The 132,530-nt window shown below is 35.8% G+C and overlaps 2 protein-coding genes and 5 long non-coding RNA genes across 7 annotated transcripts; 3 read left to right on the top strand and 4 right to left on the bottom strand.

Moving 5' to 3' along the window:
• The first annotated feature begins 28,649 nt into the window (after positions 1-28,649).
• LOC124956179 lies at positions 28,650-29,584 on the top strand. Its single transcript, XM_047511652.1, has 3 exons — positions 28,650-28,737; positions 29,100-29,460; positions 29,557-29,584. The coding sequence occupies exons 1-3, from the start codon at positions 28,650-28,652 to the stop codon at positions 29,582-29,584; spliced, it is 477 nt and encodes a 158-aa protein (XP_047367608.1).
• Positions 29,585-30,940: 1,356 nt separating this feature from the next.
• On the bottom strand, positions 30,941-35,131 carry LOC124956147. Its single transcript, XR_007103123.1, has 6 exons — positions 34,996-35,131; positions 34,076-34,164; positions 32,864-33,291; positions 32,624-32,771; positions 31,905-32,293; positions 30,941-31,818 (listed from the first exon to the last, which is right to left on the bottom strand). It is a non-coding gene; the product is annotated as an uncharacterized LOC124956147 (long non-coding RNA).
• A 743-nt stretch (positions 35,132-35,874) lies between these two features.
• Positions 35,875-71,385, bottom strand: LOC124956149. Its single transcript, XR_007103125.1, has 4 exons — positions 71,249-71,385; positions 71,000-71,155; positions 40,263-41,168; positions 35,875-40,190 (listed from the first exon to the last, which is right to left on the bottom strand). It is a non-coding gene; the product is annotated as an uncharacterized LOC124956149 (long non-coding RNA).
• A 48-nt stretch (positions 71,386-71,433) lies between these two features.
• Positions 71,434-72,390, bottom strand: LOC124956151. Its single transcript, XR_007103127.1, has 3 exons — positions 72,033-72,390; positions 71,722-71,901; positions 71,434-71,632 (listed from the first exon to the last, which is right to left on the bottom strand). It is a non-coding gene; the product is annotated as an uncharacterized LOC124956151 (long non-coding RNA).
• A 14,209-nt stretch (positions 72,391-86,599) lies between these two features.
• On the top strand, positions 86,600-87,322 carry LOC124956178. Its single transcript, XM_047511651.1, has one exon. The coding sequence runs from the start codon at positions 86,600-86,602 to the stop codon at positions 87,320-87,322; it is 723 nt and encodes a 240-aa protein (XP_047367607.1).
• A 37,367-nt stretch (positions 87,323-124,689) lies between these two features.
• Positions 124,690-126,909, bottom strand: LOC124956150. Its single transcript, XR_007103126.1, has 3 exons — positions 126,405-126,909; positions 125,619-126,004; positions 124,690-125,525 (listed from the first exon to the last, which is right to left on the bottom strand). It is a non-coding gene; the product is annotated as an uncharacterized LOC124956150 (long non-coding RNA).
• On the top strand, positions 126,399-128,256 carry LOC124956143. Its single transcript, XR_007103118.1, has 3 exons — positions 126,399-126,800; positions 126,884-127,143; positions 127,248-128,256. It is a non-coding gene; the product is annotated as an uncharacterized LOC124956143 (long non-coding RNA).
• Positions 128,257-132,530: the final 4,274 nt, after the last annotated feature.

Raw genomic sequence — 132,530 nt, 5'->3', positions numbered from 1 at the left:
TATAACCTACGTTAGTTTGATTATATACAATAAATACAAAAATATTTACAGTATTATTACAAGATATATAAACAGATGTTTGAAAATTTACTTATAAAAAGATATTTACAAATATTCATATGTTATGTGTTAATATATGCTCAGATTTTTATTTGATAATTTATGTACTCCATTCGAATTTATACTACTAATGAGTCATGTAATGTAAATTAATTTCCGTTGCAAAAATATTCTCTAATCACGCACGTGGCATGATGGCCAAAAACATGATACGGTACATTAACAATATTTTTTCACAATCTTTCCATGATATAGGGCCACATCTTCTTAGCCCTATATGTCATTGTGATCTATTTGGTACAAGCAATTCTTCTTACTCCTCAGAAGCATTTGCAAACAGTTCACATACTGTATAAAGAAAACGGGCTTTCATGTATTGGTATGAAATTTATTCTTGATAATTACCAGATAATGGCAAGAAACGATTGAACACAAAGTTGTTCGTCCAATATCGTTCAAGATGTATGACTTCAGTGATAATGCGAAAAAAAGAACAAAATGCGCATTAAGAAAACTGACATTTGTCCTTAATCATCGAATCGGTATATACGTTTGTGTGATAAGTACGGCGTGCAAAACTGATAATGAAACATCAATGTATGTTTCCTAATTTTTACAGAACAACTAGTATAAAGGATTACGGAATACGTATTTCGTAAAAGAAACGAAACGTGCGATTTGTAGATAGTCGTTGGGACTCTTTTCATCCTTGATAAAGGTTACGTGCATCATTTTTTGCATCTGCCTGAAACAATTCATTATAATAATAAACTGGTGATAATATTATTTAGAAGAAATTACTAGATATATTTACATTATATTCCAAAATGTATTGTAAATCTTCCCCCTTCGTTGATTTTTTCCATATTGTTCTTGCTGCCTAAAACAATGCGTTATAATAATAAACTGGTAATAACATTACTTAGAAGATAATATATATTTACATCATGTTGTAAAAAGTATTGCAGTTCTTCGTCCTTCTTTCATTTATCTGATCATATTGCTCTTGCTGTTTAAAACAATGCGTTATAATAATAAATTGGTGATAATATTATTTATTGTAAATATCATTATGCGGATTCGATAGAAATAATAATGAATTTCTAAATATATATTATAATTAAATAGTTATTGTGTATATATATATAATCAAATAAAATATTTTGGAATAACAACAGAATATATATGGTCAAATCAAAAATAGCAGACTGTACCCAAAATGGTCTAAAAGAAGCAACACGCGAGAGGACTACAGAAACGTATTCGTTTTATAAACATTTCATTATATAAAATAATAATTTTCATTGATTATAATTAATTAATGATATTATATATTTGTTTAAAAGAATAATTTTTTAAAACCCTATTGCTTGATTTTTCGAAGTAACGTGATGAATTAAAATTAGATGTGATTCATATACGTTCTCGATTTCTCGATACAGAATGGTGAAACAAGCATATCAGCATGAAATCTATGCCCCATGATGCAATGGTTTACACCATAAATTCTGATTGCAATTTATGTTTGATTGTAATGATTAATAACTCATTCGAAAGATGAAGATTTTTTACACGATATTCTCGTTTCCGATTTTTAAAACAAGTTTCTATATGCGTGAACATTACTTTTGCAAATTATTTTTTTCTAGATGATTTTTGCATAGAAGATGACACTTTTCCAAAATCCTTTTTTTATCCTTTTTTTTTCCTTTATTTTGATAAAAGAAATTCAGAAAAAATAAAACACAAATGATAACATTTTTCCATATAGATATCTATAGTGCTATAGTCTCTAGAAGTAGTAGGTAATTTTACCGAATAATTCAATAAACGCACTGCGTAAACAAATATTGGAAGAATGTATTTAGGATTAAAATTTTTGTATTACTGGTCGTATGCTCTTAGGGATCGAAAGTCCTAAAGTATAAAAAAATGTATTTATCTATCTATCTCTCTTTCCTCCTGCGACTCATCCACCCTTTCCACCTTTATCCACTGTACTGGCTCACGGTGCATGTAATGGAACGAGAAACAACAGTTTGCCGGTACAATGGACCGCAATGTGATTAATGCGAAAGATGCCGTTGTAGCTACGGTTACAAAACGTGGCATTGTTAATCTTCAATAGCATAACTTCTTTTTCTAACTGAATTGTTCTATTTTTTCGAGCAAAGCCATCACCACTGCTACCGCCATCATCATTGTCACTGTCAATTACTCTGGCTCTCTTTTTTTGTCTCTGTCGTTGTGCACCAGCCAAAAGAATCTTTAACTCCATCCTCATTCTCCCTCTCTCTCTCTCATTCTTTCTTTCTTTCTTTTTCTTTAGATTCATGTACACTTTGTGTTTCCTCGTTCATTTTAGCTTGGTTACTCGTAATTTGGGTTTATTAACACTACCGCTACTACGTTGGAACAATGGAAAAATATTAACGGTTGGATCTCGCGACTGCTTTCTGCTGTTTGCTTATTCGCTCACTTGTTTGCTTGCTTGCTTGTATATTCTTTTGGTTGTTTGTTTACTTAGTTGTATGAGAGAAAGAGAGAGAGAGAGAGAGAGAGAGAGATAGATTAGTAGGGCTAAAGTCAGTTAAAGATCTAACTTTTCGACTAATTAAATGAGCTCTTAATTTCGCCGGTTACGATATCAATATCATCTGTTGATCGGGAACTGCTAATGCAGACGCGGACGCTCTATCTCGGAATCCTTCCGAAACTATGCAGATCTTAACTATTCGTCCATCAAATGAAACATTATCTGACGAATCGTTGTATTTAATCAGATCAAAGATAAATGAACAAACATTAGACTTGAGAGAAGAACTACCAGTAGGAATTTCGACGCCATTAGACATCTGTATAAACCAGGTAAATGGTGATAATTCAGAAATAAGATAAGTGTTGCATGAGGCGTCAGGTAGTGGTTCCAATATTTCTCTCCGCCCCAATCAAAGAGACGACAATTCGTACACTAGCTCAGAACGTATGTTTGATTCTGCCTCGTACATTATATCGTTTCATTCGGAGGAAACATATAGGAATTCGTGGAATATTGTAGAATCACACGATCAAATTTCGATTAAAAAAAACACTTTAGCGATCTTCATTAACTATGCGCTGAATTCTTTAGGATAAAGGAGCTAAACAATTGGCCAAACTCGAAAAGCTTCTTCAATATAAAGATCTAATGCTGGGACCTGCAAGAGGAACAAATTTCTGAAAGAACAAATTAATATCTCTACTCATTAAGGAAACGAACAACATAATGTTAAGTGATGAAATACAAGACTCCGCACTCGTATCGTTATTATCGACAACACGAGAGCTGGATCTTTCTACGATGTCCATTTCAAAAACAATCAAAGTTAATAATGTACCATGGCAATAAATCGAAAAAGGACTGGGAGAGATATTTAATAGAGAATCTTGTACGATTTGCATTTGTAAAAATTTGACAAAAACACCTGAGAAACATTAGAAGGAGGTTCTAATACAAAAATATAACGCATCAGGAGAATACATAAAGGGGTAACAAAAACTTACAGCAGAATAAGACAACATTATTATTGACAGCGAAAACGTACAACAGAATAAGACAACATTATTATTGGAAAAACATGAAAGAACAAATACAACTTTTTATTCAAAATTGTTTAGAATACCAACTACCAAAATTGGTTAGAATAAATAACAAACATCCGATGATACTAACAGACACACCCGGTGCTGCATTCGATATAATAGCAATGAATATTGTCGGTCCTCTCCTTCAAACTCCAAAGGGAAATAAATTTATACTGATCATCCAAGATCAGCTTACAAAGTTATCCATCACAATACCACTCTGTAACATCACGTCCATTGACATAGCGAATATAATGGTCAATGATTTAATTTGTAAATTCGGAGCACCGCGCGCTATTTTTACAGATAAAGGTACGAATTTTCTAAGTTTTTTTATAAAGGCAATAGTGCGAAAGGTCTCACCATGTATTGATGGAATATTTAAAAACGTTCGTCAAGAAGGAAAAGGATTGGAACAAATAGTTAGGTTCTCGTATGACATCAGTACTCATGAGGGAACTCGCTTCTCACCTAATGAACTAGTTTTCGGAAAAATAGCCAAAATACCAGCACCAGACCCGCCATTATATGAGAATTTGGAATAGACGTGTTTTCAATACTACACTAAATTAATAAATAAAATTAATCATACACAATGGGTAGCACGACATAATCTTGTAAAGGCCAAGGAACGATCAAAAAGGTATTACGATCAAAAAATAAATCCTCAAGTATTAAAGGTGGAAGACGAAGTATTTCTTTTAAAGGAATCCACCTTAAAATTTGGAAATCAGAACATTGACCCTCACAAAATTCTAGAAATGCTACCCCACAACAATATTAAATTACAAGTTAATGGAAAAACAAAGATATTTAATTGTAACAAATTAAGGAAATCGAAACTAAGTTAAACAAATATTAGAATTTAAACTGTTTTAGAGACGTGAGAAAAATATTAGCAGTAGCGGTAACGATGCTACTTATGGTTAAAATCTGTGCCGCCTTCCTGGGGTGAGACTGCGGAGGAGCGATCGCCAATATTACAACATTATCATTGTTGGACACTAAGGATTGTGACGCCCCTACCGAAATACCGAATTCTATGTAGGTTTATATACAACTACTCCGGCTAACGAACGCACGCATGTGCATCAATTTCATGTGGAACTGGATCGCAGGATATAACGTTTCAGAATGGCATCACACATGTCCGTCGTCCACATTGGGAAAAGAGTATATATGTTGGACACATCCTCGGTATCGTGTAAAGCTGCGTTCAACACAGCAATCTTAGGCATAACTCCCACATTTCAAATATCGAGGTTAAAAGTCAACACTACAGAACATCGAAGTGTTACGTTGACCGGATCTATATTCACGGTTGGTCGGATTTATTTTCACTGGAACGCAATACTTGGGACGACATAGTAGTGCAAGAATCGATGAAGATCAACCTAGAAGAATACTTTGCACGGTAAAAATCAAGGATAATGACGTAATTTTCAGACAGAGAACTAAATGCGCTTTCACGGAAGGCACTTGTATCACAGACGAGGAGGGTAATGTATTCTGGACAACTGATTCAGCCTGCAACTTCGAGCATTACAATGTGCTATATGAGGGTTTAGCTACAAAATTGATAGTTTTAAGAAAGACAGAAGCATTCTATATGTTGGCTATGCATGACGTCACGAAATGTATCTGGACGACACACAATAGCATTCAACAGTCACAAGACAGTATTCTCGAAGTTGCATGGCCACTTCGAATTTGCGCGAATGCCACTCGGCTTCAAGAATGTTCCGGACACATTTTAGCGCCTTATAGAACTCGTTTTAGGGTTCGTATATCAATAACATTGTTTGCATTTTAATCTTCAATTTGTTATTGTGTTTTTATGATACACTTTCGTAATTTTTCACAGTGGGCTATTATGGCAGATTTCGGTACATTTAGAATAAAGCTTGTGCTTTCTCCTGTTTTCAGATTTATACATTATATACCCAAAATATGAATACAAAATCACATAGAAATAATAGAGGAATTACAATTAGATGCATTAGCGATAATAGGTCCGATGATTCCTTATTAGATTCCAAGTTCAATGAGGACGTAATAATATTTCCTCGACGACGAATAAATGTTATTAATAGTGATGAAGAATTTAGTACTCAATCCTCGTCAGATGAGGAAGATGCAGTACCACTAAAAATTGTATGGCAATCATTATCCCAGACGAAAATAATAATTGTTATCGCCCTTGGAAAGGAGATTGCCCTAACATCCCTGAAGCAACCCATTCTCCTATGACCTATTTTCGACAACTATTTGACAAGGAAATTATAAGCAATATAGTTGACTATACCAAAATGTATGCACTGCAATGTGATCCAGCAAAACTCATTGCTATTTCAGTGAATGAAATCGAACAATTCTTTGGCTGCTGCTTTTTATGTCCATTTACGGATTACCGAGAACTGAAATGTATTGGAATTCAAAGACAAAAATGTCTGCTGTTGCCGATACTATGAGTCGTACGCGATGGAGAGAAATAAAATCAAAAATACATTTTAGTAGAAATTTACAGGCCAATGCAACAAACAATGCAGAAGTGACCGATAGTTTACAAAAAATAATACCCACTTTGGATAAATTGGTGAAAAATTTTAATCGCATTCCGAAGTCTGAACATGTATGTATTGACGAGTAGATTATACCGTTCAAAGGAAGACATAGATTAAAAAACTATATGCCCAAAAAACCTAAAAAATGGGGCTACAAAGCGTTTTTACTGTGCGACTCATCAGGACTCATTTATAATTTTGAAATTTACATCGGAAAAGTGATACATGATCCCGAATTACCTAATATCGGAAGTAGTGGTAATGAGGTATTACGTTTAGCAAAAATTATACCCAAACAATTGTTTTACAAAATTTGTTTCGACAATTGGTTTTCAACGTTGCCTTTAGTAACTGAATTAGAAAAATTAGGAATTCAGAGTGTTTCAACTGTGCGGTCAAACCTGTGAGTTTTTTAAAACTAAAAAACTGTGAGTTTTCGTCCGATAAAGTCATGAAAACTAAGGGCCGAGGAAGTTATAAGATACTTTCTACGTCTATTGACAGGGTCACCATAAATGCGGTAAAGTGATACGACAATAAGGCCGTTCATTTGATGAGCACGTTTAATATAACATAAAAATAAACAATGATCGATGTACAACGACCAAATATAGTGAAAACATACAACCAACACATGGATGGAGTAGATTTGGTTGATTCGTTGATAGCGTTGTATCGAATAAAAATTTGATCAAAGAAGTGGTACCACCGCATTATGTTTCACCTCTTAGATTTGACGGTGGTCAATGCTTGGTTCTTATATAAGCGAGATTGCTCATCGCATTCTGTAAGCTCCTTCTGTAAGCCGTTAGTATAGTTTATTGAAATTTAAAACTGATATTGCATCTTGGTTATGTCAGGAACACAAAGGAATCCAGAAGAAAAGGGGGCGTCCTACTTCAAATGAGGTATATAAACAATTGCAAAATAAAAGAAAAAAGAGACCAAATACAACGCTACCTGTAGAAGACGTGCGAAAAGATGAAGTGGCATATTGGCCAATTTTTTCGGATAACAGAGGACGTTGCAAAAACCCGGATGTAAAGGAGTTCCGAAAATTAAATATCTCAAATGTAATGTTCATTTACACATACATAATGTTTAACGTCAAGTGTAAACTGTTTTGTGGAATTCCACGCTTAAACGGAAATTTTTTTTCTTCATTTGCATATATAGGTTTATAATTGCTGATTTTTCATTCCCCTAATTTTTTTTGGATTTAAAACAAAAATTCGGCCCATAGAGGGTTAATAAAAGGGTTAATGGCGACTAACTTCAAGCTGCAGCTGGACAAGTGTGAGCTTTTGAAGAAGAAAGTAGCATATTTAGAACACATTATTGGAGAAAGCATGGTAAAATCGGATTCAAAGAAATTAGACGCGGTTAAGAAATTTCCGCTTCCGTAGAAGGTTAAGAATATTTATAGGCCTCACCGGATATTAGCGTAGGTTTATACCGGAATTTTAAAAAATGGCTAAACCATTAACCGACCTATTAACCCTTCTGCGCCAAGTGCCGCATATATGCGGCATCCACTCGATGACCTATGGGTACGGGCGCCACATATACGCGGCATCCAGGCCACGATTTTTGGGTACGAGCGCCGAATATATGTGGCATCGAAATGATCTGTACAAGTGCCATATATAGTCGATGGCAACATTTTTCGTTATCGGCAGAGCATTTTCCGTTGATTTTATTGACATATTGGATTAATAATTTCTTAAAACTTTTTAAAACTGTTCTTTGTTGAAACCACACCCAAACGTATTACGCAATAAACTACAAACATCAAGGCGATCGTTTACTGTTTCATACCAAATAATCTATCGAATCCATTCGGCAGTAAACGATTTTACATATTTGGTTTTTACAGGAATTAGGAATAGATCGACTTAAGGTATAATTCTTAATTTTTAAAAATTAGAATTTTCAGGTTAGGGTTTTGTTTGAAAATATATTTACAAAAATAGTTTAAGCCCTTTCAGCATGAGTACAAAGCATAAAAATAATATTATGTTTGACACTGAAGTAAACAATTCTGAAAATGAAAATAATGTCCATCGGTGTAAAAGACGACGGAGAAATAATATAATATGCAGCGCTTCGGAATCAGAAGCAGAGTTAATTGACGATAATACAAAGGACACCCAGTGTAACACAACATGGACATCGAAAAATTTCGCATCAAGTATTCATAAATTTTCCCCAGAAAATTCAGGACTGAAGAAGAAAATAGGAAGATCGTCAAAAATTATCGATTACTTCGACTGTTTTTTTATCAAGAGCTCGTAGAATATATTGTAGATGAGACCAATTATTACTCGGCTCAAAAGAGCAATAACAACACAGATATTCAAAAAACACGATACTAGAGGAAATGTATTGTTTCTTTGCGTTGTCAGTACTTATGACACGTAATAAAAAACTAGCGTTACACGAGTATTGGAATATTGATAAATATTTACGCAGTAGTATTTTTAGTGAAGTAATGACCAAAGATCGGTATCTTTGGATATTACAGATGATACATTTTAGCCGTCAACAAGGGCCCGCTGATAATCGTCTATATAAAATAAGTGACATAATAAATATGCTACGAAAATCGTTCTGCGACACATTTTATCCGTATAAAAAAATTTGCATTGATGAAAGCTTGATGTTATACAAAGGTCGCCTGTCCTTCAAGCAGTACATTCCCTCGGAAAGGAATCGATTTGGAATAAAACCATACATACTCTGTGATTGCAAAACAGGCTATGTCCAAGACCTTATAGTTTACGAAGGAAAGTCAACTGTTACAGAAAGTGACATCAGCGGAATTGGAAAATCAGATGCAATTGTTTTATCACTCTTGCAACCATACTTAGGCTAAGGTCATACACTATATACTGACAATTTTTATTCATGTCCAGCATTATTTAACTTTTTTCACGATAACTGTACGAATGCATGCGGCACTGTAAAAAAAAGACGTCAAGGAAGGCCGAAGATGGAAGAGCGACTGAAAAAAGGAGAGGCATGTTTTCGTGCAGCAAAAAACTTGCTAGCGATGAAGTGGATGGATAAAAAAGAAATCCATATGATTTCCACTATACATACTGTAAATTTTTAAGCAGTATGGAGAGATATGGAGGAGAACAGAGTGTCCAGAAGCCTCTTTGCATGATTGTTTATAATAAGTCAATGGGAATTGTAGACAAGGTACACATGGTACTGAGTACCGTAAATTCAACGCGGAAATCGCTAAAGTGGTATTGGAAATTTTTCTTCCACCACATAGACATCTGTGTGTGGAATGCATATTGTATATACAAGCACAATTGGAGAGAAACAATATCGATGGCAAAATTTCATTTGACGCTGATAAAACAGATAATCAAAAAGTATCGTTACAATGCAACGGGACGTCAAGGCAGACCTGTTGATAATCAGATGAGTTTAACCGATAGGCATTTTCCCACATTTTGTAAGTTGAAAAACAGAAGACGGAGGTGAGTAATTTATAGTAAAAATGATAAAAGAACGAATTCGCGGTATGAGTGCAAAGATTGCGATGTTGGCCTTTGTATAGATCCTTGCTTCCAAATAAATCGTACAGAATTACATTATTAGTTTTTACATATTTTTTACATATTGTACATATTTTATTACATATTTTGTACATATTCTTTATGTATTATATTTACACATTATATTTTAATAATTTTCGTGTCGCTATTAATTATATTAAACATTTAATAGTTAAGCCTTGTAATTATATAAATACCTATGTTACCTATAATTTTGTATTTTGTATTTTAATAATTTTGTTAGTCCTTTCATATTAAAAATGTAAATATACTTATTACATTAGAGCAATGATTGTTTTATTCAGCACAGTTCTTATTTAAGACTTAGAACAAGATATATACAAAAACCACGCGCACTGTGCATATTTCTGGCGCGAGTTTCCGTTCAGTGACTGTACTTCGGCGGACGGGGCTACCGTGGCGAAAGGGTTAATGTATCCTCTCATTAACACGTTCCGTGGCAAGCCGTTTTTGCCCGACTTGTCGTTCGGGTCATTTAATGTTTTGACTATAGATTGGTATATTATCACACAATATTTCATTGCATCATCAATCCATAAGCTTGTTTAGAATAATTATCATAACCTGATGGTTCTGCAATCAGTTCGATTGTAAAAGTCAGTCAGTTCGAAACTTATCGATTAGTAAAAAGAACCTGCTATATCCGAATTTGTTAAAAAAAAAATGAAGGAAATAAAATATTTAGTAAAAAAGAGAGTAAGTAGGTAAACATATGGAGATAATATTTTTGGTTTTTCATTTGTTTCTGTTGGAAAACAAGTATCTATTGTTAACTTTCATTAATTTATTCTTTCATCTTTTAATTTTTTATTTGATCAAATGATTCAACTATCAATTTTTATCCCTAATGATTTGCAATATGAAAGTATAAGACGCAGATAGTTCGAATTTTATTTCCAATGAAATAGAACTCCCATTTAGTATAAAACGCTCGCGTAGATTTATCATTGTATTATCATCCGATGACACAAGCAATGTTACCGCGCGCCATAAATCGAAATACCACCGAATTGTATATAGTTGCGAAAGTGAAGATGAAGCACAAAATATTGCTGATAATTTAACAAATCAATGAATAAATCCAAGTGGAAATTAATCTTCACTTATATCATTCATGGGTACATCTGGAATAACATTATCGGATTATTTGTGGAAAGAAAATTTTTACTTACTACTTGTTACCGAAGAAATATTCCAAGACAGAATAGAACAGACTAACATTTACGCGATGCAAACATTGGCTCAGAAACAGTTCTATCTTTGAACGACATGATCATCTTAAAAATCAAATCATGTCAAGACAAAAACTAGAACAATAGTGAAGTTCTGTAATTGTCCAAACAAGAAGTTTTTATACATTTCTTGCATTAAAAAGTCAATCATTACATGTAATTATTAATTATTAAATATATAACAATTAAACAAATTTACGTACTTTTTTCTATACTAGATTATTTATAATGTTTTATTCTTTTAGTGGAAATATATTTTACAGAATTAAATTTGTCATAAAATATATTTTCACCATATTAAATAAACATGACTTAGTATACCATTTATGGTACACTTGGCTTGAAGATCAAGTTTAATGTATTCTATAAATGGTATACATGGCACAGAACATGTTAATGTTACGCAATAGATTCGTGCAAGAAAGGTGATTCTTTTAGAATGACTTTACTCGTCATTTTGTCTGAACAATGGTATCATTTAGTTTAATCATTGTTTATAATTTGAAGATTAGTTTATACGTACTTTTTGTTCCCACATTGTCTACTGATATTGACCTTGTACTTTTTTCATTGTCCTTTACATGTCATTGCAATACGAAATTTGCAACAAGAAACTTGGCCTGTTAAGTCAATTCCAAAGTATTTATTTTCAAGCTTTCTATTCGTGGATTAAGAAATTCAAACGAAACCATCGAATAAGCCAACGGAAAGTAAGAAAATATGTGATAAAAATTTACACGTGTATCACCAGATAGTCTACAGCTACTGACGGTATTCCCAAAATACCTGTTACCTTGGCTTATACGAGTACACTGAAATGCTCCAAAACTTCGCTACATGAACTTTTCAGCATCACATGAATAATTTTCTATATGGTCTAGATTGTACTTTGTGCTATATCGACGATTTAATAACTTCAGACACTCGAGAAAAACACTTACAATACATTAGGACAATTTTCAATATCCTAAGAGAAAATTGACGCAACCTTGTATTAATATAGACAAGTGACAGTTTTGTAAAGGAAAGGTCATCTATCAATACTGCTCCATTCATCAGTAAGGCTATTAAGTATCTCAGAGCACAACCATGATAATTCTCAACCATTCCAAACCTAAGATTACCGTTGATCTTATGCATTTTCTTGGAATGCTATACTAATACAGGCATTGCCTCTCTCATATTGCTCGTCATCGAGCAGCAAACAAATTTTGAACATGCTGGAAAGCTAGAAATTGATCAATAAAGTTGACCATCGTCCTTTTATCTATGGCTTGTTACAACAAGTTAAAGTATCTCCAAGGAAACTTCTTTGTCAACAGGATTTCATTAATTTATTCTCAACTGATTCATCTCTCTTTCACATTAATACCATTACTATGTCATTAACCTTCAATATTACACACTTCAATGTAATCACAATATCAGAATAAAATTGTCTTTTACATCGCTACTAATAGCCATTTCAACATTCACCTGGATGTCATTACGTTATTTCTAGTAGATTAATCTCCAATTTTCGATCTATTTATCAAGTGTCCCTTTGTTGTTTCTGTAAGGGATATTGAAGTGGAAATAATTATAGAAGCTTTTTATCATCAGTAGATCTGTCACTTTAGCACCACTTTCGCAATCACCACCGACAGAGGTATACAGTTCAAATTATCACTTTTCTTGAAACTTGCGAACATTATAGGAGCACGAAAAATCAGGATTACGTTGTATCACTTCCAGTAAAGTGGAAAGTAGTTGTAAATTTAAGGTAGTCCTAATGTGCAAGCCAAGTATTCTCTGGATACAACTTTTGTGACTATGCTCCTAAATTTCCACAGTCTTTAAAGAGAACCTTGGCGCTTCATCAGAAATGCTCTTTGAGAAGTCATTACGGCAGATTTTCTTACAGCCAAAGATGAATCATCGTATCACAACTCCTTTTTGTCTAAGCTTAATGAACATTTCCATACCATTAAACTTGTCCCGGTTTCCAATTAATCCAAAATCAAACATTTTATTCATAGTAGGTTGAAAGCGTTCTCATATGCTTACGCGAGTTGATCAGATTCCCTTGAAACTACTCTACTCTGGTCCTCACAGAGTGTCTATGTTATTCTATTCTTCGTATTATCATAATTATCAAACTCCTTATCATGTGACTGCATGCTTCGCATAAATTTCTTTATAAATATATGACAGACAGTGTGCTGCTCTCGCTCTCTAATTATTCCTTTTCTTTTCAGACTCGGTTTTTTAGAATATTTTCCCTTTATTAAAGAATTTGGATAAATAACTTAATCTTAAATGAATAATACCACATTAATTCGTCACTGTCAATAAATCGAAACGACTTATAGGAGGAAAAGAACTAGGCATGAGTATTCCACAACAGAGAAATTGCTATACAAAAATTTCACAGGAATCAATTCATTCTTACTGTTTCTTGATTCAACATTATTTATTCATCGCCGCTTATCTATTTGATAAACTCGGCTGTCATCTTCAGTAATAACGTCACCAACTTTCTTGGAGCGCATCACCAACTGCACGAGCTAGATCGGCTGCTCAGTACCACAGTCCATCAACAGCTTCTTAGCGACAGCGCATCCATCTTCAATACTGACTGGCAGTCCATCTTCAATACTCCACCAGTCAATCTGCCCTCAAATGAATTGCGGGAGGCAGCTATCAAATCAACTGAATATAATCTCAGGAAAACTATCGGCAAACAGAAGCTGACTACTCTTATATTCAATTCCACGCACTTTCATCTCGTTCTCATATCAAGAGTAGGGGCGTAATCCTTAATTTGAAGATCTAGTGACAAATTCTGACGAACAAACGCGGAAACGAGACTTATGGACTTATGGTCTTACAGGACTTTTGGAAAAACTGAAGCGGCAAGTATTAAATCCGCACACTATTACAACACAGCTCCTAGTTGCACTTATCTGCCATCATCTCTCCAGACACCATAACGTTGATAAAGGCGCATTCCCATGAATTAGGGCGTTGATCACACCACTCAATCTTCCTGGGACACAATAGAATAACCGCGTCGCCAGCGTTTGCACATCTGGTTTACACACCATTTGGATTCCGTTCTGCAAGCTACACCTGCTGCTGTCTTAATAACTATCATCTGTAATCATTTAGTTTTAATCATGGTAGATAACAACTCTACTTCATGATAGATGGTACCTTTGCTAGATGTTATTTCCCGATGAGCGTTGGTATCCTTTTAAGGCTATATAATCGTACGAAATCCTCAGTTTTATACGCCCTGTCAAGCTTCAACCGTCGATTTTTTCTCTGATTGCACTGTGATAAAGATCTATCATTATATATACTATAGCTCTTTATGCTTGGGATTTATCTATGCGTCATATAAAGTATTGTCAAAACTTTGTAGCAACGATCTTGTTGCGAATTCGTTTCGGAATTTTTGACAAGTCAGTTCGCCAACCATCTTGGTTCCGCATATCTCTTGGATCGTAGTTAAAAATACGGATAGTACTACGTTATTTGTTTATTATTGTAAAAAACAATATATTCTTCTTCTACTTTCTCCTACTACTTCGAATCTATCATCTAAATAAAACATTTTTTGCCTTTCCAAAATATAACTATTTGAAATCGTTTTATGCTAATAATTTTCACACAATTGAATATAGCTTTAGACATTTGACGCATCACCAATAAATATCATTTATTCGATGTAATATATTAAAAATTTAAGAATGATGATAAAGATTTTCAAAGTCTAAACTAGCTGTTGCAAATTACAAATTGCAAAAATATAATAATATAAAATATAAAATAAATGAATAACATTTTTCAAATTTCCTACTTGCATTTTCTGCTATAAAATTCGAACATAATTCATAAAATTATTGGAAAACTGCAAAAAAATAACAATAAAATGCTTTTTATTATATTTTAAATATGAAGTTTCAATTTTAAATATACAGTTTTATCAACGATTATTTAAAAATTGAGCAAATGTTTTAGTAAACTTCTTAAATATTTGATCAAGTAAATGCGCTCAAATCGATTAGTTTTTGTCCAAATAAGAACGTTATAGATGATTATAATCTTCACTTTTCTCAATTCTCGTGGATAAAATCATGTTGTTCCCGAAATCATTAACAAATTATATTATTGCAAAAACCAATCGACTTTTGTGTATCCCTATTTGTTTATACAGTCTCTCAATAATTGATAATACTAATTATATTTACTCATTGCCATTGCTAACATTAAATTAAAACATTCGCTGAACAATTTACAATAATGAAGTATCAACAAATCGATTACACATATATATATATATATAATATCATAGATATTTCACAGATTCGGTTTTTTACATTTTTATTATTTTTTCAGAATGCATATCATACTTTTTTCAGAATTATGGAAAATGTTTTAATATTCAAATTATGTAAGATTTCTTAGGATTTACTTATAAGAAATTAAAGAATCCTCCATCAAATATAATTGATTGCTTAGCTTGTAAAAATGCGAAAACCATTTCGTGTTGACATTTCTACGTATTCAATGACGAATATACAATTATTCATCATTCATTATTCCTTTGAATTGAACTTTTCTGTGGACATAAACATATATGGAAAAGCAAAATTCCGTTTCTTCGTAGATATTATAGAACTATCACTAGTGTCACTTTCATAATCAAGTATAGAATCATGTATACTTGAATTATTCATATTTTCATCATACATTTCAAATTCTAAGCAATCATTATTACTCTTATTATCTTGAAAATCAGCGTTAAATTCGTCTATTTTCGAGAATCAGAATGTGTGCTATTGAAGACTGTTGGTGAATGGTAATAGTTCCTCGATAAACCAAGACATAACAAATTTCTTTCGCAATATCCACATCTTAAAATAATAGACGTACACACAAAACAAAGATTATGCCATCATAGCAGATACATCGATTTCTAGAACAAAGCTGGTACGTCACTGATATGGTGGTACCGATCGAATAGGGTCAAAATCATTTAGGTTATCATACGAATTTTACACTTACTGTTTAATTGTTTCTGATTACAAACTACTAGTAATAAAGATTTTTTTGAAGATTGCGAGTGAAGCTGGCTATTTAAATAAGTCAAATGTTGTTGCAAATAGTAGTAGAAGCTTTCTGTTTTCAGGTAAATTCTTAGAAATAACATTTTACAGTAAACAATGACCAATTGATCGTCAAATTAGAGTTTCATTGTAACAGTTTATGCGTTTGTCAGATGTAAAATATTAATACTGAAAAGTAAATTCGGATAGAGAGCTAGTGCTAAATTCAATACTGTATATTGGAACATATCGAGCAAGTTGCATGATATACTGTATTTGTATTTTTCATAAGTGTTTATTCTGTTACAGTAGATCATCCTTTTGTACTAAATGAGACTATCACATTGAAAATAATTAATGTTATTGTTATAAAAAACCATCAGCAGATAAAATGTTTGTTAGTTACACAGAAGATAAATATCAAATTCTTTTGCTAATATATAATAAATTTTACGAATGAAAACAATTATCTATTAATAATAAGTTTTGAGTATTCTCTGAATGGGCAGTTAACTGTTTATGAGCATAGAAAACATTACAAAGCAAATAAGACATTAAAAAATAGAAACTATAGTTCTTTCTAGTACATAATTATTGAATAGCTTGCAATGCAGGCCATAAGAAAAAGAAATTAAAAATATTTGCCATAGTTAAAATATGCACTCGTAGAAATTATCAACAGAATTTTTTTTTTATATATTTATGTTAATGACGTTGCATTTGCAAGAACATATACCTATATTTTAATGACACCAACTGCGTAGTTATAACGAAATTGTTTTCATTATAAAATATAAGTAATCTTCGTATAAGGCGGTATTTAAACAATACGGCTTGGATATAACGCGGTCTTGGAATAAAAAAATTTTAACTTGTTACTTTATATATTTTTAAAAATACTCATATGCATTAGTTTTTAATCTTTCGTATGTTGCCATAAAAAAATCGATGAAATGTTTAAATATCGTGATCTGTTCGTAACTTTTACAATTTTATATATGTACTATCATTTACTTCATAGTTTGTATGTTATCTTAGATTTATGAATTACTTTAATTAAATAAAAATGTATTTTTCTTTGTCATGTGTTATAATTTAAAAAAATATATAAAGTATATAATTTGAAAAGAACTGTAAACAATTTGAAAAGGATTTACAACGATTTTTTTTATTGTATCCGAGTCTCCCTTAATATGATTTATATGACACGACATCTCTATGAAATAGAACATCAGCGTTATACGAGGATTACTTATAATCGAAAATAAAACTGATAGTATGCAAATTATAGTGAGAATAATGAAAGTGAAAATGAATTTGTAAGAAACGTAAAAAACCTAAAGAAACGTAATGCCATATCCCAACTATGCAGAACAAATAGAGAACTCAAAACTGACTGATGAGAGGATATAGCAGAAAAAGACGATTTACCATTTAGCTTTTTTTTTAAAACTTTTCCGTGAACCGCAGGACCACAAGTACTTCAGGGCATAAAAGAATCGTTGGATTTTATAAAATTATATTTCACGATATTGATGGATAAAACAATATCGTATATATTGATGGATAAAATAATAAAAGATTACAGAATATGCAAAAAAGAAGATAAGTGAAAAACAGTTATCTAAAAATCAATTAAGCATTCGTAGTAGATGTAACACATGAAAAATTTATGGCTTTTATATTGGAATAATGCTTACTTTAACTTTTATCGCTTCGTTGGCTTTACTACAGAGCTATCTTTCATTTGTTCCTTAACACTAAACCTACCACGTGCTGTGGTATGACCGTTTTTAAAATTTCGTCTAAGATTTCCTATATTACAATGTTATTGTATCGCCATTTAACTTTATGACATTTCCTATATTAATATATGTACAAACCATTTTTTAATATTTGCAACATTTTTTATTGTTCACTTTCTGAAAAAAATTCACAGCCTGACTGGCCTATCACGAGTGGTCATTTGATCACTTGCACAGTTCATGTTATTTTTAACGAAATTTTCTGGAAATGCATTTCTAGAATTATTTTAAAAGTCTATTGTCTTTGTCTTCTATATTATCTTATCCACTATGTAAAAAAATACGCAATTCGAAAAAGTACCTAGCCATCTTTGTGCGACAGTACCATCTTGTGATCCTATCATTAAAATTCCACAGAGTCTATTACGTCTACAGAGTGTATAACAGAGTGAATTACGTGTTATAAATGTTGGTTTCAAAATGAACAGAACCAACAATATTTTGTAATAGGATTAACATTTGAACTTTTTTCTGTTTATGTATCCATTTTTTGCCTTCCACCAATTCGGTTTATATTTTTATATTTTAGTTTTTACTTTATTATTTGTTCATGCATCCTAAAAATATCTAGACAATCGAGGAATATCAATTTATTCGACGAAATATATAATATCGACGAAGATTGTTCGGAAAATGACATAAAAATCTAATAGGGGATTTATAATATTTTCAGAGAAACATCAGGATCGACAGGCTACACTAAATGAAATATTAGAGAAAAGTGTCGGCATTTTCCTTGATTATTGATCATAACAATCAATCGAGTAACTTAATGTGCATAAGAAAATGCATGGAATTAGAAGCATTTCGAGTGTTGAAAGCAACATGGGATTTATCTATTGCAATATTATATGCATTTATTGGACTTCTGTATACACACGGCGCACATGAGGCTAAAGACATATCATATTTATAGAACAATAAATGGAATCCAAAATTTTTCTCGACAACTATGAATCGAAATAACTAGATAAATTATAAGGTTTATTCGTTTTAACAATAGAAATCAACGAAACCAACTCCTACAAACCGATAAATTCGCTTTGACATCTGGCACAAATATATCGAGAGCAGAAAAAACTGTAATAAACCAAGACAATATCTTTCTATAGATAAACAATTGTTTCCAATGAAAACACGGTGTAGATGTATTCAATACATGCCCAATAATGGTACCTTCCATGGTACCTTATTAAAGAGATATCACCTCTACTTTTAGCGTGGAAAGATAAAAGAACCGTTACCTGATCGACAACTAGGGATTGACAACTAGGAATGACTTCCGTAAAAAGGATTTAACGAAATGGTATAAAAGTTATTATCAAGAAACCTAATACTATAGTAAATTATATAAAATATATGAGTGGCGTTGATCGAGCAGATCAATAAGCTTCAACATATTGTTTTCTCTGAAAACCCGTGTTAAAAAAAAAATCGTAAACATTTTTTTGGGCTTGGAAGTTTGATTGATTAATTCGTTTACTATATAAACTTGAGAAAAAGAAAAGAAAGGAAAGACCACTTACTCATTAACGCAATCTAAGAACAGTTGTTCATCAATGAAGAGAAAATTATCACCAGCCTCGTGATCGAGCGTCGACGTCAAGCATTAATGAATCCTGATCAAATGGAAAGATCCACGTTGTTCTGAAAGGAGTGAAAAGGGACTGTAAGATCTGCTCTAACTGAATTAAGACTGGCTGTAGATCTGAAATCTCAAATTATTGTAATATGTGCCCTAACAAACCGAGGATACATCTCGGGGATTGTTTTAAAAACAAAAAGAATATAATATTTAAAGTTTTGTAAAGCGTATAAATAAAATTTTATTATTTGTATACGTTTGTTTGAGTATAAATCATTTGAAAGTACTTATAAAACATTTGCTTAATATAACCAAAATCTTCTCAAAGTGCTAGTTCGCCTAAGTGACAAAGTTCTCGAGCGCAACGGGTTAATGTGTGCAATAGTACAGTGCGTAATATTTTACGAGTTGCTTGATACCATGGGAGAGTAGCCCGTACAAAATATTTCATAAATGAAGTTAATAGAAAGAAATGATTAAAATTTGCGAAAGAATATGTCAATATTCCTATGAAGTAATGGAAACTTTTTATATTTAGTGTTGAAAGTAAATATAACATATTTGGTTCGAATGGAGTATGTACTATATACAGAAAAAAACACAGAATCGGAGACAAACAATTTGCAACGGGAAAAGGGTAGATTACAGTTTGGAGCTGCATAAATGAAAACGGAGTTCGATCATTCAAATTTATAGATGATATCATGGACGAAAAATTGTATATATAAATTTTAAAACATTTTCAAGCAATTGCAAATAAAAATGAATTACAAGGCAACTATATGTTATAGATTATGATTCAAATCACAATGCTTAAAATATTTCACGAAAACAAATTAATTAAAAATCCCATCGCAATGTGCAGACTTAAAAGTTATAGAACACTTATGGGATTATCTCGAAGAAACAATTCGTTATCATCACATTTCTTTAAAGAAATATTTAAAAAATGATTTCTTAGAAGAGTGAAATAAAATGTATAGTACTGAAACAAGAAATTTAGTACATTCGATGCCACAAAAACTTTGAGCGTGTATACAATCTAAAGGGAACATTACGGACGAGAAGTCGCATATATGGAAGCGAGTAAGCCTTATGACGACAGCAGATCTGTTGGGCGAATTTGATGGAAGTTGCAATAATTTTGATAAACAAATAAAGACAGTTAAAATTCCTGAAAGCAATGTTGGAGGACGATTGTGACAAAGTCCTAAACGGATTGAGGATGAAGAAGAGAGCATTCAAGTTATTTCATTCCAGAATAGAATATTTGAGAATGCCGCCCGAGGAATTCATCGGGAAATTGAAAGCAATGTTTTGACATCGCGAACAGACCTCTCTAGACAGACCAGACATCTCTAAAGTACTATATATATATATATATATATATATATATATATATATATATATATATATATATGTAAAGAAAGTATACTTTCTTCAGGTTGATTTGCCGCGTTTTTCACGTCCCGCCCTTCCATTGTCCTTTGTTATTTACAAATTCTTTTGTTACCTACAAACCGAGTCGTTAAGATTTGGAAGAGAAACGGGCAGTAGGAAATAGAACCTAGAAGAGAGAAGTAGCACGAGAGTTTATAAGGAAATTTATACTAGATAATATATATTAAATAAAATTTAAATAGTGTGAATAATAAACGTAAATTGTCGTTTCTTTGTTCACAGAGAAATATATTTTCGTTTATCACCTCACCCAATAGATCCGAGATATTATATATATATATATATATATATATATGTAAACAAATTATCGTTTCGATAAGGAGTCCCCGCACGAATGACGATTTATCCTCTTTCCTCCTTTTCTACTACCAATTAATCGCCCTTTCCGAGCGTCTTCCTATTTTTATGTCTAAAGTACATCGCGATGGCAGGAAATATCTTTTACGTCAGTTATTAAAGGAATTCTAACACGAAACGAAAAATTACAACGACGCAATGGGTGTTGAGCCCGTAAAAGAGGAGAAAGAGAACCTTCCACCGTACCGCCTGATGCTCTTGCAGCCATCCAGAATGTGGACTCCCCTCACTGGACCTTCCAATCTTGGATCTTAGGACTCCGAGGTATTTGGAAATAAGGCTTCAGCATCGTCTGGAATCACTCTCCCAAGAGGTAAGAGAGCGTTTGCAACGTCGCTTCGACATTCTGTTTGGTGCCGATCCCGAGCTAGAAGAACTGCCCAGGCAGGTAATGGCCGAAAAGGCACAAGATCTCGTGAAAGCCGGAGCTCCTTAGGAAATTAAATTTGTTAAGGACCGTGTTTAATAAGATGTAACATATTTATACCGGATTTCACCTCGTTCGAATCTTTATTGCGGGAAATAGTAACCGCACAGCGACAAGTAGACGATACGCGGAGCGGCTCACGAGAAGCACGTGATTCATTAATACGCGCAGACGTGGACGCTGTTCCGACCTACGATGGACGAAATATAACGATAAATAATTTTATTCGAGCATGCAAACGCGCTCGTGAAATAACACCGCCAAATAGCGAGGCAACGGTAACTTGCCTCATTATAAATAATATCAGGGGTTTAACTTACATCATCGTAGAAGATCTGGAAATTCTTACGCTAGACGATCCACGCAACGTGCTACGCAGAAGTTTCGGTCGAAATCGCACCTTACAACAGTATATGGTCGAATTAAATAACATCTGCATGGAACCCGTCGAGCACATCTTGCAATACATAAGTAAAGTTAAAGATATACAGCAAGCAATTTACGAAGAAGAGAGACTTAAAACTAACGAGTTATCGGAAGAGAAAATTAACAAGATAGAGGAATTTACATTGGTAAGTTTCTGGTCTTCCGCGAGATTACAGGATAGAGATCAAACCAACTACGTATAGGGACATATTCGACGCATACGAGAAGGCACAGGTACATTATCTGATGATTAAGCAGGACTGGCTACATCATCAAAGATATAGATAAACCAAATTCCTTAGGGATAGACCGTTAAACAGTAGTACAATGGAGATTAGGGGTAGGCAGTTGCGAGAGATAAATTTTATGCGCAATGCAACAAGATCGGTCACGTGAAAGAGGAGTGCTATAAAACAAAATGGGAAAGATAGAACGAACCGCACGAATACTCAAGTAGGGATCATCCTCCGCCTTCCCCGCAACCCGCCGAAAAACACCGCATGCCTAATTCCTATGCTCAGAGGAAGGAATGCAAATATTGCCGAAATCTGGGTCACACAATCGATGAATTCCTGAAAAAGATGTGGCACGAAAGGAATTCGGGAAACGCAATGTCCTTGCCGGGACTAGACATGACCCGAGGAAGCACTACACAAACGCGTCCAGTGAAAATCGTAACTACAGAAATCCTGTCCATATCTGCACAATTAAACTGGAGAATAACCCGGAAACACCATCGGTGAAAATAATCTCCAAAGATCTAAAAAAAGAAACAACATTTTTAATCGATACAGACTCAGAACCAAATGTATTAAAAATCGAGAAAGCCGACGATGAAATCCTCGTCGACGAATCAAGAAAAATAAAATTAAGTGGAATTACCGACGAGATTATTTTGACTTATAACTCTTGCACTATTGATCTGTTTGAATATTTGGTGGAATTTTATCTCGTACCTTTTCTTTTCGATTTCTCAGGGTGGCATTCTCGGGACCGATTTCATCAACGAATCTGTAGAAATTAACTTTTTAAATAAAAGCGTATCCTGGAAAAACATAAAGATTCCATTTATTGCGCCAGAAGAAAAAACAATCGCAGCTAGAACATGCGATCTATTGAAAATAAACGTTTCAAACACAAATATAAAAACGGGCTACGTTCCATTATTAAACTTGGGGGATGGCATTTACGCCTGCAAAGCAATTGTATCTAATATCGGTGGACACGCGAATATAAGTCTTTAATATACAGAAGTATGTGGAAGAAGTTTAAGTTCCTACAGTCAAGATAGAAGAATTCGAAATGGTCGACGAAGCGAATGACTCTGTCTTAGGGCGTGACTCACACGCTTCCGACAACATAGAGAGTAGTTATTACGAAGACTCATGCATGCATAACATAAAAAAACAAGCAGAAAAAATTTTTCTAAACCGAGAAATATCTTTCGATCCCTCTTTTCTACGTACAAAACTTTCTCACTTTGAACGACCTTGTAGAACGATCTCTAAAATAGATGAAAATTATTTCAGACAAATACTAGAGTACATAAATTTAGAAACGTTATAAAAAGAAGAAAAAGGAGTAGCTAAAGAAATGATTAAAAACGCTTTAGACCTATTCCACTTACTAGGCAATAAATTAACACATACGCGATCTGTTAAACATGCTAGACACAACACCGATATCCGTGCGACAATATCGATTCCCGCCGATCCACAAAGAAGAAATTAACAAACAAATAAACGAGCTAATAAAGAATGAGGTGATACGACCATCAGTGTCACTCTATAATTCTCCTTTATGGATCGTATCAAAAAAGGCAGAATCGAACGGAAACAAAAGGTGGAGGCTTGTCATTGACTACCACATGGTTAACGAAAAAACAATTAAGGACCGTTATCATCTATCCAATATAACCGAAATTCTAAATCAGCTGGGTAGCGCTAAATAGATCAGCACTTATGACTTAGCTTCGGGTTTTCATCAAATTGAAATGAATAAAGACGACGCACAGAAAACAGCATTTTCAACCCCATACGGGCACTACGAATTTATTCGCATGCCCTTTCATTTAAAAAACGCACCGCGAACGTCTCAAAGACTGATGAATTCCGTTCTCTTTGGATTACAGGCAAGCGAACTGTTTGTTTATTTGGACGATATAGTTATATATTCGAGCTCCTTCAACGAACACGTCAATAAATTTAAAAAACTCTCAAATAGGTTAAGAGAGACAGGACTCAAGTTACATCCAGATAAGTGCAACTTTCTTCAAAAAGAAGTCGCTTATCTGGGACACATAATAAGCGCCTCAGGAGTGAAACCTGATCCGGGAAAAATCATTGCAGTAAAGGAGTTTCCGACCCCCCGAACAGCAAAGAATATTAAACAATTCTTACGGCTAGCAGGATATTACAGACGTTTTATTCCTAACTTTTTCCGTTATTAGCCGATCTCTGACGAATCTGTTAAAGAAAGACGTCCCATTTAAATAGGAAGAGAGTCACGACCTTTAGTCACCTAAGGGACCTCTTATGTAAGGAACCTCTCCTTCAATATCCTGACTTTTCCAAACTATTCCTAGTAACTACAGACGCTTCAAAATTTGCCATAGGCGGAATTTCGAGTCAGGGAGAAATCGGGCAAAATCTGCCCATCGTTTACACATCGCGTTTATTAAATCAGGCCGAGCAAAATTATTTAACATTAGAGAAGGAATTACTCTCCATAATATACGCAGTCAATCATTTTCGACCGTATTTATACGATAATCAATTCAGTTTGGTCACCGACCATAAACCTTTGGTCTGGCTGAACTCGATAAAAGATCCAACTTCAAGATTGATCCAATGGCAACTTAAACTAGCAAAGTACGATTATAATGTTATTTACGAAGCAAGGAAAAGAAACGCAAACGCCGATGCCTTATATCAAAACCACATAGATTCATATAAACAAGTCCTTCCGATAGCAGGGGCCAGCACGAGTGACGAAGATCTTTATGAACCAAGAAATAAACGATTTACTTTTAAAGAGTCCCACGAAAAACAAAGCATTGACTCTTCGGTAACGCGAAACGAAACGATTCAGAAAACCTTCACTACATACGACATGACCAATGTAACTCGAGACAAAGACAGAAATGATAACGAAACGTCAACAGTCAACGAAAATGAAACAAGCAATAAAGAAGAAACGTACGAACACATCTTAATTCAGGAACTATCTACGCACTAAACGATGAGTGCTATCTCGATGCGGACGGTAGTAAAAGCTATTGGTCCACATTATCTACAAATAGTTGCGGATTTAATAATTATGACGTACTGTATGAGGGGCCAGCGGTAAAACTGATACCCGCCGAGTACAGTAAGGGTCCGACACTGTACATATTTACGACGCAAGATGTCACCATTACGCTCACACGCACTAATGATTTCTCATTGGGCAGGTATATTCTGTCACGCACAGAGCAACCAAAGATATTCATACTAAAAACATTTCTTGGTAGAATTTTCAAGAGTAAAACAAGACCTCTGTGGAAATCTAGACATGTTCGCATATGTAAATTCTAAATTCATCTTCGTAGAACGAGACATCAAAACGCAACTAACCACTCTATATATAGACATCACGAGACAAAAGTGCACCCTGGAACAAGTCTTGAAAATTGCACTTTCACTATTATCCATCGCACCAGATGAAAAAGCCTATACGATAATGAAGAAACCTGGATATATGGCCATTTCCGTAGCCGAAGTAATATACTTAATTAAATGTATACTGACCGAAGGAAAAATAAGGCAAGTGGAGGAATGGCACAAGGAACTTCCAATTACACACAAATTGTGCTTTTGTTAGAACAACTTATAGGTGATTTTCGTGATAGAGCATCTTTAACACTAGAACTACCGACCGATCAAAATGACCAATTATATTAATTGTTCACAAGATTTTGTCTTGAAATTTTATTTAATATTTTATAATAATGTTATGACTTTTACTAAATTCATGTATTTAACATATATTATAAATTATTTTGATCGTTCACTTCAATTTTTCTGATATATATGTGATATACTGACCGGTCAAAATGATTGGCGCCAACCAATGGAAATTCCCGGCAAAATTACTGCTTTGAAATCACTGGGTTTTCCCTAATTCTCGGAATTTTGTAATGTTTTGTGATACTTTTTTATTTTCTTATTGGTAATTGTTGTATACAGTTGAAATACCTACACTCAATACAGTATTCAGTCATTTTTTTATTGGCAGTTGTACACGGTTGAAATACTTTTAATATTGTGGACAATTGTGCTGAATATATTTCTTTCAATTTATAGTTATCATAGCTTGAAATGTAAGTAAATTGTGAATATTTTTATTATAATAAGTATATAATATAAGTAATATAATATATTTAGAAATTTTATCCAGAAACTTTACCCTAGAAATACCGAGACGTCCGAAAATACCTAAAATTTTAGAAAACATAACAAATATAAGAGAAAACTTTTCGGATATCGACCAAGGTGATTTTGACCCTGAGATTGCACCAAAAGATATTTCAGAGGATCAAGAAGAAGTGTGTGTTTCCTCAGACAGCAATAGTGAAGAAGAGAACATCCTGAATGTACGTAGATCAAGAAGACTTTTGAGATTGTCGTCATCTTCGGATGAGAATGACCGTCAACAAACTGAAATTGCTCCTGATGGAACTATCTGGACAAAAATAAAAGCTAGATCCACTCCAGGAAGGAGATCAATAAATAGCATTTTCAAAGCAGTAATTGGACCCACAGCATATGCAAAACGAAGCATAATGAAGGGCATAATGTAAGTAGTGCTTTTTTTTTATAATTAATCGACAAATGATGGATTATATTAGAACATGCACAAAACTAGAAGCTTTTAGAGTTCTTGGTGAAAAATGGGATCTATCTCAAGAAAAGTTTTACGCTTTTCTTGTAATTTTATATGCACGTGGTGCTTATGAAGCTAAGAATTTGAAATTATCTTATTTATGGTCTAAAAAGTGGGGACCAGCGTTTTTTTCGAAAACTATGAGTAGAAAAGAGATTATGGATATTTTAAAATTTATCCGCTTCGATAAAAGAAATGAACGGAGTGTACGAATGCAAACAGATAAATTTGCATTGATTTCAAATGTTTGTTATTCATTCATTGAAAATAGCCAGAATTGTTACGTACCAGGACAAAATATTACAATCGACAAACAACTATTCCCAAGCAAAGCGAGATTTGGATATTTAATTAAAAATTCAGTTGACGTCTCAAATTTGATTGGTGAAATCAGATTAATTTAATACTATTGAAAATTGCGTAAACTTAGTAAATGTTTTAGAATATTTAAGAAAAGTCAAAAGCTTGATGTAGTAAAATGTTATTAAGAAACCAAAATACATTCAAAGATATAAAGAAATTAATGAAGAAGAAATAGATGACAATGAGGATTATCCAATAATTGTAAAAGCAAAATGCAGTTCGTTGGAAGAAGCCAATAAATTGTGGGGAGCTGAAGAAGAGAAATGCTGAAAGTTCTGTAGTAAAGAAAAAGATTCTATTGAATACTGGGTGAATGAGTGCGAAATGGTGAATAGAATGGAGTTACAAGTAGCAGAAGTTTTCAGTGCTAAAGGGACGTAAGAAGCAATAAGTGATTAAAAGGAATAATTAAGAAAAAGAGGGATATTAAAAAAAGCAGACATGGAATAAAGCGGACAAAGGTGTGCTAAGTTAAGAAAAGATGTGCAAGGTGCAGTAAAGAATGAGAAAACCAAAACACTTGATCTTAATGTGGAGGTGATATAATTTATTTTAACGAAGTAATGCATATGTAAGTTAGTCCAAGCACTAACATGATAGCGGAAATGAAAATATGATGTTTGAATTAATCAGTTCAATTCTAAGATTATAAACTGATAATGATAAGAAGCAATATAAAGATTATATCAAATGAGATTCCACTTATATATTCATATCCTATTTCAGGACCTGAAATAAAAACTAATATAAATATAATATAATATAATATAATAAGAACTAATATATATAGAATATTATTAATGGAAATTTATTCATGAAAATAATAAAAAAAGTATTTATTATGTAATCTATAGTAAAAGTGTTAAATGTGAAAGAAAAACATAGTTAGTGCAACATATAAATATATTTAAACATAAAAGAAATGTTGAAGAACGATAATCCATGTGAAATAAAAAGTGAGCACTAACCATCAAATTAAGGAACAATGAATTTTATAAAGATTTAATGCAAGTAATAATTGCTTGTAATATACCGTGAAGTTATTTAAATAATCATACACGGAAAAATTTTCTTGCAAAATATATAGAGCATTCGCTTCCAAACGAATATGTCACTTATTTTAGCTTTTTACCAACATGAAAAAGTTAGAAACAATAAATTTACCGCCAACCAATTCAACAGAAATATATTTAAATTATATTAATGGTCTGTGCAATATATCTGGTAATTGTGGCCAAAAAATCAAAAAGGAAGCAAGAAGTCTCAAAAATTTTGAATAATATTTTCGTTGTCGGGCCGAAGGAAGTACCAGAATGTTGGAGTAAATTTAAGTATGCATCAATTATATCATGATTTGGAACGGTCATTCTTCGCATATAAGTTAATTTTTATATCAGTACCACTGAAGAGAATTGCATAATTCTCAAATAATATTAAACTATTTAAATTATTTTATAGTCCAGGATATACATACCAATTTCAAATATATTCTGGAAAAAAATCAAACGCACCATGTTTAACACTAACAAGTCTTGTAATGAGCATGTGTAACAATATATCCTATAAAGGCCACACAATTTATGCAGACAATTGGTATACCAATACCAATTTAGTTGAAAAATTAATTCCTTGTAACACTCATCTGGTAGAAACTATAAGAAAAAACCGAAAAAGAATATCCGTAGAAGTTAAACTAAAAAAATTAAAACAAAACAAGTTGATTGCAATGCAAAATAGGAAAGGGATTATGGTTCTTAAATGGAAAGACAGACGAGATATTTTAATAATTTCCACAAAACATTTGGCGGAAACAGTAACTGTATGCAAAAATAATTACACACGTGAAAAACTAACAGTAGTTTTGGATTCCAATATAGGAAAATGTGCTGTAGATTTGACCGATCAGATGATAGGATATTCTACACCACACAGAAAAACCGTCATGCGGTATATGAAATTTGTTATCGAATTATTATTAAATACATCAGCTACAAATATATAAACTGAAAACGAAAAAGGAAAAATAAATATCTCTGACTTTAGAATAGAACTGTCAATGCATCTCACATAGTGCCGTGATGTAGAAATACTAGGGCCATCAAATATATCTATCCGAAGAAGAGTAAACCATGAAATGTTAAAGAAGGTAGGACTAGAATACACGGTGCGAAAATTTTACAATGTTAGCAAAAAAATTTGGCAAGTTTTAGAACAAAGAGTGCTAAAATTCAGACAAAAAGATATGTAAATCCCAGATTGTATTGATCAGCTACATTTATGTTTGAAATGCTTTAGTGCAATATATCGATAGATAGAAGATAAAAATTAATTTTTCATTTTTGATTTTAAGCAAAATAAGCAAAATTGTACCCCGACTGAAGTTCCTGTAAATTGTGATGAAATAAAATTATATTATGTATAATAATAATTAAGATAAAAAAAAAAGTAAAAATAAAAATTCAAATGACTGCTCTGAAAGAGTCATTACAAAATATTCAATATTCGGAAAGATTTTAGCATTCATAAGATTTGTACAAATTAATAGATTTTTGCATTTAATAAATAATGATACAGTTGACAATACAGACTGTACATAAAATAAAAGTTATAATAAATTTGTTTATTCATAAATTCAAAAATGTATATACATGGATGTCGCCATTAATAAATCATTAACGCAATTTAAGAGACTTATTCCATATAAACAATATAATCCAACCTACAAAGATATGGCATAATAATTTATAAATGAAATGAATCAGCGTCAAATTATTGCTATTTTCAATAAATTATTTTATATGTTGAAAAATAATATACGTCGCCTAAATGTTTTTAACAATAATTAAAAATAAAACTCATGGAACTATGCGTTTTAATAAAACCAATATACCGAGATTTTATCGGTACAAAATTAAAAACGGGAAAATATAACTGAATCGAGAAAATAAATGAAACGTTTATGCCATTTCTACAAAGTACAAAACTGCAGAAATAACTGATTGTAGGCAAGAATAAACCCAATTCAATCGTATTTTGAAACCAAAATATGTCACTAAATATAATAAAAGCATGATTGGAATTAATTGCTAATTTCTTTTCGTATTATGATATATAATATATAAAAATATATAGAAAATTTTTCTTATATACATTCGACAAGGCACTTTTTAATAGATATATACTATACGAAACAATAAATTAAGAAAAAAAAACAAAGTTATATTGAATATAGAATAAATATTATAGAATTATTATTAAAAACTGCACAATTAGTGGATTACGAAAAACAATTCAGAATAACTTATCGAATAGCAATAAACATCACAAAAACTATAAATGCAACATTGGACTCATTTTTCAAAGAATATAAAAAAAACAAGAAGATAAAAAACAATTTATCAATATCAAAAAATAAATAAGAGCTTATAAAATTAGTGAAAAATATAACAAATGCATTGAAACAACATGGAAATACAAAAGATGCCAAATTGTGTTAGATGTACCATGCTGCAAAGATATCATACGATTATTAATTTTTTTTAAATGATAGAAATTAAAAATAAGCGTTTCTTCACAAATTGAAATAAAATGTTACTAGTATTTCTGGGCTAAAAATTATTTCATTTTACTGGATGAATTGTTCTCGATTATTGCATCTAAAGAAGAGATTATGATATGTTTGATTATATTATAACGTTTAAATGCATGTGCAAAAACATATTTATTCAAATTAATCAGATTTTATGGTTTTTATAATAATTAATTTCGTTAACATCCACATAATTGGCACACGTTCAAACATGCATAGTCAAAATGCTGCAGAAGCCAACGTGTGAGTGCCTTCGTCACCAATTATGACAACCAATCGCATTTAAATCACACTGCAAAGAGTTGTTGCATGACTCGTATTAATTAAATGACTCATTAATAAAACAAGAAAATACTATCCTAAGCTAATGAAACTAGACTATGCTCAATAAAAAAACAACTAAAACTATACCATTCAAGGGTAAATGCAAAAAGTTAATTATTAATGGCTATTCGTCAACAATTAATACAAAAAATTACAACCAGTAACTCATGTCAAGTCAAATCTTTCATACTCGACATAATATATAGAGGAGGGACTTAAATTTGTTCACTCACTGCTTAAGAAGATCCACGATACCTTCAAAACACTCGCCCAGTTGTAGCTCGAAATTTATGTAAGCTGTTCCATAATAGGTCCAAAATGAAATAAATCGACGTAGATGGAAAATGAATTAGATTGAATTTGTAATACATTGACTTAATGACAATGCAAATCTGAAAAAGGATTAAACACAATTTTTATTAAATTTATCGTAATAAAAAAGATTTGTATTGGCTATTAAATTTAAACATTTATTTACCAATATTCTTCTACAGAAGTGTAATAGGTCCTTGACCATCTTCCATGATGCACTGACTCAAATGCGCAATAATTATTTAATAATTAAGAGGCAAACAATGAGTTTAATTCGTGAATATCTATTACTTGTTTTATATATAAGTATCTACAGTATATCTGATTGCAGAGAAAAAAAAAAAGAAAATTTTATACGAACAAATATTGACTCTATGACTGCTTTGGACCCAAATTATTTATACACACATATTTCTAAGTTTTTTAACATCATAAAACGCAAACAAATTTAAATTAAATAAAAAACATTAACAACAAATTTACTTCACAATTACTTTTTTACTTTATCGAAACAAAGATCGATTCATCTATGGCTGGAACAACTGCAATCATAATCTGAAAAAAAAAACAATATTAGTATCATTGTACAGTACAAAAAAATCGTTAAAAGTATATAGTCAAAAAATAAAAATATATTTGAATTCTTACTAATAAAAAGTAATAATGAAATAAACAAGAGCATTATAACGATAATAAAATGAATTAAAAAATAACATCATCTACGAATCACAGTATTGTCTAAAAAATATTAATAATATTCACGATGCTAATTATTTTATAATAAAAATATATAGCATAATTATTAATAATTATGATAATTTTTAATTATTCTAAAATAAAATGTAGTCAAATTTTCACTGGAATAATTAACCAGCAAATATTTACCCAACAGAAGAATAGCCGAGAATGTTATTACGAGTAGGTATCGTATCATTCTGAGAAAGAGAGATCATCTATACCCATCCCTGCTATAAATCTCTCATAAGTTCGTACACGAAAACAAATTTCCGAGAACGATTACTGATATCATTTCCTAGGACGTAATAGAAGAATTATTCATATTTAACATACTCTCATACATCAAAACATACTTGACCTTTTTTATTAACAGCACACTTAGCTTACCTCGGCTACATAAGAAAAACAGCAAAATATAATACACGACCTTCACTGGGTTTCCAACTTCGTAGATTCATAGAATTTTATGTATTATTGTACATATACAAAATATGTATGTATGTTACATATAACATATAGTACCCAATATACGTAGTATGTATTATAACTTATAAACGGTAATATGCTATTCTTTTGACAACAACATAAGCTCTTACAAAATGTCCTTTCTTGTCTTTCAAATCCTACCATTTTCTTCCGACCTATTTACATATATTTATCCTTAATTTATATTATAAATAAGATAGCATTCGCTGTCTTATGTATTATATCATGCGCTTGACAATAACAATTCCGAACGAAACAGGTCACTCGTTCGCTGATATGACAAAGAAATGTCTTAATTTTGAGAATTCTACATACGTACATGTGCGTATCTGTAATAAATGTATGAACATACATATATTTATCCATGACGAGCTATATACACAACGCGTACGTGTAATATATGTATGCATATATATAGTATTAGTATTCATGTTAGTATTTATCAGGAATATACACACTTGTATATATATTATATGTACGATATATTAAGTACGTATATGTATGTACACGAATATATACGATTTAGATAAAAATCGAATATAGCACATAATACGATCAATCAAGATTAATAATTGATAAATTGTTATATTCCGTTCAACGAGTCATCAGTAGAAATAAACATGCGTGATCAGAACAGAATCGTATTTACAACTTTCAGACCCTTCTTCAACAATCTGCCAGTAATCCGTCATCCGTCTAGTAAACCCGAGAAATTGAAACTAGCTAATAAAAACCCATTTTCAATCCTAAATTTTACAGTTGACTATCAATAGTAGTTTAACAGCCAATGGCTATTGTCCATCGCATCTATCACGTGCCTAGCAAGCGAATGTTTTGTTTATTTTTATTCGACTTTTTGAAAAGGACACGGACTAAATTATCTTAAAACAAGAAAAACAAACATACCACAAAAATAAAGGTCAGAAATTCGAGAAAAATAAGACGCAATAGCACGGCGATGAAAACATGTAAACGGTAATTTTATTTTCGCCAACATTTCAGAAACGCAATATTTTCTTGACTTGCAAACACTATGTCGTAGAAATCCCATGTTTGGTGATCGATTATGTATATTGGACGAATAAGTAACTTAGAAAAAAAAATATTAATTACCTGTAATTACGAGATGATAAAACTTCGTCATCACATACGGATTCCAACTAGTCTCAGCGATGCCGGCAACAAGAATGACGAAGACCTATCTATGGAGCACCACATTTTAAACATTTTATACTAATATAAAAGCAAATAATAAATCGAATAATAAGTAAAATTATCTATGTAATAAATCTGAATATCTCATGTAAATATTCTCAAGAAACAATATCTCTATCTATTCATTTTTATCTATAAGGGTTTAATAATATAGTTATAATAGTATAGTATAGTTAAATTGTATAATATAGTTAAAATATTATATAATTAAAATAAAATATTAGAATTCGGTGTCATCAGAAATGTTTAATCGATTTCTGAAAGAAAGTGATTCTTTTCGTGAAGAACTAATAATATACTAATGAATAACGGTGTCTCTATAAAAGAATAATCTAAAAAAATAAAGACTTACACAAAACTTTCATTATATACAATGCATTTGTTCGACATTTAATTTTTTTACTGTGATTCTTTTTTTTAACTTCATCCTCTACAAATCGATTTCTTTTTCGTATATATAAACAGAATTGTGTAATGTGCAAGTTATAATATTACTTCTATAATTATACTATAATATATACACAATTAATATTATATATATTCAATTATATTATTATATATATACTAAGAATAACATATACTTATTAAACATATGAAAAGTTTTATATATAAAGTAAGAATTTCTTTTTTACTGATGAAATAAAACGAAATTTTTAAAATACAGATGAGCGTTAAATATAGTTTTAAAGTTATATAATGTTGCAGAGAATTAATGGCAAAAAATATGCAAAACGAAAGTTTTAATAAATTAATGTCCTAACCAAAAAGAATAACTAATCTACTTTCTTGGACCAGTATTTTTATACATATATACTTACCTATTTTTGCTATATATGAAGAGAAACAAAAAATAAAACACCTGCTCTTTGTTCAAGGTTACATCATGAAATTATTTCTACTTTCTTCTACCATCTTCTTCGTCCTTACAACTGATAGTAACTGACGACACTTCTCGTGGACCTTCAGAACTGAAATAAGCATAAACAAATAATGAGAAGAACAAAGAGCCCAACTGATTGGTCGCACATGCGCACCAAATCACTTGTCGCACACATGCCCGCACGTACACGCACGCGCGCATGTTCTATTCAGTCGACTTGTATGCTCTTTATTTATATATATGTAAGTGTGTGTGTATCATTCTATGTATGTATATTTACACATAGAAATGTATCATTATATATGTGTATATTGCGTCGTTTGAGGAGCAACTACGAGAGCTTTTCTAAATACGCGTCTCTACCAGAGATTAGACCAGCGATAATAATTGATTTGTACAAAGAATCTTTTCCCGTCCTTCCTAATCGTCAGAGTTATAGATTAACTGGTCGCTATGAATAAGAGTCAGCACAAGGCTAGGATACCATCAGACTTTATTAATGCAAATTAATGGGAGAACGCGCATTCTTTTGTAGGATCCCGTGGAGCTTGTTAGGTAGATAATAAATATAATGTGAATTACAGTTATCACAGTATATTTGTTGAAATAAGATACAATTGTTGCTCTATATATAATAACGTGTACTTATGTTGTTGCTGTTTAGATTTAGGGATAGAATTGGGGATACCCCCGATTGAGGCATAGCCAGTGATAATGATAAGACTCGATTATTTTACTGCTGAGTAAAAATGCTTTGATGCAATTGCCTATAGACTTCTCCCGAACTATTCACGAATGCATTAATGAATTAGGAAACGAAAATGGAAAGAAAGGAGTTTAAGTAAAAAGTGTTAGGAAAGGGAAATCAATATTCTTATTGATCGTGAGCGTGTCAAGATAATTTATTCGAAATGTTTAAACAGTCTCATGTGTGATCCTTTATCCTGGTGACCGTGTGGACTCATGAGAGTTGCATTGATATTTGAAGGATAAACGCCGGATAAACTCTTGGCTCGTCGCACCTAAGAGTCTACTTTCACAGTTTATTTATTGCCCATTTCGACATATTATTGAAGACTAGATACTTGACTAAAAATGTCCAAACTCGAACAAAGGTGGTAATATGTTTTTGTCTATGTTCATTCTTAGCGAGTATCCAAGGAGTTCCTAAAAGCAGATACTTCAAATAGTAATATATATATGACCCTTAGGAGAAAGTACTGTGAATAAGTGAGGGATACACGTGTACGTCACAGTATATGATACACGTATACATAGACATATATAATAGAAAGATATATTTGTGTGTATACACACACACACACACACACACACACACATACACACCCACAATAATTCATTTTTGTATATTTTTACATCAATGTATAATGTATTACATAAAATATTCATATTGTTACGCTATTAGTCTCCATTTCGAAGAACCCATCCTTCATTGCCCTCTAAATCACATAAGATACTTAGAAAAAAATCTTACAAAGAAAAATGCCTGTTGACTTATAAAACACTCGTTATAAGCATTTTTAAGAAAGAAATAAAATAAAAGAAGCTACAGTAGCATAACAGTAGCATAAGTCGCAAAGTAACAAAAACCTTATTTATTTTCAAGTGAAATTCATGATGATATTTCAAAACAATATTAATTATTTATATAAATGTACTAATTAGATTACTCTATGCAATGGAATATTTTTTAAAACATTTATGTACTTATATTAGAATCAAAGGATATCTGGTTCAAAGACATATCCGTCTGTTGGGAAAGCTCATGTTTTCTCATAAACATAAATTTGTAACTTATGTATTGTATTTACATTTTATCATGTTTTTATTTTTAATAAATAACAATTATAGTAATGATAATAATGATCTACAATTTTAGAACACAGATATGAAACGGAACATATGGTATGTAAACTTTGAGGTTCAAAACCTAATCTTTCCAGCTCACAAAACTCTACTTTGTAGATGATCAATAAAAAGCAATTGTTTATGATTTTCATGCAAGTGAGATTTTCCAAACAGCTTAACTTAACAACTTTGTTTATGATAATATATGATGATAGTGATATAAAAACAAAGAGTAGTAATATTTTGTTTTTTGTAATAAAATGTATGTAATACATTTATTGTCTTCAGAATTACTGGTGTTTGTATTCAAATTTGGCAATTTCATTTAAAACACTCATAAATCTGTGTTTATTGTTTATTGAGGTATGACCATCATCTACAATAAATGTAACCAATTATATAAAACATATAATATACAATTTTCAACTCTTTATTTTGTTTCAAAAGTACTATTTGACAAATAAATATACACATTGCTTTTGACTAGACAAGGATTAGATTGACAGTGAACATTTTAATTGTAAGTTAATCTATTCTAGTATGATTTTACATATGCTATAAGTAACAATGCCTATTTTCTTTGCCGAATATATTAACATGATTTACGTTTACTATTAATTGACTTGTACTTATATCTAACTGACAAATTTTTACGATTGTTAATAGATATTTTGTATAAAAATATTTTTCTTTTGATAAAAAAGTATTTTTGATAAAATAGATATACATTTTTTAGTTTAAGAATGTTCATTAAACATGGTTTTATAATGATTTACGTAATCAATGAGAACTGGCGTAATTCTTGACCGATTTTGATGAACGAGGTCGTATTTTAAAGACGAAGAATTAATCTAGGTCATAATTTTTCTGAATTTTTGAGAAAGTTTTATTTTATCATAAAAAATCATGTTAAAAATAGTATTTTTTCAAGAATGGTTTATAAACAAATAAAAAATTTTTCCAGAAATTCGACAAAGATTTATGGTAGATTCATCTTTAAAATAAGACCTCCTTCATTAAAATTGGTCACAAATTACTCCTGTTCTCGTTGATGAAGTAAATGATGTTTTCGACATTTTTCGCGATGAAAAAGTTTAATACTAGAAATTTGCGGCGGAAGAGAAGCTTGTATCCCCTCTTCTGATCATTATATACACGATTGAATGTAGTATGTTTATATCCGTGAAGTAGTTTGTCTATATGCGTAAATAGAGATTCTATAAGCAATGTATAGCACATTGGCAAGTATCTAGATTGATAATTAAAGAAATGCCAAGACCTCCTCCGCAAAGATAACCACCTCTGAGAGCGTAGGTTCCTGTGGCTCATCAGTTCCCGGTTCTCCTGGGAATAGTTCAGAGAGGATATTCTCCAGTACCTCATCCACCCAGGTTTCTGTTACTGATGGGGCATATGGCCTTCACAAGACCAGCTTGTAAGGTCTGCCCCATGGATCCTCCTCTATGGAGTCCAGCAGGTCCTTCCATAAGTTCTTCTTGGCTTCCTTGATAGCCCTAGCCAGTGCCCTCCTTGCATACCTTGCATACTCGAGCGTCCAGGCACCGTACTATTTCCTCACTATTATTTTCTTTCCTGGCTCTGGAAAGTTTCCTTACTGTAGCCGTCGCAACGGCCCTAAGGTTCGTTAATTCGTCTGACCATCAGTAAGTACTTTTACTACCGCGGGTTTGTCCCCTCACCCGGAACATGGCCATGTCGCATGCTTGCTTCAGTGTAGACTGTGCCCACTTCACCAGCTTGTCCACACATTCCATACCACACTTTCCTCGCACATAGTTCCATCTGTCTACTCCCCTGAAATGAGGGCCGCATCCAAGTAGTCCTCATTCAGGGAGTTAATTTTCCAACGAGGGGGCTTTTTATCTTGTAGGCGAGGAAATCGGACCTCTGCCTGTAGCTATATCTAACATACAGGTGGTCCGACAGGGACTCAGCCTCATCCACCCTCCAGTCAGAGAGGCGGACGCCGGCTGCCTTAGTTAGATCTACAACGCTCGACCCTTGCGGTCGAACGCACGTGGTACAGCCAACCCGGCTAAGCAGACCCAAGTTCACTCTGTTGGCCCAGACGCAGAGCAACTCACCCCTGCGGTTACTGTTGCCTTCCGGGTCCTATCTGCTGAACCGGGCATTAAAATCGCCAGCCACCAGCGCTAGGAGAACGGGGAATGTTCATAAGAGCTCTTCGAGCTTGTCAAAGTGTCTACTAAACATGCTAATGTTCTCGCTGGAAGGAAAGTGTACCGAAACTACCAGCGAGTCCTCCCATTTAACGGCTACGTAAAAAAGACACCGACACACCTGGCTGCAGGGTATTCCATTCTCGCCCACAAGCACCGTGAAAAGTGAAGTCCCTCCTAGGGATGAGAATTATCTCTCATCCCCCGGAGGAACCCACTATGGCTCTGCAATGACCGCAATCTCCACTCTGTCTTCGCTCATGCGCTGTGCCAGCAAGTCCTGCGCACGGCGCGCGTGGTTTATGTTTATCTGTAGAACAACAGAGGACATTGTCTATAGACCCTCCGCTTCTTCTACATCTACGGAGGTGCACGATTCACCGTGTTTCACCTCCATGTCTTCATCCACACTTTTCTCCCCGGTCGCTTTCACAGTCTTCACTGCAGTTTTTTCCACGACCTTATACGAGTCTTTCTGGATTGTTTCCTCGCGAACATTTGGTTCACTTCCGAATACCTTGTCCACCCATTTTCTGGGAGGCATTACCGGGCACTCCCAAGAACCGGCACGATGCTTGGTCGGCTTCCAGTCGGCATCTACATAAATCGGGCACGCTGTCTTGTTTGTACATGTTTTGGCCAAGTGGCCCGGTTTCCTACAGACTAACACAAATCTATCCGAGGCTTTGTAGCCGGGCACATTGCCGCGACATGTCCTCGCGCAAGGCACCGGTGGCATCTGAGGGGCCGCTGTCTAAGTTCTTGCACCTTCGCTACTGTCAGTCCCAAGACTATTCTGTCCCTCTTCAGGGCCGCCTGGATGATAGGCGTCGGAGCCGTGACAGTGGTCTCGCCTAGTCTACCCCTGCCTACCCTGATCTCTCTCACCTTAATGAGGTTGGGGTTTGTTCCGGGATGCAACTCCAGGAGTGCATTCCTGATCCAAGTACCGTTAGCGGCCGGATCTAGTCCCTCCAACCTTATGGTACTCGTACGCAGGGGGTGAGTGACCTTTACCTCTGGGACGGAACTCCTTAATCTCGCTTGCCCCTTTGCCTCGTATCTACCATATAAAGTCATCTGTGAGGTTTCTCCTAAATGACATACCGACGATCCCCAAGTCTTTGAGGTTGACCTTCTCACTGGCCCGGAGAAGTACGTCTCTATATGTCGTCTCCTCGGTACACGATAGGGAAATAGCAGCTACTTCTCTTTCCCTTATTTTCCCCTTTCTTCTTCGCTACGCGCCACTCCTTTTCCCTTTTTTCCTAGGGGACGGCTGTCCCCGCAAGGGTTGAGAGTTGCTAACTCCATCTTTTGATGTAGTCAGGGGGAAAGCATTCGTTTCCTTCCTCTGGGCTCGTATCTCTTTCCGGCCAAGTACCTGGACAAATTCCTCCTGCCCGATTAGTGTCTTACCTGTACTTACCTGTTTCGCAGGGGGTCCAGCGGGCTCAGCACGGAGTGTGGGGCCTTTGTATGGCCCACCAGCTCCAGTCGCTGCTCCACCCGATGTCTGCTGCCGCTGCTGCTGCTGCTGTAGCTGTTGCATCTGTTGTTGGATATTGCGGACAGCCTCCGTCAGTACCCTTAGTGACTCTCTTACATCCGGAGACTTTGATCGGCTATTCCCAGCCGGTGGGTTCTCCAGAATTTCTCCATTTTTTTATTCGCCCTCTTGAGGCGAACGTTTTCGCCCATCACCTCTCTATTGCGCAGATCCTTGGCCCTCAGTTCTGCCTTCAGCTGCGCAATAGTTCCCTTGGCTGACGGAGGATCGTCCGCCCGGATTTCGAGCCTCTCGCTCAGGATCTTAATTCCTTCCATCATTAACCTATGGGAATTATTCATGACCCCAGAAATTTCCCCTTTAAGGTTGCGGCATCTCAGCCTGGCACTTTCGGCCGCAATGGAAGCTTCCCGGATGCTATTCAGCACCCTACCAGTCTTCACCTGAGACAAAGGGGTCTCCGCCAGTCCCGGAAAAGTAGCAACGCATTCAGACGTTGTATTTCTGCACGTGTGTCTGCGTACGCATCTTCTAACAAAGGAATAATGAGTTGTTTTGCATTATTCTTGAAAATTATATTGAATTCCAATGCTTCTAAGAAATAGAGTCATGAATACATTTTTATATTGCGCTATAGAAATATTCCAACTGAAAATATAATAAAATCATTGATTAGTTTGTTGACACTAATATGAAATAGAACAATAACGTTTGAATTCTATAACTTGTTATTATTAAGAAAATATATTATATTTCTGTCACTTGCATGGTAGATATATAAAGCAGCACTGTCATTAATACTTATAATAAGCATGCACCAATTCACACGATAGCATATAAAAATAAGCCTGCTCTTTAGTTAAATGATGACATAAGGGCTTGAATGACACTAAATGAAGATGGTCCTTAGGTCAGGATCAACAAAACTCTTTGAGAAATATAGGAAACTATGCAAATTAGACAAGCGCAAAAAAAATATTATAATGAAGGTTTTAGTTCCATATCTGATACTAAATCCATCTGCCGAGAAATGTGAGAAATTCATCTGCAAAAAGTGAGGGTAAATTGGACAAAAACACAGATATTCTAAATGCATACTTTACTCTAATGGGAACATTACGGGATTCATTACAATAGATACAAGAAGTTGAATTTAACAGATTGAATTTAATAACTCCAATCTGGTTTTTCGTGATATTGAATATTCTCTTTTGCAAAAGAACACTTTAAGACAAACATTAGAATCCACAGGTCCTGACCTCATATCACTCACTATGCTGAAAAAAACACTACCTGTAATTTTTCTATATATACTACATATATATAATTACTCACTAAACAGAATTTGTCTAAATAACTGGAAACGATCGTATATTAGGCTGATATCTAAAATCAAATTTGCCACAAAGCCAGAGGATTTTCGTTCGATTTCACTCCTAAATTTAATGTCCAAACCAATCGAAAAAATTGTGGATGATCAAGCTATCGACTTTTTCGAAGAAAATAATTTATTTGGTCGCATACAGTAGGATATAACACAGATCTCAGTTCAGAAAGTAACTGATGATACTCAATGTATCATAGATTTGCGACAACTCACTATAATGGTGCAATTTGATATGTCCAATTTGATATATCACGCTAAGAGTTAGATCTACGTCTATATAAATTCTCCTTCACTTAAATTATTGCTGCATTGTCTTTGCTGATATCATCAAAGAACTGAAGCTGAAATTACAACGATGGTTAAATCAAACAATTAGATTCATATTCAACATTGAATGATATGAACATATTACACAAATTTTTCGAAAATTAAAATGATTCAAGTTAGAAGATAGAAAAAAGTATTTTTGAATAACCTAACTGCGCAGTCTTGACAACACAGATCCTCCTATCTATTTGAGAACATCCCATATAGATCAGATACAAGTATGACTGGTAAAACAACCAAGTTGAACACTTCAGCCACTCAACACGTAGAACAGAAATGTACAATAAATCATATACTTGCACGGCATTCATAGAACTCATTACCAGATAATATACGATCATCTGAATTTATTGCGACCTTCAAATTCGGCATATATGATTTTTTCTTTCAGGAGCTCATGGATGGAATTACACTTGCACTATTAGACTACAAATGGTAATAGTCTCTAGAAGTAGTAAGTAAATTTATCAAATAATTCAATAAACGCACTGTGTAAACAAATATTGGAAGAATGTATTTAGGACTAAAATCTTAGTATTAGTGGACGTATGCTCTTAGGGGTCGAAAATCCTAAAGTATAAATAAATGCACCTATCTACCTATCTCTCTCTCTTTCCTTTCGCGACTCATTCACCCTTTCCACCTTTATTCTCTGTCCTGGCTCATGGTGCACGCAATGGAACGAGAAACAACTGTTTGCTGGTACAATGGGCCGCAATGTGAGTAATGTGAAAGATGCCATTGTAGCTACGGTTACAAAACGTGGCATTGTTAATCTTCAATAGCATAACTTCTTTTTCTAGCTGAATGATTCTCCTTTTTCGACCATAGCCACCACCACTGCTACCGCCATCGTCATTGTTACTGTCAATTATCTTTTCCTTTTCTCTTCTTCTTTTTTTTCTTCCTGATCAATAGTTTTGATGAAATCTTACGTAGTTATTTAATAAGTGAGATTGTTCCTTGTTTGAAATAAAAATAATGCATTCCTATTCTTTGATGCAATTTTTTTGCCATTTTTATTTTTACTATTTTCGTTATTACTCTGCTTTCCATGCATGCGGCGTCGACGTTCAACCATTTGAAAATTAGTACGACGGTTATTTCTGAATTCCTGCTAGCGGCATACTTACTATCGTGGAATTTAGCTTTATGTTCCGCATTCTTTCTAATTCTTTTTTTCTCTCTGTCGTTGTACACCAGGCAGAAAAATCTTTGCGGTTTTTTAACTCCATTCTCATTCTCTCTCTCTCTCTCTCTCTCTCTCTCATTCTTTCTTTCTTCTTTTTTCTTTAGATTCACGTACACTTTGTGTTTCTTCATTCATCTTAGCTTGGTCATTCGTGTTGGGTTTATTAACACTACCGCTACTACACTGGAACAATAGAAAAATATTATCGGTTGGATCTCGCGATTGCTTTCTGCTGCTTGCTTATTCGCTCACTTGTTTGCTTGCTTGCTTGTTCGTTCTTTTGGTTGTTCATTTATTTAGTTGTATGGTTACTTTGTTGTAATTAGTTGGGTTCCTTACTGGTTTACTTCTATCGTAGTTTTAGGTTAGCTTGGAAATTTTATTACTTTCAAAAAAGAACATTTGGAAACAGGAGGGACAAAACTGGTCTTATATGGATACTTGGTGTGATAGTTGTGTAAAATGGTTAGTAACGATCGAAATCATCGAGGTTAGAACAGAAAGAATTATTTATAATGGAATCTTTTGATCGTCGAAAACGAGAGAGACAGAGAGGGAGAGGGAGAGAGAGAGAGAGATTAGTAGGACTAAAGTCAGTTAAAGATCCAACTTCTCGACTAACTAAATGGGCTCTTAAATTAGCTGAATATAATTTCAATATCATCTGTTGATCGGGAACTGCTAATGCAGACGCGGACGCTCTATCTCGAAATCCTCCCGAAACTATACAGATCTTAACTATTCGCCCATCGAACGAAACATCTGACGAATCGTTGTATTCAATCAGATCAAAGATAAATGAACAAATATTAGACTTGAGAGAAGAATCACCAGTAGGAATCTCGACGCCATTATACATCCGTATAAACCAGGTAAATGATGATAATTCAGAAATAAGATAAGTGTTGCATGAGGCGTCAGGCATCGGTTCGAATATCTCTCTCCGACCCAATCAAAGAGACGACGATTCGTACACTAGCTCAGAAGGTATGATTCTGCTTTGTGTCCATACATTATATCGCCTCATTCAGAGGAAACGTATAGAGATTCGTTGAATATAGTAGAATCACACGATTGAATTTCGATTAAAAAAGACAATTTAGCAATCTTCATCAACTATGCGCTGAATTCTTTATGATGAAGGAGCTAAACAATTGGCCAAACTCGGAAAACTTCTTTAATATAAATATCTGACGTTGGGACCTGCAAGCGTAACAAATTTCAGTAAGAATAAATTAATATCTCTACCCCTAAAGGAAACGGACAACTTAATGTTAGACAATGAAATATTAGATTCCGCACTCGAATCGCTATTATCGGTAACAAGAGAGCTGGATCTTTGTACGGTATGTATTTCAAAGACAGTCAAAGTTAATAATGTACCATGGCAATATATCGAAAAAAGATGGGAGAGATATTTAATGGAAAAGCTTGTATGATTTGCATTTGTAAAAATTTGACAAAAACACCTGAGAAACATGAGAAAGAGTATCTAATACGAGTATATCACGCACCAGGAGTATACATAAAAGGGCAACAAAAATTTATAACAGAATAAGACAACATTATTACTGGAAAAACATGAAACAACAAATACAACTATTTTTCAAAATTGTTTAGAATGCCAACTAGCAAAATTGATAAGAATAAATAACAAACATCCGATGATACTAACAGACACACCAAGTGCTGCATTCGATAAAGTAGCAATGGATATTGTCGGTCCTCTCTCTCAAATTCCAAAGAGAAATAAATTTATACTGACAATCCAAGATCAGCTTACAAAGTTATCCATCACAGCACCACTCTGTAACACCACGTCCATTGACATAGCGAATATAATGGTCAATGATTCAATTTGTAAATTCGGAGCATCGCGCGGTATTTTTACAGATAAAGATACGAATTTTCTAAGTTCTTTTATAAAAGCAATAACGCGAAAATTCAAAATAAAAGAGTATAAGAATACAGCGATTTATCCGTAATTTAATAGGTCGATTGAAAAGTCTCATCATGTACTGATGGAATATTTAAAAACGATCGTCAAGAAGGAGAAGGATTGGAACGAATAGTTAGGTTTTGCAATGTTCTCGTATAACACCAGTACTCATTAGGGAACTCGCTTCTCACCTAATGAACTAGTTTTCGGAAAGACAGCCAGGATACCAGCGTCAGACCCGCCATTAGATGAGAATTTGGAATAGACGTATTTTTAATACTACACTAAATTAATAAACAAAATTAATCATACACAAGAGGACCAAAAATGTACAAATTAAGATTTTTACATATATACATACTAACACTATTATATGACACGCTCGAGCCAGGTATAAAGGGAGTATCTTGTAAGATAAATTAACATTATTATAAAGAACACAGTAGCAAATAAGACGTACATATAAGCACAGGCCGAAAAGATACCTGAAAAGGTCAGGTCATAAAAAGCGATGCCGAACACCGAAAAGAGAAAAGAAAAGAAAATGGAGGAAGCGAGACTGCTGCACAACGTGCGCATTCTCCGAGTGGAGATACCTACAAAAATAATACAAAACGTTTGGAAAGAGAAAGGGACGCAGAAAAATTAACTACCACCCGACATACATGCTTCCCGTACTGGAAATCTCCAAACGTCCATCCCCACCACGGGACCATGAGAGCGACAGACTCAGCCCCACCACGGGCCCCAACAGCGGTAGATTCAACCCCACCACGCACGGCGGCGATAGTTCGAGCCGCCTACCGCAAATTAACTGAGGATAAAACTGACTGCATCGCTCGACTCCACGATTATTTGACAGAATTCTTCAAAGGGAACTCATCTCCCTACGATTATTCGAATATATTCTTCAAAGGGAACACATTTCCCTACGGTTATTCGAGCATATTCTTCAAAGGGAACTCATCTCCCTATGGTTATTTTATACTTAAATTTATTTCACTGTACTTTGAATTTAATAAATTAGTTTGTTAAGTTTAAATTTAGTGTTTGCTCACTTAATCTCGGCTGCATTTCTCAGGCAACAACCTCGCGCAAGCTTAAGTCATTATATTCAATTTTCTCGCGAGTCTCAAGGTCTCTTGCCACCCAGTTGACAAGTTCGAAGCTAAAAGCTTCCCTTATTCATGTGAAAACCTTTGACCTTAAGTTATTCTTTTACCATCGGTGCGTACGAATCGCACGAGTTATCTTAACCTCATTCAACACCCGACAAGTATAGGTACATACGAATCGCACGAGTTGCCGTAACCTCTTCCATCCGCCGATAACTATAGATGTATACGAATTGCACGAGTGATCGTAACTATCCTTTAAAAGGATAACATAAGTTATTACTATCCCTAATCTTTATCTCTCGTCAGTCTTCATGCCGAGAACACGACGTGGGGGTAGGAAGTTTCGTCTACGTCAATTGTTCGCAGCATATTACGATCTCTATCATTATCACGGTGACTTACGAGCAACTTTATCAAAGAACACGAGCAACTGCGAAGTAATACCGTATCGTCTCGTGCCCATCACCATAAAGGAGATTGTCTACATTCCGAAGGACTTAGTACCATCCGATCCAAGAGCGAAGGAAAATCTGGAGGTATCTGTCAAAGTTGCCAAGCCAGACGACCGCGTATAGGTGTCCATCCCGTGCCATGAACTGCGCATAGCAGGTAACGGCCTAAAAGGACACAAATCTCACAAAGGTTGGAGCTCCTCCAGGTAAGTTTCGTGCGAAAAAAAAGTTTTGAGGCCCGAACCGAGTAGGACGACATAATTGTTGCTATCCTTCCTTGTGAAGGCCAAGGAACGATCAAAGATAAATCCTCAAGTATAATATTAAAACGAAGCATTTCTTTTAAAGGAAGTCACTTCAAAATTGGGAAATTAGTTTACTGGCACTCACAAAATTTTAGAAATGTTACCTCACAACAATATTATATTACAAGTTAATGGAAAAACAAAAACAATTAATTGTAACAAATTAAGGAAATCAAACTAAGTCGAACAAATAATAGAATTTAAACTGTTTCAGTGACATGGGAAAAATATTAGCAGTAGCGGTAACAATGCTACTTATGGTCAAAATCTGTGCCGCCTTCCTGGGATGCGACTGTAGAGGAGCGATCATCAATATTACAACATTATCATTGTCGGACACTGGGGATTGTGACGCCCCTACCGAAATGCCGAATTCTACGTAGGTCTATATACAACTACTCCGGCTAATGAACGTACGCATGGGCATCAATGTCATGTGGAACTGAACCGCACGATATAACGTTTCAGAATGGCATCACACGTGTCCGTCGACCACAACGGGAAAAGAGTATATATGTTGGACACGTCCTCAGCATCGTGTAAAAACGCGTTCAACACAGCAATTTTAGGCATAATTCCCACATTTCAAATATCGAGGTTAACAGTCAACACTACAGAACATCTAAATGTTACCTTGGCTGGATCTATATCCACGGTTGGCCAGATTTATATATACTGGAACACAATACGCTGACTCAAATGGCACTCGAGAGGACGTAGTAGTGCAAGCATCGTTGAAGATCAACCTGCAAGAATACTTTACCACAGTAAAAATCAAGGATAATAACGTAATTCTCCGACAGGAAACTAGGTGCGCTTTCACGGAAGGAATTTGTATCACAGACGAGGAGGGTAATGCATTCTGGAAAACTGATTCAGCCTGCAACTTGGGGCATTACAATGTGCTATATGAGGGCTTAATGACAAATTGCCCTCATATAGCACATTGTAATGCTTAAAAATTGACAGTTTTAAGAAAGGCAGAAGAATTCTATATATTGACTACGCATGACGTCACGCTCGTACTAGAAATTATTTATGCGGTTACACATTATTAAAAAGTGAACATCTAAAATTGTTTATATTGGAAACACATAAAGACCGAACATTTGCATCAAAAATAAAACTTTTAGTTGAGCAACTTGATCTTTTGTTTACGTGAACACAAAATTTGTTTTCCTAGAAAAGACAATGAAGAACCAAATGACCGCATTATAAAATGATGTCATAAGACAAAAGTGCGAATCGGAAAAACAGGTGTTAAAAAACGCTTTGGCACTGGCTACATTGCGCCCGGATGAATTCTCGTACGTGATGAAATGAGACCGTTACATGGCCGTGAAAAGGGGAAAAGTGATTTACATCGTTAGGTGCACTCCGGTACCAGTAAAGATAAGATCATCAAAAGAGTGCTATAACAAACTCTCGATTTATCAGCAGAACGCCAGTCTATTTTTAACATCAAAATCGAGCATATTAATTAAGTCAGGAACTATCAGGGTTGCGTCAGGGTTGCATCAGGGTCCCCCCGTGGGTAGGGGGAAGTAGAATACTCCCACAGTATTCCCTGCTTGTCGTATAAGGCGACTAAAAGGGATTGAGTGAATGGTGTATGAATGTTCTTGTATGGCTATTCCTTCCTTTATATTTCTAGACATATCTTTTTCTATTCTATCTCTCTCTCACCAGCTTCCTTCCGTTCCGTTCCTTTCTGCTGTGGAGCTTGGCTCCCACTAATAAAGTTAAATTTTTATGATGGATAGTACAACGGAAACAATAAGCGGGCGTGGGAGGGATACCCACGCCACGGCGGTGTCAGGTGGTGGTAGGGCAGGCCACCCGCCGTCGTCAGCCAACGACTGCCAGGAGCTCGGGGTAGGCAACCTGGCCTCAGCTCTGGATAATGCGTCAGGAAGGGCACCACAGGTAGGCGACCTGCCCTGCGGTGTATCTAATGCGCCAAGAAGTTTGGACTATGATGGAAACCAAGCGGAGGAGTTGGAAAGGACTGCCATTGCGGTTGAGACCATGCGGCTCTCTGGTCCGACCTCCCCAAAGCAGGGGAGAAGGAACAAGCGTGCAAGGCAGATGATATACTCCTCTGAGGAGGATGAGCTGCGGGCTGACTGGCCCGCACTAGGTGAGAGTTGCCCGGCGGAGACTCCCTTGTCTAAACTGGAAACTGGTAGGGTGCTTAGTACCATCATGGAAGCCTCCAAGGCGGCAGAAGGTGCCAGGCTGAGAAGCCGTAACCTTAAGGGGGAGCTATCAGGGATTATGAAAAATTCCTATACGACCATGATCGAGGGAATCAAGACCCTGACCGAGAGGCACGAAACCTGGACGGACGATCCTCCATCAGCTAAGGAAACAATTGCGCAGCTGAAGGCTGAATTGCGGGCCAATGATCTGCGCATTAAAGAGGTCATGGAGGAAAACGTTCGCCTCAAGAGGGCGAATAAGAAGATGGAGAAGGTTCTGGAGAATCCATCGGCCGGGAATAGCCGATCAAAGTCTCCGGACATAAGGGAGTCTATAAAGGCATTGACGGAGGCTCTTCGCAATGTACAACAGGAGATAAAAGAGATACGGCAGCAGCAGCAGCAGCAGCAGCAGTGGCAACAGCAGCAGCAAACACAGCAGCAGCAACAGCAGCAGCAACAACAGCGGCAACAGCAGCAGCAGCAGCAGCAGCGGCAGCAGACAACGGGTGGAGCAACGACGGGAGCTGGTGGGCCACACAAAGGTCCTACACCCCGTGCTGAGCCCACTCGACTCCATGGACAAGAGGTAAGTAAAGATAAGCCACTAATCGGGCAGGAGAGCTTTGTCCAGGTACTTGGCCGGAAGGAGAGACGAGCGCAAAAGAAGAAAGCGAATGCTCTCCCCCTAACTACACCTAAGGATGGAGTCAGCGACCGTCATCCTTTACCGGAACAGGCAGCATCTAGGATGGATGGGAAGAAGAAGAGGGACGCGCAGCGAAGAAGGAAGAGGGAAAGAAGGGAAAGAGAAGTGGCCGCTATTTCCCTATCGTGTGCCGAGGAGACTACGTATAGAGACGTAGTCCTTCGGGCCACGGAGAAGGACAACCTTAAGGATCTGGGGATCGCTGGTATGACCTGTAAGAGAGGCCTCACAGGTGCCTTTATATGGCAATTAAGAGGCAAAGGGGCGAACGAGAAGGCCGACCAGGTAGCGGAGGTCTTAAGGAGTTCAGTCCCAGGGGTAAGGGTCACTCACCCCCAGCGTACGAGTACCATGAGGATGGTGGGACTAGATCCGGCCGCTAATGGTACCTGGATCAGGAATGCACTCCTGGAGTTGCATCCCGGAACAAACCCCAACCTCATCAAGGTGGGAGAGATCAGGATAGGCAGGGGTAATGTAGGGGCGACGATTGTTACGGCTCCGACACCTGTCATCTAGGCGGCACTGAAGAAGGAGAGAATACTCCTGGGACTTACTGTAGCGAGGGTGCAAGAACTCAAACAGCAGCCCCTCAGATGCCACCGGTGCCTTGCGCGAGGACATGTCGGAGCAAGGTGCCCGGCTACGAAGCCCCGGGTGGACCTATGCTATGTCTGCGGAAAACCGGACCACTTGGCAAGCAGTTGTACAAACAGGGCAGCGTGCCCGGTTTGTACAGATGCCGGCCGGAAGCCGACCAACCATCGTGCCGGTTCTTGGGAGTGCCCGATAGTGCCTCCCAGGAAATGGGTGGACAAGGTATACGGGAATGGAACAAGTGTCTGCGGGGAGACAACACAGAAGGACCCGCGTAAGGTCGTGGAAAGAACTGCGACAAAAGCAGTGAGTGCGACCGAGAAGAACAATAGTGGTGGTGACGAAGATATGGAGGTGGAACGCGGTGAACCGGACACCTCAATATGTGTAGAAGCAGCGGAAGATCTATAAACAATGGCTTCTGCTGTTCTACAAATAAACTTGAACCACGCGCGCCGTGCGCAGGACATATTGTTACAGCGTATGCGCGAGAACAGTGTGGAGATAGCTGTCATTGCGGAGCCATGGTGGGTCCCTTCGGGGGATGAGAGGTGGTTCTCATCCCTAGGAGGGACTTCACTTTCCGCGGTGCTTGTGGGCGAGAATGGAAGATCCTGCAGCCTGGTGCGTCGGGGTCTTTTTTACGTGTGTACAAATGGGGGGACTCGCTGGTAGTTTCTGTCTACTTTCCTCCCAGCGAGAACATTAACATGTTCAGTAGGCTCCTTGACGAGCTCGAGGAGCTCTTAGAGACATTCCCCACTCTCCCAGCGCTGGTGGCTGGCGATTTTAATGCCCGGTTCAGCAGATGGGACCCGAAAGGCAGGAGTAACTGCAGAGGTGAGTTGCTCTATGCATGGGCCAACAGAGTGGATCTGGGTCTGTTGAGCCGGGTTGTCTGTCCCACGTGCGTTCGTCCGCAGGGTTCGAGCGTTGTAGATCTAACGTGAGGCACGCCAGCGGCCAGCGTCCGCCTCTCGGACTGGAGGGTGGATCAGGTTGAGTCCCTGTTAGACCACCTGTATATTAGTTATAGTTACAGGCACGGGGCTGCAGGGGACCGAATTTCTCGCTCACAAGGAAGAAAGCTCCCTCGTTGGAAGACTAACTCCATGAAGGAGGACTACCTGGATGCGGCCCTTATCTCAGGGGAGTGGACAGGTGGAAACTTGTGCGAGGAAAGTGCGGCCGGCGTAGACTGTGTGGACAAGCTAGTGAAGTGGGCACAATCTACGCTGAAGCAGGCATGTGACATGGCCATGTCCCGGGTGAGGGGACAGACCCGTGGTAGTAAAAGTACTTACTGGTGGTCGGACGAATTAACGAACCTTAGGGCCGTTGCGACGGCTACAGTAAGGAAACTTCCCAGAGCCAGGAAGAAAAGGAAGTGAGGAATATAGGAAGTGAGGAATAGTGAGGAAATAGTGCGGTGCCTGGACGCTCGAAGAGACGCTAGGAGGGAACTGGCTAGGGCTTTCAAGGAAGCCATGAAGTACTCATGGAGGGACCGGCTGGACTCCATAGAAGAGGATCCATGGGGCAGACCCTATAAGCTGGTCTTGGGAAAACTAAGGCCATATGCCCCACCAGTAACTGAAACCTTGGAGGATGAAGTAATGGAAAACATCCTCTCCGAGCTATTCCCAGGAGAACCGGGAACTGATGAGCTGCAGGATCCTACGCCCACAGAGGTGGTCGTCTCTTCGGAGGAGGTCTTGGCTTCCGCCAGGAAGGGGAAAGGAAGAAAGGCTCCTGGACTGGACGGAATACCGGGTGTGGTTGTGCGTGCTATGTCAACACATTGTGGAAAAGGGTTGGTGCAGTACTTCTCCGCATGCTTGAAGACAGGATGATTCCCGACAGCGTGGAAAATAGCGAGGCTCGTCCTTATCAAAAAGAAAAGGGACGCGCCCCCGGACTCACCGGGATCGTATAGACCCATATGCGTGATTGGCGAATTGGGGAAACTATTCGAGCGGGTAGTTGTTGGTCGGATCAACAGTTACCTGGATGAGACTCGTGCCCTGGCGCCATCGCAGTATGGGTTTAGAACGGGAAGATCCACCGTGGATGCCATCCTCGATGTTAAAAACTTCGTGGAGGCATCGACGCGGATCAGGAAGGTGGTTATCCTGGTGAGTCTGGATATCTCGAACGCTTTCAACTCCTTGCCGTGGGCCGTTATCGTCGGGGCAATGGAGCGTGGGGGCTTTCAAAGCTACCTGGTGAACATTATCAGAGCTATCTGGACAATCGCGGCATTGCTTATACAAACAGGTATGGTCGTCCCATGGAAAGACATGTGTATTGCGAAGTCCCACAGGGATCCGTTTTGGGCCCTACGTTGTGGAACATTGCCTATGACAGTGTCCTCCGAACCCCGATGCCAGTTGGCTCCCGTGTTGTCTGCTATTCGGACGACACGGCCCTCTTGTCAACGGGATGGTACCTGTCTCAGGCTATCATGAACGCCGAGCGGGACTTGGACGTTCTGGTAAAGGAGATCGAGGGATTGGGTCTTAACACGTTTGCGATGAGGTCTGAACTCACTAGCTTCACCGTGGAGCGAGGCTGTTTTTTGTACTCGATCCCGTCGGGCGGGCTGAGCCCCCGCTGGTACATGAACATTGCCGCATTATACTAATTGACACGCTTGCAACGGGCTTGTATTAAGCGGCTCTGCCGTGGGGTTGCGTTGTTATTCGCATTTTCTCCGATCTGACGGCGATGTTTTGAAATAAACCACATGCTACGTGTTTCATCATTGTGCATCTTTTGAAAACATAAAACGATCGAAATAGAAACACATATTTTTGTTTCTGTCGAAGTTACGCCCAACTATTGTTAGGAGGTCAAAAAATATAACATAATTAACATTTTGCTATAATAACTTATATAATATTTTTGCTCTGAATGTTTTATATATATCTTAATATTTAGTTGTAATACTTCTGAAGTAATCCAACATCTGTACATGCATTGTAACCTAATCCCAAATCAAATCTCAGTCAAAAATATTACCCATAGGATGTCACGAAGGAAATTTAATAATGCATCTGATGAATCTGATATACAATGTTATCAAAAAAAAAAAAAAGACCACGACCTATTTGCTATATTTCAGATGACAGTATATCAGAGCAAGGATTTAGTATCGACAACTCATGCATTAGGCTTTCTAATTTATCTTTGTCTCCGAATACAACGCTCCAAGAAACAGAGTGGCAAACAATTCAAGCGACACAAGCGGAAAAAGAAGTGGCAGAACCAGAGCGTGAGCACGTCGCGGAATTTCTAATAGAAAATATTAATTGCAATGATCCGTTGGAACTATATGAACTATTCGTAACCGACAGCATAATTCTACTTATCCAACAAACAAACAAATATGCCATGGAAATTGGCACTGATAAAGACAAAAAAACATCAGAGCTCCTGGATACCTGTTTCAATAGGCGAAATAAAGGTTTTTCTCGGTATACCATTAATTATGGGTGTCGTGCAAATGCCGGACATTAGATTATATTGGGCTGAGAATAGTATGTACGGCAACGAGCGTATAAAGCGGAGCATGAAGCGTGATCGTTTCTTATCCATTCTAAAGCATTTACATTTTGCCGATAATGAAACATGCACACTTGAGGATTCGTTGTACAAAATTAGAAACTTTATGATAGAAATGCTGTCAACATTCAAGAGTACTGTAAAACCGGGGAAAACTGTCGTCATAGATGAGAGCATGATTTTATGGCGCGGACGCTTGCGTTTCCGCCAATACGTAAAAGGAAAACGCCATAAATATGGGATCAAATTGTACAAGTTGTGTTTACCAAACGGTTATACATATGATTTAGAAGTATATAGCGGAAAAAACTCAATAGCTTCGACGAATGGCCATTCATATAATGTTGTAGAAAAACTAATGAATGGCTTATTATTTGAAAAGCGGATTTTGTATACCGATAGCTATTATTCAAGTGTTGCCTTAACAAAATCACTTCTCGAAAGACAAACGTACTTTTGCGGCACAGTGCAGCAAAATCGAAAATTTTTGCCGGTAGAAGCAAAAAAAGCAAAAACGTGGCGAAATTCTCGCCATGGAAAACAGCTCCGGCATCAAATTCGTAAAATGGACCGATAAAAGAACTGTCTCCATGTTAACGACATGCAAAAATCATAAATGTATACTAATCGAAGGAAAATCAGGTAAAATGAAACCAGATCTTGTTTTTGATTATAACAATGCTAAAAAGGGTGTCGATTTATCGGATCAAATGGCATCTTATTACAGTTGCTTAAGAAAAACTGTGAAATGGTATAGGAAGATCGCAATTCAGCTACTTTGCGGGACAGCAACAGTAAATGCGTATTACATACATAAAACATGAGGTAGTGGTCAAATGAGCATTTTGAAATTTAGGGAAAAAATTATTGATAAATTATTTACAACTGAAGAAATGTCAATAAGGCAAATAAAGGACAGCAACCTTCATTTTATAAAAAGATATCCAGGCATTGTAAGAAATGTTCGCATGCGCTGCAGGGAATGTTACAGAAAATTGTCGGAACGCGTGGGCCCCGTCATAGCCGCAAAAAAAACGACGCGCGTTACGACATTTTGCCCTCTTTGCGACGATCAGCCGGTCATTTGTGTATACAATGCTTCGAAGAAATTCTCAAAAAGAAATAGTTCTCCTATATATATAAATATGTAAATAAATTTGTTAGTTACAATAATCACCTTTTTATTAGATTGGCACCGGCGTGTACCACCGCTCATCCCATCCCATGGGACAGACAAGAATGTACCACCGGTGGTACACCCCATTGCGAACGTGTTAAAGTGGAGCCGCACAAGACGGAGGCCTTTGCCTTCTGCAGACGCAGGAATGTGCCACCCCATAAAATTTGCCTTAGAGGGGTTTTCGTAGAAATTAGGACCAGCGTTAAATACCTGGGCATAATGATTGACTCGAGAATGTCGTTCAGACCCCTCTTCGAGGCCCTAATCCCTAAAGCGAAAGGTATCCTCCGGTCCCTTAAGAGGCTCCTTCCGAACCTTCACAAACCGGGGGAGAGGAAGCGGCGTGACCCACTCGGTGCTCCTTTATGGGGTGCCGTCGTGGAGGACATGAGGATCGGGCGGGCTGTTCGGAGCATCCAGAGGAAGGCGGCGATTCGGGTGTGCTATGCCTATAGGACGGTCTCCTTCAACGCGGCTATGATTGCGGGGATTATTCCTCTCGCTCATCTGGCACCCCAGCTGGCGGAGACATATGCGGCTGTTAGAGAGGCGGAGGTACCTGTTCCCCCGCATACTAAGACTGTATTGGGTGCTCTTGCCAGAAGGAAGGCAACAGAAGCATGGAAGTCTGAGGAACTTGGGCTAGTAGGGACACCAGCAGCAACGGGAGTACGCGCCAGGGCTATTGCCGAATGGTTAACTAAGTGTATTGGGAGGCCGTTCTCTATCGGAACGACGTTTCACACCACACAGCTGATGACCGGCCATGGCTGTTTCTCGGCGTACTTAAATAAGATGAAGAAGATTCCCTCCCCACGTTGTTTTCACTGCAAGGGGAATGAGGATACGGCGGAGCACACCTTGGTTGATTGCCCGGCATGGAACAAGGGAATATCCGGCAGAGATCCCCTGTCTAAGATGGAGACTTGCAGGTTACTGGAACTTGCCATGAAGCATATCCTGATATGCGATAACGAGAGGAGAAAACGCTCAAACATCAAGGGCTCTGTTTCGGGGAAGATGAAAAACTCCAATAGTTATGTAATAGAGATACATAAAACTTTAATGGAGAGATTTCAAACATGAGCAGGGGATCCTCCTTCAACCAAGGAGGCCATGGTGCAGTTAAAAGCAGAGATGAGGGTTTTGGAACTGCACAATAGGAAGTTGACGGATGAAGTTACCCGTCTTAAAAAGGAAAAGAAGAACACATCGGTAAACCCCTTGACTGAAAGCCAAACAACAACTCTGGAAATGCAGCAGTTAATCGAGCCGATGAGTTTGCTGACGGAGGCCTTCCGCAGTACCCAGCAACAGCCGCAGCAGCAGCGGCAGGAGACATCGAGTGGAGTAGCGACTGGAGCTGGTGGGCCACACAAAGGCCCCACACTCCGTGCTGAGTCCACTCGACCCCTTGCGAAACAGGTAAGTGTAGGTAAGACACTAATCTTGCAGGAGGAATTTGTCCAGGTACTTGGCCGTAAAGAGAGACGAGCCCAGAGGAAAGAAACGAATGCTCTCCTCCTGACTACATTAAAGGTTGGAGTCAGCGACCCTCAACCCTTGCGGGGACAGCCGTCCCCTAGGAAAAAAGGGAAAAGGAGGAGTGGCGCGCAGCGAAGAAGGAAGGGGAAAGTAAGGGAAAGAGAAGTAGCTGCTATTTCCCTATCGTGTACCGAGAAGACGACATACAGAGACGTACTCCTCCGGGCCAGTGAGAGGGTCAATCTTAAAGACTTGGGGATTGTCGGTATGCCATGTAGTAGAGGCCTCACGGGTACTTTTGTACCTTGCGCGAGGACATGTAGCGGCAATGTGCTCGGCTACAAAGCCTCGGATAGATTTGTGTTATGTCTGTAGGAAACCGGGCCACTTGGCCAAAACATGTACAAACAAGACAGCGTGTCCGGTTTGTGTAGATGCCGACCGGAAGCCGACCAAGCATCGTGCCGGTTCTTGGGAGTGCCCGGTAGTGCTTCCCAGAAAATGGGTGGACAAGGTGTTCGGAAGTGGACCAAATGTTCACGAGGAAACAATCCAGAAAGACTCGCATAAGGTCGTGGAAAAAACTGCAGTGAAGGTAGTGAAAGCGACCGGGAAGAAAAGTGTGGATGAAGACATGGAGGTGGAACACGGTGAACCGTGCACCTCCGTAGATGTAGAAGCAGCGGAGGGTCTATAGACAATGTCCTCTGTTGTTCTACAGATAAACATAAACCACGCGCGCCGTGCGCAGGACTTGCTGGCACAGCGCATGAGCGAGGACAGAGTGGAGATTGCGGTCATTGCAGAGCCATGGTGGGTTCCTCCGGGGGATGAGAGATAATTCTCATCCCTAGGAGGGATTTCACTTTCCACGGTGCTTGTGGGCGAGAATGGAAGACCCTGCAGCCAGGTGTGTCGGTGTCTTTTTTACGTAGCCGTTAAATGGGAGGACTCACTGGTAGTTTGGGTACACTTTCCTCCCAGCGAGAACATTAATATGTAATGTAGACTCCTTAATGAGCTTGAAGAGCTCTTAGGAACATTCCCCGCTCTCCCAATGCTGGTGGCTGGCGGCTTTAACCCTTTCGCTACGGACACCGACTATAGTCGGCGGTCGTGCGAAGTGCTGTGTGTACGGGTGCCGACTATTATCGGTGTCCGCGAGATCACCTATGCTCAGTGCTGATCGTTGGGAAAACAGAATCTACTATACCGGTAAAGTATCTTTTGAATCTAATGACTCGTACTGAACTAAATCCTGCATATTCTGCATACGAAATAAGTGTCTTTAATTTTTTTCTATGTGTGAACATCTGAGTGAAAACGCAGATAATTTCACTCTGAACAAAAAAAGAAGGTATATATGTAATACCTCAGACTCAGAAGTAGAAAACAATGAGAAACAATAACGACTATTACGATTCGTAGACGTCAAACACATTTATCCCTAAGATACATCCATTTACCCCAGAAAATGCAGGAATTATAGCAAACATTAGCAGATCAGCCAAAATAATTAATTACTTTGAACTCTTTGCTTCAGACGAGTTCGTGCAATACATTATAAATGAAACAAATGACTATTGGTTAAAAAAAAATAATAATATGAATGATGGTGGAGCAACAACACTATCCGAAATATACTGCTTTTTTGCTGTGTCATTTCTAATGACACGCAATAAGTTGTCCTTAGGGGAATACTGGAGTGTAGACAAAATCCTACATAGTGATATTTTCGGAGAGATTATGCCTAGAGACCTTTATTTTAAATTGTTATCGATGCTACATTTCAGCCAAGATATTAGATCTACCAATGATAAATTATATAAAATAAGGAACGTGGTTGATATGCTCCGAAATAATTTCAGCCAATCATTTTATCCTTACCAAAACTTATGCATCGATGAAAGTTTACTTCTCTATAAAGGGCGGCTTTCATTCAAACAATACATTCCTTCAAACAGAAGTAGATTTGGTATAAAATCATTTAATCTTTGTGATTGTCGAACTGGTTTTGTACAAGACCTTATTGTCTATGCCGGGTCATCAACAGCTATGATCAACAGCCAAAATAAGGAAATCGGCAAATCGAGAGCGATAGTAAAAGCACTAATGGCGCCCTATCTAAGAAAAGGACAATTTTTCTAGATAATTGGTATTCAAATTCATCCTTGTTTTATTTATTATATAATATACAAATGCGTGTGGGACCGTAACAAAAAGGCGACGAGGAATGCCAAAGATTACTGAAAAAAGGAGAGGCATCTTCCCGTTCAACTAAAAATTTATTAGTTGTCAAATGGATGGATAAGAAAGAAGTTTACATGCTATCCACTATCCATACTTCAGAGTTTGCAACGGTTGTTAGGCGTGTAGGAAAGAAAATTCAAAAACCCGTATACGTCATAGATTATAATAATTGTATGGGTTCTGTCGACAAAGCAGACATGGTGATTAGTATTATAAATTCGACATGTAAATCTCTGAAATGGTACCGTAAATATTTTTTCCATTTGCTGGATATATGTGTGTGGAATGCATACTGTGTACATAAACATAACACGCGAAAACCGATATCTATAGCCAAATTTCACTTGGAATTAATCCGACAAATATTGCAAAAATATATGAATATTATTTATCATCATCAAAGAAGCAATAACAATCCATTACAGCTAATAGAACGGCATTTTCCTTCACTGTATAAACCACCAAGAAAAAACCGAAATAGAAGGTGCGTTGTTTGTACCGCAAACGACAAAAGACGCGAGACTCGATATGAATGTAAAGATTGTAATTTTGGTCTCTGGAACCTTGCTTTAGAATCTACCATACAGAGTTATATCACTAAGAATTATTGTATAATTTGATATCTAATTACTTTAATTTTATTCTTATTTATAATAGTAAAATTTGTTAATATGTAAATTTCTGAATATTCACAATATACTCATTTTTATATTTTTCTGACCTAATGACTCATTCTTTATATCTTAACTCTTACCGGTTGTAGGTCACCTCTCACGTGACAAGAGTACTTTGTCGCTGCGGTCGCACGTCACACGGGATGTGACAACCTGTCAAAATTCGCACTTTGTGAAATGCGGATACGATTGTGACTTGTGAGTTAAGCATCATCAACGGAGCAACTGACATTTCCACTGATATATCACTGCTTTTTTTTCTTTTTTTAATATATTGAGCCCAAAAATGAATAAAGGAAATTGTAGAAACTTCGATAGTGATGATGGCAGTGAAAGTTTTGGAAACAATTCGGTAAATGATGTTCATTCTAGTGATGAGACTAGCAGTCAGATGTTATTGCATCATAAGAAAAGAAAAGTTATGCCCATAAAATATTCAAGTGACGAAGAAAATGATGTAGAAACAGAAAATGTTGATAACTTAGACGATGATTGGATTGAAATCGGGAGTGATGATGATGATGATCTTCCTAGTAGGATCCCTTTTACAAATATCAATCGCCAAATTTTTGGAAATGTGCAGCAGCCTATAGATTATTTCAAAAAATGTATTACTAACGAACTCATAACGGAAATTATAACGCAAACAAACTCATATGCGAACGAGCAAATTGGAAAGAAAGAATTATCCGCCAGATCAATTTGGAAAAATTGGAAAAACGTTTCGTATAACGAAATGCTTTCGTTATTTGGTATGATTTTGAATATGAGTACAATCTATTTAAGTGACATAAAAGATTATTTTTCCAAAAACTTCACGTGTAATATGCCATTTTTCGCTAAGATTTTTAAGAAGGAGCGTTTTTTTTTTCAAATTTTTTGGATGCTCCATTTACATCAAGATCTGAACAATAATAGCTATCCAATAACAAGATTTTCGAAAGTCAAAAGTTTTCTGGACTTTATTGATTCAAAGTTTAGACAAAACTTTGTTCCCGGAAAAGAAATATGCGTGGATGTTCAAAGGAACAGTAGTTGTGTTCGTTCAAAGGAAGATTCAGTCGTTTAACTTACAGCCCCAATAAACCGACTAAGTCGGGAATATGAATGTATGTTTTGGCAGATTCAAATACGGGATATGTGTATTCGATATTGCCTTATTTTGGATCTGTTACGTCGGAATCTTTAATTCATCCCGAGCTTCCTATCAGTGCAAGAATCGTTTTGCATTTGTACAACAATCTACTCGGATCAATCCCTAATTCCGAAGGATATCATCTTTATGTCGACAAATATTATACCAGTGTTCTATTGAACTGCTTAAAATGAAATGCTATTTAACGGGCACAATAAGAAGTGATAGAAAATTTCTGCCAAGAAAAACAAGAAAACCGAATTCTAAAATTGAAAATGTTATCAGATTCCGTTCAAGAAAAAGTAAGCTGTTAACTTTATCATGGCGAGACAAACGATTACTATGCTTAGTTCATATGATATTGGATCAATGAAAACTGTATCAAGAATAACACGTGCTGGCTATCATGTAGAGCTTAAGAAACCTGAAGTAGTATTGAATTATAATGAATTTATGGGCGGAGTGGATCGCGAAGACCAATTTGGATCTATGTATTGCTTTTTACACAAAACATTAAAACGGTGGCGGAAAGCTTTTTTCTGGGGAATTGAAGTATCCTCCTTGATTTCTTATATTCTGTATAAAGCTGATTGTGAACATAACAACAGTAAACCAATGTCTCATATAAAATTTATTCGGAAATTAGTTATGTCCTTAATTGGGAATTTCCGTGAAGGTGAGACTCAGCGATATAGAACGCCATCAACAACAGACAATGAAGATAGATTAGATAGAGAAAACTACATATCTTGCAAGCTGATGCTAAAGGAAAACATAACGATTGCTTAGTATGTTCTAATCGTAAGTTGCCTGGAGGAAGAAAAACAACAGTATACTTCTGTGAAACGTGCAACAGAAAACCGTTCCTTCATGTTGGAGGTTGTTTCAAAAAATATCATACGTTAAAAACTTATAAATAATTATTTGAAACTCATATATTCGTAATAATACACCTTCAAAAATAAATAATTTCTAACAAAAATGTTATTATTATAATACTGAAAATTTTTCGCATATTGACCGAAACAAGCTATAATCTAGTGAGAATTACGTATGAAAAGCTAGCGACCGATAAGGGTTAAATAAAATTTAAGTAGTGTGAATAATAAACGTAAATTGTCGTTTCTTTGTTCACAGAGAAACATATTTTCTTTTATCACCTCATCCAAAATAATAAAGAATATTTATAAAACGACAATTTACGTTTATTATTCACCCTACTTAAATTTTATTGAATATATTATCTTTATAAAATTTATAAAACTTATAGAAAAGTATAATTTCATATTCGCAAAAAATAAATATGATGTAGGCACCGTTTCGGACCATGAAGCTCGAATAGACTTACTGGTTGATAAATATTGCAGTAAGAGACCATATAGACGCACTATAGAGAATAAAAAGGAGATAGAAAATCAGTTGACAAAACTATTAGAAAATTAATTGAAGATTCATATAGTCCGTTTGCAGCACCTTTAGCATTCAAAAGAGATGAAAACACACGATCACGATTCTGTATAGATTTCCGCGAACTGAACAAGATAGTTACACCACAAGCTCAACCATTCCCATTAATAAAAGATTTAATACTAAAAACAAGAAACTATAAATACTTCATCTCACTAGACATAAATTCCGCTTTCTGGTCAATTCCATTACGTATTAAAGATAGATAGAAAACAGGATTCGTTACACAAAAGGGGCACTTCCAATGAACATGTCTACTGTTCGGACTAAAAACAGCACCAGCTATTTTCCAAAGAATATTATCCAATATTTTAAGAATATATATATATATATATATATATATATATATATATATATATATATATATATATATGTATGTAAACAAATTGTCGTCTCAGTGAGGAATCCCCGCACGAACGACGATTTATTCTCTTTTCTCATATTCTACTACCAATTAATCGCTCTTTCCGAGCGTCTTGCTACCTTTATGCCTAAAGTACGTCGTGGTGGCAGGAAATACCTATTACGTCAATTATTAAAAAAATTCTAACACGAAACGAAAAATTACAACGACGCACTAGGTGTTGAACCCGTGGAAGAGAAGAACGAGAACCTTCCACCGTACCGTCTGGAACCGTCTGAAATTTCTGGACCGCCCTTGCAGCCATCCAGAATGTGGATTCCCCCCACCAGACCTTCCAGTCTTGGATCCTAGGACTCCGAGGTATTTGGAGATAAGGCTTCAGCATCGTCTGGAATCACTCTCCCAAGAGGTAAGAGAGCGTTTGCAACGTCGCTTCGACATTCTGTTTGGTAGGTAATGGCCGAAAAGGCACAAGATCTCGTGAAAGCCGGAGCTCCTTAGGAAATTAAATTTGTTAAAGACCGTGTTTAATAAGATGTAACATATTTATACCGGATTTCACCTCGTTCGAATCTGTATTGCGGGAAATAGTAACCGCACAGCGACAAGTAGACGATACGCGGAGCGGCTCACTAGAAGCACGTGATTCATTAATACGCGCAGACGTGGACGCTGTTTTGAACTACGATGGACGAAATATAACGATAAATAATTTTATTCGAGCATACAAACGCGCTCGTGAAATAACACCGCCAAATAGCGAGGCAACGGTAACTCATAATATCAGGGGTTTAGCTTACATCATCGTAGAAGATCTGGAAATTCTTACGCTAGACGATCCACGCAACGTGCTACGCAGAAGTTTCGGTCGAAATAGCACCTTACAACAGTATATGGTCGAATTAAATAACATCTGCATGGAACCCGTCGAGCACATCTTGCAATACATAAGTAAAGTTAAAGATTTACAGTAGGCTATTTACGAGGAAGAGAGACTTAAAACTAACGAGTTATCGGAAGAGAAAATTAACGAGATAGAGGAATTTACACGGTAAGTTAAGAGGAAATTACACGGTAAGTTTCTGCGAAGGTCTTCCGAGAGATTACAGGATAGAGATCAAAAAAACTACGTGTACGGACATATTCGACGCATACGAGAAAGCACAGGAACATTATCTGATGACCAAGCAGAACCGGCTACGTCATCAAAGATATAAATAAACCAAATTTCTTAGGGATAGACTGTTAAACAGTAGTAGAATGGAGACTAAGGATAGACAGTCGTGGGAGATAAATTTCAAGCCGACGCCAAAATTTTGTGCGCACTGCAACAAGATCGGTCACGTGAAAGAGAAGTACTATAAAACAAAATGGGAAAGATAAAACGGACCGCACGAATACTCGCGTAGGAATCGTTCTCCCCTATCCCCGCAACCCTCCGAACAACACCGTATGCCTAATTCCTATGCTCCGAGGAAGAAATGCAAATATTGCCAAAATCTGGATCACACAATCGAAGAATGCCGGAACATGATGTGGCACGAAAGGAATTCGGGAAACGCAATGTCCTTCCCGGGACTAGACACGACCCGAGGAAGCACCACACAAACGCGTAATGAAAACCGTAACTGCGGAAATCTCATCCACATCCGCACAATTAAAGTAGAGAATAACCCGGAAACACCATCGGTGAAAATAATCTCCAAAGATCTAAAAAAAGAAACAACATTTTTAATCGATAGAGATTCAGAACCAAATGTATTAAAAATCGAGAAAGCCGATGATGAAATCCTCGTCGACGAATCAAGAAAAATAAAATTAAGTGGAATTACCGACGAGATTATTTTAACCTATAGCTCTTACACTATTGATCTATTTGAATATTTGGTGGAATTTCATCTCGTACCTTTTCTTTTCGATTTCTCAGGGTGGCATTCTCGGGACCGATTTCATCAACGAATCTGTAGAAATTAACTTTTTAAATAAAAGCGTATCCTGGAAAAACATAAAGATTCCATTTATTGTGCCAGAAGAAAAAACAATCGCAGCCAGAACATGCGATCTATTGAAAATAAACGTTTCAAACACAAATATAAAAACGGGCTATGTTCCGTTATTAAACTTGGGGGATGGCATCTACGATTGCAAAGCAATTGTATCTAATGTCGATGGACACGTGAATATAAGTCTTTAATATACAGAAGTATGTGGAAAAAGTTTAAGTTCCTACAGTCAAGATAGAAGAATTCGAAATAGTCGACGAAGCGAATGACTCTGTCTTAGGGCGTGACTCACACGCTTCCGACAACATAGAGAGTGCTTATTACGAAGACTCATGCATGCATAACGTAAAAAAACAAGCAGAAAAAATTTCTCTAAACCGAGAAATATCTTCCGATCCCTCTTTTCTTCGTACAAAACTTTCTCACTTCGGACGACACTGCAGAACGATCTCTAAAATAGATGAAAATTGTTTCAGACAAATACTAGAGTACATAAATTTAGAAACATTGAATAAAAACGAAAAAGGAGTAGCGAAAGAAATGATTAAAAACGCTCTAGACCTATTCCACTTATCAGGCGATAAGTTAACACATATGCGATGTGTTAAACATGCTAGACACAAGATCGGTATCCATGCGACAATATCGATTTCCGCTTTAATTTCTTTTAAAGAAGAAATTAACAAAAAATAAACGAGCTAATAAAAAATGAGGTGTCACCCTATAATTCTCCTTTATGGATCGTACCAAAAACGGCATACTGGAACGGAAACAAAAGATGGAGGCTTGTCATTGACTACCATATGCTTAACGAAGAAACAATTAGGACAGTAATCCTCTACCCAATATAACCGAAATTCTAAATCAGCTGAGTTGCGCTAAATATTTCAGCACTATTGACTTAGCTTCAGGTTTTCATCAAATCGAAATGAATAAAGACGACGCACAGAAAACAGCATTTTCAACCCCATACGGGCACTACGAATTTATTCGCATGCCCTTTCATTTAAAAAACGCACCACGAACGTCTCAAAGACTGATGAATTCCGTTCTCTCCGGATTACAGGCAAGCGAACTGTTTGTTTATTTGGAAGATATAGTTATATATTCGAGCTCCTTCAACGAACACATCAATAAATTTAAAAAACTCTCAAATAGGTTAAGAGAGACAGGACTCAAGTTACATCCAGATAAGTTAAATACGAAGAGAGTCACGACCGCGCATTTAGTCACCTAAGGGACCTCTTATGTAAGGAACTTCTCCTTCAATATCCTGACTTTTCCAAACTATTCCTAGTAACTACAGACACTTCAAAATTTGCCATAGGCGGAATTTCGAGTCAGGGAGAAATCGTGCAAAATCTGCCCATCGCTTACACATCGCGTTTATTAAATCAGGCCGAGCAAAATTATTTAACATTAGAGAAGGAATTACTCTCCATAATATACGCAGTCAATCATTTTCGACCGTATTTATACGATAATTAATTCAGTTTGGTCACCGACCATAAACCTTTGGTCTGGCTGAACTCGATAAAAGATCCAACTTCAAGATTGATCCAATGGCAACTTAAACTAGCAAAGTACGATTATAATGTTATTTACGAAGCAAGGAAAAGAAACGCAAACGCCGATGCCTTATATCAAAACCACATAGATTTATATAAACAAGTCCTTCCGATAGCAGGGGCCAGCTCGAGTGATGAAGATCTTTATGAACCAAGAAATAAACGATTTACTTTTAAAGAGTCCCACGAAAAACTAAGCATTGACTCTTCGGTAACGCGAAACGAAACGATTCAGAAAACCTTCACTACATACGACATGACCAATGTAACTCGAGACAAAGACAGAAATGATAACGAAACGTCAACAGTCAACGAAAATGAAACAAGCAATAAAGAAGAATAATTATGACGTACTGTATAAGGGGCCAGCGGTAAAACTGATACCCGCCGAGTACAGTAAGAGTCCGACACTGTACATATTTATGACGCAAGATGTCACCATTACGCTCACACGCACTAATGATTTCTCATTGGGCGGGTATATTCTGTCACGCACAGAGCAACCAAAGATATTCATACTAGAAACATCTCTTGGTAGAATTTTCAAGAGTAAAACAAGACCTTTGTGGAAATCTGGACATGTTCGCATATGTAAATTCTAAATTCATCTTCGTAGAACGAGACATCAAAACGCAACTAACCACTCTATATATAGACATCACGAGACAAAAGTGCATCCTGGAACAAGTCTTGAAAATTGCACTTTCACTATTATCCATCGCACCAGATGAAATGGCCTATACGATAATGAAGAAACCTGGATATATGGCCATTCCCACAGACGAAGTAATACACTTAATTAAATGTATACTGACCGAAGAAAAAATAAGGCAAGTGCAGGAATGCTACAAGGAACTTCCAGTAAGACACAAATCGTGCTTTTGAACAACTTATAGGTGATTTTCGTGATGAAGCATCTTTAATAGTTACAGCAGATAAAACAATAACAAAATAGACTATCATGTATATTAAAACTGTTGTAGATTCCAACATTACTATAACTCATAGGTACATTTTAATTTCAAAATCAAAAACGCACAAAAAAGAAAGTATATTTTTTAATTATATTAACATTATTTTTCTATACTTTCGGAGATGAGCCATACGCAGAAAGTCCCAAATTAACACCATCGAATATGGGAAAGACGCTTGTAATATATTATAATTCGAAATATATCACAGTAATTGCAAAATATATTGTTAATACTTAACATACCAAATATTTCGTGTATATTTGCATATTTTTCGTACATATTTGCATATGTTTTCGTGGATAAATATCATATGTTACTAACATATTTATCGTGCATAAACATCCGGAGTCTACCGATAATAAAGAAGGTACTAGTCATTAATCATCAGATCAATGGATTTGAGTCAAGTAAAAAGTAATAAAATAAAGATCTGGAATTACATTGAGATTTTTGGCATAAAATTAATAATAACCAGAGAGCAAACAAAATTAAACATAACCAGAAGACTATATAAGATAAGCAAACTTGGGGACATACTAAATCAAAATTTTTGTAAATATTACAATCTTGATGAAGTAGTTGATGTATGTATTAATGAATCATTAGTACCACTGAAGAGAATTGCATAATTCTCAAATAATTTTTAAAACAGAAGTACCATAAAAATAATATTAAACTATTTAAATTATTTTATGATCTAAGATATACATATCAATTTCAAATATATTCTGGAAAAAAATCAAACGCACTATGTTCAAAACTAACAAGTCTTGTAATGAGCGTGTGTAACAATATACCGCATAAAGGCAACACAATTTACGCAGACAATTGGTATACCAATATGATTTTAGCTAAAAAATTAATTGCTTGTAACTCTCATTTGGTAGAAACTATAAGGAAAAACCGAAAAAGAATATCCGTAGAAGTTAAACTAAAAAAATTAAAACAAGACAAGTTGATTGCAATGCAAAATAGGAAAAGGATTATGATTATTAAACAACAGACGAGATATTTTAATAACTTCCACAAAATATTTGGCGCAAACAGTAACTGTATGCAAAAATAATTACACACGTGAAATACTAACAGTAGTTTTAAATTACAATGTAGGAAAATGAGATGTGATTTGTCCGATCAGAAGATAGGATATTCTACACCATACAGAAAAACACACATACGGTATATAAAATTAGCTAACGCATTGTTATTAAATACATCAGCTACAAATATATAAACTGATAACGAAAAAGGAAAAATAAAAATCTCTGACTTTAGAATAAAACTATCAATGCATCTAACACAGTGCAGTAATGTAGAAATACTAGGGCCATCAAATATATCTATCCGAAGAAGAGTAAACCATGGAATGTAAAAGAAGGTACTAGAATACACGGTGTGAAAATTTTACAATGTTAGCAAAAAAATTTGGCAAGTTTTAGAACAAAGAGTGCTAAAATTCAGACAAAAAGCAATATACTTCCCAGATTGTATCGATCAGCTACATTTATGTTTGAAATGTTTTAGTGCAATATATCAATAGATAGAAGATTTGATAAAAATTAATTTTTCATTTTTGATTTTAAGCAAAATAAGCAAAATTATAACGCGACTGAAGTTCCTGTAAATTGTGATGAAATAAAATTATATTATGTATAATAATAATTAAGATAAAAAAAAAGTAAAAATAAAAATTCAAATGACTGCTCTGAAAGAGTCATTACAAAATAGCGAATATTTGGAAAGAATATACCATCCATTAGATTTTTACAAATTACTACATTTTTGCATTTAACAAATAATGATACAGTTGACAATACAGACTGATTACATAAAATAAAAGTTATAAAAAATTTGTTTATTCATAAATTCAAAAATGTATACACATGGATGTCACCATTAATAAATCATTAATGCTATTTAAGAGACTTATTCCATATAAACAATATAATCCAACCTACAAAGATTTGGCATAATAATTAATAAATGATATGAATCAGCGTCAAATTATTGCTATTTTCAACAAATTATTTTATATATTGAAAAATAATATGCGTCGCCTAAACTGTTTTTAACAATAATTAAAAATAAAACTCATGGAACTATGCGTTTTAATAAAACCAATATACCAATTTAGTAAAACCAATATAGATTTTATCGGTACAAAATTAAAAACGGGAAAATATAACTGAATCGATAAAATAAATGAAACGTTTATGCCATTTCTACAAAGTACAAAACTGCAGAAATAACTGATTGTAGGGAAGAATAAATTCAATTCAATCGTATTTTGAAACCAAAATATGTCACTAAATATAATAAAAGCATGATTGAAATTAATCGCTAATTTCTTTCCGTATTATGAGATAATATATAAAAATATATAGAAAATTTTTCGTATATACATTCGACAAGGCACTTTTTAATAGATATATACTGTACGAAACAATAAATAAAGAAAAAAAACAAAGTTATACTGAATATAGAATAAATATTATAGAATTATTATTAAAAACTGCACAATTAGTGGATTACGAAAAACGATTTAAAATAACTTATGGAATAGCCATAAACATCACGAAAACTATAGATGCAATATTGGGCTCATTTTTCAAAGAATATAAACAAAACAATAAAAAAAAACCATGAAAATAAAAAAACAATTTAACAATATCAAAAAATAAATAAGAGCTTATAAAATTAATAAAAAATATAAGAAATCCATTGAAACAACATGGAAATACAAAAGATGCCAAATTGTGTTAAATGCACTATAGTGCATTGAAAGATATCACACAACTAACGATTACTAATTTTTTGTAAACATTAGAAATTAAAAATAAGTATATCTTCACAAATTGAAATAAAATGTTACTAGTATTTCTGGGCCAAAAATTATTTCATTTTACTGGATGAATTGTTCTCGATTATTACATCTAAAGAAGATCTCGAAAGACTTACTTTTTGTGTTACGATCTGTTTGATTATATTATAACGTTTAAATGCATGTGCAAAAATATATTTATTCAAATTAATCAGATTTTATAGTTTTTATAATAATAAATTTCGTTAACATCCACATAATTGGCACACGTTCAAACATGCATAGTCAAAATGCTGCAGAAGCCAACGTGTGAGTGCCTTCGTCACCAATTATGACAACCAATCGCACTTAAATCACACTTCAGAGTTGTTGCATGACTCGTATTAATTAAATGACTCATTAATAAAACAAGAAAATACTATCCTAAGCTAATGAAACTAGACTATGGCCAATAAAAAAACAATTAAAACTGTACCATTCAAGTGTAAATCAAGTGTAAATACCAATTCAAGAGTAAATCCAAAAAGTTAATTATTAATAGCTATTCGTCAACAATTAATAGAAAAAATTACAACTAGTAACTCATGTCAAGCCGAATATTTCATCCTCGACATAATATATACTAGAGGAACTTAAATTTGTTCACTTACTGCTTAAGATTCACATTAGCTCAAAAACATTCGCCCCGTTGTAGCTCGAAATTTATGTAAGCTGTTCCGTAATAAGTCCAAAATGAAATAAATCGACGTAGATAGAAAATTAATTAGATTGAATTTGTAATACATTGACTTAATGACAATGCAAATCTGAAAAAGGATTAAACACAATTTTTATTAAATTTATCGTAATAAAAAAAAATGTAGAATTATATTAGCTACTAAATTTAAACATTTATTTACCAATATTATTCTACAGAAGTATAATAGGTCCTTGATCATCTTGCATGATGCACTGACTCAAATGCGTAATAATTATTTAATAATTAAGAGGCAAACAATGAATTTAATTTGCGAATATCTATTGCTTGATTTATATACAGTATGTCTGATTGTAGAAAAAAAGAAAAAGAAAATTCTATACGAACAAATATTGACGCTATGACTCCTTTGCACCCAAGTTATTCATACAGGCATATTCCTAAAAGTTTTTTAAAATCATAAAACGCAAACAAATTTAAATTAACCGAAAAAAATTAACAACAAATCTATTTCACTATTCCTTCTTTATTTTATCGAAACAAAGATCGATTCATCTATGGCTGCACGAACAACTGCAATCATAATCTGAAAAAAAATAATTACAATATCATTGTACAATACAAAAAAATTGTTGAAAGTATAGTCAAAAAATAAAAGAATACTCAAATTCTTACTTATAAAAAGTAATAATGAAATAAACAAAAACACTGTAACAGTTTAGTACGGTGCAATATAATCCAACGAAACCAATTATGTATGCGTGAGAGGGGAATAACTAACCCGATACGATAGATGCACGGTGGCGACAGATACCGTTGCTTGTTTCCTAGTTCATATTTTGACCATACCTGTCGCTAAGATCGCACACACTTAGTGTAAAAGGTAGTTAACGTTAAATTCAACTAATAGTTTAAGTATTGGTAATATCAAAGGTCAATTTGTAATTTATTTTACTTTATAAAAATAACTATGACGTTGTAGTTACCCAATTTGCTTTGGCGCAATAATAGCAATTACGACGATATCGTTACGGCTGTAACACGTTCTCCGGCAATACATGTAACTAACACGCTTCGGCGCCACCAAACGCACATGTGGGAAACTAATCAAACAAAGTGAGACACAACAAAGATGCCGAAAACAAAGTAAACGACAAAAATGCCGGGAACACAAAAGAAATCATTTATTCTTTCTTGGACTCTTCTTGAAGTCATGGCCGTAGCTGTTGAAAGTCACAGTATTATACCTATTGTATATCGAACAAAGCTAAATAAAAATATTACTATTGTTATTTGATGTGCAAAGTTTCGGCGCGTAAACTATAGATGACATTTCTTATTATTAGATCGAACATTAGTTCGGAATAGGGCTGTACATGAATAAGGTATAATTTACTTATACATTTTTATGTAAAGAATTCAAAAAGTACACAATAAGTTAATATGATATCTATAAATGTAATTATTGTGACTTCTTATCCTTCGAAAAAATCACTTGCGCGAATGCCAATATAGTGGCATAACTTTCAAAAAGATAACATGCGAAAGCCATTATAATGGCATTTAGTAACTAAAAGGTTAAAAGATCATATGCGATATGTACGGCGTAGAACGAACCAGTTGCGAGAATGTTTTTACGTGAGCTTAGACGAAGCTGTGTTTATTTGGTTAGAATAATAATTAACCATCGTCACGGAAAAGTCACAAAAAATGCTCAAAGTGGCTAAGGTAAAATGATTATTATACATTAGTATATTTAATTTTATAATTATAAATTATAGCATACACAACTTATAATTGTAATATTTATTCACAATTAAAATTTTTTTAGGTGAAAAACAAAGCACCCGAGAAAATTTAAATCGTAGCAAAACAGCTACTAAGAGAAGCAAAGAAAAAAATCTTGATGCAATAATGTTAATCCTATCTATAATTTTACATAGAGAAGAATTCATTTGTAAGTATTCCCTTTTAGCCACCTAAGCAGAAAATATAAAATCCCCATAAATTGGCTGATTATCATTATGGAAAATGAAATATCTATAACGACAATATGTGTAAGAATCAAATGGTTATAACGAATCTGATGAAATATGCCCGATGGGAAGAAAGTCAGAAACAATGCAAAGAGCAAGATACCTTAAATACAAGAAATAGGACATTTTATAGTCTTAGTTGTATTAGAAATATTTCAAGGTTTTATATGTCCAATTTATTTTAAATTCGTATAGGAACGTGCGCTAGATGTTGATCATAGAAACATTACATTATGGCTATATTATATTGAAATTGAAATGCGCTATAAGTAAACAAATTATACCAGAAATTTATTAGATCTTGCAGTCACAATTTTACATACAACAAATCAATTTTGATACAAATACACATATATGGAAGAAATATTAGAAAATATTACTGATAAGATTTGATATAAAATTAGAGATTATTTTTTATTATCTAACTTGATTTTATAGAGATTTATTATAGAAACACGTCACTTTTTTGAGCGATGGATGGAATGGGGACCTGACTAACAGACATGGCAAACATATATTAAATTTGAATTACGAAATAAAGAGATACAAAGAGCTAGATAGAGATATATAATTGTATAGGGAGATATATAGTTTTGTAATAAATGTAGGACGCAAAGTTTATGAAGATGTTATAAACTTTTTCGGAAATGAGAGTTTAAATGAAAAGCTATTTACAGCATTCGCAAGATTTGAAGAAGGGACAGAAAGAAGTATTATTTTAAGATAACAATATATTCAATATCTCTGTTATAATAAATATAATTTTAATATTTCTCTGATAGCATTATAGAGCAAAAATAATTTCTAAGTTTGCTTTAAACAATATTTCAAAAGAAAGAACAAAAGAAATATATAATGCATATACCATACACGAAAAGAAATATGGTGATTTTGCAATTAATTCATACAATAAAGATTAAGATTTATTTAATACGAAATATGAATTAAAAAGTTTTAAGTATTAATATTAATTTGTATAAATTTATAAAAAAATAACACAAATTTCATAACATTTTTAAATAGACATTGAAGATGTAATAGTTAGCAAAAGAAAATATCAATATGAGCAAGAAGTCAAGGAAAATTCGTCTAACTATGATGCTTGATTTGACTATATGAGATTAGTAAAATCTGAAGGAAATCATAATGAACGAACTATAGCAAATGTCCCTTCTCCTAAAGTAATGAATATTTACATTTTAACAATTCTGAAGTCAAATTGAAGTTCCTTTGCATTAAATAAATTTTTATAGGAGTATGGAAACGATATATCTATGTGTACATAAATTATGCTTTGTACGAAAAAATAGGCACGGTAGTTATAAATAGATATTGCCAAATTTACAAGTACAGTTTATCTTATATAAAATTATTGTTATATATAAAGAGATAATTTTAGAATACTTTATTGTTGCATATAAAGATAGAATTTTATAATATTTTTTTTATTTTTTAGAATCTGTTTAGATCTTATTCTACATAAACATTTCACATTTTCTAAGATATGGCTATGTGATGCATACTTCGAAATACAACAAAAAAATTTGACTGTAGCGAGAAAAACATTAGTATGCTATGTATATATATATTATAATAATTTTTATTATTATTTATAAGTATTAAATTATTGTATTTGTAAATATTTAATTTCATTTATTTCAAGGTATGGTATTGGATGTGTATCCCAAAGACAGATTGTTCCGTGGTTACAATGATTTAGAGGTATAATCTAGAAAATTTGACAGATACAGGATTCAGTATGAGAAATTATTTGAATTTGCACTTCAAAACTACACAATGTGAATGATAGTAAATTACTTTTCTTATAATTACAGTTATCTTATGTTTTATTGTACTTATATTTATTTAATTGATATAATGTCTATAAAGTTTCTAAAAGAATTAGAAACTTTATTAGGGGACTTTGACTGTCATAGAGCTATTTATGAATTAGCTGTGTCTTGGACGAATTAAATTATATTTTTAGAAATTACTACTAAATATAATTAAAGCTGTCTTTTTCTTTTATTTTTATTTTTCATCAAAAACATGTTTAATATTTTTATTATTTTTATTATTTAGTTTCGATATGCCCGAACTTTTATGGAAGTCATACATAGATTCTGAAATATCTCAGGATGAAATACAAAATACTAGACAACTATTTGAGGGATTATTAGAACGAAATGTTCATGTCAAAGTAAGCGTGATTTCATGGTATGATTATATATATATATATAAAAAATTTAATTTACAATTCTTCTTACATTATAATACATGGTTGGATAACTTATGCTAAATTTGAATTAGTTAATTCTCCATCGGAAGATGATGTTGATAATGTTACCTTAGCTCATAGAATTTTTGAACGTGGGAATTGTTTACAAACGGTGACAAAGAAAGGAGAATATTACTTTTGGGAGCATGGAGAGATTTCGAAAATGAGAAAGGAGACAAACAGAGTTGGATTAAAATTAATGTCAAAATGCCTAGAAAAATTAAACGAAGAAGACGAATCGTTGAAGAAGATGGAGTATGTAGTTTTTATAACATACATTAAATAGTACAATAACATTAAATAGTTTTGTAAAGTCCTTCCAATTTTTAATATAAATTAAAAATAATCTATATTAAATTGAAGATATTCGGCTTTGGGAAAAAGTATTCGACTTCGTATTCCCAGAAGAAGAATACCAAAGAGCAAATCTTAACTTCTTGGCATTAGCGAAAGCTTGGATAAAGCAATAAATTTCTAGTGAAACTGCTCAAAATGAAAATTAACAATTAAAATCGGACAATTAAAAATAATTTATATCTTTTATATTATTATTATATTTATACTCTGTAAATAGGCAATATAAGTATTGTGGAGAATTTTATATTTATCTTGACTTATTTATAAAATGTAAAAGGTATAAAATTATGCTTTGATAGTTTCTTTTGTATAAATACAGTTTATATTCTATAAATAATAAACAATTTTCTATAATTTATATTTAAAATCTTTATATCTAAAATCCTGTATTATCACTTCTAGTAACTTATATTTAAAAGTGGTAATACAGAGATTTTACAATATATTATATTGTAAATATTACGAAATTTTACAATATATGTATTATAAAATAGGGAATTTAATTAAAGATTGCATTATTTTATGCAAAGTATTCAGAGGCTATTAGAAAGGTAGTAATTTAAAATAGTTTTTTCCATTAAGAACTTACAATAAACTATTATCACTCCGATTATTTAGTGCAATTAACGATCGTCAACTACCGTTGATATATGCTTGTTTATTAGGTTTGGAATATCTTACTTTAAATACGACCATAACATGCAAGTAATAATCTTCAAATCATTTTAAAACAATCTTTATACATTTCCAAGAAAAATATAATTTCGATAAAAATCAATAATCATATTTGATTTTGAAACTTTTTCTATGATTACATTCGCTTATCTTCTCAAATTAGCAGCAAATAATTTTTTTCTTTGTCGTCATAAAAGTGAAATGGATGCGTTTAGAATAAAATAAAAAAAAGATTAACTTAGATGCGAATAAAGATTATACGGAATTTGGAGACACGATTGAGTGGTCGAAAAGTAAAGTTAATAAGGAATAAAATAATTAATGTAATGCCTGATAAACAGACTTGGAATGATAAAATTAAATTAATGGTTAAATTATAATAAAGCAAATTATATTTGTGATATTGTAATATTTTATACTTCATTTTAAAATACATTCAGCTGATACCATTATGTATGAAAAATAATAATGGTCAAATGACCACCTTGGCTCTGTACGATCACGTGCATTCCCTTAGTCTAAATTTCGATTACATTCTCGTACAAATAGGACTCAATTTTATCAATAACACGAGTGATATTGTCCTCCCATCAATCGTCAAGTGACTTACTGGCTGAAAAATTTAAAGAATTAGTTATTTTGCGAAGTGATTACATTATTTGGTAACCAAGATCATATAATTTGGCTATTTTTTATGAAGCTATATTAAATCTATGCCAACAAATTGCAAACGATTGACAAGGGGCAATATTATTAAAAAAAAGACGGATGAACAAAATGTTTGATGAAAGTGCAGGATCAAATTGAAAAAATCTTATTATAATACATTGACACAATATAAACTTAATGTATATAATATATATACAAGCCAATTCGATTAACTCCACTTTTTGATTGTTTTCAAATTTATGTGTTAAACCATTTGATGCAGTCTACTTTTTATATTCATAATAAATTTCTTTAATTTCCGTTATTTAATACTGTTATTAATGAAATAAAAAATAATATATTTTTAACGATTATTCTAAGACTGTTCTATCTTATTCACTTTATACGTTCTTAAATGAAAGCTACATTTGCATTTATACATTTTACAATGTTTATTTAAATTTGTACTTTAAAGAGAATTTTAAAAAGAAATTTAAATTATTTCACCATATTTCTCCAGTTTTTGTTTTATGGAGTTAATCGATTTGACAAGTGAGTAGTTCATATATACAATAACCGCAAATAATAATGCAAATATACTCAAAATTATTCGTTTTATTCACAAAGAACAAATAGGTTTACGTTAAATCTAATCACCGTTACAAACAATAGCTTCAATTCAAATAATAATAATGATTCATACTTCGTTAATTTTGTCATATTGTTCCTTTTGTCAAAAATAATGCGTTATAATAATAAACTGGTGAAAATATTATTTAGAAGGAGCTGATTGATACACTTCTATCTACTTGCAAAAAGTATTGCAATTCTTCGTTTTCCCTCATATTGCTATTATTATCAAATACATATAATAATAAACTAGTTATTACACTACATTATTTTGAAGAAATTAGTAGATATATTTATTTTATATTGTAAAATATAAGTTTTCCTGCCGAAGCGACGAATTTTCTGTTACTTTTGACTATAGAATCAAATTTATGTAGATGTTTGATTATATACAATAAATACAAAAATATTTACAGTATTATTACAATATATATAAACAGATGTTTAAAAATTTACTTATAAAAAGATATTTACAAATATTCGTACGTTATGTGTTAATATATGTTCAGATCTTCATTTGATAAAATATATTTGCTCCATTCGAATTTATACTACTAATGAGGCACGTAATATAAATTAATTTCCGTTACAAAAATATTCTCTAATCACGCAAGTGGCATGATGGCCATAAACATGATATGGTTCGTTAACAATATTTTTTCACAATATTTCCATGATATAGGAACACATCTTTTTAGCCCTATATGTCATTGTGATCTATTTGGTACAAGTAATTCTTCTTACTCCTCAGAACCATTTGCAAACAATTCACATACTGTATCATGAAATAAAGAGAACAGGCTTTCATGATTGGTGTGAAAATTATTCTTGAAAATTACCAGATAATGGCAAGAAACGATTAAACACAAAGTTGTTTGTCCACTATCGTTCAAGATGTATGACTTCAGTGATAACGCGAAAAAAGAACAAAATGCGCAGTAAGAAAACTGACATTTCTCCCTAATCATCGAATCGGTATGTACGTTTGTGTAATAAGTACGGCGCGCAAAACTGATAATGAAACATCAATGTATGTTTCCTAATTTTTACAGAACAACTAATATAAAGGATTACGGAATACGTATTGTGTAAAAGAAACGAAATGTGCGATTTGTAGATAGACGTTGGGACTCTTTTCATCCTTCATAAAGGTTACGTGCATCATTTTTTGCATCTGCCTGAAACAATTCATTATAATAATAAACTAGTGATAATATTATTTAGAAGAAATTACTAGATATATTTACATTATATTCCAAAATGTATTGTAAATCTTCCTTTTTCGTTGATTTTTACATATTGTTCTTGCTGTCTAAAACAATGCGTTATAATTATAAACTGGTAATAACATTATTTAGAAGATATATTTACATCATGTTGTAAAAAGTATTGCTGTTCTTCGTCCTTCTTTCATTTATCTGATCATATTGCTCTTGCTGTTTAAAACAATGCATTATAATAATAGATTGGTGATAATATTATTTATTGTAAGTATCATTATACGGATTCGATAGAAATAATAATGAATTTCTAAATATATATTATAATTAAATAGTTATTATATATATATATATATATATATATATATATATATATATATATATATATAATCAAATAAAATATTTTGGAATAACAACAAAATATGTATGGTCAAATCAAAAATAGCAGACTGTACCCAAAATGATCTAAAAGAAGCAACACGCGAGAGGACTACAGAAACGTATTCGTTTTATAAACATTTCATTATATAAAATAATAATTTTCATTGATTATAATTAATTAATGATATTATATATTTGTTTAAAAGAATAATTTTTTAAAACCCTATTGCTTGATTTTTCGAAGTAAAATGATGAATTAAAATTAGATGTGATTCATATACATTATTTTCTCGATATAGAATGGCGAAACAAGCATATCAGCATGAAATCTATGCCCTATGTTGCAATAGTTTACACTATAAATTCTGATTGCAATTTATGTTTGATTGTAATGATTAATAACTCATTCGAAAGATGAAGATTTTTTACACGATATTCTCGTTTCCGATTTTTAAAACAAGTTTCTATATGCGTGAAAATTACTTTTGCAAATTATTTTTTTCTAGATAATTTTTGCACAGAAGATGACATTTTTCCAAAATCCTTTTTTTATCCTTTTTTTTCCTTTAGTTTGATAAAAGAAATTCAGAAAAAATAAAACACAAATGATAACATTTTTCCATATAGATATCTATACTGCTGTAGTCTCTAGAAGTAGTAGGTAATTTCACCGTATAATTCAATAAACGCACTGCGTAAACAAATATTGGAAGAATGTATTTAGGACTAAAATCTTTGTATTACTAATCGTATGCTCTTAGAGATCGAAAGTCCTAAAGTATAAAAAAATGTATTTATCTATCTATTTCTCTCTTCTCCTGCGACTCATCCACCCTTTCCATCTTTATCCACTATCCTGGCTCACGGTACACGCAATGAGACGGGAAACAACTGTTTGCCGATAAAATGGGCCGCAATGTAAATAATGTGAAAGATGCCATTGTAGCTACGGTTACAAAACGTGGCATTGTTAATCTTCAATAGCATAACTTCTTTTTCTAACTGAATTATTCTATTTTTTCGAACAAAGCCACCATCACTGCTACCGCCATCGTCAATGTCACTGTCAATTATCTCTTCCCTTTCTCTTCTTCTTTTTCTTCTTCCTGATCTATAGTTTTGATGAAATCTTACGTAGTTATTTACTGAGTGAGATTGTTCCTTGTTTGAAATAAAAATATTGCACTCCTATTCTTTAGTGCAATTTTTTTGCAATTCTTATTTTTACTATTTTCATTATTTCTTTTCTTTCTATGCATGCGGCGCCGACGTACAATCATTCGAAAATTAGTTATTTCTAAGTTTCTACTAGCGGCATGTTTAACATCGTGGAATTTACTTTTATCTCCCGCATTCTCTCTGGCTCTCTTTTTTTGCCTCTGTCGTTGTGCACCAGCCAAAACAATCTTTAACACCATCCTCATTCTCCCTCTCTCTCTCTCTCTCTCTCTCATTCTTTCTTTCTTTCTTTTTCTTTAGATTCATGTACACTTTGTGTTTCCTCGTTCATCTTAGCTTGGTCACTCGTAAGTTGGGTATATTAACACTACCGCTACTATGCTGGAACAATAGAGAAATATTATCGGTTGGATCTCGCGACTGCTTTCTGCTGCTTGCTTATTCGTTCACTTGTTTGCTTGCTTGCTTGTTCGTTCTTTTGGTTGTTCATTTACTTAGTTGTATGGTTACTTTGTTGTAATTAGTTGGTTCCTTACTGGTTTACTTCTATCGTAGTTTTAGGTTAGCTTGGAAATTTTATTACTTTCAAAAAAGAACATTTGGAAACAGGAGGGACAAAACTGGTCTTATATGAATACTTGGTGTTATAGTTGTGTAAAATGGTTAGTAACGATCGAAATCATCGAGGTTAGAACAGAAAGAATTATTTATAATGGAATCTTTTGATCGTCGAAAACGAGAGAGACAGAGAGGGAGAGGGAGAGAGAGAGAGAGAGATTAGTAGGACTAAAGTCAGTTAAAGATCCAACTTCTCGACTAACTAAATGGGCTCTTAAATTAGCTGAATATAATTTCAATGTCATCTATTAGTTGGGAACTGTTAATGCAAACGCGGATGCTCTATCTCGGAATCCTCCCGAAACTATGCAGATCTTAACTATTTGCCCATCGAACGAAACATCATCTGACGAATCGTTGTATTCAATCAGACCAAAGATAAATGAACAAACATTAAACTTGAGAGAAGAACCACCAGTAGGAATTTCGACGACATTAGACATCTGTATAATCCATTTTGTGTAATCTGTATAAATGATGATAATTCAGAAATATGATAAGTGTTGCATGAGGTGTCAGGTAGTGGTTCCAATATCTCTCTCCGCTCCAATCAAAGAGACGACGATTCGTAGACTAGCTCAGAAGGTATGTTTGATTCTGCCTTGTGTCCGTACATTATATCGCCTCATTCAGAGGAAACATATAGTAATTATGAATATGGTAGAATCACACGATTAAATTTCGATCAAAAAAGACACTTTAGCGATCTTCATCAACTATGCGCTGAATTTTTTATGATGAAGGAGCTAAACAATTGGCCAAACTCGGAAAACTTCTTTAATATAAATATCTAACGCTGGGACCTGCAAGAGTAACAAATTTCTGAAAGAACAAATTGATATCTCTATTCATTAAGGAAATGGACAACATAATGTTAAGTGATGAAATACAAGATTCCGCACTCGTATCGCTATTATCGGCAACACGAGAGCTGGATCTTTGTACGATATCAATTTCAAAGACAATCAAAGTTGATAATGTACCATGGCAATACATCGAAAAAGGACTGGGGGATATTTAATGGAGGATCTTGTACGATTTGCATTTGTAAAAATTTGACAAAAACACCTACGAAACATAAGAAGGAAGTTCTAATACGAAAATATCACGTATCAGGAGTATACATAAAAGGGTAACAAAAACTTACAACAGAATAAGATAACATTATTATTGACAACGAAAACTTACAACAGAATAAGACAACATTATTATTGACAACGAAAACTTACAACAGAATAAGACAACATTATTATTGACAACGAAAACTTACAACAGAATAAGACAACATTATTATTGACAACGAAAACTTACAACAGAATAAGACAACATTATTATTGGAAAAACATGAAAGAACAAATACAACTTTTTATTCAAAATTGTTTAGAATACCAACTACCAAAATTGGTTAGAATAAATAACAAATACCCGATGATACTAACAGACACACCAGGTGCTGCATTCGATATAGTAGCATTGAATATTGTCGGTCCTCTCTTTCAAACTCCAAAGGGAAATAAATTTATACTGATCATCCAAGATCGATTTACAAAGTTCTCTATCGCAGCAACCCTCTGTAACACCACGTCCATCGACATAGCGAATATAATGGTCAATGACTTAATTTGTAAATTCGGAGCACCGCGCGTTATCTTTACAGATAAAGCTACGAATTTTTTAAGTTCTTTTATAAAGGCAATAGCGCGAAAATTTGAAATAAAACAGTATAAGAATACAGCGTTTTATCCGTAGTCTAACAGGTCGATTGAAAGGTCTCACTATGTACTGATGGAATATTTAAAACCGTTCGTCAAGAAGGAAAAGGTTTGGGACAAATGGTTAGGTTTTGCGATGTTCTCGTATAACACCAGTACTGATGAGGGAACTCACTTCTCACCGAATGAACTAGTTCTCGAAAAAACAGCCGAAATACCAGTGACAGACCCGCCATTAGATGAGAATTTGGAATAGACGTGTTTTCAATTCTACACTAAATTAATAAACAAAATTAATTATACACAATAGTGTCACATGCAGCTCCCTTCTCATATGTAAACTTTAAGAAACCTGTAAATAAAAAGAACCTTCCTTATATTACTATGTATGAAAGAAAAGGGGATACCTTACGCTTACGCACTATATAAAATTTTGCTTTTATTTGACCAAAAATGTACAAATTAAGATTTTTACATATATACATACTAACACTATTATATGACACGCTCGAGCCAGGTATAAAGGGAGTATCTTATAAGATAAATTAACATTATTATAAAGAACACAGTAGCAAATAAGACGTACATATAAGCACAGGCCGAAAAGATACCTGAAAAGGTCAGGTCATAAAAAGCGATGCCGAACACCGAAAAGAGAAAAGAAAAGAAAATGGAGGAAGCGAGACTGCTGCTCAACGTGCGCATTCTCCGAGTGGAGATACCTACAAAAATAATACAAAACGTTTGGAAAGAGAAAGGGACGCAGAAAAATTAACTACCACCCGACATACATGCTTCCCGTACTGGAAATCTCCAAACGTCCATCCCCACCACGGGACCATGAGAGCGACAGACTCAGCCCCACCACGGGCCCCAACAGCGGTAGATTCAACCCCACCACGCACGGCGGCGATAGTTCGAGCCGCCTACCGCAAATTAACTGAGGATAAAACTGACTGCATCGCTCGACTCCACGATTATTTGACAGAATTCTTCAAAGGGAACTCATCTCCCTACGATTATTCGAATATATTCTTCAAAGGGAACACATTTCCCTACGGTTATTCGAGCATATTCTTCAAAGGGAACTCATCTCCCTATGGTTATTTTATACTTAAATTTATTTCACTGTACTTTGAATTTAATAAATTAGTTTGTTAAGTTTAAATTTAGTGTTTGCTCACTTATTCTCGGCTGCATTTCTCAGGCAACAACCTCGCGCAAGCTTAAGTCATTATATTCAATTTTCTCGCGAGTCTCAAGGTCTCTTGCCACCCAGTTGACAAGTTCGAAGCTAAAAGCTTCCCTTATTCATGTGAAAACCTTTGACCTTAAGTTATTCTTTTACCATCGGTGCGTACGAATCGCACGAGTTATCTTAACCTCATTCAACACCCGACAAGTATAGGTACATACGAATCGCACGAGTTGCCGTAACCTCTTCCATCCGCCGATAAATATAGATGTATACGAATTGCACGAGTGATCATAACCATCCTTTAAAAGGATAACATAAGTTATTACTATCCCTAATCTTTATCTCTCGTCAGTCTTCATGCCGAGAACACGACGTGGGGGTAGGAAGTTTCGTTTACGTCAATTGTTCGCAGCATATTACGATCTCTATCATTATCACGGTGACTTACGAGCAACTTTATCAAAGAACACGAGCAACTGCGAAGTAATACCGTATCGTCTCGTGCCCATCACCATAAAGGAGATTGTCTACATTCCGAAGGACTTAGTACCATCCGATCCAAGAGCGAAGGAAAATCTGGAGGTATCTGTCAGCGTTGCCGAGCCAGACGACCGCGTATAGGTGTCCATCCCGTGCCATGAACTGCGCATAGCAGGTAACGGCCTAAAAGGACACAAATCTCACAAAGGTTGGAGCTCCTCGAGGTAAGTTTCGTGCGAAAAAAAATTTTTGAGGCCCGAACCGAGTGGAACGTAACAATAGGTAGCACGACATAATCTTGTAAAGACCAAGGAACGATCAAAAAAGTATTACGATCAAAAAATAAATCCTGAAGTATTAAAGGTGGAAGACGAAATATTTCTTTTAAAAGAATTTGGAAATCAGAACACTGACTCACAAAATTCTAGAAATGCTACCCCACAAAAATATTAAATTACAAGTTAATGGAAAAACAAAGATATTTAATTGTAACAAATAAAGAAAATCGAAACTTAGTCAAACATATATTAAAATTTAAACTGTTTCAGAGACGTGGGAAAAATATTAGCAGTAGCGGTAACGATGCTACTTATGGTCAAAATCTATGCCGCCTTCCTGAGGTGCGACTGCGGAGGAGTGATCACCAATATTACAACATTATCATTGTTAGACACTAAGGATTGTGACGCCCCTAACGAAATGTCAAATTCTACGTAGGTTTATGTACAACTACTCCGGCTAATGAACGTACGCATGGGCATCAATGTCATGTGGAACTGGACAGCACGATATAACGTTTAAGAATGGCATCACACGTGTCCGTCGACCACAACGGGAAAAGAGTATATATGTTGGACACGTCCTCAGCATCGTGTAAAAACGCGTTCAACACAGCGATTTTAGGCATAACTCCCACATTTCAAATATCAAGGTTAAAAGTCAACACTACAGAACATCTAAGTGTTACCTTGGCCGGATCTATATCCACGGTTGGCCAGATTTATATGCACTGGAATACAATACGCTTCCTCAAATGGCACTCGAGACGACGTAATAGAGCAAGCATCGGTAAAGATTAACCTGCAAGAATACTTTACCACGGTAAAAATCAAGGATAATAACGTAATTCTCCGACAGGAAACTAGATGCGCTTTCACGGAAGGCACTTGTATCACAGACGAGGAGGGTAATGCATTCTGGACAACTGATTCAGCCTGCAACTTCGAGCATTACAATATGCTATATAAGGGCTTAGAGATAAAATTGACAGTTTTAAGAAAGGCAGAAGCATTCTATATGTTGACTACGCATGACGTTACGCTCGCACTAGAAATTATTTATGCGGTTACACATTATTAAAAAGTGAACATCCAAAATTGTTTATACTGGAAACACGTAAAGGCCGAACATTTGCATCGAAAATAAAACTTTTAGTAGAGAAACTTGATCTTTTACATACGTGAACTCAAAATTTGTTTTCCTAGAAAAAACAATGAAGAACCAAATGACCGCATTATAAAATGATGTCATAAGACAAAAGTGCGAATTGGAAGAACAGGTGTTAAGAAACGCTTTGGCACTGGCTACATTGCGCCCGGATAAATTCTCGTACGTGATGAAATGAGACCGTTACATGGCCGTGAAAAGGGGAAAAGTGATTTACATCGTTAGGTGCACTCCGGTACCAGTAAAGATAAGATCATCAAAAGAGTGCTATAACAAACTCCCGGTTTATCAGCAGAACGCCAGTCTATTTTTAACATCAAAATCGAGCATATTAATTAAGTCAGGAACTATCAGGGTTGCGTCATGGTTGCGTCAGGGTTGCGTCATCCCTCCCCCCGTTGGTAGGGGGAAGTAGAATACTCCCACAGTATTCCCTGCTTGTCGTAAAAGGCGACTAAAAGGAGGGTATCCTTCGGTCCCTTAGGAGACTCCTTCCGAATCTTCACGGACCGGGGGAGAAGAAGCGACTCCTCTACGGCGGCGTGATCCACTCGGTGCTCCTTTATGGGGTGCCGGTGTGGTGGCGCGCCGTCGTGGAGGATACGAAGATCGGGCGGGCAGTTCGGAGCCTCCAGAGGAAGGTGGCGATCCGGGTGTGCTGTGCCTATAGAACGGTCTCCTTCCATGCGGCCATGATGATTGCGGGGATAATTCCTCTCGCTCATCTGGCACCCCGGCTGGCGGAGGCGTACGCGGCTGTTAGAGACGCGGAAGAACCAGCTTCCCCGCGTGCTAAGGCTGTACTGGGTGCTCTTGCCAGAAGGAGGGCAATGGAAGCATGGAAGGCTGAGGAGCTTGCATTAGCAGATATCACTGCAGCAACGGGGGTGCGCGCGAGGGCTGCTATTGCCGAACGGTTGGTTGAGTGGATTGGGAGGCCGTTCTCCATCGGGACGACATTCCACACTACTCAACTGATGACCGGCCATGGCTGCTTTTCAGCGTATTTATATAGTATGAAGAAGATCCCCTCCCCACGGTGCTTCCACTGTGGGGGGAATGAGGATACGGCGGAGCACACCTTGATCGACTGCCCGGCATGGACGGATGCTAGGAGCGAATTGATCGAGGCAATAGGTGGAGGGCGGCTAACGCTGCCCGGGATAGTCGGGGTCTCCCTGACTGTTCCGGGGGTATGGGCGGCCTTTCGGACCTTCGCTGGGCGTGTCATGCGAACCAAAGAGGACGCTGAGAGGCGCCGGGAGCGGTCGCGTGGTCAAAGACCTATGAGTGATAGTGTATGTGTGGAAAGAAGTGCGAACGATAGGCCGCATAGGAGAATGGCTCCAGTGCGGCCACCTCGGGCAAGGCTCCGAGCGGCTCAGGCGGCGCCTGACTCAAGCGTCGCTTTTCCATAGACGTACAACACGCGGGAGTGAATGGGCCTGGTCAGTGCACCATGGGGTGGAGACTGGGTCACACATTGTAGATAGTTAGTAAGTAAATGCGTCTCCGGGGACACATGGCTCCCTGTCGAGTGTGCCGTACTGGTATGTGTGTGAATGCATGAACGAATGAGAGTAAGGCGAATTCCGGCCTGGCTCACCGAGGAGGGGATTGGGTGAATTTGTAATACGCACATGCGCGATCCCGCCCAATCCCCTTTCTTCTCAGCATGGTAGTATTAAGAATCGGGAGGTTTTTTAGTCGGTAGGCGATCCGATCCTGAATGTATGTTCAGGCGGGTTGAATCCGACACTACCCTAAGTACCGGTCTCAGGGTGCCTTTTGAAGGTTTTTCCTCCTGACGGAAAAAAAAAAAAAAAAAAAAAAAAAAGGGTTGCGTCATCCCTCCCCCCGTTGGTAGGGGGAAGTAGAATACTCCCACAGTATTCCCTGCTTGTCGTAAAAGGCGACTAAAAGGGATTGAGTGAATGGTGTATGAATGTTCTTGTATGGCTATTCCTTCCTTTATATTTCTAGACATATCTTTTTCTATTCTATCTCTTTCTCACCAGCTTCCTTCCGTTCCGTTCCTTTCTGCTGTGGAGCTTGGCTCCCAATAATAAAGTTAAATTCTTATGATGGATAGTACAACGGAAACAATAAGCGGGCGTGGGAGGGATACCCACGCCAAGGCGGTGTCAGGTGGTGGTAGGGCAGGCCACCCGCCGTCGTCAGCCAACGACTGCCAGGAGCTCGGGGTAGGCAACCTGGCCTCAGCTCTGGATAATGCGTCAGGAAGGGCATCACAGGTAGGCGACCTGGCCTGCGGTGTATCTAATGCGCCAGGAAGTATGGAGTATGATGGATCTCAAGCGGAGGAGTTAGAAAGGACTGCCATTGCGGTTGAGAGCATGCGGCTCTCTGGTCCGACCTCCCCAAAGCAGGGGAGAAGGAACAAGCGTGCAAGGCAGATGATATACTCCTCTGAGGAGGATGAGCCGCGGGCTGACTGGCCCGCACTAGGTGAGAGTTGCCCGGCGGAGACTCCCTTGTCTAAACTGGAGACTGGTAGGGTGCTTAGTACCATCCTGGAAGCCTCCAAGGCGGCAGAAGGTGCCAGGCTGAAAAGCCGTAACCTTAAGGGGGAGCTATCTGGGATTATGAAGAACTCTTATGCGACCATGATCGAGGGAATTAAGACCCTGATCGAGAGGCGCGAAACCGAGACGGACGATCCTCCATCAGCTAAGGAAACAATTGCGCAGCTGAAGGCTGAATTGCGGGCCAAGGATCTGCGCACTAAAGAGGTCATGGAGGAAAACGTTCGCCTCAAGAGGGCGAATAAGAAGATGGAGAAGGTTCTGGAGAATCCATCGGCCGGGAATAGCCGATCAAAGTCTCCGGACATAAGGGAGACTATGAAGGCATTGACGGAGGCTCTCCGCAATGTGCAGCAGGAGATAAAAGAGATACGGCAGCAGCAGCAGCGGCAGCAGACAACGGGTGGAGCAACGACGGGAGCTGGTGGGCCACACAAAGGTCCTACACACCGTGCTGAGCCCACTCGACTCCCTGGACAAGAGGTAAGTAGAGATAAGCCACTGATCGGACAGGAGAGCTTTGTCCTGGTACTTGGCCGGAAGGAGAGACGAGCGCAAAAGAAGAAAGCGAATGCTCTCCCCCTAACTACACCTAAGGATGGAGTCAGCGACCGTCATCCTTTGCCGGGACAGGCAGCATCTAGGATGGATGGGAAGAAAAAGAAGGACGCGCAACGAAGAAGGAAGAGGGAAAGAAGGGAAAGAGAAGTGGCCGCTATTTCCCTCTCGTGTGCGGAGGAGACTACGTATAGAGACGTAGTCCTTCGGGCCACGGAGAAGGTCAACCTAAAGGATCTGGGGATCGCTGGTTTGACCTGTAAGAGAGCCCTCACAGGAGCCTTTATATGGCAACTAAGAGGCAAAGGGGCGAACGAGAAGGCCGACCAGGTAGCGGAGGTCTTAAGGAGTTCAGTCCCAGGGGTAAGGGTCACTCGCCCCCAGCGTACGAGTACAATGAGGATGCTGGGACTAGATCCGGCCGCTAATGGTACCTGGATCAGGAATGCACTCCTGGAGTTGCATCCCGGAACAAACCCCAACCTCATCAAGGTGGGAGAGATCAGGATAGGCAGGGGTAATGTAGGCTCGACGATAGTTACGGCTCCGACACCTGTCATCCAGGCGGCACTGAAGAAGGAGAGAATACTCCTGGCACTTACTGTAGCGAGGGTGCAAGAACTCAGACAGCAGCCCCTCAGATGCCACCGGTGCCTTGCGCGAGGACATGTTGCAGTAAAGTGCCCGGCTACGAAGCCCCGGGTGGACCTATGCTATGTCTGCGGAAAATCGGACCACTTGGCAAGCAGTTGTACAAACAGGGCAGCGTGCTCGGTTTGTACAGATGCCGGCCGGAAGCCGACCAACCATCGTGCCGGTTCTTGGGAGTGCCCGATAGTGCCTCCCAGGAAATGGGTGGACAAGGTATACGGGAATGGAACAAATGCCCGCGGGGAGACAACACAGAAGGACCCGCCTAAGGTCGTTGAAAGAACTGCGACAAAAGCAGTGAGTGCGACCGAGAAGAACAATAGTGGTGGTGACGAAAATATGGAGGTGGAACACGGTGAACCGGACACCTCAATATGTGTAGAAGCAGCGGAAGATCTATAAACAATGGCTTCTGCTGTTCTACAAATAAACTTGAACCACGCGCGCCGTGCGCAGGACATATTGTTACAGCGTATGCGCGAGAACAATGTGGAGATAGCTGTCATTGCGGAGCCATGGTGGGTCCCTTCGGGGGACGAGAGGTGGTTCTCATCCCTAGGAGGGACTTCACTTTCCGCGGTGCTTGTGGGCGAGAATGGAAGACCCTGCAGCCTGGTGCGTCGGGGCCAACAGAGTGAATCTGGGTCTGTTGAGCCGGGTTGGCTGTCCCACGTGCGTTCGTCCGCAGGGTTCGAGCGTGGTAGATCTAACGTGGGGCACGCCAGCGGCCGGCGTCCGCCTCTCGGACTGAAGGGTGGATCAGGTTGAGTCCCTGTCAGACCACCTGTACATTAGTTATAGCTACAGGCACGGGGCTGCAGGGGACCGAATTTCTCGCCCACAAGGGAGAAAGCTCCCTCGTTGGAAGATTAACTCCATGAAGGAGGACTACCTGGATGCGGCCCTTATCTCAGGGGAGTGGACAGGTGGAAACTTGTGCGAGGAAAGTGCGGCCGGCGCAGTCTGTGTGGACAAGCTAGTGAAGTGGGCACAATCTACGCTGAAGCAGGCATGTGACATGGCCATGTCCCGGGTGAGGAGACAGACCCGAGGTAGTAAAAGTACTTATTGGTGGTCGGACGAATTAACGAAACTTAGGGCCGTTGCGACGACCACAGTAAGGAAACTTTCCAGAGCCAGGAAGAAAAGGAAGAACAGTGAGGAAATAGTGCGGTGCTTGGACGCTCGAAGAGACGCTACGAGGGCACTGGCTAGGGCTATTAAAGAAGCCAAGAAGAACTCATGGAGGGACCTGCTGGACTCCATAGAAGAGGATCCATGGGGCAGACCCTATAAGCTGGTCTTGGGGAAACTAAGGCCATATGCCCCACCAGTAACTGAAACCTTGGAGGATGAAGTACTGGAAACATCCTCTCCGAGCTATTCCCAGGAGAACCGGGAACTGATGAGCTGCAGGATCCTACGCTCGCAGAGGTGGTCGTCTCTGCGGAGGAGGTCTTGGCTTCCGCCAAGAAGGGGAAAGGAAGAAAGGCTCCTGGAATGGACGGAATACCGGGTGTGGTTGTGCGTGCTGCGTCGACATACTGTGGAAATGGGTTGGCGCGTTGCTTTTCCGCATGCCCAAGGACGGGTCGATTCCCGACAGCGTGGAAGATAGCGAGGCTCGTCCTTATCAAAAAAAGAAGGGACGCGCCCCCGGACTCACCGAGATCGTATAGGCCCATATGCGTGATTGGCGAACTGGGGAAACTATTCGAGCGGGTAGTTGTTGGTCGGATCAACAGGTACCTGGATGAGACTCGTGCCCTGGCGCCATCGCAATATGGGTTTAGAACGGGAAGATCCACCGTGGATGCCGTCCTCGATGTTAAAAACTTCGTGGAGGCATCGACGCGGATCAGGAAGGTGGTTATCCTGGTGAGTCTGGATATCTCGAACGCTTTCAACTCCCTGCCGTGGGCCGTTATCGTCGGGGCGATGGAGCGTGGGGGCTTTCCGGATTACCTGGTTAACATCATCAGGAGCTATCTGGACAAGCGCGCAATTGCCTATACGAATAGGTATGGACGCTTTGTGGAAAGGCGCGTTTATTGTGGGGCCCCACAGGGATCCGTTTTGGGACCTACATTGTGGAACATTGCCTATAACAGTGTCCTCCGAACCCCGTTGCCGGGTGGCTCCCGTGTTGTCTGCTACGTGGATGACACGGCCCTCCTGTCAACGGTATGGGACCTGTCTCAAGCTATCGTGAACGCCGAGCGGGACCTGGACGTCCTTGTGAGGGAGATCGAGGGACTGGGTCTTAAAGTGACGCTGCACAAGACGGAGGCCATGGCCTTCCCTGCCTCTGCCTTACGCAGACGCAGGACTGTCCCACCCCCTAAGATTTGCCTTAGAGGGGTCTTCGTAGATATCAGGCCCAGCGTTAAATACCTGGGCATAATGATAGACTCGGGTATGTCATTTAGGCCCCACTTCGAGGCCCTAATCCCTAAGGCGGAGGGTATCCTTCGGTCCCTTAGGAGACTCCTTCCGAATCTTCACGGACCGGGGGAGAAGAAGCGACTCCTCTACGGCGGCGTGATCCACTCAGTGCTCCTTTATGGGGTGTCGGTGTGGTGGCGCGCCGTCGTGGAGGATACGAAGATCGGGCGGGCAGTTCGGAGCCTCCAGAGGAAGGTGGCGATCCGGGTGTGCTGTGCCTATAGAACGGTCTCCTTCCATGCGGCCATGATGATTGCGGGGATAATTCCTCTCGCTCATCTGGCACCCCGGCTGGCGGAGGCGTACGCGGCTGTTAGAGACGCGGAAGAACCAGCTTCCCCGCGTGCTAAGGCTGTACTGGGTGCTCTTGCCAGAAGGAGGGCAATGGAAGCATGGAAGGCTGAGGAGCTTGCATTAGCAGGGATCACTGCAGCAACGGGGGTGCGCGCGAGGGCTGCTATTGCCGAACGGTTGGTTGAGTGGATTGGGAGGCCGTTCTCCATCGGGACGACATTCCACACTACTCAACTGATGACCGGCCATGGCTGCTTTTCAGCGTATTTATATAGTATGAAGAAGATCCCCTCCCCACGGTGCTTCCACTGTGGGGGGAATGAGGATACGGCGGAGCACACCTTGATCGACTGCCCAGCATGGACGGATGCTAGGAGCGAATTGATCGAGGCAATAGGTGGAGGGGGGCTAACGCTACCCGGGATAGTCGGGGTCTCCCTGACTGTTCCGGGGGTATGGGCGGCCTTTCGGACCTTCGCTGGGCGGGTCATGCGAACCAAAGAGGACGCTGAGAGGCGCCGGGAGCGATCGCGTGTTCAAAGACCTATGAGTGATAGTGTATGTGCGGAAAGAAGTGCGAACAATAGGCCGCATAGGAGAATGGCTCCAGTGCGGCCACCTCGGGCAAGGCTCCGAGCGGCTCAGGCGGCGCCTGGCGCAAGCGTCGCTTTTCCATAGACGTACAACACGCGGGTGTGAATGGGCCTGGTCAGTGCACCATGGGGTGGAGACTGGGTCACACATTGTAGGTAGTTAGTAAGTAAATGCGTCTCCGGGGACACATGGCTCCCTGTCGAGTGTGCCGTACTGGTATGTGTGTGAATGCATGAACGAATGAGAGTAAGGCGAATTCCGGCCTGGCTCACCGAGGAGGGGATTGGGTGAATTTGTAATACGCACATGCGCGATCCCGCCCAATCCCCTTTCTTCTCAGCATGGTAGTATTAAGAATCGGGAGGTTTTTTAGTCGGTAGGCGATCCGATCCTGAGTGTATGTTCAGGCGGGTTGAATCCGACACTACCCTGAGTACCGGTCTCAGGGTGCCTTTTGAAGGTTTTTCCTCCTGACGAAACAAAAAAAAAAAAAAAAAAAAAAAAAAAAAGGGTTGCGTCATCCCCCCCGTGGGTAGGGGGAAGTAGAATACTCCCACAGAATTCCCTGCTTGTCGTAAAAGGCGACTAAAAGGGATTGAGTGAATGGTGTATGAATGTTCTTGTATGGCTATTCCTTCTTTTATATTTCTAGACATATCTTTTTCTATTCTATCTCTCTCTCACCAGCTTCCTTCCGTTCCGTTCCTTTCTGCTGTGGAGCTTGGCTCCCACTAATACAGTTACATTTCATTATGGATAGTACAACGGAAACAATAAGCGGGCGTGGGAGGGATACCCACGCCACGGCGGTGTCAGGTGGTGGTAGGGCAGGCCACCCGCCGTCGTCAGCCAACGACTGCCAGGAGCTCGCGGTAGGCAACCTGGCCTCAGCTCTGGATAATGCGTCAGGAAGGGCACCACAGGTAGGCGACCTGGCCTGCGGTGTAACTAATGCGCCAGGAAGTTTGGAGTATGATGGAAACCAAGCGGAGGAGTTGGAAAGGACTGCCATTGCGGTTGAGAACATGCGGCTCTCTGGTCCGACCTCCCCAAAGCAGGGGAGAAGGAACAAGCGTGCAAGGCAGATGATGGAGGATGAGCCGCGGGCTGACTGGCCCGCACTAGGTGAGAGTTGCTCGGCGGAGACTCCTTTGTCTAAAGTGGAGACTGGTAGGGTGCTTAATAACATCCTGGAAGCCTCCATGGCGGCAGAAGGTGCCAGGCTGAAAAGCCGTAACCTTAAGGGGGAGCTATCTGGTATCATGAAGAACTCTTATGCGGCCATTATCGAGGGAATTAAGACCCTGATCGAGAGGCGCGAAACCGAGACGGACGATCCTCCATCAGCTAAGGAAACAATTGCGCAGCTGAAGGCTGAATTGCGGGCCAAGGATCTGCGCACTAAAGAGGTCATGGAGGAAAACGTTCGCCTCAAGAGGGCGAATAAGAAGATGGAGAAGGTTCTGGAGAATCCATCGGCCGGGAATAGCCGATCAAAGTCTCCGGACATAAGGGAGTCTATGAAGGCATTGACGGAGGCTCTCCGCAATGTGCAGCAGGAGATAAAGGAGATACGGCAGCAGCAGCAGCAGCAGCAGTGGCAACAGCAGCAGCAAACACAGCAGCAGCAACAGCAGCAGCAGCAGTAGCAGCGGCAGCAGACAACGGGTGGAGCAACGACGGGAGCTGGTGGGCCACACAAAGGTCCTACACACCGTGCTGAGCCCACTCGACTCCCTGGACAAGAGGTAAGTAGAGATAAGCCACTGATCGGACAGGAGAGCTTTGTCCTGGTACTTGGCCGGAAGGAGAGACGAGCGCAAAAGAAGAAAGCGAATGCTCTCCCCCTAACTACACCTAAGGATGGAGTCAGCGACCGTCATCCTTTGCCGGGACAGGCAGCATCTAGGATGGATGGGAAGAAGAAGAAGGACGCGCAGCGAAGAAGGAAGAGGGAAAGAAGGGAAAGAGAAGTGGCCGCTATTTCCCTATCGTGTGCCGAGGAGACTACGTATAGAGACGTAGTCCTTCGGGCCACGGAAAAGGTCAACCTAAAGGATCTGGGGATCGGTGGTTTGATCTGTAAGAGAGCCCTCACAGGTGCCTTTATATGGCAACTAAGAGGCAAAGGGGCGAACGAGAAGGCCGACCAGGTAGCGGAGGTCTTAAGGAGTTCAGTCCCAGGGGTAAGGGTCACTCGCCCCCAGCGTACGAGTACCATGAGGATGGTGGGACTAGATCCGGCCGCCAATGGTACCTGGATCAGGAATGCACTCCTGGAGTTGCATCCCGGAACAAACCCCAACCTCATCAAGGTGGGAGAGATCAGGATAGGCAGGGGTAATGTAGGCTCGACGATAGTCACGGCTCCGACACCTGTCATCCAGGCGGCACTGAAGAAGGAGAGAATACTCCTGGGACTTTCTGTAGCGAGGGTGCAAGAGCTCAGACAGCAGCCCCTCAGATGCCACCGGTGCGTTGCGCGAGGACATGTTGCAGTAAGGTGCCCGGCTACGAAGCCCCGGGTGGACCTATGCTATGTCTGCGGAAAATCGGACCACCTGGCAAGCAGTTGTACAAACAGGGCAGCGTGCCCGGTTTGTACAGATGCCGGCCGGAAGCCGACCAACCATCGTGCCGGTTCTTGGGAGTGCCCGATAGTGCCTCCCAAGAAATGGGTGGACAAGGTATACGGGAATGGAACAAATGTCCGCGGGGAGACAACACAGAATGACCCGCGTAAGGTCGTGGAAAGAACTGTGACAAAAGCAGTGAGTGCGACCGAGAAGAACAATAGTGGTGGTGACGAAGATATGGAGGTGGAACGCGGTGAACCGAACACCTCAATATGTGTAGAAGCAGCGGAAGATCTATAAACAATGGCTTCTGCTGTTCTACAAATAAACTTGAACCACGCGCGCCGTGCGCAGGACATATTGTTACAGCGTATGCGCGAGAACAATGTGGAGATAGCTGTCATTGCGGAGCCATGGTGGGTCCCTTCGGGGGATGAGAGGTGGTTCTCATCCCTAGGAGGGACTTCACTTTACGCGGTGCTTGTGGGCGAGAATGGAAGTCCCTGCAGCCTTGTGCGTCGGGGTCTTTTTTACGTAGCAGTCAAATGGGGGGACTCGCTGGTAGTCTCCGTCTACTTTCCTCCCAGCGAGAACATTAAAATGTTCAGTAGGCTCTTCGACGAGCTCGAGGAGCTCTTAGAGACATTCCCCACTCTCCCAGCGCTGGTGGCTGACGATTTTAATGCCCGGTTCAGCAGATGGGACCCGAAAGGCAGGAGTAACTGCAGAGGTGAGTTGCTCTATGCATGGGCCAACAGAGTGAATCTGGGTCTGTTGAGCCGGGTTGGCTGTCCCACGTGCGTTCTTCCGCAGGGTTCGAGCGTTGTAGATCTAACGAGGGGCACGCCAGCGGCCGGCGTCCGCCTCTCGGACTGGAGGGTGCATCAGGTTGAGTCCCTGTCAGACCACCTGTACATTAGTTATAGCTACAGGCACGGGGCTGTAGGGGACCGAATTTCTCGCCCACAAGGGAGAAAGCTCCCTCGTTGGAAGATTAACTCCATGAATGAGGACTACCTGGATGCGGCCCTTATCTCAGAGGAGTGGACAGGTGGAAACTTGTGCGAGGAAAGTGCGGCCGGCGTAGTCTGTGTGGACAAGCTAGTGAAGTGGGCACAATCTACGCTGAAGCAGGCATGTGACATGGCCATGTCCCGGGTGAGGGGACAGACCCGTGGTAGTAAAAGTACTTACTGGTGGTCGGACGAATTAACGAACCTTAGGGCCGTTGCGACGACCACAGTAAGGAAACTTTCCAGAGCCAGGAAGAAAAAGAAGAAAAGTGAGGAAATCGTGCGGTGCTTGGTCGCTCGAAGAGACGCTAGGAGGGCACTGGCTAGGGCTATTAAAGAAGCCAAGAAGAACTCATGGAGGGACCTGCTGGACTCCATAGAAGAGGATCCATGGGGCAGACCGTATAAGCTGGTCTTTGGGAAACTAAGGCCATATGCCCCACCAGTAACTGAAACCTTGGAGGATGAAGTACTGGAAAACATCCTCTCCGAGCTATTCCCAGGAGAACCGGGAACTGATGAGCTGCAGGATCCTACGCTCGCAGAGGTGGTCGTCTCTGCGGAGGAGGTCTTGGCTTCCGCCAAGAAGGGGAAAGGAAGAAAGGCTCCTGGACTGGACGGAATACCGGGTGTGGTTGTGCGTGCTGCGTCGACATACTGTGGAAATGGGTTGGCGCGTTGCTTTTCCGCATGCCTAAGGACGGGTCGATTCCCGACAGCGTGGAAGATAGCGAGGCTCGTCCTTATCAAAAAAAGAAGGGACGCGCCCCCGGACTCACCGGGATCGTATAGACCCATATGTGTGATTGGCGAATTGGGGAAACTATTCGAGCGGGTAGTTGTTGGTCGGATCAACAGGTACCTGGATGAGACTCGTGCCCTGGCGCCATCGCAATATGGGTTTAGAACGGGAAGATCCACCGTGGATGCCGTCCTCGATGTTAAAAACTTCGTGGAGGCATCGACGCGGATCAGGAAGGTGGTTATCCTGGTGAGTCTGGATATCTCGAACGCTTTCAACTCCCTGCCGTGGGACGTTATCGTCGGGGCGATGGAGCGTGGGGGCTTTCCGGATTACCTGGTTAACATCATCAGGAGCTATCTGGACAAGCGCACAATTGCCTATACGAATAGGTATGGACGCTTTGTGGAAAGGCGCGTCTATTGTGGGGTCCCACAGGGATCCGTGTTGGGACCTACATTGTGGAACATTGCCTATAACAGTGTCCTCCGAACCCCGTTGCCGGGTGGCTCCCGTGTTGTCTGCTACGCGGATGACACGGCCCTCCTGTCAACGGGATGGGACCTGTCTCAAGCTATCGTGAACGCCGAGCGGGACCTGGACGTCCTTGTGAGGGAGAACGAGGGACTGGGTCTTAAAGTGGCGCTGCACAAGACGGAGGCCATGGCCTTCCCTGCCTCTGCCTTACGCAGACGCAGGACTGTCCCACCCCCTATGATTTGCCTTAGAGGGGTCTTCGTAGATATCAGGCCCAGCGTGAAATACCTGGGCATAGTGATAGACTCGGGGATGTCATTTAGGCCCCACTTCGAGGCCCTAATCCCTAAGGCGGAGGGTATCCTTCGGTCCCTTAGGAGACTCCTTCCGAATCTTCACAGACCGGGGGAGAAGAAGCGTCTCCTCTACGGCGGCGTGATCCACTCGGTGCTCCTTTATGGGGTGCCGGTGTGGTGGCGCGCCGTCGTGGAGGATACGAAGATCGGGCGGGCAGTTCGGAGCCTCCAGAGGAAGGTGGCGATCCAGGTGTGCTGTGCCTATAGAACGGTCTCCTTCCATGCGGCCATGATGATTGCGGGGATAATTCCTCTCGCTCATCTGGCACCCCGGCTGGCGGAGGCGTACGCGGCTGTTAGAGACGCGGAAGTACCAGCTTCCCCGCGTGCTAAGGCTGTACTGGGTGCTCTTGCCAGAAGGAGGGCAATGGAAGCATGGAAGGCTGAGGAGCTTGCATTAGCAGGTATCACTGCAGCAACGGGGGTGCGCGCGAGGGCTGCTATTGCCGAACGGTTGGTTGAGTGGATTGGGAGGCCGTTCTCCATCGGGACGACATTCCACACTACTCAACTGATGACTGGCCATGGCTGCTTTTCAGCGTATTTATATAGTATGAAGAAGATCCCCTCCCCACGGTGCTTCCACTGTGGGGGGAATGAGGATACGGCGGAGCACACCTTGATCGACTGCCCGGCATGGACGGATGCTAGGAATGAATTGATCGAGGCAATAGGTGGAGGGCGGCTAACGCTTCACGGGATAGTCGGGGTCTCCCTGACTGTTCCGGGGGTATGGGCGGCCTTTCGGACCTTCGCTGGGCGGGTCATGCGAACCAAAGAGGACGCTGAGAGGCGCCGGGAGCGATCGCGTGATCAAAGACCTATGAGTGATAGTGTATGTGCGGAAAGAAGTGCGAACAATAGGCCGCATAGGAGAATGGCTCCAGTGCGGCCACCTCGGGCAAGGCTCCGAGCGGCTCAGGCGGCGCCTGGCTCAAGCGTCGCTTTTCCATAGACGTACAACACGCGGGTGTGAATGGGCCTGGTCAGTGCACCATGGGGTGGAGACTGGGTCACATTGTAGGTAGTTAGTAAGTAAATGCGTCTCCGAGGACACATGGCTCCCTGTCGAGTGTGCCGTACTGGTATGTGTGTGAATGCATGAACGAATGAGAGTAAGGCGATTTCCGGCCTGGCTCACCGAGGAGGGGATTGGGTGAATTTGTAATACGCACATGCGCGATCCCGCCCAATCCCCTTTCTTCTTAGCATGGTAGTATTAACAATCGGGAGGTTTTTTAGTCGGTAGGCGATCCGATCCTGAGTGTATGTTCAGGCGGGTTGAATTCGACACTACCCTGAGTACCGGTCTCAGGGTGCCTTTTGAAGGTTTTTCCTCCTGACGAAACAAAAAAAAAAAAAAAGTTTGCGTCATCCCCCCCGTGGGTAGGGGGAAGTAGAATACTCCCACAGTATTCCCTGCTTGTCGTATAAGGCGACTAAAAGGGATTGAGTGAATGGTGTATGAATGTTCTTGTATGGCTATTCCTTCCTTTATATATACACATGGATGGAGTAGATTTGGTTGATTCGTTGATAGCGTTGTATCGAATAAAAATTTGATCAAAGAAGTGGTACCATTGCATTATGTTTCACCTCTTAGATTTGTCGGTGGTCAATGCTTGGCTCTTATATAAGCGAGATTGCTCATCGCATTCTGTAAGCCTCGGCCGTCAGTATGGTTTATTGAAATTTAAAATTGACATTGCATCTTGTTTATGTCAGGAACACAAAGGAACCCAGAAGAAAAGGGGGTGTCCTACTTCAAATGAGGTATATAAACAATTGCAAAATAAAAGAAAAAAGAGACCAAATACAACGCTACCTGTAGAAGACGTGCGAAAAGATGAAGTGGCATATTGGCCAATTTTTTCGGATAACAGAGGACGTTGCAAAAAACCCGAATGTAAGGGAGTTCCGAAAATTAAATATCCCAAATGTAATGTTCATTTATGTTTAACGTCAAGTGCAAACTGGTTTGTGGAATTCCATGCTTAAGTTTTCAAGTACAGAAGTTCGAACATTATAGACCGTTGTGACCTGAAAGTCACATAGTGAATATACTGCAATAAAATTGTTTAAACGGAAATTTTTTTTCTTCATTTGCATGTATAGGTTTATAAATGCTGATATATCATTCCCCCAATTTTTTTGGATTCAAAACAAAAATTCGACCCATAGAGAGTTAATAAAAGGGTTAAGGACGACTAACCCTATACATCCATGTGTATATTTTCACTAGCTGCAACCGGACAAGTGTGAGTTTTTGAAGAAGGAAGTAGCATATTTAAAACACATTATTGGAGAAACATGGTAAAATCGGATTCAAAGAAATTAGACGCGGTTAAGAAATTTCCGCTTCCGCAAAGGTCAAGAATATTTATAGGCCTCACCGAATATTATCGTAGGTTTATACCGGGATATTTAAAAATGGCTAAACCATTGACCGACCTATTAATCCTTTCGCGCCGAGCGTCGCATATATGCGGCATCCACTCGATGACCTGTGGGTACGGGCGCCGCATATACGCGGCATCCAGGCCACGATTTTTGGGTACGAGCGCCGAATATATGCGGCATCGAAATGATCTGTACAAGTGCCATATATAGTCGATGGCAACATTTTTCGTTATCGACAGAGCATTTTCCGTTAATTTTATTGATATATTGGATTAATCATTTCTTAAAACTTTTTAAAACTGCTCTTTGTTGAAATCACACCCAACGTATTACGCAATAAACATCAAGGCGATCGTTTACTGTTTTATACCGAATATTCTATCGAATCCATTCGGCAGTAAACGATTTTACATATTTGGTTTTTACAGGAATTAGGAATAGATCGGCCTAAGGTATAACTTTTAATTTTTAAAAATTAGAATTTTCAGGTTAGGGTTTTGTTTGAAAATGTATTTACAAAAATACTTTCGGCCCGTTCAGAATGAGTACAAAGCATAAAATGGTATTATGTTTGAAACTGAAGTAAACAATACTAAAAATGAAAATAATGTCCATCGGTGTAAAAGACGACGGAGAAATAATATATGCAGCATTTCAGAATCAGAAGCAGAGTTAATTGACGATAATACAAAGGACACCCAGTGCAATACAACATGGACATCGAAAAATTTCGCACCAAGTATTCATAAATTTTCCTCCGAAAATTCAGGACTGAAGAAGAAAATAGGAAGATCGTTAAAAATTATCGATTACTTCGGATTGTTTCTTTTATCAAGAGCTCGTAGAATATATTGTAGATGAGACTACTTATTACTCGGCTCAAAAGAGCAATAACAACATGGACACTCAAAAAAACACGACACTAGAGGAAATGTACTGTTTCTTTGCGTTGTCACTACTCATGACACGTAATAAAAAACTAGTGTTACACAAGTATTGGAATACTGATAAATATTTACGCAGTAGTATTTTTAGTGAAGTAATGACCAAAGATCAGTATCTTTGGATACTGCAGATGATACATTTTAGCGGTCAATAAGTGCCCGCTGATAATCGTCTATATAAAATAAGTGACATAATAAACATGCTACGAAAATCGTTCTGCGACATATTTTATCCCTATGAAAAAGTTTGCATTGATGAAAACTTGATGTTATACAAAGGTCGCCTGTCCTTCAAGCAGTACATTCCCTCGGAAAGGAATCGATTTGGAATAAAATCATACATACTCTATGATTGCAAAACAGGCTATGTCCAAGACCTTATAGTTTACGAAGGAAAATCAACTGTTACAGAAAGTGACATCAGCGGAATTGGAAAATCAGATGCAATTGTTTTATCACTCTTGCAATCATACTTAGGCCAAGGTCATACATTATACATTGACAATTTTTATTCTTGTCCAGCATTATTTAACTTTATTCACGATAACTGTACGAATGCATGCGGCACTGTAAAAAAAAAGACGTCAAGGAATGCCGAAGATGGAAGAGCGACTGAAAAAAGGGGAGGCATGTTTTCGTGCAGCAAAAAACTTTCTAGCGATGAAGTGGATGGATAAAAAAGAAATCCATATGATTTCCACTATACATACTGTAAATTTTGAAGCAGTATCGAGATATGGAGGGGAACAGAGTGTCCAGAAGCCTCTTTGCGTCATTGTTTATAATAAGTCAATGGGAATTGTAGACAAGGTGGACATGGTACTGAGTACCGTAAATCCAACGCGGAAATCGCTGAAGTGGTATCGGAAATTTTTGTTCCACCTCATAAATTTCTGTGTGTGAAATGCATATTTTATGTACAAGCACAATCGGAGAGAAACAATATCGATGGCAAAATTCATTTGACGCTGATAAAACAGATAGTCGAAAAGTATCGTCATAATGCAATGGGACATCAAGGCAGACCCGCTGATAATCAGATGAAGTTAACCGACAGGCATTTTCCCATATTTTGTAATCTGAAAAACAGAAGACGGAGGAGTATAATTTGTAGCAAAAATGATAAAAAAAAAACGGATTCGCGGTATGAGTGCAAAGATTGCGATGTTGGCCTTTGTATAGATCCTTGCTTCCAAATATATCACACAGAATTACATTATTAGTTTTTACATATTTTTTACATATTTTACATATTTTATTACAAATTTTGTACATATTTCTTACGTATTATATTTACACATTTAATCGTTAAGCTTTGTAATTATATAAATATCTATGTTACCTATAATTTTGCATTTGTATTTTAATATTTTTGTAAGTCCTTTCATATTAAAAATGTAAATATATTTATTACATTAGAGCTATGATTGTTTTATTCAGCACAGTTCCTATTTAAGACTTAGAACAACATATATACAGAAACCACGCGCACTGTGCATATTTCCGGCGCAAGTTTCCGTTCAGTGACGGTACTTCGCCGAACGGGGCTACCGTAGCGAAAGGGTTAATGTATCCTCTCATGAACACGTTCCGTGGCAAGCCGTTTTTGTCCGACTTGTCGTTCGGGTCATTTAATGTTTTGACTATAGATCGGTATATTATCACACAATATTTCATTGCATCATCAATCCATAAGCTTGTTTAGAATAATTATCATAACCTGGTAGTTCTGCAATCAGTTCGATTGTAAAAGTCAGTCAGTTCGAAACTTATCGATTAGTAAAAAGAACCTGCTATATTCGAATTTGTTAAGAAAAAACGAAGGAATATAAGGAAAATATTTAGTAAAAAAGAGAGTAAGTAGGTAAACATATGGAGATAATATTTTTGGTTTTTCATTTGTTTCTGTTGGAAAACAAGTATCTATTGTTAACTTTCATTAATTTATTCTTTCATCTTTTAATTTTTTATTTAATCAAATGATTCAACTATCAATTTTTATCCCTAATGATTTGCAATATGAAAGTATAAGACGCAGATAGTTCGAATTTTATTTCCAATGAAATAGAACTCCCATTTAGTATAAAACGCTCGCGTAGATTTATCATTGTATTATCATCCGATGACACAAGCAATGTTACCGCGCGCCATAGATCGAAATACCACCGAATTGTATATAGTTGCGAAAGTGAAGATGAAGCACAAAATATTGCTGATAATTTAACAAATCAATGAATAAATCCAAGTGGAAATTAATCTTCACTTATATCATTCATGGGTACACCTGGAATAACATTATCGAATTATTTGTGGAAAGAAGATTTTTACTTACTACTTGTTACCGAAGAAATATTCCAAGACAGAATAGAACAAACTAACATTTACGCGATGCAAACATTGGTTCAGAAACAGTCATATCCTTGAACGACATGATCATCTTAAAAATCAAGTCATGTCAAGACAAAAACTATAAGAGTAGTGATGTTCTGTAATTGCCCAAACAAGACGTTTTTATACATTTCTTGCATTAAAAAAGTCAACCATTACATATAATTATTAATTATTAAATAAATAACAATTAAAAAATTTACGTACTTTGTTCTATACTAGATTATTTATAATGTTTTAATCTTTTAGTGGAAATATATTTTACAGAATTAAATTTGTCATAAAATATATTTTCAGCACATTAAATAAACATGTCTTAGTGTACCATTTATGGTACACTTGCCTTGAAGATCAAATTTAATGTATACCATAAATGGTATACGTGGCGCGAAGCATGTTAATGTTACGCAATAGATTCGCGCAAGAAAGGCAATTCTTTTAGAATGACTTTACTCGTCATTTTGTCTGAAAAATGTTATCATTTAATTTAATCATTATTTATAATTTGAAGATTAGTTTATATGTACTTTTTGTTCCCACATTGTCTACTGATACTGACTTTGTACTTCTTTCATTGTCCTTTACATGTACTTGTAATACGAAATTTGCAACAAGAAACTTGATCTGCTGTAAGTCAATTCCAAAGTATTTATTTTCAAACTTTCTATTCGCGAGTTAAGGAATTCAAACGAAACCATCGAATAAGCCAACGAAAAGTAAGAAATTATGTGATAAAAAATTTCCACGTGTATCACCAGATAGTCTATAGCTATTGACGATATTCCCAAAATAGCTGTTACCTTGGCTTATACGAGTACACTGAAATGCTCCAAAACTTTGCTACATGAACTTTTCAGCATCACATGAATAATTTTCTATATGGCCTAGATTGTACATTGTGCTATATCGACGATTTAATAACTTCAGACATCCGAGTAAAACACAATAAATTAGGACAGTTTTCAATATCCTAAGAAAAAATTGACGCAACCCTGTACTAATCTGGACAAATGACAGTTTTGTAAAGAGAAGGTCATCTATCTATACTGCTCCATTCATCAGTAAGGCTATTAAGTATCTCAGAGCACAATCATGCTAATTCTCAACCATTCCAAACCTAAGATTATCGTTGATCTTAGGTATTTTCTTGGGATGCTATACTAATGCAGGTATTGTCTCACTCATATTGCTCGTCATTAAGCAGCACTTTACAAATTTTGAACATGTTGGAAAGCTAGAAATTGATCAATAAAGTTGACCATTGTCCTTTTATCTACGGCTTGTTACAACAAGTTAAAGTATCTCCAAGGAAACTTCCTTGTCAACTGGATTTCATTAATTTATTCTCAACTGATCCATCTCTCTTTCACATTAATACCATTACTATGTCATTAACCTTTAATATTACACACTTCAATGTAATCACAATATCAGAATAAAATTGTCTTTTACATCGCTGCTAATAGCCATTTCAACATTCACCTGGATATCATTACGTTATTTCTAGTAGATTAATCTCCAATATTCGATCTATTTATCAAGTGGCCCTTTGTTGTTTCTGTAAGGGATATTGAAGTGGAAATAATTATAGAAGCTTTTTATCATCAGTAGATCTGTCACTTTAGCACCACTTTCGCAATCACCACCGACAGAGGTATACAGTTCAAATTATCACTTTTCTTAAAACTTGCGAACATTATAGGAGTACGAAAAATCAGGATTACGTCGCATCACTTCCAGTAAAGTGGAAAGTTTGGAACTACTTAAGTTGTAAATTTAAAGTAGTCCTAATGTGCAAGCCAAATATCCTCTGGATACAACTCTTGTGACTATGCTCCTAAATTTACACAGTCTTTAAGGAGAACCTTGGCGCTTCATCAGAAATGCTCTTTGACAAGTCATTGCGGCAGATTTTCTTACAGCCAAAGATGAATCATCGTATCTCCTTTTTGTATAAGCTTAATGAACATTTCCATACTATTAAACTTGTCCCGGCTTCCAATTAATCCAAAATCAAACAATTTATTCATAGTAGGTTGAAAGTGTTCTCATATGCTTACGCGAGTTGATCAGATTCCCTTGAAAATACTCTACTCCGGCCCTATTCTATTCTTCGTATTATCTTAATTATCAAGCTGCTTATCATGTGACTACATGTTTCGCATAAATTTCTTTATAAATATATCTTTTATATGACAGACAGTGTGCTGCGCTCGCTCTCTAATTAGTCCTTTTCTTTTCAGACTTGGTTTTTAAGAATATTTTCTCTTTAATAAAGAATTTGGATAAACAACTATCTTAATTGTATAATACCACATTAATTCGTCACTGTCAATATATTGACAGAATATCTATAGAATATCTATAGAAACGACTTATAGGAGGAAAAGAACTAGGCATGAGTATTCCACAACAGAGAAATTGCTATACAAAAATTTCACCGAAGAAACTCCAATCATCTCATCATTTCTGAACTTGTGATTATCCTTCTTTGCTTTGTGCACCAAGTTCCTATGTTAAAGGAGCATCAGGAATCAATTCATTCTTACTGTTTTTTGATTCAACATTATTTATTCATCGCCGTTTCGTTATCCATTTGATAAACTCGACTGTAATCTTCAGTAATAACGTCACCAAATTTCTTGGAGCGCATCACCAACTGCACGAGATAGATCGTCTGCTCGGTACCACAATCCATCAATAGCTTCTTAGCAACAGCGTATCCATCTTCAATACTGACTGACAGTCCATTCCTCCACCAGTCAATCTGCACTCAAATGAATTCCGGGAGGCAGATCAACTAAATACAATCTCAGGAAAATTATCGGCAAACAGAAGCTGACTACTCTTATATTCAATTCCACGCACTTTCATCTCGTTCTCATATCAAGAGTAGGGGCGTAATCTTTAATTTGAAGATCTAGTGACAAATTCTGACGAACAAACGCGAAAACGAGACTTATGGACTTATGGTTTTACAGGATTTTTGGAAAAACTGAAGCGGCAAGTATTAAATCTGCACACTATTACAACACACCTCTTAGTTGCATTTAGCTTCCATCATCTCTCCAGACACCATAACGTTGATAAAGGCGCATTCCCATGAATTAGGGCGTTGGTCACACCACTCAATCTTCCTGGGACACAATAGAATAACCGCGTCGCCAGCGTTTGCACATCTGGTTTGCACACCATTTGGATTCCGTTCTGCAAGCTACAGCTGCTGCTGTCTTAATAACTATCATCTGTAATCATTTAGTTTTAATCATGGTAGATAACAACTCTACTTCATGATAGATGGTACCTTTGTTAGATGTTATTTCCCGATGAGCGTTGGTATCCTTTCAAGGCTATATAATCGTACGAAATCCTCAGTTTTATACGCCCTGTCAAGCTTCAACCATCAATTTTTTATCTGATTGTACTTTGATAAAAATCTATCATTATATATACTATAGCTCTTTGTGCTTGGGATTTATCTATGCGTCATATACAGTATTGTCAAAACTTTGTAGCAACGATCTTGTTGCGAATTCGTTTCAGCCATTTCGGAATTTCTGACAAGTCAGTTCACCAACCATCTTGGTTCCGCATATCTCTTGGATCCTAGTTAAAAATACGGATAGTACTACGTTATTTGTTTATTATTGTAAAAAACAATATATTCTTCTTCTACTTTCTCCTACTACTTCGAATCTATCATCTAAATGAAACATTTTTTGCCTTTCCAAAATATAACTATTTGAAATCGTTTTATGCTAATAATTTTCACACAATTGAATATAGTTGAGTATTTAGACATTTGACGCATCACCAATAAATATAATTTATTCGATGTAATATATTAAAAATGTAAGAATGATGATAAAGATTTTCAAAGTCTAAACTAGCTGTTACAAATTACAAATTGCAAAAATATAATAATATAAAATATAAAATAAATGAATAACATTTTTCAAATTTTCTACTTGCATTTTCTGCTATAAAATTCGAACGTAATTCATGAAATTATTGGAAAGCTGCAAAAAAATAACAATAAAATGCATTTTTTATAATGCATTTTATTATATTTTAAATATGAAGTTTCAATTTTAAATATGCAGTTTTATCAACGATTATTTAAAAAGTGAGCAAATTTTTTTAGTAAACTTCTTAAATATTTGATCAAGTAAATGCGCTCAAATCGATTAGTTTTTGTCCAAATAAGAACGTTATAGACGATTATAATCTTCACTTTTCTCAATTCTCGTGGATAAAATCATGTTGTTCCCGAAATCATTTATAAATTACATTATTGCAAAAACCAATCGACTTTTGTGTATCCCTATTTGTTTATACAGTCTCCCAATAATTGATAATACTAATTATATTTATTTATTGCCATTATTAACATTAAATTAAAATCTTCGCTGAACAATTTACAATAATAAAGTATCACCAAATCGATTACACAGATATATAATATCGTAGACATTTCACAGATTCGGTTTTTTACATTTTTATTATTTTTTCAGAATGCATATCATACTTTTACCACAATTATGGAAAATGTTCTAATATTCAAATTATGTAAAATTGCTTAGGATTTTCTTACAAGAAATTAAAGAATCCTCCATCATATAATTGATTATATAAATATAATTGATTGCTTAGCTTGTAAAAATGCGAAAATCATTTCGTGTTGATATTTATACGTATTCAATGACGAATATACAATTATTCGTCATTCATTATTCCTTTGTATTGAACTTTTCTGTGGACATAAACATATATGAAAAAGCAAAATTCCGTTTCTTCGAAGATATTATAGAACTATCACTTGTGTCACTTTCATAATCAAGTATAGAATCATGTATATTTGAATTATTCACATTTTCATCATACATTTCAAATTCTAACCAATCATCATTACTCTTATTATCTTGAAAATCAGCGCTAAATTCGTATATTTTCGGGAATCAGAATGTGTGCTATTGAAGACTATTGGTGAAAGGTAATAGTTCTTCGGTAAACCAAGAAATAACAAATTTCTTTCGCAATATCCACATCTTAAAATAATAGACGTGCACACAAAACAAAGATTATGCCATCATAGCAGATACATCGATTTCTAGAACAAAGCTGGTACGTCACTGATATGGTGGTACCGATCGAATAGGGTCAAAATCATTTAGATTATCATACGATTTTACACTTACTGTTTAATTGTTTCTGATTACAAACTACTAGTAATAAAGATTTTTTTGAAGATTGCGAGTGAAGCTGGCTATTCAAATAAGTCAAATGTTGTTGCAAATAATAGTAGAAGCTTTCTGTTTTCAGGTAAATTCTTAGAAATAACATTTTACAGTAAACAATGACCTATTGATCGTCAAATTAGAGTTTCACTGTAACAGTTTATGAGTTTGTAAGATGTAAAATATTAATACTGAAAAGTAAATTCAGATAAAGAGCTAATGCTAAATTCAATATTGTATATTGGAACATATCGCACAAGTTGCATGATATATTATATTTGTATTCTTCATAAGTGTTACAGTAGATCATCCTTTTGTACTAAATGAGACTATCACATTGAAAATAATTAATGTTATTGTTATCAAAACCATCAGCAGATAAAACGTTTGTTAGTTACACAGAAGATAAATATCAAATTCTTTTGCTAATATATAATAAATTTTACGAACGAAAACAATTATCAATTAATAATAAGTTTTGAGTATTCTCTGAATGGGCAGTTAACTGTTTATGAGCATAGAAAACATTACAAAGCAAACAAGACATTAAAAAATAGAAACTATAGTTCTTTCTAGTACATAATTATTAAACAGCTTGCAATGCAGGCCATAAGAAAAAGAAATTTAAAATATTTGCCTTAATTAAAATATGCACTCGTAGAAATGATCAACAGAATTTTTTTTTTTTTAAATATTTAAGATATGTTATTTAATATAAATGTTTTTAACAAAAAAATGTTTTAAAACAAAAATGTTTTTAAATATGTTAATGACGTTGCGTTTGCAAAAACTTATACCTACATTTTAATGACACCAACTGCGTAGTTATAACGAAATTGTTTTCATTATAAAACATAAGTAATCCTCGTATAAGACGGTACTTAAACAATACGGCTTGGATATAACGCGGTCTTGGAATAAAAAAATTTTAACTTGTTACTTTATATATTTTTAAAAATACTCATATGCATTAGTTTTTAATCTTTCGTATGTTGCCATAAAAAAATCGATGAAATGTTTAAATATCGTGATCTGTTCGTAACTTTTACAATTTTATATATGTACTATCATTTACTTCATAGTTTGTATGTTATCTTAGATTTATGAATTACTTTAATTAAATAAAAATGTATTTTTCTTTGTCATGTGTTATAATTTAAAAAAATATATAAAGTATATAATTTGAAAAGAACTGTAAACAATTTGAAAAGGATTTACAACGATTTTTTTTATTGTATCCGAGTCTCCCTTAATATGATTTATATGACACGACATCTCTATGAAATAGAACATCAGCGTTATACGAGGATTACTTATAATCGAAAATAAAACTGATAGTATGCAAATTATAGTGAGAATAATGAAAGTGAAAATGAATTTGTAAGAAACGTAAAAAACCTAAAGAAACGTAATGCCATATCCCAACTATGCAGAACAAATAGAGAACTCAAAACTGACTGATGAGAGGATATAGCAGAAAAAGACGATTTACCATTTAGCTTTTTTTTTAAAACTTTTCCGTGAACCGCAGGACCACAAGTACTTCAGGGCATAAAAGAATCGTTGGATTTTATAAAATTATATTTCACGATATTGATGGATAAAACAATATCGTATATATTGATGGATAAAATAATAAAAGACTACAGAATATGCAAAAAAGAAGATAAGTGAAAAACAGTTATCTAAAAATCAATTAAGCATTCGTAGTAGATGTAACACATGAAAAATTTATGGCTTTTATATTGGAATAATGCTTACTTTAACTCTTATCGCTTCGTTGGCTCTACTACGAAGCTATCTTTCATTTGTTCCTTAACACTAAACCTACCACGTGCTGTGGTATGACCGTTTTTAAAATTTCGTCTAAGATTTCCTGTATTACAATGTTATTGTATCGCCATTTAACTTTATGACATTTCCTATATTAATATATGTACAAACCATTTTTTAATATTTGCAACATTTTTTATTGTTCACTTTCTGAAAAAAATTCACAGCCTGACTGGCCTATCACGAGTGGTCATTTGATCACTTGCACAGTTCATGTTATTTTTAACGAAATTTTCTGGAAATGCATTTCTAGAATTATTTTAAAAGTCTATTGTCTTTGTCTTCTACATTATCCTATCCACTATGTAAAAAAATACGCAATTCGAAAAAGTACCTAACCATCTTTGTGCGACAGTACGATCTTGTGATCCTATCATAAAGCATTAAAATTCCACAGAATCTATTACGTCTACAGAGTGAATAACAGAGTGAATTACGTGTTATAAATGCTGGTTTCAACAAAATGAACAAAACCTACAATATTTTGTAATAGGATTAACATTTGAACTTTTTTTTATTTATGTATCCATTTTTTGCCTTCCACCAGTTCTGTTTATATTTTTATATTTTAGTTTTTACTTTATTATTTGTATATGCATCCTAAAAATGTTTAGACAATCGAGGAATGTCAATTTATTCGACGAAATATATAATATCGACGAAGATTGTTCGGAAAATGACATAAAAGTCTAATAGTGGATTTGTAATATTTTCAGAGAAACATCAGGACCGACAGGCTACATTAAACGAAATATTAGAGAAAAGTGTCGGCATTTTCCTTGATTATTAATCATAATACAATATGTGACTTAATGTGCATAAGAAAATGCATGGAATTAGAAGCATTTCGAGTGTTGAAAGCAACATGGGATTTATCTATTGCAATATTATATGCATTTATTGGACTTCTGTATACATGCGGCGCAAATGAGGCTAAAGACATATCATATTTATAGAACAATAAATGGAATCCAAAATTTTTCTCGACAACTATGAGTCGAAATAGCTACATAAATTATATGGTTTATTCGATTTAATAATAGAAATCAACGAAACCAACAACTACAATCCGATAAATTCGCTATGATATCTGGCACAAGTATATCGAGAGCAGACAAAACTGTAATAAAGCAAGACAATATCTTTCTATAGATGAACAATTGTTTCCAATGAAAGCACGGTGTAGATGTATTCAAATGTGGGCGAATCTGATGGAAGTTGCAATAATTTTGATAAACAGATAAAGACAGTTAAGATTCCTGAAAGCGATGTTGGATGATGATTGTGACAAATTCCTGAACGGATTGAGGTTGAAGAAGAGAGCATTCAAGTTATTTCATTCCAGAATAGAATATTTGAGAATGCCGCCTGAGGAATTCATCGAGAAATTGAAAGCAATCTTTTGGCATCGCAAAAGCAAAGCCATATTACGGAAGAAATTTAAGGATTGCGTATGAAGAAGGGATGAAAGTTTCCATGAACACATACCTGCGAAAATAATTATAGATAACAGTGTTCGAGTTGTTCGAGCACATCGTAGATGGCATTCCGGACACTATGTTGCGCGATGAAGCACGTATACAAAGTTCTCTGACAGCCGATTTTCTTTTATTGGAAATAAAGTACTGGATAAGTGATCGCCACGCTTTCCAGTACCATTAGTTATAATAAGCTACAAATTCCGATTTGTGTTAGCTATACAGTTCTTCTTTATATCTCATTTTTTTTTTTGTATTTTTTTTTGGGGGTAGGCGAGCAAGCAAAGTGGTTTACCATTTTCGTATCGCATTATAATAAACACCTTTTCTAAACTAAAAATATCACACTCTGGACAATAAATATAACCTCACAACTTCTAAGGATCCAAAGCTAAGTGCTTACAATACGCGACAAAATTTCAGGAAAAATTTATCAAATTAATTAAAAATCCCACCGCAGTGTGCAGACTTAAAAGTTATAGAATACTTATGGAATAATCTCAAAAAAAAAAATTAATGACACTGTTAGACATGCATACCAATGGAGCGAACTACCATTCTCCGGTCCCGCTATTTTATAAGGAATTAGGTACGGTTTTGAATGATTCTTTCTAACCCAATCCAAAAGAATACGATTAAGATATCAGCTCAAAGGATTTATTCGATCCGTCCTCGCGTCCGTACATTCTGCCACCCAGTCGGATGATATATAGAAATACTCGCAAAATTTAGCAAAGTCATGCGGTCAGATTTCATTGTAAAAGGATAACATAGCAATTTTTGTCACCATATGCGAAGCGACGTGCCACGATTAGAACTATTGAAACTCCCTAAATGTAAGGACTTGATGCTGAGACGGGCACATGTGACTAATTTAGGAAGAAAATATGAATATCTTTATCGGTCAAAGAAGTAGATAACGTTATATTGCGTACCGAAATACTAAATTCTATCCTAGAATCATTTTTGTCGCTAATGCGGGAGCTGTGTGATCCAAACGGTCAATATATCACAAACAACTGTGATTGACAACTGGCCATACATTCAACATAGGGTGGGAGAGCTATTCGACCAGGAGACTAGGATGATATGCATATGCAAGAACATAGTAAGGATACTTGAGGAGCATGAGAGAGAGAGAGAACTTGATACGCGAAAACCATTCGTTGGAGTTGGGCGGTCATCAAGGGTTTATGAAGACATTTAATAGAGCGGCAGAGATATCATGGGGAGCCTATAGGCGGCGGCCATCCGACAATTTGTAATAATTTGTTTTTTTTTTTTTATTATCGATAGAAAATTTTCGTTGATTTTATTGACATATTGAATTATAGATCACTTATTAAAATTACTTATTGTTGAGACAACGTTTTACGCAACCTGTTTGAAACATATAAACGATCGTAAACTGTTCCACGTTAAAAAATCTAGACGGCTATTCATTGACAGTGAAAGGATATTTCATATATGATTCTTACAAGAATTTGAATAGATAAACTTGAGGTATGATTGGTCATTCTGCAAAAAAATTAGAATTGTAGGTTAGAATCTTGTTTGAAAATGTACTTTCAGAAACAGTTTAGACCCTTGCAAAATATATGATTGAAATAAAAGAAATATAATGTTTGAAAACGGAATAACTGATACTGAAGAAAATGAAAATAATTTTAACTGGCCTAAAAGACGACGAAGGAACATATGCAGCACGTCAGATTCGGAATCCGAGTCAGTCGAAAATGATGCCGAGAACACAAACTGCAACATAACATGGACCTCTGAAAATTTCATGCCACAAATACATACATTTTCCACGAGAAATTCAAGAATAAAGAAAAAATTATCCAGATCGTATTTTAGACTATTTTGAATTATTTTTTTCTGAAGAGCTCGTATAATATATTTTTGATGAAACTAACGACTATCGGGCTCAGAAGTCTAATAAGACACCCCAACGACAATAGACGAACTCTACTGTTCTTTTGCGTTATCTTTATTGATGACACACAACAAAAAGCTAACAATACAAGAGTATTGGTTGAAGGATAAATATTTACGATCCAACATTTTTGCTGAAATTATGACGAGAGATCGGTATCTCTCATTACTAAGAATATTCCACTTTACACACAACTTTGGACACACTAACGTTTAGTCAAAATTAGAGATGTAGTCAATATGTTTCGAAAATTCTTCAATGATACATTCCATCCGTTTCAAGATCTTTGTATTGATGAAAGTCTTATGTTGTACAAAGGCCGCTTGTCATTCAGGCAGTATATTCCTTCGAAAAGGAATAGATTTGGTATCAAATCTTTTATGCTATGCGATTGCAAAATGGGTTATGTGCAAGATATTATAGTTTATTGCGGACGGTCAACAATTATTGAAAGTGCAGCCAGGGGGATCGGAAAGTCGGGTGCGATAGTTTTGACGCTTTTGCAACCGTTCTTAGGAAACGGTCACACAATCTATCTTGATAGTTTTTACTCAAGTCCAGGATTATTTAACTTGTTGCATAATAATAGTACAAATGCGTGCGGGACTGTTAGTAAAAGACGGCAAGGAATGTCGAAGTTTGAGATACATCTGAAAAAAGGAGAGGCATGCTTTCGTTCATCAAACAGTTTGTTAGCGATGAAGTGGTTACATAAGAAAGAAGTATATATGATTATAACTATGCATACGGCAGATTTTGCAGGCGTGTCTAAATGTGGAGGACTACAGAGTGTTGCTAAGCCCGTGTGTTATTGACTACAATAAATCAATGGGCATAATAGACAAAGTCGATATGGTTATAAGTACTGTAAATACAACGCGAAAATCGTTGAAGTGGTACAGCAAATTTTTTTTCCACATGCTAGTCATTTGTGTATGGAATTCATATTGTCTTTATAAGTACAGCCGAAGAGAAGTTATTTCTATTGCAAAATTTCACTTGCAGTTGATAAAACAAATAGTTGCAAAGTATCGGCATAATGTAGTTCGGCATCAAAGCAGACCGGTTGACAACCCCATGAGATTAACAGAGCAGCATTTTCCATCTTTTTATAAACCAAGAAATAAAAATCTAAAACGCAGATGTGTTGTCTGCAATAAAAATGATAAAAGATCTGACTCACGACACGAGTGTAAAGAGTGTGATGTTGGCTCATGCATAGATCCGTGCTTCAAAATTTATCATACGTACTTACACTATTAATCACTTCACATTAATACATTAACTTGTTTGCGGATCATAATTAATTCATAATTAAAATATTACCTGTAGTTTTGTAAATTATAAATGTAAGTTATATATGTTTATAAGTTATAAAAGTTATAATTGTAAGTTATAAATGTTTTCATATCAAAGATGTAAATTATACTCATATTGTAGCAGAGATTGTTTTATTCGGCATAATAGTTATTTAAGGCTCAGGAAAACGTATATACAGTAACAACGAATACTGCGCGTATTCACGGCGCGCGCTTCCGTTCAATGACAGTACTTCTGCGGACTGGACAGCCGAAGCGGAAGGGTTAAGGGTAAACAGTTTATGATACTCATTGACACGTACGGTGCTGCGTTCGACAAGGTCACGATGGATGTAGTGAGTATAGATATATTTTATTAATATAGGATTCGCTCACAATATATGATACAATATAGGAAGCACTCCATTGCTGTACCCCTCTGCAAAACCACCCCTATAGATATTGCGAGCGCAATGATTACTCATTTAAACCTTTTGCTACGGGCGGGTTCTCAGCCGCGGTACTTCCGCTGAACGGAGCGCTGCGGCATCACTGCACGCTACGCGACATCGTAGATGCCATCAGTAGCATCTTATGGAGGGCTACTATAGTGGCCCGTAGTATTTCAGTGACATCTTATGGAAGATCACTATAGTGGCCCGGAGTAGCGAAAGGGTTAATATACAAGTTCAAGGCATCGCGCTATATTCTTACGGATCAAACCGTCAATTTCCTAAGTTCACTGATAAAAGCAATAGCGAGGAAGTTACGAATTAAGCTATATAAAACAACAGCATTTTAACCGCAATCTAATCGATCAGGAGATCGTAACACGTATTGATGAAATATTTTAAACAATTCACAAATAGAGAAAAAGAATGAGACGAATGGCTGGATAGTTCTCTTATAATACCAGCATTCACGAAAAAACACGCTTCTTGCCTCACGAACTTGTTTTCGGGAGGATAATTCGGATACCGACGTCACATCCACTTTTAAAAAAAAGCATGGACCAGATATTTCTAGAGTACTATATCAAGATAGTTAATAAGATTAATTATATGCAAGAGGAATTAATGTAGCACGACGGAATCTTAGGAGAACCAAAGAGATGTCAAAAAAATAATGTCAAAATATTATGACCGTAAGATAAACCCTCAAACATTAAACGGAGATGAGGTCTTTTTGCTGAAAATATCGATCTCTATCAAAATTTGAAGTTCGATATAAAGGCCCTTATAAGATTCTAGAACTGCTACCTCAAAATAATGTTAAATTATAGATGGACGAAAAAACAAAAATAGTGAATTGTAGAAAACTAAAAATATCTAAGGATAAGTCGAGTAACAAAATGCTGTTTCAGAACTATGAATTTACCACGGGTTTTTGCCTTTTCGGAAATAGAAAAAGCAAATTTGACAAAAATATCCTTTATTTTCTAATATATTTAATATTTCACCAAAAAAATTATGATTAACTGATCACAAAACAAAATTTTATTAAAATAATATCAAAAATATCACTTTTATAGAACGAAAAATAATATTGCATACGTAAAGTTGATAAAGGTTTTAAAAGTTATTTTCCGTCAACATTTAGAGAAAACAGAATGAATAAATTTATATATTTATATACTACAAAGAAAACTTTCTATGGCTATTTTCTACGTTGTTGATATCCATAAAATGGAATCTAATATATTGGATAGTATATTATGTAATATATTATTGATGTATAAATACATGTATGTAACTGAAACAGAACTGAATGGTGGAACTGCGTTCTGTACTGAAATAACGGAGCTGGGACGGAAATAGAACTAAGATTCAACTGAAATATGTGAATCGATCTTTAGAAGCCAAACATGAGAAATACGATTGAGAACAATGATTTAATTTTCACAGATGCATTTCCATACCATCTTCCAACGCAAAATATTAATCGTATTGTTATTTTCTACTCTCCTTGTTTAAATATATTTCAGAAAAAGCCTGATGTAATCTTTTTAAAAAGAAATAAGAGTAAGGAAAAGTGTGCTGACATAATCGCAAATAGTAAAATAGTAAATGTTAGTATTACAGATAATGATCATCTAAATGTTTTTAACACTAACCGTACAAAAGTTTCTCAAATGATCGGTTTTGGATTTTTAATACAAATTCTGGATTCACTGTTATTTTTTTCTCTATTTGATTTATAATTATAATTCCTATATTAACATAATTATGAGTTCTATAATATCCATTTAATAATTTTATCAATATTTACGCTTGCATTTATATTGTTTATTCTGAGAAAAATATGTACCTTGTCATATCAACCGTAACCAATTAAATGACCATTTGTAAAAACGACAATATAGTATGCAAATAAGATTTAACCAAAATCATTTAAATTATCCTCGAATATTATTATCGTACATACTGCTAGGTCAAAAAACAGTCTAATTTTGATAGTTCCAAACAGAGCATTACAATGTGAAAATAATAAGGAAAGAGAAAGTGAACAAAACTTAATAGTTAGTTTACATTTTATTTTACTGTATTGTTCTAATATTTACTAATATTTCTAATATTTCTAATATTTACTCCTAAACATGACAAGACGTTCACTAAAGAAGATATCAGTGAAAGAGATAAGTGAGGGGTGTTTCTAATTGGATATAATTTATTCGAAACTGATAATAAACGCTTAAATAATGAGGATGAAGAATGAAACATTTTGAACAAACAGGAGATAAAAGGGAAGAGGATTTCTGTCAAGTTCTGAAAGCGAAAGTGAAGAAAATTACCATGATATTGAAGTTGCTACTGATGAAACTCTATGGGAAGAATTACAAAAGAGTTCAAGATTTGGACGGTCATTATCAAATCCAACGGTATACACAAAAAAAAACATTATAAAGGATCAAGTAAGAACTATATTTGCCTTGATAATTATGAACTCATGCGAAAATGTACAGAACTAGAAGCAAATCGACTGTTAGGAATCACATGGAATCTACCTTCAGTAAAATTAGATACATTTCTTCTCATTTTGTAAGCACGTAGAGTATATGAAGAAAAAGATTTGAACATTTCATATTTGTGGAATAAGAAATGAGAGACTACATTTTTTTCAAACACGACAACCAAGAATTGTCTTATACAAATTTTTTAATTTATTCGATGGAAAAAGTATTCGAATCTAACGTCGACAAACTGATTAATATTCTTTGATTTCTGAAGTATGGAATAAATTTATTGAAAATAGCTACAACTGTTAGAAGCTGGGCATGAATCTTACCGTTAATAAACAACTGTTTCCAACTAAAACTAGGTACAAATTCATACAATATATGAAGGATATTTTTTATAATCCTACCTATAAGATATGGACTAACTCGTACCACTTATTCTGGTTACAACTGAAGATGTTAAAATTTAAATACTATAATTCTTTTCTCTTTCCCTAACTTGATCAAGGCTTTACTTGTTACTCTTTATTTTGTACAACGGGAATCTGTTTGCAGTATGAAAAATATACGTGAGAAAAATTCTTAGTAGAGCAATCATTGATTTGTAAAAATTGTAGTATTGAAAAAGAAAAGAATTTTATTACAATGTTGTTTTTATGTTTACTGGTTTTTTTTACAAAGATTGAATTTTTATACATAAGAATGAAAGTTCGTTTATATTTGTTATAGTTTAATGTATCATCTATATGTAAGTTCAGTCTACATAGCAATCATAATAACATCTTCAGAGAGGGATAACGCGTAATATGTACTAAGTATAGACCACAATGAATATATTTTCATGACTTTAAATCACTCACTTGGATATTTAATTACAAATTCAGTTGTCGTCTCAAATCTCATTGGTAAAATCAGATTAATTTAATACTATTGAAAATTGTGTAAACTTAGTAAATGTTTTTGAATATTTAAGAAAAGTCAAAAGCTTGATATAGTAAAATGTCATTAAGAAACTAAAATACATTCGAAGATATAAAGAAATTAATGAAGGAGAAACAGATGACAATGAAGATTATGCAATAATTGCAAAAGCAAAATGCGATTCGTTGGAAGAAGCCAATAAATTGTAGGAAGCTGAAGAAGAGAAATGCTGCAAGTTCTGTAGTAAAGAGGAAGATTCTATTGAATACAATTGAATGAGTGCGAAATGGTGAATAGAACGGAGTTACAGGAAGCAGAAGTTCTCAGTGCTGAAGGGAAGTAAGAAGCGATAAAGTGGTTAAAAGGAATAATTAAGAAAAAGAAGGATATTCAAAAAAGCAGATATGGAAGAAAGCGGAGAAATGTGTGCTAAGTTACGAAAAGATGTGCAGGGTGCAATAAAGAATGAGAAAGCCAAAACACTTGATCTTAATGTGGAGGTGATATAATTTATTTTAACGAAGTAGTGCAGATGTAAGTTAGTCGGAGCACTAACATGATAGCGGAAATGAAAATATGATGTTTGAATTAATCAGTTCAATTTGATTTAATAATTTAATTTAATTTAATTTAATTTAATTTAATTTAATTTAATTTAATTTAATATAATGCTTATTAAGTGCTAAATGTGGTAATATATTATATATATTATTATATATAAATATTAAAGCATGTACTATATAATATATAATATTATGTTACATTATATAGTAAAGATTATATATTGATAATAATAAGAAGCAATATAAAGATTATATGAAATGAGATTCCACTTATACATTCATATCCTATATTCATATCCTATTTCTGGGCTTGAAATGATATAAATAGAATATAATATAACAAAAACTAATATATATAAAATATCATTAATAGAAAGTTATTCATGAAAATAATAAAAAAGTATTTATTATGAAATCTATGGTAAAAGTGTTAAATGTGAAAGAAAAACATAGTTAGTGCAGCATATAACTTTATTTAAATATAAAAGAAATGTTGAAGAACGAGGTAATCCATGTGAAAGAGAAAGTGATCACAAACCATCAAATTAAAGTAACAATGAATTTTACAGATAGACAGTTTAAATCCGAATTCAATTTATAATAACAGGATCATAAAGTCAGTCTACATTCAACATCAAATTGTCTTACAATGGAATCCAAACATCGAATCGAAGGTAAAGAGACACACGAATATTGTGCGTGCTACAAGCGAATAAAAATAACTTTGTTAAAATAGCATCATGCGCAAATAATAACTTTATACGAACTTCTGTAAAAATCTGTTGATCAACTAGTGAAGTGAACATCGTACTTTTTCTTTTATTAATTATCGGGTTATCCGGAAAGATCGTGTCGACTTTTAGGAGGCACGAATTTTCCGGACAACCCAATATATTAAATAATTGTTACTGTTAAACAATTGTGACAATTTGACAGCCATCATTTCAGTCTTTTGACCTGTTTCCTCTTCGCTTTATATTTAAATATCAATCTATTGATAGATTGCTGGAGAAAGTAAATGCTTCAAGAGAGAAACACAAGTAGAGAACTATTGATTTCCATTCAAGAGTTAATTTGGAGGTGAGCTACATTCTTGATTAGTGACGTCATCAATAAAAGAGTAAGCATTTCGAGAAACATCGAAACTTCGAACAAGAGTTCTAAGATAGTTACATTTTTAAAGTATCATTCTTATAGAGAGAATAAAAACAGTCTCAATCCCGAGTGGAGTTTAGCGCTAACCGAAAACGAAGCAAGTAACTGGAATATAATAGACGGAACGAAAGAAACAAGATTTTTAACTTGTTTAAAAAAGTATTTTTGAAAGCATCACTTCATATGGAAGTATATAAGAAAACATTTCAAAATATTCTTTTGCCATTAGAATCTATTTTTATTAGATGGGATACGTAGATTGAAACTGCACTATTTTATATCGAACATTTTAATAAAATAAGAAATATAAGTAATATGCAATCATTTGGTAAGAAAAACTTTTTTGTATATACATAAGTATTTATTCTATTTTTTATGTTAATAGTAGTTGAAAATTTTAATATAATAAATGTTACAGTAATTAAGATTGCAACAGATATGGTCTAATAAGAAAAACTCGCACAAGATTTAATCATTATGAAAACTTATTTTGGCTTTTTACCAACCACAATGGAAAAGTTAGAAACAATAAGTTCACCGCCAACCAATTCAACAGAAATATACTTAAATTGTATTAATGGTCTGTGCAATATACCTGGTAATTGTGGACAAAAATCAAAAAGACAGCAAGCGGAATTATAACAAGAAATATGGGACTGTCTATATTAATAGAAGTCTCAAAAATTTTGAATAATAATTTCGTTATCGGGCCGAAGGAAGTACCAGAATGTTGAAGTAAATTTAAGTATGCATCCATTATATCCTGATGTGGAACGGTCATTCTTCGCATATAAGTTAATTTTTATAGATGAAAGTCCCCAATTAACACCATTGAATATGGGAAAGACGCTTGTAATATATTATAATTCGAAATATAATATATCACAGTAATTGCAAAATATATTGTTAATACTTAACATACCAAATATTTCGTGTATATTTGCATATTTTTCGTACATATTTGCATATGTTTTCGTGGATAAATATCATATGCTACTAACATATTTATCGTGCATAAACATCCGGAGTCTATCGATAATAAAGAAGGTACTAGTCATCAATCATCAGATCAATGGATTTGAGTCAAGTAAAAAGTAATAAATTAAAGATCTGGAATTACAATGAGATTTTTGGCATAAAATTAATAATAACCAGAGAGCAAACAAAATTAAACATAACCAGAAGACTATATAAGATAAGCAAACTTGGGGATGTATCGAATCAAAATTTTTGTAAATATTACGATCTCGATGAAATAATTGATGTACGTATTAATGAATCATTAATATCATTTTGAGAATGCATAATTCTTAAATAATTTTTAAAACAGAAGTACCATAAAAATAATATTAAACTATTTAAATTATTTTATGATCCAAGATATACATATCAATTTCAAATATATTCTGGAAAAAAAATCAAACGCACCATATTTAACACTAACAAGTCTTGTAATGAGCATGTGTAACAATATACCGCATAAAAGCAACACAATTTACGCAGACAATTGGTATACCAATATGATTTTAGGTAAAAAATTAATTGCTTGTAACTCTCATTTGGTAGAAACTATAAGGAAAAACCGAAAAAGAATATTCGTAGAAGCTAAACTAAAAAAATTAAAACAAGACAAGTTGATTGCAATGCAAAATAGGAAAAGGTTTATGATTATTAAACAACAGACGAGATATTTTAATAACTTCCACAAAATATTTGGCGCAAACAGTAACTGTATGCAAAAATAATTACACACGTGAAATACTAACAGTAGTTTTAGATTACAATGTAGGAAAATGTGATGTGATTTGTTCGATCAGATGATAGGATATTTTACACCACACAGAAAAACCCACATACGGTATATAAAATTAGCTAACGGATTGTTATTAAATACATCAGCTACAAATATATAAACTGATAACGAAAAAGGAAAAATAAAAATCTCTGACTTTAGAATAGAACTATCAATGCATCTAACACAGTGCCGTAATGTAGAAATACTAGGGCCATCAAATATATCTATCCGAAGAAGAGTAAACCATGAAATGTAAAAGAAGGTACTAGAATACACGGTGTGAAAATTTTATAATGTTAGCAAAAAAATTTGGCAAGTTTTAGAACAAAGAGTGCTAAAATTCAGACAAAAAGCAATATACTTCCCAGATTGTATCGATCAGCTACATTTATGTTTGAAATGTTTTAGTGCAATATATCAATAAATAGAAGATTTGATAAAAATTAATTTTTCATTTTTGATTTTAAGCAAAAAAAGCAAAATTATAATGCGACTGAAGTTCCTGTAAATTGTGATGAAATAAAATTATATTATGTATAATAATAATTAAGATAAAAAAAAAAAGTAAAAATAAAAATTCAAATGACTGCTCTGAAAGAGTCATTACAAAATAGCCAATATTTGGAAAGAATATACCATCCATTAGATTTTTACAAATTACTACATTTTTGCATTTAACAAATAATGATACAGTTGACAATACAGACTGATTACATAAAATAAAAGTTATAATAAATTTGTTTATTTATAGATTCAAAAATGTATACACATGGATGTCACCATTAATAAATCATTAATGCTATTTAAGAGACTTATTCCATATAAACAATATAATCCAACCTACAAAGATTTGGCATAATAATTTATAAATGATATGAATCAGCGTCAAATTATTGCTATTTTCAACAAATTATTTTATATGTTGAAAAATAATATACGTCCCCTAAACTGTTTTTAACAATAATTAAAAATAAAACTCATGGAATTATGCGTTTTAATAAAACCAATATACCGAGATTTTATCCGTACAAAATTAAAAACGGGAAAATATAACTGAATCGAGAAAGTAAATGAAACGTTTATGCCATTTCTACAAAGTACAAAACTGCAGAAATAACTGATTGTAGGCAAGAATAAATTCAATTCAATCGTATTTTGAAACCAAAATATGTCACTAAATATAATAAAAGCAAGATTGAAATTAATCGCTAATTTCTTTTCGTATTATGAGATAATATATAAAAATATATAGAAAATTTTTCGTATATACATTCGACAAGGCACTTTTTAATAGATATATACTGTACGAAACAATAAATAAAGAAAAAAAACAAAGTTATACTGAATATAGAATAAATATTATAGAATTATTATTAAAAACTGCACAATTAGTGGATTTTGAAAAACGATTTAAAATAACTTATGGAATAGCCATAAACATCACGAAAACTATAGATGCAACATTGGGCTCATTTTTCAAAGAATATAAACAAAACAATAAATAAAAACCATGAAAATAAAAAAACAATTTAACAATATCAAAAAATAAATAAGAGCTTATAAAATTAATAAAAAATATAAGAAATCCATTGAAACAACATGGAAATACAAAAGATGCCAAATTGTGTTAGATGCACTATAGTGCATTGAAAGATATCACACAACTAACGATTTCTAATTTTTTGTAAACATCAGAAATTAAAAATAAGTATATCTTCACAAATTGAAATAAAATGTTACTAGTATTTCTGGGCCAAAAATAATTTCATTTTACTCGATGAATTGTTCTCGATTATTACATCTAAAGAAGATCTCGAAAGACTTACTTTTTGTATTACGATCTGTTTGATTATATTATAACGTTTAAATGGATGTGCAAAAATATATTTATTCAAATTAATCAGATTTTATAGTTTTTATAATAATAAATTTCGTTCACATAATTGGCACGCGTTCAAACACGCATAGTCAAAATACTGCAGAAGCCAACGTGTGAGCGCTTTCGTCACCAATTGTGACAACCAATCGCACTTAAATCACACTTCAAAGAGTTGTTGCATGACTCGTATTAATTAAATGACTCATTAATAAAACAAGAAAATACTATCCTAAGCTAATGAAACTAGACTATGCTCAATAAAAAAACAACTAAAACTATACCATTCAAGAGTAAATCCAAAAAGTTAATTATTAATGGCTATTCGTCAACAATTAATACAAAAAATTACAACCAGTAACTCATGTCAAGTCAAATCTTTCATACTCGACATAATATATAGAGGAGGGATTTAAATTTGTTCACTCACTGCTTAAGAAGATCCACGATACCTTCAAAACACTCGCCCAGTTGTAGCTCGAAATTTATGTAAGCTGTTCCGTAATAGGTCCAAAATGAAATAAATCGACGTAGATGGAAAATTAATTAGATTGAATTTGTAATACATTGACTTTATGACAATGCAAATCTGAAAAAGGATTAAACACAATTTTTATTAAATTTATCGTAATAAAAAAAAATGTAGAATTATATTAGCTATTAAATTTAAACATTTATTTACCAATATTCTTCTACAGAAGTATAATAGATCCTTGATCATCTTGCATGATGCACTGACTCAAATGCGCAATAATTATTTAATAATTAAGAGGCAAACAATGAATTTAATTCGCGAATATCTATTGCTTGATTTATATATACAGTATGTCTGATTGTAGAAAAAAAGAAAAAGAAAATTCTATACGAACAAATATTGACGCTATGACTCCTTTGCACCCAAGTAATTCATACAGACATATTCCTAAAAGTTTTTTAAAATCATAAAACGCAAACAAATTTAAATTAACCGAAAAATATTAACAACAAATCTATTTCACTATTTCTTCTTTATTTTATCGAAACAAAGATCGATTCATCTATGGCTGCACGAACAACTGCAATCATAATCTGAAAAAAAATAATAACAATATCATTGTACAATACAAAAAAATTGTTGAAAGTATAGTCAAAAAATAAAAGAATACTCAAATTCTTACTAATAAAAAGTAATAATGAAATAAACAAAAACATTGTAACAGTTTAGTACGGTGCAATATAATCCAACGAAACCAATTATGTATGCGTGAGAGGGGAATAACTAACCCGATACGATAGATGCACGGTGGCGACAGATACCGTTGCTTGTTTCCTAGTTCATATTTTGCCCATACCTGTCGCTAAGATCGCACACACTTAGTGTAAAAGGTAGTTAACGTTAAATTCAACTATTAGTTTAAGTATTGGTAATATCAAAGGTCAATTTGTAATTTATTTTACTTTATAAAAATAACTATGACGTTGTAGTTACCCAATGCTTTGGCGCAATAATAGCAATTATGAAGATCTCGTTGCGGCTGTAACGCGTTCTCCGACAATACACGTAACTAACACACCTCAGCGCCACCAAACGCACATGTGGGAAACTAATCAAACAAAGTGAGAAACAACAAAGATGCCGAAAACAAAGTAAACGACAAAGATGCCGGAACACAAAAGAAATCATTTATTCTTTCTTGGACTCTTCTTGAAGTCATGGCTGTAGCTGTTGGAAGTCACAGTATTATACCTATTGTATATCGAACAAAGCTAAATAAAAATATTACTATTGTTATTTGATGTGCAAAGTTTCGGCGCGTAAACTATAGATGATATTTCTTATTATTAGATCGAACATTAGATCGGAATAGGGCTGTACATGAATAAGGTATAATTTACTTATACATTTTTATGTAAAGAATTCAAAAAGTACACAATAAGTTAATATGATATCTATAAATGTAATTATAGTGACTTCTTATCCTTCGAAAAAATGACTTGCGCGAATGCCAATATAGTGGCATAACTTTCAAAAAGATAACATGCGAAAGCCATTATAATGGCATTTAGTAACTAAAAGGTTAAAAGATCATATGCGATATGTACGGCGTAGAACGAACCAGTTGCGAGAATGTTTTCACGTGAGCGTAGACGAAGCTGTGTTTATTTGGTTAGAATAACAATTAACCATCGTCACGGAGAAGTCACAAAAAATGCTCAAAGTGGCTAAGGTAAAATGATTATTATACATTAGTATATTTTATTTTATAATTATAAATTATAGCATACACAACTTATAATTGTAATATTTATTCACAATTAAAATTTTTTTTAGGTGAAAAACAAAGCACCCGAGAAAATTTAAATCGTAGCAAAACAGCTATTAAGAGAAGCAAAGAAAAAAATCTTGATGCAATAATGTTAATCCTATCTATAATTTTACATAGAGAAGAATTCATTTGTAAGTATTCCCTTTAGCCACCTAAGCAGAAAGTATAAAATCCCCATAAATTGGCTGATTATCATTATGGAAAATGAAATATCTATAACGACAATATGTGTAAGAATCAAATGGTTATAACGAATCTGATGAAATATGCCCGATGGAAAGAAGGTCAGAAACAATGCAAAGAGCAAGATACCTTAAATACAAGAAATAGGACATTTTATAGTCTTAGTTGTATTAGAAATATTTCAAGGTTTTATATGTCCAATTTATTTTAAATTTGTATGTGAACGTGCGCTAGATGTTGATCATAGAAACATTACATTATGGCTATATTATATTGAAATTGAAATGCGCAATAAGTAAACAAATTATACCAGAAATTTATTAGATCTTGCAGTCACAATTTTACATACAACACATCAATTTTGATACAAATACACATATATGGAAGAAATATTAGAAAATATTACTGATAAGATTTGATATAAAATTAGGGATTATTTTTTATTATCTAATTTGATTTTATAGAGATTTATTATAGAAACACGTCAAGTTTTTGAGCGATGGATGGAATGGGGACCTGACTAACAGACATGGCAAACATATATTAAATTTGAATTACGAAATAAAGAGATACAAAGAGCTAGATAGAGATATATAATTGTATTGGGAGATATATAGTTTTGTAATAAATGTAGGACGCAAAGTTTATGAAGATGTTATAATAAATTATTGTATTTTTAAATATTTAATTTCATTTATTTCAAGGTATGGTATTGGGTGTTTATCCCAAAGACAAATTCTTCTGTGGTTACAATGATTTAGAGACACAATCTAGAGAATTTGACAGATGCAGTGTTCTGTATGAAAAATTACTTGAATTTCCACCTCAAAACTGCACAACGTGAATAAAAGTAAACTACTTTTCTTATAGTTATATTTATCTTATGTTTTATTGTACTTATATTTATGTAATTATTATAATGTCTATATGTCTATGAAATAGAAAATACTAGACAACTATTTGAGAGATTATTAGAACGAATTGTTCATATCAAAGTAAGCTTGATTTCATGGTATGATTATATATATATGTATATAAAAAACTTAATTTATTAATCTTCTTACATTATAATACACGCGTTTGGACAGCTTATGCTACATTTGAATTAGTTAATTCTCCATCGGGAGATGATGTTGATAATGTTACTTTAGCTCGTAGAATTTTTGAACGTGGGAATTATCCATTATTTGCAAACTGTGACAAAGAAAGGAGAATATTACTTTTGGTAGCATGGAGAGATTTCGAAAATGAGAAAGGAGACAGAGTTAGATTAAAATTATTGTCAAAATGCCTAGAAGAATTAAACGAAGAAGACGAATGGTTGAAGAAGATAGAGTATATAGTTTTTATAACATACATTAAATAGTACAATAACATTAAATAGTTTTGAAGGAATTTAAATTAAAAGAAGTATTCTTTATTTATATTAAAAATAATCTATATTAAGTTGAAGATATTCGGTTTCGGGAAAAAGTATTCGACTTCGTATTGCCAGAAGAAGAATACCAAAGAGTAAATCTTAACTTCTTGGCATTAGCGAAAACTTGGGTAAAGCAATAAATTTCCAGTGAAACTGCTCAAAATGAAAATTAATAATTAGAATCGAACAATTTAAAATAATTTATATCTTTTATATTATTATTATATTTATACTCTGTAAATAGGCAATATAAGTATTGTGGAGAATTTTATATTTATTTTGACTTATTTATAAAATGTAAAAGGTATAAAATTATGCTTTGATAGTTTCTTTTGTATAAATACAGTTTATATTTTATAAATAATAAACAATTTTCTATAATTTATATTTGAAATCTTTATATCTAAAATCCTGTATTATCACTTCTAGTAACTTATATTTAAAAGTGTTAATACAGAGGTTTTCGTAATATTGTAAATATTACGAAATTTTACAATATATGTATTATAAAATAGGGAATTTAATTAAAGATAGCATTATTTTATGCAAAGAATTCAGGGGCTATTAGAAAGTAAGTAATTTAAAATAGTTTTTTCCATTAAGAACTTACAACAAACTTTAACCAATTATCACTCCGATTATGTAGTGCAATTAACAATCGGCAACTATCTTTGATATATGCTTGCTTATTAGGTTTGGAATATCTTACTTTAAATACGACCATAACATGCAAGTAATAATCTTCAAATCATTTTAAAACAATCTTTATACATTTCCAAGAAAAATATAATTTCGATAAAAATCAATAATCATATTTGATTTTGAAACTTTTTCTATGATTACATTCGCTTATCTTCTCAAATTAGCAGCAAATAATTTTTTTCTTTGTCGTCATAAAAGTGAAATGGATGCGTTTAGAATAAAATAAAAAAAAGATTAACTTAGATGCAAATAAAGAGTATACGGAATTTAGAGACACAATTGAGTGGTCGAAAAGTAAAGCTAATGAGGAATAAAATATTCAGTATAATGCCTGATAAACAGACTTGTAATGATAAGGGTTAAATTATAATAAAGCAAATTATATTTGTGATATTGTAATATTTTTTACTTCATTTTAAAATACATTCAGCTGATACCATTATGTATGAAAAATAATAATGGTCAAATGACCACCTTGGCTCTGTACAATCACGTGCATTCCCTTAGTCTAAATTTCGATTACATTCTCGTACAAATAGGACTCAATTTCATCAATAACATGAGTGATATTGGCCTCTCATCAATCGTCAAGTGACTTACTGGCTGAAAAATTTAAAGAATTAGTTATTTTGCGAAGTGATTACATTATTTGGTAACCAAGATCATATAATTTGGCTATTTTTTATGAAGCTATATTAAATCTATGCCAACAAATTGCAAACGATTGACAAGGGGCAATATTATTAAAAAAAAGAGCGATGAATAAAATGTTTCATGAAAGTGTAGGATTAAATTGAAAAAATCTTATTATAATACATTGACACAATAAAAAACTTAATGTATATAATATATAATATATATACGAGCCAATTCGATTAACTCCACTTTTTGAATGTTTTCAAATTTATGTGTTAAAGCACTTGATGCAGTCTTCACTTTTTATATTCATACTAAATTTCCCTAATTTCCGTTATTTAATACTGTTATTACTGAAATAAAAATAATTTATTTTTAACGATTATTTTAAGACTTTTCTATCTTGTTCACTTTATACGTTGTTAAATGAAAACTACGTTTGCATTTATACATTTTACAATGTTTATTTAAATTTATACTTTAAAGAGAATTTTAAAAAGCAATTTATATTATTTCACCATATTTCTCCAGTTTTTGTTTTATGGAGTTAATCGATTTGGCAAGTGAGTCGTTCATATATACAATAACCGCAAATAATAATGCAAATATACTCAAAATTATTATATATTGACAAAGAACAAATAGGTTTACGTTAAATCTAATCAAACGATATTCTCGTTTCCGATTTTCAAAACAAGTTTTTATATGTGCGAAAATTACTTTTGAAAATTATTTTTTTCTAGATGATCTTTGCACAGAAGGTGACATTTTTCCAATATCGAACATGAAAATCTCATGTAAAAATACTTTATATTTTGAATGAGGTATTAAGAATTCATAGTTGAAATTTTTGCAAACACACAGAGAGAGAATTTTTTTAAGGCTGTTCATCATCTTTCGTTCGAAGTAGGTGTGACTTCGACGATTGATATAATACATATAAATATCTTTCTTTGAAAGGGTCGTACTAGACACGATCCATATCTATTTTACGATAAATACATAAATAATAATAAATATAATTGGAATAATATTTATAATAAGTAGTATATAAATTTACGATATAAAAAAAGATTTTATCTAATATTTTGTAAAAAATAATAATTAATGAATATTTAAATATTAAATATTATTACATAAATCAAAATATTATTATGAGGTAAAACTCTTAGTGCTTTTTTTAAATGGTTTACCATTTTCCCGATAGGACTAATCCATTCTGTACTACAAGTATTACTATTATTACTACACCAAATAACAATGTAACATAATAATAGTATTAAAAACATATTTGAATATTATGTACATTATATACATTCTACCTTTTAATAGAAAAATCGATAGTGACATGTTACTATTTGGATATCTACGATAAACTTTTATAATTATATTGTATTTTTAAAATACGCGTTGGAAGAATACGAGCTTTACAGGAATAAATGATTTCAGGCAGAGGGTACTCATGATAAAAAATCGTAAGCTTTCTTCTATTCTTCCTGATTGAAAGCGGTAATTTCATTCCATCTTATCATTCCTTTTAATGTCCAAACAATAAAATAATACTACTTGTTTTGTATTGCATCGTGTGGGCGGTGCAACTTTTTGTTGCAACTACCTAGAACTTGTTGATCGTCTGGCGTTTGGTTGTAAAGGATAGGCGACCTCATGAGGCGTCTGCTTCCTTCCTTTACGTGTTTATTGGCTTCTCCTTACGCTTCTCACAGGATCAGTGTCTTCAGAATCCGGTTCGAAGGATTAAAATGTTTTGTGTTGCATTGGGTAGGCGCAACTACGAGAGCGATTTTAGACGTGCGTCCCGCATCGGACCAGCTTAATATAACAGTCGATTTGCACGGAGAAATATCCTTCGTCTGTCTGAGCTACAGACCCACTGGTCACGATGAATAACAGCGGCGGCACTAGGCTAGGCTACCATTGAAGGCCGTGAGCAAAATACGCTCCTGCAAATTAATGGGAAAACGCGCGTTCTTTTAAAGGATCATGTGAAACTCGCGAGGTAGATGATAATATTGCGCGCGTTGAAGTTAATTCGATGTATATTTGATGAAATAAGTTACAATTGTTTATGTGTTTCGTGCAATGATGTGTAGGTAGTTGTACTGACTGATTCTAAATAAGACTTAAGAGCTTAGATGTCGTGAGTCTGAAAGATGTAACTTGCTTGATTTTTTGGAAATCTAGAACTATCCACACAGACTGTAATGAGATTAGGAAAGGGAATAAAAAGGGCGGAGTTGAAGTATGATCTGAGCATGGAAAGGGAAAGAATAAATGCCTATTCGTCGGGGATAGTTTATTGGAATGTTTAAATATTCCATGTGTGTCC

The sequence above is a fragment of the Vespa velutina genome, chromosome 20 (genome assembly GCF_912470025.1).
Source record: "Vespa velutina chromosome 20, iVesVel2.1, whole genome shotgun sequence".
Lineage (NCBI taxonomy): Eukaryota > Metazoa > Arthropoda > Insecta > Hymenoptera > Vespidae > Vespa > Vespa velutina.
This window is presented reverse-complemented; position numbering and strand designations above follow the sequence as displayed.

Coding starts and splice junctions, on each gene's coding strand:
- LOC124956178 (XM_047511651.1), top strand. CDS start 86,600: ATGATTGCGGGGATAATTCCTCTCGCTCATCTGGCACCCCGGCTGGCG.
- LOC124956179 (XM_047511652.1), top strand. CDS start 28,650: ATGAAAAAGTTAGAAACAATAAATTTACCGCCAACCAATTCAACAGAA. Junction 28,738..29,099: donor TGGTCTGTGCAATATATCTG/GTAATTGTGGCC, acceptor CAATTTATGCAG/ACAATTGGTATACCAATACC. Junction 29,461..29,556: donor CACAGAAAAACCGTCATGCG/GTATATGAAATT, acceptor CTCTGACTTTAG/AATAGAACTGTCAATGCATC.